General features: G+C 35.5%; 6 protein-coding genes across 13 annotated transcripts; 3 read left to right on the plus strand and 3 right to left on the minus strand.

Annotated features, from left to right (window-relative positions):
• Window positions 1-1,097: 1,097 nt before the first annotated feature.
• LOC123549745 (protein MTSS 2-like) lies at window positions 1,098-90,019 on the minus strand. Of its 6 annotated transcripts, XM_053544962.1 has the most exons (17): window positions 89,612-90,019; window positions 75,304-75,365; window positions 73,666-73,739; window positions 38,857-38,941; window positions 35,694-35,785; window positions 33,391-33,465; window positions 26,427-26,474; window positions 23,828-23,985; window positions 22,780-22,935; window positions 18,666-18,794; window positions 13,137-13,265; window positions 11,651-12,083; window positions 11,036-11,166; window positions 9,800-9,895; window positions 6,816-6,996; window positions 4,769-4,891; window positions 1,098-2,830 (listed from the first exon to the last, which is right to left on the minus strand). In XM_053544962.1, exons 1-17 carry the CDS (start codon window positions 89,681-89,683, stop codon window positions 1,980-1,982), a joined length of 2,895 nt encoding a protein of 964 aa, XP_053400937.1. In that variant the 5' UTR covers window positions 89,684-90,019; the 3' UTR covers window positions 1,098-1,979. The 6 variants fall into 6 exon arrangements, with proteins under 6 accessions (XP_053400937.1, XP_045194003.2, XP_053400940.1 ...); XM_045338068.2 differs by lacking the exon at window positions 26,427-26,474; XM_053544965.1 differs by lacking the exon at window positions 13,137-13,265.
• On the plus strand, window positions 45,156-47,184 carry LOC123527719 (putative nuclease HARBI1). Its single transcript, XM_045307356.2, has 3 exons — window positions 45,156-45,909; window positions 46,092-46,703; window positions 46,796-47,184. The coding sequence occupies exons 1-3, from the start codon at window positions 45,554-45,556 to the stop codon at window positions 47,157-47,159; spliced, it is 1,332 nt and encodes a 443-aa protein (XP_045163291.2). The 5' UTR covers window positions 45,156-45,553; the 3' UTR covers window positions 47,160-47,184.
• Window positions 48,163-51,008, minus strand: LOC123527718 (uncharacterized). Its single transcript, XM_045307355.2, has 3 exons — window positions 50,226-51,008; window positions 49,606-49,965; window positions 48,163-49,228 (listed from the first exon to the last, which is right to left on the minus strand). Exons 1-3 carry the CDS (start codon window positions 50,415-50,417, stop codon window positions 48,476-48,478), a joined length of 1,305 nt encoding a protein of 434 aa, XP_045163290.1. The 5' UTR covers window positions 50,418-51,008; the 3' UTR covers window positions 48,163-48,475.
• Window positions 90,020-97,398: 7,379 nt separating the features above from the next.
• Window positions 97,399-111,172, plus strand: LOC123550334 (BTB/POZ domain-containing protein 17-like). Of its 3 annotated transcripts, none has more exons than XM_045338764.2 (3): window positions 97,399-97,501; window positions 105,194-105,304; window positions 109,884-111,172. In XM_045338764.2, exons 2-3 carry the CDS (start codon window positions 105,201-105,203, stop codon window positions 111,130-111,132), a joined length of 1,353 nt encoding a protein of 450 aa, XP_045194699.2. In that variant the 5' UTR covers window positions 97,399-97,501; window positions 105,194-105,200; the 3' UTR covers window positions 111,133-111,172. The 3 variants fall into 3 exon arrangements, with proteins under 3 accessions (XP_045194699.2, XP_045194697.2, XP_045194700.2); XM_045338762.2 differs by having other exon boundaries at window positions 97,439-97,517; XM_045338765.2 differs by having other exon boundaries at window positions 97,458-97,589.
• Window positions 111,173-122,477: 11,305 nt separating this feature from the next.
• On the minus strand, window positions 122,478-124,924 carry LOC123549744 (tripartite motif-containing protein 3-like). Its single transcript, XM_045338063.2, has one exon. The coding sequence runs from the start codon at window positions 124,692-124,694 to the stop codon at window positions 122,745-122,747; it is 1,950 nt and encodes a 649-aa protein (XP_045193998.2). The 5' UTR covers window positions 124,695-124,924; the 3' UTR covers window positions 122,478-122,744.
• Window positions 124,925-129,345: 4,421 nt separating this feature from the next.
• On the plus strand, window positions 129,346-139,025 carry LOC128557928 (rotatin-like). The gene is made up of 6 exons (XM_053546594.1): window positions 129,346-129,492; window positions 131,592-131,779; window positions 132,287-132,473; window positions 133,372-133,596; window positions 133,751-133,835; window positions 138,890-139,025. The coding sequence occupies exons 1-6, from the start codon at window positions 129,438-129,440 to the stop codon at window positions 139,023-139,025; spliced, it is 876 nt and encodes a 291-aa protein (XP_053402569.1). The 5' UTR covers window positions 129,346-129,437.
• Window positions 139,026-144,179: the final 5,154 nt, after the last annotated feature.

Consider the following 144,179-nt stretch of genomic DNA (forward strand, 5'->3'; position numbering starts at 1 on the left):
AGTAATATGTTGAGATTCCGTTTAAAATTTCTGAGGATCATTTAAAAATCATGTTTTACAGTTATTACACATGACTACCTATCTAATCAACTCAATTACCACTGTCGCAATATGTCTTACATTTTTCTAAATTCTGTAACTTTCTGCAATAAAACCTCTATTCAAAATTTTACATTATTCTACTTTTGTAGTGGCAAAATTATCATGAGAATTAATACTCCAGACAAAAAAAAATGACTGCAGAAGCCACTGCACTACTCTACTGCAAAAACCAAAATCACAATATAGAAGCATTCTTTTATTTCCTCCAATAAATGGAGGGTTAATTTTTTTTCTGGTGAGCAATCACTAAAGGTCATTTAATTTGTTCCTTCATGTAACAGATACTTAGTTGACTGAGCAATCCTCCCAAATGTACATCCCTAATCACAACAGATATTAACCTTTACCCCGCTAAATTTCTAAAATGGACGGATCCGTCATTCAATTTGGGCAGTACCATTTATTATTTGAAGGGGTGTTCACTGAAAATTTTCTGACTGAATAGCGAACAGTGTAGACCATGATCAGCCTGCACATCGATCTTGGTCTGCACATGGCGCAAAGGCAGCATCACTTGCCACCAGCAGGCTAAAGGTCTAGCAATAAATTGTTTAGAATTTATCATGTTCGTTGCCACAACAACTGTCCAGGACAATAAAGGAGAATCTATAGGATCCATGTAGTCTGAAACATTCCACTCAGTTCGTAACTTTTACCATCTTCTTTACTTTGTTTCAGTTTTCCCACCATTACCACCCAAATTCCCCCATTCTATAGCACTGATAAGACTTAATTTCAAAGTGGAGAACTTTTATACTAATAACTTCTCTTGTAGTGAAACATGTTACTGGAGCCAATTTATAGAGTTTTCAAGCCGGTGGCATTTATTAAATTACTCATAAAGTGAAATCGAATGAGCTGCCAGCTTAATGGAATACATTTTTTTCCCGCTTTTGAACAAATTTCTTATCAGATAGACAATTCTATTTCTATATATCCTGTGACAAGAACTTCAAAATAGAAGTTTCACTGACATCATAAAATTTAGGAAAATGTAAGACATAGAGAATAAGTGTTGTAATAATATTAAAACACGGCTGGATTTCAGTGATTAGATAAGATAAATAAAGCAATAAACATAATAATAAATAATATTTGGTACTAAAAACAGATATGCACTCTTACCGAGCCATAAAATATCGGTGTAAAATGTAAAGCTTGCTTAAAAATGTTTCACATTCTTGTCTTCTACCACTGGCATTAAAAACATATTTACACTGAATTATGAACAAATTAAAACATTTACAAATTATCACCAGTGACACTGTATCATCATACCAACACACAGTTGATATATCAAAACTTTCATAAAAAAAAAAAAAAAAAAAGATATTTATTTAATGTGTTAAGCGAGCAATATTAACAGAGGGTATTTCCAGCCATCTACCTTAACACATAAGCAGTGAGGTTCAATAAGAAAGCATCTATTGTCTGGATATATGTAATATATCTCATTTGGGATGGTGGGTTGTAAAATGGTCCCTTCATTTCAGTATTTTGCAAGTCATGAACATTAAGAAACAAAAATTTTCAGAAGTTGCAGATCGAGAATACTGAAGAAAATTTAAAATCTGACTTAAAATTGTTACAGGGACAACATGTGATATTCATGGTTTTAAATGTTCCAAATTTTCCTGAATTCATTTCACCTGCTTTTCTATTAAAGTGAGATATGAGAGTTACTAGGGTCAAACAGATCCAAAACTGACAGCGACTGTGGTTTAAGTCTTTTCAACTATTTTTCAAATTAAATATCCAAATCCCACTGACCATAAAAATTTGGTAACTGGTTCATTATAAACCCACCTCCAGAACTGAATACATTACAAATAACCGACAACTTCTTCTGGACTAAACTATCAATCCTATAAACACTATCAGCACTGCGAATCACTATCACTCGCCGACATTTTTCGAAATTTATTTCCAGCTTTCATTTCTGAAATTAACGACTGCCGCATGTCAATTCCCGCTACTGGATTTACAGCTTGAGTCTGAGTTCTCATTTGCACATTTTGTGAAGTTTGTACGTTGTACGCTTGTGTCTGTTGTATATTTTGGTTTGGCACACTGTAAACTTTTTCCATCTCCATTAGTTCAGCCTCCGAGGGTGGAGGTGGAAGATCTGGGAAATCACCCGCACCCGCACTAGCTTGCTGAGTAATATTTGCACAGTTAGACTGACTACTGGTACTATGTTGTGTCAAAGATTGACTATTTTGGGGTGGCTGACTATTCATTGTAACAAATTTGGCATTTAAACTATTGATGACATTACTATTGCCTACTGGATAGTTCGGTGTAGTTACAGGCTGAGCATATTGAGGAGTAACAGGAGCAGACAATGCACCTGGACCGTAACCAAATTGTCCCCCCTGACTTTGTCTATTCATTTCTTGTTGTTGTCGAGCTTGAATGCTCTGTTGTATTTCTGTGAGTTCAGCATAAGCGTGTTCCGGATTTGATGATCCACTTGCACTCCGGCTTCGCCGATGGTTAGACTGATTCTGCTGATAAACCGGCTTAGCACTAACTTGCGGCGGGTGTTGAGCGTTAGCACCAGACTGCGTGTTCAGCTGACGAGGTGGAGAATTCCGATACTTCTGTAATACTGATGAATTCGGGGCACTGGTGATGGAAGAAGATCGTCTGACAGGAGGCGGAGGTTTGGGCGTATTGAGTGAACTCCGACGTGACAGTTGTCCCCCCTGAGCAGATACAGGAATACCTATAATTGACAACAAACATGTATTACGAATGTACCTAAAATCATATTTAGATGAAAAATAGCAAAATTTTCACACAAAATTATTTTCACACTTCGGGAATTACAGCACGACTATAAAGCACACCAAATACAGACAAGCATGCTGGTAGACTCACTACAGCAAACATAGAGTGGTTACAGCACATCAAAACATTTCAGTCTAAAGCTTTTGAAATGGTTTTACAAAATTAAAGAGGATACACGACACACATGCTTGTATATAAAACCACTACATTGTAAAATTAACAAGTTAGTAAGTCAAACAGTTATCAAGGAAAGACTTAGTCGTGTTGCATTTATTCTATTATCTTTTATGCACATCCAATACCACTAATTGAGTTATCAGAAATCCAACCTAGAGCTAGATTGCATAATATTTTAACAAAGTGGAAAGAACAGATGACACTGCAAGTTAAAGAAAAATATAGTCACACTAGCAATCAGTCACATGATAAAACTGCACATGCAGATTTCATGGCGTATTTACTCATTTTTACTAATATCCAACAAGAGCTGTTTGTAAAACACATATACCCCAATGAGACCTGTCCGAGAAAATGTCCAGTCTGAAGCATGCCACCTAAGCAATTTTCTGAGTTACAGATCATAAGCAATGCTCAAAGACACTATGACTTTGCCCTCTGGTCTACTGACCCCCAAAACAACAGGCATTATTCATTAAGTTTGACCATTACAGGTGCAATTGTTGCTAATTAGAAAGACAGACCTACTGATCCCCAAACAACTAGAGAGGACTATTAACTATAGACAATCACCATATGAAATTTAACTTCTGCAGGTCAAAACTGTCCCCTATTTTTTATAAGAAAATAAATGGTCTACAGACATACTAAACAATATGTGCAAAACGTCTGCTTCACAGGGGGCTTCATAATTTCTTGGTGACCCTGAAATAATTCCAACCCATCCCCTACCCCTACAAAACATTCCAGTAATTAATGACTTGACTGACTCTCAAAGCAATAATAATATGGATGGCAACGATGTGAGTGTCTAGAACTAATAGCTAAAGAAAATACAACACAAATCTGACGTGTCTGTGCAGTGGTGACTATAACAGCTGTGTAAAACTTCTGAAAAATGATATGCTTGAATGACAGCAATAGCTATGAATATAAAAGCACTGAACAGATAAATGTGGTAAGGAAGAATAACTCCAATTACCTTTTTTTTCAGGGAAAAAAGTTTCTTGTTTCTTCAGAAGTACAGAGAAATTAAACAAAATATTTGTTAGGATTATGGTAATTTTTAGGAAATACAGTCAACCCTGTGCTAAATACCACCAGTAAACAGAAAGCATCTGGCTTTAACCTAGGCCATTGAATTCAGTATCAGTGTAAACATTTACGGTTCCTTGCATGCTGGACAGGATTTTCTCATGTTTTTGCCAATGGCTGTAATTTAGGAATAAATGCATAAATTCATACACTACCATAATAAAATAGTGCTGAAAAGGAAAGTATTTATTTTAGTTTATTTCTTCTACATTGAAGAATACGGCATGCAAGAAAAATAATCTACTAGTTTAATGTGCAGATGGAAATATTGGGCTTGAGGGTAGCTGTTTTGCGGGTAGCTCGGCTTGAGGCTCTGCTGAGTTACCATAAAACAGTTACCCTCAAGCCAGATAATTCCATCAGCACCCTAAACCAGTGAAAGACTCTTATAATATTGACTTCTAAATACTCTGCATTTTTTGTCTCTCCCAAGCAGGGTATTTAAATACAGGTTTGACTGTATATGTTAAGGATTTTAAACAACCAAGAAAAAAAAAAAAAAAAAAAAATTCACAAAAAAATCTGGGAAGAAAAATATGACATGCACAATGAGAATGTGTATTTCTAAACTACAAACAAAATAATCAACTCAAACACATGCCTGCAGTGGATGCTGGACGTTTAAACTGGAAAGCAGCCTTTATCATGGGGCTATTTCTAGGGATTGTGAAATATTTCTCTTGCTCTTGTCTACCATATTCTGACTGACCTGTGTCAAAGTAATCTGTAAGCAAATATATTTACAACATTTACTGGCATTACTAAGGTTCAGATTTTATAACTGTACGAGTATAGGTATGAAAGATTCTGGTTTTGTATATCAATAAGAGTCTGCAATTAACAATGTTTGGCACACTGAAATTTAACCATAAGTTTGACATTAAAGTTCAGAAATTATTTGTTAATCCAATTTTCTGAAGTTTAAAATCATGCATACTTTTTGTAAAGTGTGACACGCTACCGCACAGGGATTTCCTGTACATACAAATAGGCATGTACAAGTTTTAACCTATATTGCATGAAACCAGGTTCTAGATTTCCTATTTCTGTTCAAGCGACTGAATTCTGTTCTGGTCCACAGTGTAACGGTCATTTTTTCCCAAGTCAGTTTTTTCCTCGGAGAAGAAATCAACCAGTTGGTTTTTCCCCCATTGAAGAAACTGACTGGGGAGAAAACCGGGCTGTTATACCAGTATCTAATCTGCATACAAATGCTATGGCCAGGAAATCATTCATAAAACATGTGACTGAAGTCTAGGCTGCCAGTGGTCTGCCCACCTTCGTAACGTGACTGAAGTCTAGGCTGCCAGTGGTCTGCCCACCTTCGTAACATGACTGAAGTCTAGGCTGCCAGTGGTCTGCCCACCTACATAATGTGACTGAAGTCTAGGCTGCCAGTGGTCTGCCCACCTTCGTAACGTGACTGAAGTCTAGGCTGCCAGTGGTCTGCCCACCTTCATAACGAGACTGAAGTCTAGGCTGCCAGTGGTATGCCCGCCTTCGTAACCACAGAACCTTTATCTCTCTAATTCTTGTTTTGATCTCTATTTGAGGAACAGACAGACAGACAAACTTTTCAGTGGATGGGATAAACAAGCACAGGCATGCTAGCAAATCAAAACAGGTGAAAGCTAAACTAGTGTATCTTGTGACAGCAGATTGCACAGTCTCGACTTCACCCCACTCAAAACTAAGGTGCATGCAATCTATTTACACTAAAGTCACGCAAGTTAAAAAACGTGGTTCACAATAACCTAAATGGCTCACATGAGTAAAAATTTCTTATTGTTTTAAACACAGGATATTGTCAGATACACAAGAGCTGTCCGTAAGACAAAGGGGCATAACTCTTGTCAAAATTCAAATCAGAGTTATGGGGATTGTTTCACATGGTGAAGACTTTGAAAGTAAATAATATTTTAAATTCAAGTCAAACGTTTTGATAGTAACAGAGATATCTGACTTCATCAAAAACTTTAACCAATGGCGACAGTGACACCGACCCTGGTGTGAGTGCAATAGCTGTACTTTTTCTTTCTTTCTGACCCTAGTTTGATATACTGAGAAGAGAGGTAACAGAGCCTTAAAAGTACAATACTGGTATACTGGTCCATTTAAACAGGTGACACTTTTGGTCAATTTACACAGGTGACACTTTAGTATAACATATTGAGATTCTATCTAATATCTGTAATATAGTGCCAGTAATTCTTTCAAAGTTTTGTTGTCAGTTTCTTAAAATCAGATGCAACAATTTTGCCAAGAGGTCTTATTCAGATCTCAACTAATTTTTCAGATTCAAATTTTATGCATAAATAAAAGAAGAGAACAAAACAGAAACAGACAACATATGATCACAATGCTTAAATGTGAGAAAAATGAGAATACTAACACAAGATGATAAATGACATGAAAACTCATGCTTCTGTTCATCACAGGCAGAACAAGTTACGAATAAGAAAAACAAACGCTTCTGTCTACAGTTTTAAAATTGTATGTGAAAAAATAGTCTGAGTAAATAAATCTCTTTTTGAAAGAAAAAATTTAAAGTCCAAAGCCGTAAAACTCTATAAAGCAATATAAGGACAGAGTGCAAGTTACTATATTGCTCTCTGTATACTATATACAATATTTGTGAAGAAACCTACCACCGCTAGCTATGGTGTCCTCTGACACTGCCGGAGTGCTGTTCATTGTACCGTATCCGCTAGAACTGTTGAGAGACGACTGACTGGCTTGGGTACTGTCTGAGTATGAACATTCCAGCGCTGCTGTGCTAGCCTCTAATTCCTTAATGGCAGCTGCCAGCTCTAACGAATTCTGCTGTATCTAAAAGAAGCAAAATAACAAAAATATAAATATCTCACTGTTTCAACAAGTTCCTTATTCAGTAATACACAAAGGCCTGGGATTTAGTCAAAATCCAAAAGCATGAATATATACAGTCTAAATACTTTCAACAGACTGATACAGGGTAATTCTGGCAGTAGAAAGCCTGAAATTAGGCTATTCCTGAAAAATCCCAGGCCCTACATTATTACACATTCCAGTTGACATATCTAGAACAGCAAAATTTCAAAAATATCTCGTAAGAAAACTTAGTCATATCATCAAAAGTACACAAAGTCTATTTGTTTCTGTGAAGATGTACTAATATGTATCTCACAAAATTCTGTTTATACACATAAAAATCTTAACAGTATAGATGTATAAAACATGCTATGGATAAAATTGTTTTGACATAAGCTTTCAGCAAACCATTTTTACATTAAACAGACATATGTGCACCATTAACAATAACATAATTTTATTGTATCTTTATTTTAAAAGTTATTTATGTTTGTGAACCAAAATTCAAAAGAAGACATAACATGTGAAATCCTTGTTCTCGAGGCAACAAAAGTAGATAAGCTACCAGTCAAGAACTACCATAAAATAAATCCTTCATTAAAACCGAGTATGATTTCATACATGCCACTGAATTATTAATTTAGAAAATACTCTTTTTAAATAGACTATTTCTATAGTAAATAGTTTATAAAGTTTAAATTACAACAAATAACAATTTTTTTTATTCTGGATAGCAACATTACAGAAACTATTGTAAAGATTTTAGAAAGTACAGTCATAATAAATGTCTGAAAACCAATTAAATCCGCCATTTTGTTTTACGTTGCCACGGAAACACAACTGCTGCCATTTTGATCAAATATTGAAATGTTCATAAAACTCAGATTATGAAAATTCTTTCATTGCCTTGAATGATTTAAGAAGACCTAACAGACAAAATGATCACAGGAACATCACTGCCTTTCCTTTTAAAGAGGAAAAACAAACAAGTCTAAATCATATATATTCAGGTGATTAATTATTCTCACAAATGTCTAATTACAACAAAGGCAAAATATACTGCTCCAATCAAACAAATATTGCCTTTCTGCAAAATTTATCTCCCACCCAACCCAAAACTTGTTCATTTGCTTTGAAAACTGATATCTGGTAATTCACTTCAACTGATCATTTTTGCTTTTAAAACAACTTTCTGGTATTTTTGCAAAGAGAATTCATTTATATTTTTTGCAAACAGAATTCAATAAAAAGAGCTGATAAATATGACACAAGCAGAATAATGAATGATGGGTCACAATTTTAGACTACAGCATTACAACAGTCATGCTCACTATTTTATATCCCCGGTAAGACTTCTGTGAACAAAACAAACATATTGTCTCATCTTTAGTCAATTATTGTGCAATTAAATAATAACCATGCTACAAAAACAATAAATAAATTTGCTAAATCTGAGACTATCAAGTCTATAATCAAATAACTACCCGTTAAACAAATACGGGAAACAAAGGGAAAGGGTGGAATATTATTGTACAACTGTCTATAATACGGGAAACAAAGGGAAAGGGTGGAATATTATTGTACAACTGTCTATAATACGGGAAACAAAGGGAAAGGGTGGAATATTATTGTACAACTGTCTATAATACGGGAAACAAAGGGAAAGGGTGGAATATTATTGTACAACTGTCTATACTATATTACAAATCCTATGCAAATCTTGGGGACCAATCTCAAACTACCATTCAGCTCAATTCAAATTTTTATTTCTTTAATTTTTTTTTAACTGAATTTTATGGAAAATCCCTAAGAATATGTAATAACGGTTTTCAAATAAGCCACTAAAGGGTTCCCTACAACAAGAGGTATGGTGACAACCTTAACTCCTAAATCTAACAATGAAAAATATTCTAATATAACAAAAGTAATTGGGTATTGTTCAATATTAGGATCACCTGAAATATGAACGATTTACGTCAGCAAGAACTTGAGTTACTAAGAATGCAGTCTCCGTCCGTCTTAAGACATCAATACCCATCTCAAATATTAATTTTACATGTCTAGGTGTGTAATGATTCAAAGCTATTTGATTAGTTATAGTAGTGGCAGATAAATTAGCAGGCATTTATTACTATGCGTATGAATCTCTTTCATGTTTGCAGACAAACTGAAAACAGCATTGCCAAAATCTACTGTGACACTACTGTAATTGACAGAGTACTGATAAATAAATCATTTTTTGATAGTTATTACTTATAAAACACTTCAACGTTTTTCAATTAAAACCACACAAAAAAGTTAAATGTAGAATTCACAGTAATAAATTTATTTACTACTAAATCACAGACAGGACACTATAGGACAAGGTATTACTAGACAAAAGTATGGAAAACTCACAACAGTTTTAGCGTGACCATTCAAGAAGGATGACTTTGTAAGTATTCCAGTATTTAAGTCAGTCATAAAATAATATGACAAAACTAACACTTCTTTGATATAAACTAACACTTCTTTGATATATGTATGTAATGTTCCCTTTTTTGGACACAAATGCTTAGTTTTGAAATCATAATGTATGGTTAAAAAAATAATTCATCATATTCATAGATTTGAATACATGTACTTGTATTATCATCCCATATCTTCGTTTTATTTCTTTTTTGGTGTTGTTTTAAAATGAGCACACTAACAATGCCATCCATTCTAGATCCACAATATAAATTTGCAGTAAAAAGTTCTCAGTGAATTGTGCTGATATTTCAAAAGAAAGCATGTCTCTTGCCTTAGATTTCCGATCGCCAGGAGTGAAATCGCCGTGCAGAGCAGCTGTGTAATTATCTAGGTCGCGTATAGCCTCGGTTAAGTCCATTCCATCAAGCTGTGTGTTTCAAGGGTGAAAAAGCAAACAACAGTAGGTCAGACATAAGTTTTGATGAAACAGTAGGTCAGGCATAACTTTTGGTAAAAACAGAGGCTTACATGCAAAATGATCAAATTTTAAAAACAGGTATCACTCACAGCTGACAGATCTTCCGGGAATTTTTATCACCAAACCCCTGCTTCTGATTTTTTTCAGTCTTAAAACAGTCATATATACCAGCAAGAAAGTATATGAGCCGCACCATGAGAAAACCCACATAGTGCATTTGTGACCAGAATGGACCCAGACCAGCCTGCGCATCCGTGCAGTCTGGTCAGGATCCATGCTGTTCGCTAATGGTTTCTCCAACTGCAACAGGCTTCGAAAGTGAACACCATGGATCCTGACCAGACTGTGCGATGCACATGCTGCTCTGGATCTATGCTGGTCGCAAATGCACTATGTTGGTTTCCTCATGGTGCGGCTCATTTTTGTATATTATTTTCATGAAATTGCTACATGTCATAATATAGGTCTACTTACGAAATTACATGAAAATTGCTTCAGAATAAAACATGCAGATTTTTTCTAAAATTTTGTTTAACTTTAACAACAAATAATTCTCAAGACATGCAACAATTAACAAGTATCTGCTTCTAGCTAGAACAAACTCCAGTTCCGATGCTGCATTTTCAGATATGGAAAAATCTTTTTTGCAAGACGAGGAGAGTATATCAGCTGTGAGTGACAGTCCACTAAGCATTACATACACAATAAAGACTAAATGCAGAGCACACAAAAAAAGGTTTTTATAGTCATGCTATCAAGCATAGTAATCATGTAGTCTAGGTCAGTAATATATTAAAGACAAATTCATTAGTACTAACGTTAGATAAGTCATGTTTGCTGTGAAGTATTATATGCTAAAAGTTAAAGTATCAGTACTCTGTGTGGAGATATGTTTCATAAAATTAAAAGCAGGCCCCTACAGGGTTACTAAATAAACACTTTTATCTAAAGTTAATGTAAAAACTATCTAGATTTGTACACTACAGTTTTCATCCCTATAGAAATTTTCTCCAGCTTCAGAGTTGTCTTCTTAAACACGGCAGACCAGGGTTCATCATTTCAGCATATAATTATTACTTGTCCACTTACCTTGGGATTGGCGGCATTTGGTTCGAAAGGAGGATCTCGAGTCGTTGGCGTTTTGTCTGTATCGCTATCCCCACCCTGACCTTGCACCTGGATATTCAGTTCATTCAAATTTGCATATACCGGTTGTTCACCTAAATAAAATGAAAACTTTTCATTATAAAGTCAAAATAACCTATTGTTGTAAATATAGAAAGTTATATTCTAATTACTTGAAAGTGACACTAACTATCGACACAAGAAGGTAATTAAATTTATTTGCTAACAACAGTACTATATTCTGTAAGATATCAGCCCCCTAAAAAATCATGTTTTGTTTGCAAAATGAGATTTCTAAAGTCTGAGAAATACTGCTGCCAACTGAAACTAAAAAGTGATCAAGAAGCCTCCTTTACAAAAGGTTAAAACATTACATACTACAGTCAACAATAGCCATGTACAGCTTCAGTGTATTGCACAGTAAAGTTTTGCACTATGGCAAACATTCTGAAGTAAAACTGTGCGACTTACGTGTGCTTTCTGAGAATATAATATGTATCAATTAACTGATGAAGCTATTTCTTGCACTATCTACACTTATACATTCTGCTAATGTTCGTTCATGAAATCATCACATACCTATAGATGGAGGAACTTTAGGTGGTGCAACTGCCCTAGACTTTGGCTTGGGACCCAGGGGTGGCAACACAGGCTGCATTTTTGTGATAGAAGCCGACTGCCTTGAGTATGGCACTGACATTGTGCTATGAGGTCTCTCACGTTTAATCACAGTAGCATCATGTTGATCTTCTGGTTTTGAGACCTCAGTAGCACCCTGTTGTGGCGGCTCGAATAGCTGTGAGGACAATGCTGGTCTCGAATGGGTTTTCTCGTATGCCGAAGATATCGTGTGAGGTCGACCAGGTTCAGACTTCCCTCCTGCAATTGGTGGATTGGGCCAATTAGTCCACGTAGATGTGGCCGAGGGTGTGTTCGGGTAGTTCTCTGATGGCGTAGAGGGAGTCGAGTCCACCTCCGGAGTATCAGCATCCTGACTGTTACTGTCGGCAGTCTGAAGCCAAAATACAAGTCAGCTTCAGACAAATCAGACTGAACTAAACGTATAGATGCAGAAATATCTTCCTTAACCTGGACTTGAGCTATCTTACAATAAGGTAAAAGAACAGAGCTGATTTTCGAAACTAGTCCAACACAGCAGCTTGGTTATTGGACTATTTAAGGATCTGTGCGCAGAAACAACCCAAACAGTGCTTTCTTGCCAGGTGTCAGACCTCTGTTTCATGACCTGCACCTTATTTCGTCTGAACAGAAACTGTAAATCTTATCTTATTTATAATGCAGGTAACAGAGCATCACAATCAAACTGACTGACACAGATCCTTTTCTACACTACATTAATGATATTGATGTAAAACCTTCGTGAGGTCAAGCTGTATTAAGAAAGCATACAATCTTGGTTGCAACCTAAACCCCATGTGAATATAGCAAACACCCTGTAACAAAAAGCTTGTATCAGTGAGACAATGCAGCTTATATTCCAACAGTCTGTTATTGAACGAAGCAATTATTGCCATGCACTAGATATTGCAGAAGGATCCAATATACTGAAAACCTAGGAACAATTTCGTACTTTTGTTGTCAGCAAAAATCACAAACTTAAATGGTTGTGATTTGTCGCTAGCAAAATAATAGCGCTATTGTATCACCATCAAGAAAGTGAACATTAACAGTCGCGATGATGTAAATCAAAGGAAAATGCAAATACTGTCGTCGTGAACATTTCTTACATTTATGGTATCTATAAAGACTGAAAATTATCTACAGGGTTAGTTAATATAGGTATTATTCTACCATTCTTATGTATAATATTAACCTTTAGCCTGCTGGCGGCAAGTGATTCTGCCTTTGCGACCAGTGCAGACCAAGATCAGCCTGCATGTCCGTGGTCTGTCCTGTTCGCTATTCAGTCAGTAAATATTCAGTGAACATCCCCTTCGAATAATAAATGGTATTGCCCGAATCGAATGATGGATCAGTCCATTTTAGAAATTTAGCAGGCTAAAGGTTTAAAGCATGAATAAATGTCCAATTAAAGACTGTTTACCTGGGTTTGTAAGCTGAGGGAGGAGGGTGTGGTCGGTCGCAGGAACAGGGTATCTTGTGATGTAAATCCTGAGTCCTGTGATGATACGCTTGTTAGGCGTACGCCTGATCCCAACAACTGAGCTTGTTGCTGCAGAAATATATCACAGAATTTTAGGACTTACCGTATTTTCCCGTATTAACGCCCCCGGGGGCGTTACATTTTCCAAAGAGGGGGCGTTTATTTGAGGTAAAAAAATAAAAAATGAAAATTTTTACAAAACTTAAAAACATCGTTCAAACTAGCTGTAAAGTGTTTCTGTGTTGTTTAATCCCCCCAAAACGTAATTATTTGGCATCCAATTTAATGCAGTGTGTCTTTTATGCATTTAAATACGGTACCTCGTGTATTCCATGTCTGGCTTTTTGACACGCTCGCGACACTACACATTACGTCATGACCCAAACAGCTGTGTACTCCGATAACATTTTCCTTAGTACATGCGGGTAGCTAATTGCGCAATACACAATGTCAATGGTTTGACACGCTGCTGTGCCTGCTTTTAAATTAAAAGTTCTAAAAACTGCCGAAGAAAAGGGTATATCGTAAACACATTGCTGCAAGTTTGTTTAAAGTCGGCAGGAAGCGTGTGCGCGAGTGGTGTAAAAACAAATCAAAAATGTATTTACCGTTTAATTTTCTGTTACATACCGTACTTAGTACAAATGTTTTGGACTTACGGTACATGGATTGTTTAAAAGTGTGTTTAATTTTTAATACATTGGACTTTAGTACTGTAAATTACTTATTATGTGGACTTATAAAAATGAGGTAGGTGATTTTTTCCCGTTCTTGTTGATTTTTTTCCCTCCAAAATGGGTGGGGGGCGTTAATTAGAGGGGGGGCCTTAATTCGGGAAAATACAGTACATAACAAAACTTGCTTCTCTATCAAAAAGACTTATTCTCTGAAATACACCATAGTGCAATAGGATTTACATAACAAAAGCGCTGATGCCAGAGGTAAGTTAACAGATGGTAAGATTTACAGAAGTGATGTCATTTCCTTTTTTGCAATGATTCTTTAACAGAACAGTACAAATACTATTGCTATCTTTACAAGACTGCAGTTTCTGTTTCATAATCCATTTTCCATCTTTTATATAATTATGTCAAACCAGCTATTGGTAGACATACTGCCCCAATGACTGAGAAATGTCAGCCAATAAAACAAGAGCTGTCGGAGGACAGCAACGCTCGACTATTCAACAGCCTTGTCAATTGAATGAATACAAAAGTTGAAAAAGGGGCATAATTTTGTAAAATGCAAAGTAGAGGTATTGAACCTCTGTACTGCATGTCATATCATGACAGTGAACAAGTGTGTGAAGTTTCAATCCTTTCCAATTTGTGGATACTGAGATACCAGCTTACATACAAAACTTAACAAAAAACTGCTAAGTCAAAGGGGCATAATTTTGTAAAAATGCCAAGTAGAGTTATGGGACCTTCACAGTGCATGTTAGATCATGACAGTGAACAAGTGTGTTAAGTTTCAATCCATTCCAATTAGTGGGTACTGAGATATCAGATTACATACAAAAATTTAACCAAAAACTGCTAAGTCGAAAAAGGGGCATAATTTTGAAAAAAAAGAGAGTAGAGTTATGGGACTTGCTTAGTGCATGTCAGATCATGATAGTGAACAAGTATGTGAAGTTTCAATCCATTCCCATTAGTAAGTACTGAGATACCAGCTTACATACAAAACCTTAACCAAAAATTTCTAAGTCGAAAAAGGGGCATAATTTTGTAAAAAAGCAAAATAGAGTTATGGAACCTGTGCAATGTAGATCAGTTCATCACAGTGAATAAGTGTGTGAAGTTTCAATCCATTCCCACAAGTGGTTACTGAGTTACTAGCTTACATACAAAACCTTAACCAAAAATTTCTAAGTCAAAAAAGGGGCATAATTTTGTAAAAAAGCAAAATAGAGTTATGGAACCTGTGCAATGTAAGTCAGTTTGTCACAGTGAATAAGTGTGTGAAGTTTCAATCCATTCCCACAAGTGGTTACTGAGATACCAGCTTACATACAAAACCTTAACCAAAATCGGGACGCGGACGCGGACGCCGACGCATGGGCGAGTGCAATAGCTCACTATTCTATGAATAGTCGAGCTAAAAAACAACAGTTTCATGCATTTCAATAATAAGGCACCAACAAGACCTAATATGACCTTTGATTCCCAAGTGTGACCTTTGAAATAGGGTCCTGTGTCATGTAACAATACCATATTAGGGGAAATATTTCTGCCAAATACAAAAAGCTGAATATATGTATCTTAAGTTATGGCCTAGACAAGATCTTATAGAACCTATGAAACTCCTAGTGTGACCTTGACCTTTGAAATATGAACCGGCAGTTTGCACTTACAAATATGTGTCACTGAGGCATATATTTCTGCTAATGGAAAAAAACACTGCTCCATACATGTCAAAATTACAGTCCAGATAAGCTTTAAATGGCCTTTGGCCTGTACTTGTGATCTTGACCTTTGAGACATGAGCCTGGGATTTGTATACGACACGCCATCTCACTGATGTAAACAATTACCCAGAAAGAACAAAAAAGACTCCATAATTGTCAGAGTTACAGTCAAGACAAGCTCTAAAATGACATTTTATCTCAAGTTTGACCCTGAACTTTGACATAGATATCTGGATTTGGGCCTGTCATTGTCTCATTCAGGTTAACATTTTAGCCCATTACAAAACAAGAGGGCCATGATGGCCCTATATATCCCTCACCAGAGTTGATCTGGCCTATTGACCTAGTTTTTGACCCCACATGACCAAGAGACCATGAACTTGACCTAATGATCATGAAGACAAACATTCTGACTAAATTTCATAAAGATTTGATTACAACTGTGGCCTCTAGAGTGCTCACAAGCATTTCCTTTGATTTGACTGGTGACCTAGTTTTTGACCCCACATGACCCAGATTCTAACTTGACCTATATATTATCAAAACAAACATTCTGACTAATTCTCAAGAGTTTCAAACTTAAACTGTGGTCTCTAGAGTGTTGAAAAGATTTTCCTTTGACTGGCCCAGTGACCTAGCTTTTGACCCCACATGACCTAGAGATCATCAAGACTTACATTTTGACAAAGTTTCATAAAGACTGGGTCAAAAATGTGGTCTCTAGAGTGTTCACAAGCTTTTCCTTTGATCTGACCTACTGACCTAGTTTTTGACCCCACATGACCCAGTTTTGAACTTGACCTAGAGATCATCAAGACTAACATTTTGACCAAGTTTCGTAAAGATTGGGATCACAAAAATGGCCTCTAGAGTGTACACAAGGCAAATGTTGACGGAAGAACGGAAGATGCACGCTGGACAATGGCCGGTCACAATAGCTCACCTTGAGCACTTTGTGCTCTGGTGAGCTAAAAAGACTGCTCCATACAGATCTTATGACCCAAACAAGCTCTAAAATGACCTTACACCACTGTGACCTTGACCTTAATGACAGGGACCTTTGCTTTCAGGACATCATTCCATCTCATTGTGGATAACATTAATGTCAGATGTAAAAAGATTGCTTAAATCATGCATGTAAGTTAAGGCCTTGACAAGCTCTAAAATAACCTTAACTTTGTTCAAGTGGGCTCAACCAAAATTATATGACTGACAGTTGCCATTCAGAATTTATATAACAAATCTTATGTAAACTGTGGAAATGAAATATATGGAACTGAATTATCAGACATTGTTCTGGATTTCTGAGATAGGTATAAAAGTTTCCTGGAACACCACAGGTAAATACAAATTTAGAAACTTCACACAAGGCTTTGCTTGATGTGATGGTGGGTGGAGTTGATAAATGCTGTTATTACTATGGTAGATAGTCTGATGAGGTAATACAAACTGGATGATATAAAACAGAAAGAGCATGCCAATCTACCATAGAGAAAGCAATCAATTCAGAAGATGCACAAAAAAAAAAAAAAAAAAAAAAATACTAAAGAGGCTGTGTTAGAGGCTGATGATAAATTAGACTGTGATGCATTTATGATCAAATATATCACTGCCCAAGTACCAGAACAATGCATGTGCTTGTTTATATATATAATTTTAGAATGCTTATGCAATTCTGCGATGATATGTAAAATAATACTGACATGCTAAAATCAAAGAAGTATTGTACCATATTTCTCATCTATTATCTAACATCTGTATACTGCAGCAATGCAACAAGATGAATTCTTGTTATCTAAGAATGCAGAATTTATCTGCATAACTTGCAGATACTTGCAAAGTCTGACAGGAAAAATTGCTATTTATAGACTGATCGTAAAAAAGCTATACTTTTTACTTGCATAGAAAACTGGGTAGTAAGCGATAAAAATTTCCACGATTCATAATGAAACTTATGACTGGATATTAACTTTAAGAGACTGAATAATATACCTTGATTAAAGTGAACTATACAGAAAGCAATCAAATCACATTTAACCAATATAAGCTTGTTTTGTTGTAACTTAAATGTAATCTTACAACAGTATTTCAATTGTGTACTGGCAGTCAATTTACCTAACAATTGTTTTTTTGATTTTATTTGGATTTTGGTACAAATCTATTTTTCACAAGGAACTGTCAACTTTGCCACATGCAACAGTGAAAGACGTTCAACATGTGACCTCTGAACTCTACTCCCTTGTTCATAGGAGATAACTCCTGAAGCTATTAAAGTCCTATATAATTACTTCCCTTCCCACCCAAAACATAGGTTATGGGCTAATTTAAGTGAAAAATATTAACAGGTTGTTTCTTTTCTATAATAGCAGCCATTAACAGGCCCCTTCCTCTCAGAAATTTTTTTTTTAAATCGTGCAGTTTTCCCTATAATTTACTTGACTTCCCCTTTGCCCAAATACCCCGTGCTATTTCTTCCCCAAATCACAGACCTGGGCCCCTTCCCTTAAGAAAAAAATATTTAAAAAAAAAAAAGAAAATATCATTTAGGTTGTAGGTAGACTACCTTAGTAAAAGAGACGACAAAGCAGGACAGTAAATATGTGAAGTCTGTATTAAAACCAGCGAGTCTTTAATATTATAACTATACCAGAAATAAAGCATAAATCATATCACATCTTAATCTAAACCTGTAAGATGAATGTAGGTCTTAACAAGAAATCTTCTTAAGTTAATTTGCATAAGAAACTGTTATATAATAACTCCCTGCAGTAACCTGTCTACATCAAACCAGACATTTAATTTGCTATGCAAGAAATACAGTGCAAACAAGGAAGGTCTACTTCCTAGTTTTCTTCCCTTCTGTTGCCTTCGGTTAAGTATCCTTTGAATAATTTCTTGGGTTCAGTATCTTTTCTTTGGTTTAGTATTCTTTCGTGGGTTAAGTATTATTTCTTGGGTTAAATATCATTTCTTTGGTTCAGTATCATTTCTTTGGTTAAATGAGTTATCAACTAAGAGCTACTGGACACAACCATTTCTTGTGTGACAGTACAACTGACCTGTTGTATAGTTTTATTATGGCAGGGACTGTGTGACTGGGCTGAACCGCTGCTTGAACTCGCAATACTGTTGATACTGCACATGCTCGACTTCCTGGAACCCAAGGAGCTTGGTGAACTGGGTGGAGTCTGAAATATACACCAAACAATGTTCTAAGTACAGGTGTAAAAAGAACCCTATCAATTCACTGCTATATACACACAAAGCTGCATAAAAGCACTATAATTTTAACCTTAATGACTTATACACCTTTAGACACAGTAAGGCGACAAGAATCTTTTTTCAAAACATAACTTCAATCAAAAATAATTAAATGCATGTTCACCCTGCTTTCAAAGGTAATAAACAAATAGTTATCTCCACATCTTCCATATCAATACCTGCAAAGCTCACACTATTTATGTAAAGTCACAATTAACTTTAGACAGTCTCATTCTATCTTTAGTTAACATGACTTGAAATTCTTTAAATTCCCCAATTACTTTAACAATAGGTATGAAGGCTAAAACAAAGGCAATCGTATCGACACAATTTGCATGATGACATATCATTATCCTTTGAAGTTTTATCTCATTAACACATGGATAATCGCTTAAATTTAAATTTTGTTAGTGTTAAAAAAAAATTTAAAATACAAAACACATCAAAGTCTGAAATGGGAAAATCATGACTACTCTTTAAACTGTTTTCCTATGTGTGATGATATGTAAGTGCATTTCAAAACTTCTGCGAACATACAAAACAATCATTCCTTGCATAAAAAACATGCAAAGCACAAGTGAAAAAATACTGTGTACAGTATGTGCTTAAAGCAATTTTGCCAGATTATTTTTGTACAGTTTTTTTTCCCACATAAGTTGATATAAGAATTATGTTTTTGTAGAGTTTTGTGCTACACAGACACAATTCAGGACGTGTGATGACTTTACAGCGTTAATGGTCGAAAAGACCTAAGCTGCCCCTCTGGCCTTTATTTCATGCAAGCGCTGGCACATTGGTTTAAACCACTGACCTATGGATAGGTTTCTCTCATCATGTCCAATGCAAACCCACAAATATAGGTCAATAAATTATGTTGTCCAGAATATCTGTATATGAACAAGGGTAGTTAGTATAAATCTATCACCTTCACACTGTATATATAATGTTCAGTTCTGTTCAATTATATAACTTTATTTAACTAAGATTAATTTCTGAATTGACAAGTGATAAAAAAAATAATGCATAGACTTGATGCCTTTCATGATAAAAAATGAGCATATTTCTCTATTCATGTTTCAAAAGCTTTTCGCCTCAAGTTGTGCATTTCAAAAATCATATTAATTTCATTATCTAGCAGTAATAAAGGAACATCTTCTATATGTTGAAATCACAATCTATGACACAGTCAAACCTCTATATAACAACCCTGACTGAGAGGGCAAAATTTCTATTTATTTACAGGTTAAAATACAATGCCAAATGTGTAAGCTGGAAATAAATTTTGCGGTCTCTGTTCCTCTGTAATTCTTTAGCTGGAGTTCACTATATCCTTTGCCGCAGTTTTTGGGTAAATTTCACTGTATTTCATTAATACTGGCTCTGTTTTTTTTTACAACATGATTTAATTAATTTCTTATTCAATGGAAATATGCAAACAAATGAATGTGGTAACATAGTTTAAGTTGTTGTTCAATTTTAGGTATTTATGACACCAACACTGTTCAGGACATATGGTGACTTTCTAGCCTTAATGGCAGAGGAAGACAACCAGTACCTCTTAAGAAATAGCTAATATAGGTAGTAACTAACTTCCAAAAAGCCAGCTGGATGGTTTCTTTGCAGGAAGTCAGAATGGTTTGGGGCACAGGATTCAGAACCAGAGACCTTGACCACTCAGCAAAAGAGGTCATCTATACACTGTGAGCTCAGATACCAGAAATTCCATCAGGAAAGAAATTTTATACAAACTATAAATCTATGTTTATATGAATGCATATTTCCAAATAAATATAAACCAACCAGTATTTACTTCTCTTTCACACATATAAATAGAATTAAAATGAGTGTTGCTAAAATCTAAGGACACAAATTTGTGTAAATTTTCAATGAAAGCCTTGCACTTCTTCGATTTAAAACTTGACAGTATGTGATTTATGCATATAATATATCAATAAAATACTTTTTAAACTAATTTAGCAGAAATATTATTTTCAAACATGTTTTAAAATAATAGCCCTGGGCTATAAATAGAATTATTATGATATGAAATCATGCTCAGGATGGTGATAAAGTTTTGAAACAGCTCATATGATTCAACCAACCACGCATTTCACATGTCTCTGCACACCAACAAAGTTTCAAAACATCTGAACATATTTTATTTGAAATAACTTGTTAAACATCTTGGCAAAATACAACAACTAAAGTTTGATAAAGTAACAGGGTGCTTTGGAAGATATCCAAATACATGGGACAAAGTTTGCTTGCAAAATGACAAAAACAGACATCCAGACATGAATACGTAAACAGCACTACTGGTCATAAAATATCTAAACGGTAAATATTTCAAAGGAATAAATTTTTATACAAAATTCATCAAAAACGTATATTCTTTTGAAAGTAAATTTATTACAAAATGCCAGTCAGTGACTGAATAATAATCTTCTTATTGCATAGAAGATAACATCAATATCCCCAGCCTTGTTACATAATTTATGTCATTTTGCAAACTTTATATATATATATATGGAAATACCTTAGACCAAACCCGAATCTTTGGAATGGACAAATATTTCTGTAAAAACACATAACGGTAAAAGAATCATCAGTCAGCCACAAGCTGTATACCACACAGTCTGCTAAATGTTGTCTTAGCTTTGTACAGAAAAATAGTACCAACTTCATAAAAAGCTGACTTAGACTGGGACTGACAGTTATAAAGCTGTGTTTGGAGACCAGTCTTTGAACTCAAGCATTTGATTGGCTGTTCTTGTCCACTACTGTGAAATCATGTAATTTTATGGGCATAAAATTTCGCAGTTCTGGCCAAAATAGCTATTATGTATGGACATAAATTTTGTGGATTTCAAAATCTGAATATAATATGAATTGAAATTTTACTTTTTCATTGAGACTTAATTTTGTATATTCACTCAACTACGAAATCCATGAAAATATGTCCGCCACAAATAGAAATGATCTCACCGTATGTAGAAAAGTTGCATGCCGAGACTGGTCTTCAAAGTGAGTTGCAAAACCAGACGACCAGTCTGGAAACTGATTGGTTGATTCAAAGTACTATATCTGAACAGACCAATGACAAGACTACAATATGAGACAGTTGTCTCCAAACACTGCTTCATAAATCTAAGAAACCTGATCAGTCTATTAATCTGAAAAACAACTGTTGTATATCCCCCTACCTAGGCTGTAAAGTTAAAATAAGGATAAAATATAGATAAATTTTTTAACTGAAATTGTTATAAAATATATTCAGAAATAAAGAACAGACCCTTCAACTATTAAGGCAGTGGACCCAAAATGACAATCAGCAAATTATGTCTGTATGCAATTTCAGCATTTTCAAGGCCATGTTTGCTATGAGCTATATTTTCTTAAATTGGAGCAGTTGATCTGGAGAATGCCGAATTGCATTACGATAATATGTAACTGCACAAAAAATTCTGAGTGTTATTACTGATCCACTATGACCCTGACCATCACTAACCTTGACCTTTATCCATGCAAGTATGAGCAAGGCCATGTTTGCTATGAGCTATATTTTCTTAAATTGGAGCAGTTGATCTGGAGAATGCCGAACTGCATTACGATAATATGTAACTGCACAAAAAATTCTGAGTGTTATTACTGATCCACTACCTTAAGAGTTCAACCAACAATTTAAGGTCAAGGTCACTCTGACTGATCAGTTGCATGAATCTGAACAATGACTTTTCTAAAAATTTGAGATATAGAAAATTTCGAACACTTTTAGACATGCCACCATACTTAAACTTTTTTATATTTAACCTCAATCAAATCTTATGCAAACCTTCAAGACTCCTTCAGACCAGCTATGACCCTGACCATCACTAACCTTGACCTTTATCCATGCAAGTATGAATACATTACCTGGAATTTATAAGAGCCTGCATCTTCTCCTTTGAGATCTAAAATGACTTGTTCACTAGAGGCTGGTAGGACATGGGGACTGTCTGCCTGCAGACATAGATTGTCCATAATCTCTTGTAAATGGGTCACCTCTGTCAGTAAGTTCACTTCTTCATCCTGCACATGGAACATAATGAGCACAGTGTATGAGAAAAATGAATTAATTTACAAACATAACAAGAGGGCCATCATGGCCTGTTATCACTCACCTGATGTTCACAACTGGCTTGAACAGTTTTAGTAATGGTCATACATGGAAAAATGGTGTCTGTGGAATTATTTTGAAATTCGATCACATGGTTTATGACAAGAATATTTTTACAGTTTCCACTGTATATATTACAAAATTATAAAATAACTTAAGCTATGTGTGTCATTTTGCTATCATAATTATAGGGATAGTATAAAACAGAGCTGCAGCTTTGTTACAATGTATACATACTGTGATATCATTAGTATTTGTGGGGCACTGTTTCTAGTGGATTTTGTGGTTGAGGCAGCGTACAAAATCAAATCCCAGCAAACATCCCTTTTATCATGTTTGACATCGTGGGAGCGAAATAAAGCCATTACATAAATTTGGTATTACACTAGTGTAATAAAGCTTTGACATCATTTTAATTTTAAGTATAGTAGACGTTGGTCAAATTTACTTGGTCTATAATTGGTAATGAAAGAAGAAATTTTGATGTTTCAGTAGGACAAGCTTACATGTGATAAAAAAGAATATTACATTTGTGTCTTTCCACATTGAATTTATTTAACTTGTTGAATAAAATTGACAAAATGCTCAGTAGAGCCTCCCATTTTATCATTTTATTCAACTCATTGAAACTTAATTCAATATGAAAAATCCTCTATTTATTTTTTGTTCATAAGTTGAAATCCATGAATTAATTTGCCAACAAAATAGCTATTCTGGCCAAAACCACGAAATTTCCTGCCAATGAATGTAAATGATTTCACAGTATATTGCCCTATGTAAGGAGATGTGGTAAATAAAACATACAACAAATGGCTTCAGACAGGTTACAAAATGGCAGAATCTCCCTCTTTCCTCTGTAAGTGCTGTCCTGACTGAGTTCTTCTCCTGGTCCTCTAGGAGGATGTATTTATCATTAACTTCCTGCATTGCACTGTCCAGTCTACTCTGCATATCCTGTTTGCCTAAAAATAGAAAAAGTGACATTCTCTTATGACCTTGACATTTTTTAGCAACATAACATCTATATCCTGGAAATATTCTAATTTCTGGAATAAAAAATGCCTAAATGTTATTTCAAATGTTTGTCAGCAAGAATGGACTTATTGTATTCCAGATGTTATTGGAATCTAACCCCTTCTTGCTTTCACTTTATATTCTAATTAGTGATGTAATTAGGTGCTATGGAATGTGTAATTTTTAGGTGATGCCCAAGCATTACAAGCACTTTGCAACTGTAAATTGGTAGTTATTAAAAGATTTAGAATATGTTCAGTAGAGCAACAAAAATATGAAAATATAATTATCTACAACATAAAGATATACTGTTTCTAAACATAAAGAAAACAAAAACAAAAGCACTATGAAAAATAATAAACAAAATTTTATGAATTACTTTATAATATCTTGACTACAAAAAAGCATAGCAAACACATATCAAAACTGTATATGGGTTACACACAAACATTGTGAAATTTGTACAAAATGAAATCATTCATTCATACTAGGTGCTTATAAATAAATAAGTTGCATTACATGTTGTTCTTGATTATGCTGGAACAAAATCTCAATATCTCATGCAATGATTTTATGTTGGTGATGGCAAACTGTTTTCTACAAGTGAATTGTAACTTCCACACGTGTATCACAGGTGAAGGACGTATGACACAAGAATGAGATGAAATGTCAGCTTTACCCAGGCTTGAGAGATTGGACTCCCAACCATTAAATTTGTTGTCAGATATTTTCCTTTAAAGCGTTTTATTGGGTTTAAGTCACACAGACATAATTCAGATCATACTTTGACTTTCTAGCTCTACTGGTAAAAAAAGACCCCCAGGTGCTCTTCTCAACAAAACCATACAAGGGCCAGCAACCATCAAACTTTCAAAAGCCAGCTTAGGAACATCACAAGAAAGTATTTTATATTTGGAACAAACAAAGGCCCCAATTGGATACTCAGTTAATAAGAGGATCCTGAATTTTTTACCTCTACTAACTTGTTTCCTAGTGTTCTTATGTAAAGTTACATGACAAACAGTATTGTACTGCTGGTCAAATCGTCTCACACTACAAACAGCAACAAGACTTCCTGTTGATCAAGCTAGATGCTTATAAACTTTATATTTGTAGCAACTTCAGCTGAAATCGGTGCAATACGTTTACTGAAATTTGATTGAAAATTGCAGGGAAAATATCTACAGAAAATAAATGGAACATAAGCACAGAACTATTGCAACCATAAAGAAGCAAAATATCAAAGTTTCGCAATGAGGTAACAAAAAGCACTAATGGCAGCCTTTAAATTAAACTTATGTAAAATCAAAGCAAGAAGATAGATACCACTGGGACAAGTATACAGATACCACAGGGACAATCATAAATGACAACATCTTTTCCATCATGCAAAACTAAGACTTAAAACCCCTTCCAAAAACTACCCACCTCCAACAAAATTAAATGATAAATTTCATCACCTCAGTGCGGAAAGGGCATAACTGCACTGACGATATAGACGCAGTTAAATACTTTCTGTACTGAGATAACACAATGTTCTATCTAAATAAGGAACTCATTTTTCAAGTCTACAAATAAACTTATTAATGAATAAAAAAAGGTCTTGAACTTGTTCCATTTCTTCTTTTTTCCCATCTTAATTTTTTAAACACAACTTATAAACTTATGACATGTAAAGTTGGTGCAATCTGTTAAAAAACATGCAGTGTTTGTCTTGGTTAGCATGAAGAAATTTCTCTTTTCACATTTTCTTCAAAGATCTGTCCACACTTGAAGGCACAAACTTCTTTTAACTACAGTTCACACAGACATAATAAAAGAGGTTGTGACTGAATATGCATACATGTAGATAGTTTTTCTTGTTTAAAACTGGATTTTCGTACCAGCAGTAATAACTTCTCTGCAAGTAACTGACAACTTCACCACATGAATATCTGGAGAAGAAATGACTTCAGACATATTATTTTCTATCTAATCACCATGGGAACATTCCCCCACCAAGGGATCTAACCACCAAACTCTTGATTTCTTCTGTTTTTCTTGCTAAACCTACTACTCAGGCAGGCTGCACCACATATAGAAAAGTATACTGTCTCTCCAAACACATTCACATGGTCTGAAGCTTCAGAAATAAGATTTTAATGTTCCTTTTCTACTTCTGTAGTTACATTTGATCAAAATACTACTGATGGCAATGTTCAGAATTTCGAAACCCCAAGTCAGACACTTTCTAAAATTAAGTGCACAACTTCTCTACAAGATTATTAAATAAACTGCCCCCTACTTTCTATATATTTGCCTTCAAGCTGTGGACTAAACAACATTACATGAAACTTGTGTACAGTTTTATCATATTAATTTTGAAGTATTGTACAGAATCACAACATGCCTTCGTCAAACCATAGTGGTGATGTGGGTACTGATCCATTCGCTGCAGCTGAGGAAAGAAACACATATCATACTCAGATACTACAGTATTCAAATGGATGAGAAATTATACATTTTTGTTATAGTTCTAGATGATTCAAAGAAACCTACCTCAAGACAAGAACGTATAAGCTGCTATATACAGAGTAACAAGAGATCACAGAGTGATCTTGGCGCCCACCAATGTGCCATTTTGGTGTGTTCCAAATTTCAAGACTTACTGACTAGCTCAAGGTCAAATTTCATTTCCGTACACAACACTGTGCATGTGGTCCAAATTCTAAAGCTGTAGCTTGAGAAATGTGAAAGTAGGTCACTAGATCAATCTTAAGGTCAAAGTTTAATTTGGTACACAAAACTATGCAAGTGGTCCAAATTTGAAGGCTTAGCTTGAGAAATGTGTAAGAAGGTCACTAGGTCAAAATCAAGGGTCAAATTTCACTTCAGAACACAAATCTATGCATGTGGTCCAAATCTGAAGCCTGTACCTTCAAAAATGTGAAAGTAGGTCACTAGGTCAATGTCAAGGTCAAAGTTTGTTTCGGTACACAATCCTATGCATGTGGTCTAAATTTGAAGCCTGTAGCTACAGAAATGTGAAAGTAGGTCACTAGGTCAATCTTAAGGTCAAAGTTCATTTCGGTACACAAAACTATGCATGTGGTCCGAATTTGAAGGCTGTAGCTTGAGAAATGTGAAAGTAGGTCACTAGGTCAAAATCAAGGTCAAATTTTATTTCAGAATACAGAACTATGCATGTGGTCCAAATTTGAAGCTTGTACCTTCAAAAATGTGAAAGTAGGTCACTAGGTCAATGTAAAGGTCAAAGTTTGTTTCGGTACATAAAACCATGTATGTGGTCCAAATTTGAAGGCTGTAGCTTGAGAAATGAGTAAGTAGGTCACTGGGTCAAAATCAAGGTCAAATTTCATTTTGGAACACAAAACTATGCATGTGGTCCAAATTTGAAGACTGTACCTTCAAAAATGTGAAAGTAGGTCACTAGGTCAAAATCAATGTCAAATTTCATTTTGAAACACGGAACTATGCATATGGTCCAAATTTGATACCTGTACCTTCAAAAATGTGAAAGTAGGTCACTAGGTCAAAATCAAGGTCAAAGTTTTTTCAAGTGCACAAAACTATGCATGTGGTCCAAATTTGAAGGCTGTAGCTACAGAAATGTGAAAGTAGGTCACTAGGTCAAAATCAAGGTCAACTCATGTCAAGGTTCATCTTGCCACTCAAAAATATACATGTCCAAATTTGAATGTTGTAGTTATTGACAAGAAGATTTTAAAAGCTTTTCTCTATATAAGTCTATATGAACCATGTGACCCCCGGGGCGGGGCCATATTTGACCCTAGGGGGATAATTCGAACAAACTTGGTAGAGAACCACTAGATGATGCTACATTACAAGTATCAAAGCCCTAGGCTTTGTGGTTTGACAAGAAGATTTTCAAAGTTTTTCCCTATATAAGTCTATGTAAACCATATGACCCCCAGGGTGGGGCCATATTTGACCCTAGGGGTATAATTTGAATAATCTTAGTTGAAGACCACTAGATGATGTCACATACAAAATATCAAAGCCCTAGGCCATGTAGTTTTGGACAAGAGGTTTTTCAAAGTTTTTCTCTATACAAGTCTATATAAACCATGTGACCCCCAGGGCGGGGCCATATTTGACCCCAGAGAAATAATTTGAATCATCTTGGTAGAGGACCACTAGATAATACTTCATACCAAATATCAAAGCCCTAGGCTCTGTGGTTTTGGACAAGAAGGTTTTCAAAGTTTTTCCCTATATAAATCTATGTAAATTATAGAAATAAACAAAGGGCCATAACTCACTCATAAATTGTTGAACCAGTCTGATTTTCAGGGGGACACAACTAGGGTACCAATACATCATTCTGACAAAGTTTGGTCAAAATCCCCCCAGTAGTTTCTGAGGAGATGCGATAACGAGAAATTGTTGACGGACGGACGGACTGACGGACGGACGGACGGACGGACGGACGGACGGAATGACGGACGGACGGACCACGGACGCAGAGTGATTTTAATAGCCCACCATCTGATGATGGTGGGCTAAAAAGGTGTTATAAGCACCTATAGATACTTTCTCATGTAGCAGTGCCCTTGTTTTCTGATAATATTCAAGCAACCCGAGGTAATACCCTTGTAATACCACCTTTCTAAATGAAATATTAACTGTATTACCATTTTAAGTCTAAAAGGGGCCATAACTCCACCATAATTTGGACACAGGTACACATAATATACATAAATGGATGCTCCAACATGGCAAATCCAGTACAGTGCCTCTTAAACTTTGTTTACAAAAATCTTTACTCAAGAATAAATATATTGAAAGCTGATTTGTATTTTCAACCTACTAAGCATTTACCTTTACTGAAGCAAAAATAAGAACAATTTTGTTTCTAAATTTTTTTATTATAATCTACGTATCTAATTCCAATATGTACAAGCTCATGTTTCTCTGTGATATAAATATACTTGTCTCTGGTTTAATGAAGTATTAGAGACTTCCTGTTCTATTTACGCCCACTCAGTATATTATGGAACAGTTTAAGTGTATCTTTTTTAGTTGTTCTCAGTAAATGTAAGCAGACTTTTCCACTTGCTCAAACATCCTTTAAGGGAATGTATCGATAAAAATTTCTCGGAAGCAATGAAAGGCTTAAGCCACCATCATTAATACGCCACTTATCAACAACAATTTATTTGCTCCCAACCTGATTTCATTAGAACCAATGTTAAGCATTATCAATCAATATTCTGAGATCGATTCCTCTTGAAAATATTCCAAGATATAAATGTTTTCCTTAATTAAAGCTGAAAATTATGTGATAAATTTTCTTCGGAAGCAATAAATATAGAATTTCATAACAAGAAAAGCAAAACTGTCCAGCCTGAAACATAACTGGAATTCTGCTGCATTAATACGGAACTATTTTCTACACCAAGATTTTTCAACTGTATGGGAATTACCATTAAAAGTATTTCCATGTATTTCAAAATGTATGAAAAATAAAATGTGATTCAAATCATCGTTATATTGTATAAATGAACTCTATGCCTGTAATATTTCACTTTAATTTTCTTTTTAATTTTGATGTGATGCATGAATTGCTAAGTGCAACAGCACTTAAAAATAACTCTCATCCAGTGTGAAATTTTAACTGAGCCACGCCATGAGAAAACCAACATAGTGCATTTGCAACCAGCATGGATCCAGACCAGCCTGCGCATCCATGCAGTATGGTCAGGATCCATGCTGTACGCTTTCAAAACCTATTGCAATTAGAGAAACTGTTAGTGAACAGCAATGATCCTGACCAGCCTGGTCGCAAACGCAGTATGTTGGTTTTCTCATGGCGCGGCTCAATTATTAATGATTTGTATGGCACTCATTTTCATCAATTTCGTGGTTGAGTCAATACTCAAATTTCCACTTATTCTTACAAGAATTCTAAAAAGCTGAAATTTACAAATTCACATCCCCACAAAATAGTTGTTTTGCCTGTGACTACAAACTGTGTGGCCAAAGTAAAAAATCATTTGAGAGTACTGTCTTGTTGACCAGTTTCATGAGTACTAAATTAAGTCTGGGGTAAAGTCAATACTTCTGCTTAATGAAGAGCTTAAATGAAGAGAGCTCAGATCTGCATTAACTGGATATATAATAACCAAGCAGCTATACTTGGTATAACTTTGGTATCATCCATACACTAATTTATTCCAAGTATAAACCGATTCATTGATTCCTGGCAAAGGTTCAGGAAACCGTTTTGACAGACCATCTATCTCCTTATATAGACAAGAAAGTAGGAGCAGAAAATCACATTCTGCAAGTCAAATACATGAACTTCTCCTTGAAATAATGCTTATATATCCTTTTGCTACAACAGATCTCCCAATGGTAGTTATGACATTTCTGGTAAATTCTAGTTAGATATACTCCATGTCTATATATTATTATATCTAAGCAGGGAAAAAGGTTGTGGCACCTTTATGAGCATCTGTAACATATATATAGATAGCCTTGGGGATTTTTAGACTATAAACTACATGAATTAACCAAGTTAATTAAAAACAAGTAAATTTATGATGTTCAGACAGGAAAAACACTATACTAAGCCATGTTTTATTGCCGTCTGCCACAAGTATTGCAGGAGACATTTTATGTTATACAACAGTATATTATTATATTGCCAGTCTTGCACTCTGTAACAATGAGAATATCATTTCAAAACTTTATAACAAAATTGTCATGGACCAATTTTTAAGATCTTGAGAAGTCCATTTTGATCATACGATCAGGTCTTCCACTTTGAACTTATATCACCCATAGAAACAACTGGAGCAATGAAGCAGTGTAATGCTGAACTTGAACCTAGTAACCTTACTAGCATGTGCATCTGGGTATGTCATAATGGCGAAAATTTATTTTTAGTTTTCTAAAAATCCATCAAATGAAGACATGCTTCCAGAAAGGAATGATGGATGGACACGGGCCAACCTACAAGGGAGGGTGATTCCAATTTAGTCCCAATAAACTTCTTATCTGGGAGAATAAATGCACATTTTTCATGCAAGCCCTTACATCTGCCCAGGTAATATCTAAAGGCAATGGTAAAATTCAACATTAAATATCTAAAACACCATCTAAGGGGAGGTGGAAGTACCCATGTTAACAAATACCAAGGCAGAACCTCCATTCTCATAAAAATAAAAACCCAGTGGCAACTACCTTGACGTGCCCCAATGTAACTATGTCACTGCTTCCGTCATTTTATGAATCATTTTCATCCCAAAAGCAACATTCATATGCACACCATTGCAATCTAATATTTATAATATTCAGAGATTTTTTTCATAATAGAGCTGCTGCATTCCTCCAATGTACAAGGATGAAAGGAAGAGCTGTGCAACAGTCATATATCACCAGCAAGAGCTATCCCTAGGTAACATCAATATTTATAGTTAATGTTGTGTAACATTCAATAAACAGTGTCTAAATACCAAAGAGGCAAAAACTGATGCATTTCTGAAGTGATAAGAGGGTTTAAGTGCATGAAAAGTGTTAAACAACATTAGATCAACATTGAAATAATTCAACACTAAATGAATAAACAGCTGCACTTTTTATGTCAGTTTTTTAACAAGGAAAAAACATCCTGAAGTTCTGGATTAATTTCTTGGACAACCCCTTTTCAAAAATAAGTGTTGAAGTAGCTAGTTTGTGAGGACCCATCAAAAGAACATATCTTTAAGCTTTCCTAAATACACTTCCCTTCCGAGTATAAAGCATATACAGGGGATTGATTTAGATTTCAACTCTGTCAAGCACTACCAATAGCTAGATCTTAGCAATTTAAGATTTTATAAACACTCCTTTATTATGTACTCTGTAATGTGTGGGTTGACAAAAACAATTTAAGCAAAACTGGTTTCCTTGATAGATTTTACCACAAATAATGATCTGCAAGTACGTTTTTTTTACAATATTATGATGTGCAATTTTATAAATTTCTTTCACGTGTTTAACCAAACATAAAATTATGTGGTATAACTTGTAACTGGTTTATATTTTTCCCTTTGATAAGGCGTAAAAAAAAATTCTTTGCTTCCGGTATACCGACCTACCCTACATTTCTGGCCCGACCCTAAATGTTTTGAAGAATGTTGGAGAATATTTTTTTCAACTTTGCAAAACTGCACTTTTTATGCTTTAAACATGGCCAGTGATGTTAGAAATCAACTTACTGATGCTCTAAAGGTATAACCCCCTTATTTGTATTCATTTTTTGACATAAAAATAATTTCCGAAAAGTCTCTAACAAAAAAATCCAAAAAAAAAAATTTTTTTTTTTCCGACCTACCTACCCTAATTTTTTTGAGCATGTTACCGGAAACAAAGAATTTTTTTTTTAGGCCTAAATAAAAACATTAAATTTTGGTTTGAATTTACGCAGTACAATATGCTTAAAACTTCTTTAATAACTATAAACGTAGTTATTGAAATGAAATATTTAATCAAACTGAAAATAATCGTTCTATTTCATAAAGACTGCAGTAAACAGAAAAGGTACTAAACAGTGTTCCCAGAAACCCCAACATGGGTGTTTTTCACCCCGAGAATGGTATTTTGCACCCCCAGTTTTGGACACAGCTGTTATATATCTCTTAGTGAGGGGGTGCAAAAGTGCAAGAAAAAACTCAATTCACCCCCACCCCTCCAACTTTAAATGCCAGCGGGAACACTGCTAAAACATAAAGGAGACAACATAATAAATAGTGAAGGATATACAACATCAGAAAAGAACACCTTAGAGCGATATACACGTGAAACAAACGGTTTAATTAGGCAACTTAAGCAAATACTTGGTAATACAATACTGACTCTTTAAAAACATGTAAATAATTCTTTTGGCTATTCTCCCCTTGATTTTGTAATTAAAGGGGAAAAATAGGTGACAGAGTTAGTTCTGTAAACTGTAGAGTTCTATAAACTGTAGACCATTCACCTCCCAGACCAAAAACATAGTGCTTGGTGCAACAACTGTTATAATTAAACCACATCACCATACAAAGTAAGCAAAATAACTTTATTTTTCCTTTAACCATAGTTTTCAAAATGCTCAATATTTTCCCCTTTATCTATTTTTATCTGAATTTTGATATATAAATTTCCAGGAAACTCAAACACTGCTCAGCAACACACACACTTCATATATATATATTTATATATGCTGTGCTCAAAAATCTTACAGGTGGTATAGCTTTCACAATGTTTCCAGGTATAAACATTTTTTGCCTAGCACACTTATATGTCACTACACAAGTGAGTCATACAGTCTTTATAAATTCTAATAAACTATGGACTTTGCATACCTTTTTTAACCTTCTTTTGAAGACGGACTGTATCGGCTGCACATTTTTTAATATCCTGCTTTGCACGTTTGTATTCTGAAAATATGCACAAGCAATCAATATGAATTTAAATGTAAACTAAAACTTGTATCGCATCATTTATTCATTTCTTTTTCTACACCTTGGTGCATTTTCATTCAAAAATAAATATAGACAATGACCGTAACAGATGTATCTAGGTAACAAAGTTCAGAAATAATATGTTTCTCGGTCACAAAGTTCAGAAAAAAGCTCGTCTTCTCCACAAAAATAAATAACAAGATGTAATTAAACAGATCTACCACAAAGAGAAAATGCAAAACACACAGGTTTTGTCGGTATGTTGAAAATAGCTGGTTTTCCATCAATTGTTTACACATGGGATATATGGGAAATATACAGGCTTAGTCTTTTGAACATGGAATACCAATTAATGACTGAATGAAGTCAGCCAGACAATGTAAACCAGAGAAAAAAGCGATTGAAAACAGTCTACTGTCTGTCAGATCATTCATTGACTTGAGATTTCCAAATATTCCCTACCACTTAAAGGACTGAGTTTCCAAATATAGACATGCAGACTGTAGCTTGACTGATGGGGGAGGTTAAATGATCGAAAATTTAACTTAATCAAAAAGGTAACAATTTACTGATACATAATGTTTTGTATGCAAAAAAATTAGTCACAGTTTCCTAGCCCTGATATTCCTTCAGTACTTTTTGTCTAATACTGTAACAGTAAGCAAGTCCTATACTGTCTTCACTTCAACAATATTCTTCACCCTTTAGAAAGTTCCTTGTCTACTGTTTACTAGTCCCAGATTTTCTTCACTCTTCAGAAAGTTCCTTGCTTATTAGTGTAACAAGTTAGCTAGTCCTACACTTTCTTATCTACTGTTTTACAGTTAAATAATTTAGCTAGTCCTACATTTTCTAAGTTAGCTAGTCCTACATTTTCTTCACACTTCAACACGTTCCATGTTGTCTACTGTAACAAGTTAGCTAGTCCCACATTTTCTTCACTCTTCAGCAAGTTCCTTGTTTATTAGTGTAACAAGTTAACTAGTCCTACACTTCTTTCACTCCTTATCTACCGTATAGCAGTTAAATGAGTTAGCTAGTCCAACATTTTCTAAGTTAGTTAGTCCTACATTTTCTTCACACTTCAACAAGTTCCTTGTCGTCTACTGTAACAAGTTAGCTAGTCCTATATTTTCTTCACACTTCAACAAGTTCCTTGTCGCCTACTGTAACAAGTTAGCTAGTCCTATATTTCCTTCACACTTCAACAAATTCCTTATCATCTAGTATAGTAAGTTAGCTAGTCCTACATTTTCTTCACATTTCAACAAGTTCCTTGACGTCTACTGCAACAAGTTAGTTAGTCCTACATTTTCTTCACACTTCAACAAGTTCCTTGACATCTACTGCAACAAGTTAGCTAGTCCTACATTTTCTTCACTCTTCAGCAAGTTCCAATTCTACTAGTGTAACAAGCTGATGGTCCTACATTTTCTTCACACTTCAACAAGTTCCTTGACATCTACTGCAACAAGTTAGCTAGTCACATTTTCTTCACTCTTCAGCAAGTTCCAATTCTACTAGTGTAACAAGCTGATGGTCCTATATTTTCTTCACACTTCAACAAATTCCTTATCATCTAGTATAGTAAGTTAGCTAGTCCTACATTTTCTCCACATTTCAACAAGTTCCTTGACGTCTACTGCAACAAGTTAGTTAGTCCTACATTTTCTTCACACTTCAACAAGTTCCTTCACGTCTACTGCAACAAGTTAGCTAGTCCTACATTTTCTTCACTCTTCAGCAAGTTCCAATTCTACTAGTGTAAGAAGCTGATGGTCCTACATTTTATTCTTTCTTCAACAATCTACTGTAATAAGTTAGCTGGATATTACAATACCTTTTGTAAGTCCCTTGTCTCTACAGTTACCTGGTTCTATATTTGGCATGTTCTTGTTACACTAGCGTGACAGTAACTGTAAGCTATTCTTACAACTCCTTCAGCATCAGTCACCTGCTTCTACATTGCCTTTTGCATACTCCTTGTCAATTACTGTTACAGTCTAACATTTACTTCTGCAACATCCTTGTCAGCTATTTATACAATACCTTTGGCATGTTCCTTGTCTAACAGTGTAACAGTAGCTATTTATACCGTACCTTCAGCATGTTCCTTCTCTCAAAGTGTAACAGTTAGCTATTTATACCGTACCTTTAGTATGTTCCTTTTCTAAAATTGTATCAATTAGCTATTTATACAATACCTTTAGCGTGTTCCTTGTCTAACTGTACCACAGTTTTCTTCCAATCTTCCATACACTCTTGGAGTGGGTTGACTAGATTATCTAAAATAGTTCTGAAAAACAAAACAAAAAGGTTTTCCTTTGTTTCCTCTCTTGTTTCAAACATGTTCAAATGATTTATGGACAAGCTTGAAACCATGATAATATATTCATAACTTATATAATAGTGAAGAATGAATATCTGAAAAGCACTGCATCTACTGTAAAATCATTTAATTTCGTGGGCATAAAATTTCGTGGTTTTGGTCAAAACGGTAATTTCGTGGGAATATAAATTCGTGGATTTCAACTGTTGAACATAAACTGAATGGGAATTTTACTTGTTCGTTGGGATTAAATTTCGTGGATTGACTCAACCATGAAATTCATGAAAATTAGTCCCCAACGAATATTAATGATTTCACAGTATTAGATATGCAGTCTAAGAAGAGTGATTTATTTCAATCTTTTCCCTCAACACCATATGACCTAAATTGTGTTGGTGCTGATACCCTCAATAAAACCAAACAAAATTTCATACTACAGTGAAGTTAGACAGGCCATATTTAAAGCCTAATTTTTAAGCCTTGTATGGTAAAAATGAAACCAGCAGCTGCCTTGTACATGTCTGTTTTATTAAAATTCTATGCATGATTGTGATGCTCTCAGGTGTGTTGTTACATAGACAATTTGCATTATATCTCAGGTCAATGTGTTACCTTGGCATTCTAATATTTCAGTGATATGCAAACTCACATTAAACAGTTACTTTTATTCCTAAACATCTATTTCTCAGATATTATGGTTTGAGTGCCAACTTATAAAGGTCAATGATGTTAGATGAGGTGATAATTTGACTACAGGCTGTAGGTCTTAACCCTTACCATGCTAAATTTCTATAATGAACTAGTCCATCTTTCAATTTGGACAGTACTATTAACTGTTAAAAGGGGTGCTTACCAAAAAAAGATACTGACTGAATGGCAAACAGTGTAGATCATGATCAGCCTGCACATCCGTGCAGTCTGAAAGGGAGAATCAATCGTGTCCAGCATCATAAGGGTTAAATCATTTGCTTTCAGCATTTATTCAACTTACAAAGGACACTTGTAACGTAAGAACTCTACTGCTGAATACTGCAAAGTCACTGATATTCGTTTTGACTAAATTTCGTGGATTTTGTGATTCAGTACATCCATGAAGTTAAATCCCAATGAACATGTCCAGTCATTTTTGTTTTTGTTGGGTTTAGCGTCGCTCCGACACAATTATATGGCAACATTTAAGCTTTGACGGTGGAGGAAGACCCTGGGTGCCCCTCCATGCATTATTTCATCACGAGCGGGTACCTGGGAAGAACCACTGACCTTCCATAAGCCAGCTGGATGACTTCCTCACTTAAGAAGTAAACGCCTCAAGCATGGCACAAACCCACACCAGTGAGGGCAAGTGATTCGAAGTCAGCAACCTTAACATTTCGGCGACAGAGGCCCCATAGATAAACTTACCATTCCTTTCTTTAATGTTCAAAATCTGATATCCACAAACCATAATAGCCACTTTGGCAAAAACCAGGCAATTAAATGAGTTCACAGAACTGCTGTATCTTGAATTTTTAGTAAAATGGTAACAAAGAGGACCATAAGTGCCCCTCTTCACATTACTTCAGCTGTGTTGGACCATCAACCTTCCTCAAGGCAGCTGGAACGCTTATACCCGTGACAGAATTTGAACTATCAGCATTGTGGGACAAGTGATTCAACATTGGTGTCACTTAACCAACTGGCCACGAAGAGTTCCATTAACTTTAAAAAAACACTTTGTCAAAAAATATTCATAAATGTTCCTACCATAACCTTTTTTTTGCTACACACTTCAACTGCTGTTTTAATACAACTGTGTAAATCTACTAACAATGTAATTTTAGAAGAAAACTGCCTTTCTCCAACAAGAAATTAATACATTAAAATTTTGTAATGAGAAGTTAATTAAGGAACATTTACAATTGCAATAATTTCTAACTTTATTCAAATAAAACCATCAGCCACCTCCAACATGGAGCTCAGTTTCATTAAATGCTAATGGGACACAAAATGTCAGCCATTCAAAGGCAGAAAACAGCTTATGTAAGCATATATTACAGTAATTAATCTTTGAGGGTAACCATTTTCTTTTTTTCATAACACAAATGAAACTGACCCAATGTAAATCTGTAATCGATACGAATTAACGCTCATTATTAATAGCTAACATTTTTAAATATCAGTAACACAAAATAGCACTCTTATTTTCAACAATGCTGATTGGCAAATAGATATCGAAAGCTTGAACCCCTGCAGCTATAGATATATTTTTAGATCTGGAAAAGGCGTATTTCCATAACATGTGTAATTATTTAAGAAATATTTTATCACAAAAAGAGTGTTTTAACACTATTTATGCACGATGGGCAGTTATACGTCAGTCATAATAATTTGTAATTTGAAATTATTTGTACAACGTATTACCACCCGAGTGTATAAATAGTGTTAAAACACGGTTTTGCTATACATTATTTTGATTCTAATATGCCCTTAATCGAAAACAGTAGATGAAATATAGTAGCACTCTTTCTTGGTCGCAACAAAAACACTGATGTCACCGCACGTCAAGGTGACGTCCTTCTAGCGTAAGAGTGTTTTAACAGAGAAAAGCATATTAGAATTGTTGAAACATCTTTTTCAACATATTTAAAGTCATATATACGATGGTGTTACAGTCAGCACAATACCAAGCTTTATAGTGCTGCCTCAGTGGAATATCACACCACAAACACCCGACAGTCGCCCAGTCACATTATAGTGATACCAGGCCGACCAGCCCTACAACAGTCCTTCTAATGTTGAGCACCAAGCTACTAGTACCACTTTTCATGTCTTCTGTTTGACACTGTCAGGGAGCGAATCCACAACCACCCTCACTCTAACATGTCACTCTAGCTCTAGGCCACTGAAGCAGCCTATTACCAATTAAAATGAACTAATCTTGAACCAGGTATAAATACTGAGCAGCTAGAAGTTTATTCAAGCCCAACTTTCACAAAGGTCCAACTGATTTCTTGAAGATGCATTTATATATGTACTTTTTTTCTGTCTGTGTGACTTACCCTGTGAACTTTTTCAGCTTGGATTCAATAGCTTTATGTCTCATACACAATCTTGTCAGGGCAGTTCCTAACTCTTTTGTTGCTCCTGAAAATATACAATATCACATTTAAGTTGAGTCTTTTGGGTTGCTAATGAGACTGGAGATTTGTTAAGTAATCACTTGCATTGTGCAGGAGTTTATTTGGGGTTTAGCGCCACTTTAAACAGTATATCATTTACGTAACAGAGGGCAGTTCAGCTAAACAGTGTTCCTGGAATCTGTATCAGTACTAACAACTTCTATGCAAGTAACTGCCAACTTCCCCACAACTTCCCCACTTGAATCAGAGGTAGAGGACACAATAAATGTGTCTTTTATCTAATCATCACAGATAACATATGCCTCGCCCAGGAATCAAACTTACAACATAGCAATCGGTACATCTCCCTGCAGGCTTTCTAAGCTAAGAGGATGAGTTTTCTGCCTCTACCTATTGAGCTAAGAGGATGGGCTTTCTGCCTCTACCTATTGAGCTAAGAAGATGGGCTTTCTGCCTCTACCTATTGAGCTAAGAGGATGGGCTTTCTGCCTCTACCTATTGAGCTAAGAGGTTGGGCTTTCTGCCTCTACCTATTGAGCTAAGAGGATGGGTTTTCTGCCTCTACCTATTAAGCTAAGAGGATGGGCTTTCTGCCTCTACCTATTGAGCTAAGAGGGCGGGCTTTCTGCCTCTACCTATTGAGCTAAGAGGATGGGCTTTCTGCCTCTATCTATTGAGCTAAGAGGATGGGCTTACTGCCTCTACCTATTGAGCTAAGAGGATGGGCTTTCTGCCTGTACCTATTGAGCTAAGAGGATGGGCTTTCTGCCTCTATCTATTGAGCTAAGAGGGCGGGCTTTCTGCCTCTATCTATTGAGCTAAGAGGATGGCCTTTCTGCCTCTACCTACTGAGCTAAGAGAGCGGGTTTTCTGCCTCTACCTATTGAGCTAAGAGGATGGGCTTTCTGCCTGTACCTATTGAGCTAAGAGGATGGGCTTTCTGCTTCTCTCTATTGAGCTAAGAGGGCGGGTTTTCTGCTTCTCTCTATTGAGCTAAGAGGGCGGGCTTTTTCAGTGCCCATTCAATCATTAGTTTCAAGACGAAAGTTTGTTGAAAAAAATATATATAATAAACTCTATTCAAACAACGGCAATGAAATAACATAGTCAGAAATGTTTGTAGCCATGAAGTAATTCTTAATATAGAGGGCACATGTATTTGTAATGTATCTATAATAAGTGTGTCATATATATAATATACAGTCTGGTGCCAAGGTAAATCCAAATCCTATTTATACCTACTTAATTTCCTAATGCCATTAAACATACAGTGACAAATTCAAATGAAATCTTTGTAGTCTTAAACTTCATGATAAATAGACATGCAATGAATGGACGGAAGGTGCCAAAAGCCTTGCACTTGTACTGATAACCACTTTTTTAGGGTAGTCTAGGATAAACTTGACATAAAGAACAAACACTCCAGTCAGCTATTTTGAACAAAAATAAACCCCCAATTTCATTGATAAAATCTTCAGATAACATTTTTTTTCTTCATGATTTGATCTCTGTTTAAAGAAGGTGTAGTTTGATCTATTTCTGCACAGAAAAAAAAACAAGAAAAGCCTGATGGCCTACATTTAGTTCACAGTAGTTAAAACTTGACAAAATAATTGTAAATGCTTTGTAGATGTGGGTAATTACTGTCAGTTTTTGCATACATCAGATAAAATCATTTCAATTATTCAATGTAGGTAATAATAATTATATAAATAGATAAAACTACCCTTTCTGACCTTTATTTCTACATGAGTATTGGTGGGGTGCACTTGATACAAGTCAGTATTTCAAACTATTTAAGAACTTCTTTTTTGACCTCACTTGTACTATATCACTGAGACCTACATTTTTCGGTTTTCAAGACTGCGTCTTAGTTAATACTAATTTGTTTAGTTTATACTAAATATTTTAGCTTGACTGTGATCAAAGCTTCAAGCTTATTTGAACTACTTTCAAGTCCACTTTCTGGAAAACCAGTAATAGTGTCCTATGAGAAGGGGCAGTCATGATCCCAATGGGGCTCGAACCCAGAATCCTGGGTTGAGCAGCTGAAGCCTTAACTACTCCCCTTAAAACCGTTTGGGCTTTATTAATTTTACTCACCAGTGATAACAATCACTATTTGTGTGATCTTGCAGGGTTCTGTGACCTTGCAGGGTTTGAACCAGAGACTTTTCTCAAGAACCAAGGGCAGCATAACCCTGGACAGGACTATACGAACAATTCTGCAGACTTGTATGATTTTGCACTTTTTTTTAAAGCTTCAAAACAGGTTTATATAATCGGTTTAACTTCTGTTTATTTTGATATCTGTGGACTTTGTATGTAGTGTCAGTATTGGATTACATGTATAGATAGACTGACTATCAACATTCATTGTCGGACTGTCTGGGTTTGTTTCCCTAATTGAAACACAATATCAAAGTCAGGTCCCACAAATCATAAAATGAACAACAGGACCTAGCTTACTATTACTCCACCCATGTGATAACTTGTGGCTATAAACCTTTTTGAAAACAGTCAACCTGAACAAGATTTTGCAGAAATACATGGAAGAATATGTCAGTTCTACACAATAACTGAAAATTCAGTGATCATCAAAATAGATATTGTCTAACGTTGCAAAAACTGTGTGGACGCATTGAGAGGGCTTAGATGCTTTCCTACAGAGGTGAAGGCCCCCGGTTCAAATCCTGGCTACTCCCATTGCAGTGTGTTCTTTAGCAATGCACTTTATCATGATTGCCTCAGTCGACCCAGCTGTAAAAGGGTAAAAGCAAATTGCTGGGGGTAAGGTATAATTGGTTTTAACTGTTCTTAACATAGGGTCGCTTAAAAGCTCTACAGAGCTTATGTTAATTGTTTCACAAAGCAACAGTAAATAAAATTTACCTTTAAAATTTACCTTTACCTTTAAAAACTAAGTTTGGAAACCAGACTGTCCTCTAAACAACCAATCAGATGTTAGAGACTTGAGACTGGTTCCAGACTGGTTCCAAACTGTTTTGTAATTTAGAAATCAGTTTCCCTGGAAAAGCTGCTATGATGTAGAAAAGTCAATCAATCCCAGTGACATTATGGGAGTACCTAAATACAGGAAACTGCTAACAAATGACAAATTATTGGCTAATTGCATAATAATGATGGATGGAAGCACAATGAGCACATTATGCCAAGAAATATTGAAAATAAACATCCTATATGTCAGCCAATCTATTACCTCACAATGACGGATGAGAAAAGGATACAGGGTGTCATGGAACTTTCTTACTTTTCTTAAATATTAGTCTGACACGATTACCACTTATTCAATCACCAGAGCTATTTATAGCAACATATACTTCCAGCCAGAACAACCTACATGCTCTAGATAAGCTTGAACCAAAACCAGCACAGAGTAAGCATTTCAGTCGGTTACCTCGGCAACTTGACCATGAAGGCTTGTAAGACTTGAAAATTGATCAATGGAAACAAAGACCAGATCCAGCGATTCTCTCCAATATATATAATTTCATTCTGTTGTAGAAGGTCCAATATACATTGTAACATCTAATATAATTTTGTTGTAAGAAGCACAACTGTTTCAATATTAGTTCTTAACATTTACGTCTTGGACCTAACTGAAACACCCTATAGAGCCTTCCAGGAAAAAAACTGGTGCAGGTGTTATGTCGGGTTATATATGTGCTAGCGTCCGGACACCTTAGCCAGGTTCAAATCCTGAACTTCCTCCGTGTAGCTGAACTTCTTCCCTGTGTAGCTGAATTTCAATTGCCCACAGTAGTACAATGAAAATAATATATCAGAACTGACATTACATGAACTCATACTGAAATTACATGACTGACATTAAGGGGCTCACACTGACATTACAATGCTGACATTACATAACTGAACTTTACATATATCACTGAAATACCCTTGGAAAAGCTCTAATCCATGGAACAGTATCAGCAACACAGTCTGGCAAATGAAAAAGTATTATATCGGTAGACAATTTATATTGGAAATGACCCTACTGTGGGGTCAATCGATTCCATAACAATCTTGATCTGCCTTGGCAGTAATAAAGACACAACTGCACGTTATCATCTGATTTCATTGTTGGCCATCCAATCTCCCTTATTAATCTATAATCAATATTGGTTATCATTTACTTCCATGCACATGCATTTCAATTGAATATAGACAATTTTAAGGCTCAGTAGATACAGAGAATATCAATTCACATCACAGAAACCTGGTTTTATATTACAGCAGTCAGATGTGAAATCACAGGACAAAAATGTATAATAATATGAACACATATTATTTGATTAATGAATATAGCAGCACTGAATGATTTTGCCAACAGCAAATTTATACTTAGAAAGGTACTGAGTACATGATCAGATAGATCCTGTTGTGTATATAATATATATATTATACTATTAATGTTATTTGTCAAAAGATAATAAATAAATCAGCAGCCACTACAAACCTTTTAAGGCAGAATTACAGATACTATAAATAGAGAAATCTAGGCCATTCTCATTTATGTCTGCCATTAAGAAATGATGTATGGCAACACTGATTTGCCACAATGTCAAAGCTAAGAGTGGGTACTCAGTTATATTTATATCAGATACTTTTTTCTGTCCACAATTCATTAATCAGCCATACAGTACAACCTGTAGAGAGCAATGCTACTGCACACTGACCTCTGCTGTATCAAGTTGCTGCCATCAAGAGGTAAATTCTAAGAATCTGGTCTACATGCAATAGGATAAGAAAATATTGTCACCTCTGCACAGAGTGTCTGACAAGGTGAAGCACTTCTTTATGTCAACACAGTTATGTAACTTTTTGTTTAGTGCACAGCTGACAAGATCTGCCTCAGTAGCAAAGAAGCTGTTCTTTAGATGTGACTCACACCAGACCGACAATAAAATTGTTCTTCGTATACAGGGCTGACATCAGACTGACAACAAAATTGTTCTTCATATACAGGGCTGACATCAGACTGACAACAAAATGTCTTCATATACAAGGCTGAAATCTGACTTGACGACAAAAGTGTTCTTCATAATACAGGGCTGACATCAGACCGATAACAAAACTGTTCTTCAAATGCAGGGCTGACATCTGACTGGCAATAAAATTGTTCTTCATAATACAGGGCTGACATCAGACTGAAACAAAATTGTTCTTCATATACAGCGCTGAAATATGACTGACAACAAAATTGTTCTTCATATACAGGGCTGACATCTGTCTGACAACAAATTGTTCTTCATATACAGGGCTGACATCTGACTGACACAAAATTGTTCTTTATATACAGGGTTGACATCAAGCTGACAACAAAATTGTTCTTCATATACAGGGCTGACATCAGACTGACAACAAAATTGTTCTTCATATACAGGGTTTACATCAGACTGACAACAAAACTGTTCTTCATAAACAGGGCTGACATCAGACTGACAATAAAATTGTTCTTCATATACAGCATTTTACATCAGACTGACAACAAAATTGCTCTTCATATGCAAGGCTGACACCAGACTGACAACAAAATTGTTCTTCATCTGCAGGGCTGACATCTGATGACATCTGGCTGACAACAAAATTGTTCTTCATCTGCAGGGATGACATCTGACTGACAATAAAATTGTTCTTCATAATACAGGGCTCACATCTGACTTACAACAGAACTGTTCCTCATACACAGGACTGACTACAGACTGACAACATACTATTCTTCATATACAGGGCTGACATCAGACTGACAACAAAATTGTTCCTCGTGCACAGGGCTGACATCAGACTGACAACAGAATCTTTAATGAACATATTTCAGCAGAAGCTTACAATAAGTAATTGATTGATGACCTCCCACTGTGTCTGTTGTAGCAAGGTAATAACAACACAGGTACACATAATTATCTCTAACATACAGAAGTGAAAATTTAATTAATTGCCTGTTATCAAGATTCTACAGTGCCTGTTTTTTTTTGTTGAGAGTGCTTCAAGCCTTTATAGAAAAACAAACGACTATAAGAATTTTTGCAACATTATAATAAAAGTGTCTCTGAACATTTCCTGGCAAAAATACAGTATTGCAACATCTCAACAGACAAAAAAACATAAAACATAATATTACACTTACAGAAATGCCAACATTTTAGTTTATGATGTATTTACAGTAGTGAAAACAGTGCATGGAAACTGCACGCTAAAGGTGGGTTCCCACTGCCGATCAGATCAACTCGATCATCCCGATCACCCAAATTCCCCGATCAGGCCCGACCATGCTCGACTAAAGGCGAATACACGACTTCTTCTCGACCTCTTGTCGATCACACACGATTTCCACACGATTATTCACGACTCCTTCACGACGTCAACCCGACCACCTTTCCGATTTCCGCTCGATCATCCCGACCTTTACACGATCCCTACACGATCTCAACTCGACCTACTGGATCTCTGCTCGATCGGTGTCAGATCTTTCCCCGACCCGATCGTCATAGTCGTACTCGAGTCGTAGAAGGTCGTGAACAGTCGTGTACCAAAACTTTTAGAATAAAAACTTCAAACAGTGTTGATCATTATCACTTCATCCTGAAACTTCATGGTATATGTTGTGTCCAGCATAGTATACATATTTATGGAGATTGAGCAGTTGCAGATGTGGGCCAGATGGTTAGAGCTCCAGAGAGACAGGGCCATTGCAGTGCTAGAGTTGGAACAAGAGGAAGAGGCTGAGGGTCGTAGGCATAGACGTAGGCGACAAATGCGCAGGAAAATATGGATGAAGCAGTGGCTTGCACGACGACCCCTGTATGGGCATTATGAGCAACTGCTACAGGAGCTAAACAGGGAAGACCCAAAAGGATACAAAAATTTCCTAAGGGTAGACGCTGATATGTTTGGGGAGCTTGTTGATCGCATATCACCCAGAATTCAGAAAAAGAACACCAACTTCAGGTAAATCATGGGTTTGATCCCCATCATTTTCACGTATTTCTGAAATAATTAGTCATCTAGTTACTTTTCCAACCAATTGACATCAACAGCTCTGTGCAATTGTCACTAATATTTAAGAAATTTTAATACGTTGTATAATAGCAGGCTAGTTATTACTTATCATTGTTCAATCTCTATTTCAGGGAAGCCCTGGAGCCTGGATTGAAGTTGGCGGTCACTCTTCGTCATCTCGCAACTGGAGCCTCGTATTCAGACTTGATGTACTCATTCCGAGTGGGAAGTAACACAATAAGTAAATTCGTCCCTGAAGTTTTGGATGCTATAATACAGGAGTACTCTGAAGAGGTTTTGCCAGACGTCGTCACTGCTGAACAATGGCAGCAGATTGCAGATGACTTCCGAACCAAGTGGAATTTTCCTCATGTCTGCGGGGCTCTTGATGGTAAGCACGTGAGGATAAAGAACCCGAAGAACTCTGGATCTCTGTTCTATAACTATAAAGGCTTCTTTTCCATAATACTACTCGCACTCGTAGACGCAAACTACAAATTCATCTGGGTAAGCGTTGGTGCTAATGGCAGTGCATCCGATGCCCAGCTATTCAATAACACTGAACTCAGAACCATGCTAGAAGAAAACAACCTTGGTTTGCCTGACCCTGATCCACTGCCTGGCGATGACATGAACACCCCATACTTCCTCATTGGAGATGACGCCTTCCCGTTGAGAACTTGGATGATGAAGCCATACTCCAGACGCAACTTGACCAACGAGGAGCGCATATTCAATTACAGGTTAGACAATCTTTTGAATTACTATTGGCAAAATAGCTATGCATTTAATCAGAAATTTGTTCTTATAAACCATCACCATCCTTTCATTTTAGGTTGTCCAGGGCTAGACGAGTGGTAGAAAACGCCTTCGGTCTTCTCGCTATGCGGTTTCAGTGCCTACTTGGCTGCTTGAACCAGATGCCCGAAACCGTTGACTTGATTATTCTTGCATGTGTCACACTGCATAACCTTATCAGCATACGGTACCCTGCCATTGCAAGACTGGCCGTCGACCAAGAGGACGAGCATAACCAATTAGTACCTGGTGAATGGCGCCAAGGAAGACAGTTGGCTGATGGTGATCGGACCCATGGAAGAAATGTGGTGACATCCGCTGGGGTCAGTCAGAGGAACTACATTAAACACTACTTCAACTCCCGAGCTGGTTCAGTTGAGTGGCAACAGAATATGATTTAGTGTGTTAGTTACTTTGGAAAGATATTTTGATGACGTGTATAACCTATATGATGCGAGTATGCACAAGTTATGTAGTTATTAAAGTGATTTCCGATATGTTTAAGTATATTATAGTAAGTCATCTTCTATTTGGATATGATAGTTTCCATGATATGTTTGTTAATGGAGGAAATAAGCTTCAAGTATACATGTATATACAATAGAGTTGATTGTTTGTTTCTTGATTTTATGCCCTTTTTCGAAGTATTTCAATCATATCACGGTGGTGAGTTAACTTAGAACATGACCTAAGTCGGCAACAAGAAATAGCCACATACCAGTAATTTACAACTTTCATTTATAGTTCACCCTAGTTTCTGAGCCAATCACCGTCCAGAGATTTTTCAAATTTCTGCTCGAATATGTTCCATATAAGTAAGAACACTTCTGCACAAATAAGTTCGTATTATAACTAGGTCAGCAGACATGGCGCGCGCCAAATAGCAAGCCCAGCCTACTGTCTGGAACGACAGAAGTGTCGATTCAAAATGACGTCACTTCTGCTTTATCAAGCGGTAGTTACGTCATTTTGAATCGATAACGACTTATCCAAGTTACCGTTCAACCAATTGGCGCGCTGTATACGGATGGCGTGATTTTCCCCCGATCACATGACTTTAATTGAAGGCACAGGAATGATAGTGGGCGGGGTTAACTATAAGTCGGTCATAGTTCATATAATGGAAAAATAAACAAACTTAATACGGCGCTTCGCTTCGCTCGCTTGTATTAAATTTGGTTATTTTTCCATTATATGAACTATAACCTACACGTATAGGACAAGTTGCGGTAGCAGACATCTCTTCATAAGGTCGAACGTTTTAACTACCAGAACACAACGCTCACTTTTAATTGATTGATTAATTGTTTAGGGGCTGAAGAAAAATATTAAATTTTAGAATACATGTATTCTTAAGTAATTGCTACCAGCATGACCAGCCTTGTTTTGTTATAACAATACACATTTAAGTTCAACTTTTAATACTGACAGAAACCTACATAATAACAGGGTTATTTTGCCTTATGCCAAAAGTAAGCTAATTAAGTTTCTAAGTAAGATAAATTGCTATCCAAACAAATTTTACGAACAGTTTACATTGATTTACTTAAGAAGACTCAACAGTCAACAGTAATATTTATCAAGAATGAGGCTATTTAACCTTTATTCAAAGTAAAAACCAAAACGTCGAAAAACTAAATTCACAATGCACATAAACTTGAGTAAAATCACATCATCAAATCACTTGGCTGGTTCAACCATTTTCCAGTTACTTTGTTCAGTCCTTGGGTGCGTCATGCATCTCCTGGGTTAGGATGGGGGAACTATTTGGTGTCGAGACCATATCCATAGCCTGGCGGATGATAGATGCAGTCGTGGTTGGGGTTTCTATGGCGGGTGTAATGGACCTGTAAGCACATGTAGGCTGTTGCAAGATTGCCTGCACATTTGGTGGTTGCAGGTGAGTAAAACTTTTCAGCAGTGGTGTAAGATGGGCTGGTGGTGCAGATGCAGCTATATTGGTAGCTAGCTGAAAATCCTGCTGCATGTGATCCTGTTGCTGAAACTGATTCTGCTGCCATGCTGAGCCGAACGCCGCTGATATGGGAGCCTGTCTTCTGTATATAGATGATGTAGGAGCGGGAGGGACAGGCATGGCAAAAACTGGATCTGCTATCTGTTGACCTACATGCCCTGCTGCCTCTTGGGTGGCTAGTCGTCTCTTCTCCTCTTGGCTTTCCTCCGCAAGGTCCAGAGCCAGCCTTGTTGCACGTGTGACAAACACATTCATTCTCTGCTGGTCCATTTGGCGCATCAAATACACCAAAAACTGGCCAGTGTGTGCTGCTGGATCTTGCGCAACTGTGATGGCACCACGCACGGACTCCAACTCGGACGTCAATGAGGACAGTACACGCGCTGCTTTGGGACGGCAACCAGATACTGCTGATGTAGAGGGTGCTGACGAATCGGAGGCGGCGTCATCATCCTCTGTCTCCTCCAAGACAAGTTCCTTTCTCTTCTCCGCAAACTGCAAATATAGAAAGTACACAGAATAAATACAGACTTTTAAGAAGGTGCCCCGATGGCAGAGAGGTTAACGCCTTGGACTGCGAATCCTGTGTCATGTGTTGGCTTGAGTTTGAATCCCGGCTCTGAAATGAACTTTTCAGAAATGTTGTATGGTATTTCTCTTGCACAAGACTTAAAACATAGGTCCACATATGGCCTTGTATAATAGACATATGGCCTTAGCTGTCGTTAAATCCGAGTCAAACTTAGGCAAAAAAACTGAACTCCCTTTATATACCATTAAAATTTAGAAATAATTTAATGCTTGATTACGTATATTTCTTTTAAGTGTATACACATGATTTATACAGGATTTTTATTACTACATGTACTTACTTTGGATCCCCTCTGAGTTCGCAGCTGTACCAGATAAGGGCGCAGGAATTCAAAGTTGTCCAAAATCCACTGTTGCCTTGCTGTGCGCTCTCCAGCACCAGATCCAGATTTGTTGGTAAGCTTAATTAGTTTCGAATACTGTGTTCTCATATTCGTGTACCAGATTGACGACAGGTCTCCAGGTTTGAGGCCCAACTCTGCCTCTTTCGCGGCCCATGTACTGTTCTTCTTCTCCTTATACTTGAATCCTGCGGATGATTTGTCGAAGAGGAACGAGTTCTCTCTTAACCACGCTACAAGGTCATCTTCTTCATCTTGCGTGAGTGTACGATGTAGTGTCTTCCGGGGCCTGATATCAGTCTGTAAACATTAAAAGTATACTTATGAATAACAAGGAAACTTCCAATTATGTTTGTTATTTTGCGCCTAAAATATTGCCGAAAAAAACATATACATGTAGAGTACTAATTGTAAAAATACATGACAAACATAGCAGTGTGTTATGATAAAATAAACAAATTATGCATTATATCCTTATAAACACTTGACACACAAAATATAAGTCTAATGACAGTTGTTTGTTCGTATTCGAAGGGAAAGCAAAATCAAAAGCTTAGTACCTCTATCTCAGGAGAAGTCGGACGTTCTTCTACTTGCTCTTTTCTGGTTTGCTCGGCAGAAGAGTCAGTAGGGGGTATAGGCGACTCATTACTCTCTTCCTGGGTGGGTTCCACGATTTCAGGCTGAGGCGCAGCAACTGCACATTTACTCGCAATTGTACTGCCTATCGGCCTTTTGCCTTTTCTCGGCATCTTTAGTTTGTAGTAGAAATGGCTTGGCTGAAGATGTTTTAACAGATATTGGTTTGCTAAAGATGTTATATCTTCAGCGTCCAAACAACTTATGAGACACTGGTCAGCACGCTTTTCTTGCTTTAGTCACGTGAGCTCGTGTATGGTCGAACAGTGATCGGGGTTTGATCGTGTGCGGTCGTGTGTGGTCGTGGAGTAGTCGGGTAGCAGTCTTGATAATCTGGACAAGAGATCGAACAGAGATCTACTTAATCGGGATGCGATCGTATATTACTCGAGTAGAAGTCGAGAAGATCGGTTACAGATCGGGTAAAAAATGTCAATCCGACCAAACAAGATCGCTACACGATTGTTTCTCGATTAACTCGATCTTCAACTCGATCAATACACGATCGCTTCCCGAGCTCTTCTCGACCGCTTGGCTACACGATCGCTACACGAATTTTTTTGACATGTCAAAAAAATTCGGGTAGAAAGCCCGAGCGATGCCGACCAAGGTAGACCTCCCCGACCACTCCCGATCAATCATGCCGACCTACCCAGACAAGTACCCGATCGCTTGATCGGGCTTGATCGAGTTGATCTGATCGGCAGTGGGAGCCCAGCTTAAGTAACACATCAAAATTTTCACAAATATAAGAAATTACTGTGGTGGGTTTTAAGAGAAATTTATAACTTATTTTTACTCATTTGACATGACATTCAAACTTAATATCACTGAAGGACCCTAGATAGATGTAAGAGATAGTTTTCAGTAAATTAAGTTTGTTAAAACTGCTACTGATATAATAATATTTACTAAGCATTTAATATACTGCCGCTGTGTAATAACATCGCAGCTTCAGAGGCACGCCAGACAGAACAGGTTTATACAGCAAAGCTGAAATTTTCACCAAAAAATAAATTAACATTTCATGCTTCAAAATATATCAATAATTCGTAATGAATAATGTTTTTGTGCTGCAGCTTTTATTATCTAAATAATTCCCAGACTGCACCTTGCAGTGAAATATATTTTCATGTGGGTGTTATAACAATAAGAAGCATAGAATCTTGCTATCTGCAGAATCGTTCACACGAGATTTGCCAAACTGACTGCTAAATTAGCTGGAAGATTTTCCAAAACCTACTCATCTTTCATTGTAAAAATTCTGAAGACTTTTTTGACTCCTACCAAAAAACAATTTTCCAGTGATTTAGCAAAGAAACAGGATTGTTTTTCTCATTACCTTTCATAAACTCTTCTCTGCTGATATGACAGAAAGACTATTAGATAAATGGGTCATATTCCGTCATTATCTGGCAATATGAGCTTCTTCCATCTACCCTAAAAACATCTAGTTGAAGCAACAGTGCTACAGACTAACTTCTTTAACCTTTACCGGGCTAAATTTCTAAAATGAACTGGTCCATCTTTCAATTTGGGCAATACCATTTATTATTCAAAGGGGTGTTGACTGAATAGCGAACAGTGCAGACCATGATGGGGTGTTCACTGAAAATTTACTGACTGAATAGCAAACAGTGCAGACCATGATGGGATGTTCACTGAAAATTTACTGACTGAATAGCAAACAGTGCAGACCATGATGGGGTGTTCACTGAAAATTTACTGACTGAATAGCAAACAGTGCAGACCATGATGGGGTGTTCACTGAAAATTTACTGACTGAATAGCGAACAGTGCAGACCATGATGGGGTGTTCACTGAAAATTTACTGACTGAATAGCGAACAGTGCAGACCATGATGGGGTGTTCACTGAAAATTTACTGACTGAATAGCAAACAGTGCAGACCATGATGGGGTGTTCACTGAAAATTTACTGACTGAATAGCAAACAGTGCAGACCATGCAGACTGGTCTGCACTGGTTGCAAAGGCAGAATAACTCACCGCCAGCAGGCTAAAGGTTATGGTAGAAGCCATATGACACTTTTACCAAAACCTGCTCCTTTGGACCAAAGTGAGCTACTGGAGGCTTAAAGACTACAGATATATATAGAACAACTTATACATGTTACATGTTCTTGACCTTGAACTGGAAACTAACACAGTCCAAGTCTGTTATTACTCCCACCAAATGGATAAAACTTCTGAACATAGTCTTCTGCAAGTCAGAAAGCGAAAAAAAAATAAATTAACTGCCCAAGGTGATGGTAACCTTACAGAACAATCAGTCGCAAAAACCTTTGAAACTGATGAACTATGTTGTAAAAGGCTAGGTAAGGTCATGGACTAACACAATTAGCTGTCAGACAGGAAGTCATAGTTATGATTTATTACTTCTATCTAAATATCCTTCTTTATATCAGTGATACATCACCTACAATAACACATTGAGAAAATATTATATACAAATTTATATACCATTTATCATGACTGTCAAAATGACATATTTTGTGTCTACCTGCAGTAAGTGGGAGCCTTTATATTAAAAAAAAAACATAATACCAACAGAATATGATCGCATGCGATATTTCATTTTTTAAATTTTTTTTTTTGAAAATTTGGTTTTTCAAATATAACATCTCTTTCAACTGTAACCCCTTCTAACTTAGCCCAAAGGTCTGGCTGACACCAGCAAGCAAACTGTACTAAAACATTATTTAAAACTAAAGAAACTTTGTTTATAACCAGTAAATTTTATTTTTCGTCATGTATAAATCTTTTACACACAGCAACACTTTTCCTCATTAATCCCTGATAGCAAGGTGTTTTCTTTTCCACAAACACCAGTATATCAATGGTTATGGAGTGATGTCCAGAGAGAAATTCCCACCTGAACCATAAAACCTATCAACAATCTGCTGTTTTATGTGTTTTGCCTGTATTTTCAGAAACTCAAAAAGCTACCCATGGTTCATCTTGAGGTTAAATTCATGTAAAATGGTTTTTGCTTCCGAGGTATTGTTTTCACAGAATTGTTTTTTCCAATAAATTTGACTTTTTTTCAGATTCATTAGGCTTAATCTGTTCACTTTAGCCACCAACTGCAAATATAAACAAGAATAATGCAATCAATATTTAATTTGGAGATTTGCTGCCATATTTAACCTTAAATACCCTGCTAAATTTCTAAAATGGACTGGTCCATCATTCAATTTGGGCAGGACCACTGATTATTCAAAGGGGTATTCACTGAAAATTTATAGACTGAATAGTGAACAGTGCAGACCATGATCAGCTGTCAGGGATGTGCAGGCTGATCTTGGTCTACACTGTTCACAAAGGCACAACCAACTGCGTCAGCAGGCTGAAGGTTAATTGTAGAGGAGATTTGCTACCATTTTCAATTCTCAAACTTACTCCACTATACAGCACCTGAACAGATGAGTTGCATCCAGGTGTGAAGACTGAGAGTTAATTCCAGCAAAACAGTTGCTCTAAAATCTCTTTGAGGCATGTGCAAGGCTGTCATGTAAATCATTTAAAGCATGCCTAAAAATATCAACATGATGAAGCAGCCTTGTGTACTGAAACAGGCATGAGCATGCATTACAAAACTGAATATTTAGAGGCCACTCTTACACAAGGCAACATTGAATTTGTTTACTTTCAACAGCAGGGCTATTATGACAAACCTCCAAACATTGAAACCTGGCACTGACTGACTGTTGTATTTTTGTCAGATTTATAATAACACCTACAAAACTGGCAACTATTAAGTAATTACCATAAGGGATAAGAACAGAATAAACCCACTGGTCACTAGGCAAATGATCCCATGTCTATGCCAACAACCACTGTCCAAACAGGCTAAGATTTAACATTTCTATGATAGATGCTGCATGTGTGGAATTCATTATAATCTCATGTGTCAAAATTCAAAGCATTGCTTATTTCAATAAAATTTGGCCTAAGCATTTTCAAACATTTTTTTTTTTGTATTTCCATAAAAGTTTTGCACTTCCTACAAGTACATAGTTACAAGTACATAGTGTACATTTTCTACCTACCTACAGTTCATTATATAAATGACAAGACCTGAAAGAAGCAAATATAATTTTAGTTGAAATTTTGCTACACAGGCAATCAGAAAGATGAGAAAATCAATTTAACCAGTTAATTTGGATGGAAGGAAGTTGTTTAGAAGCTCAAAGGGTTAATCTCAGTAATGTCCAGACAGTGGTCAATATCCCTCTTTTCCAGTTCAATTTCTGGTTTCCAGGAAACTACAAATTGTAAGCTGAATGCAGGATATTAAGAGAGTAACATCACTAATGGAACATCACAATCAGGACACTTCACATATCTAAGAACTGTCCACCATAAACTGCCATATCTGTGCCTTACTTGCAAAACACATTCACCATAAACTGCCATATCTGAACCTTACTTGCAAATCACATTCACCATAAACTGCCATATCTGTGCCTTACTTGCAAAACACATTCACCATAAACTGCCATATCTGTGCCTTACTTGCAAAACACATTCACCATAAACTGCCATATCTGTGCCTTACTTGCAAAACACATTCACCATAAACTGCCATATCTGAACCTTACTTGCAAATCACATTCACCATAAACTGCCATATCTGTGCCTTACTTGCAAATCACATTCACCATAAACTGCCATATCTGTGCCTTACTTGCAAATCACATTCACCATAAACTGCCATATCTGAACCTTACTTGCAAATCACATTCACCATAAACTGCCATATCTGTGCCTTACTTGCAAATCACATTCACCATAAACTGCCATATCTGTGCCTTACTTGCAAATCACATTCACCATAAACTGCCATATCTGTGCCTTACTTGCAAATCACATTCACCATAAACTGCCATATCTGAACCTTACTTGCAAATCACATTCACCATAAACTGCCATATCTGTGCCTTACTTGCAAAACACATTCACCATAAACTGCCATATCTGTGCCTTACTTGCAAAACACATTCACCATAAATTGCTATATCTGCTTTATTCCCCTTTTAAAATAAGAAATAGTTTTGACCTTCAGTGCCACAAAGCTTTCAGAGGTATATACAGTAAATAGCTCATTAGCATTATGGTACTGCATTAAGTAAAGAGGCCACAAATCAGCAGAATTGCACACTGGTTTAACATCATTTATCTTGGATCTATTCATGTAAATCAATAAAATTCATCTAGTGCACAACAGGGGTGGCATGGCAATAATTGTTTTTGACTTGTTTCTAAAGAACACATATTACGAATGTCCAAATGTACAGTTTTATGTAGTGGTTACTAAGCAGTGTAAAAATTAATACAATATTTCTAAGTAACAATATGGTTTTCAATCAAGAAAATGGGAGAGGCCCTGCCTTTGTAAACTAGGAAATAGCTTATTTTGAGAAAAGTGCATTTTATTTTCCTTCTACAAAAGAGGGACAGTTATGTTATAAAGTACATAACTAGAATACTGTTTTAAACAGTATATAAGTCATGTCAAACAAACAAACACCACAATTTTTTCTACATCTCTCCTCTGGAAAAAACATTCCAGAATTGGTTTCAAAAGAGAATCTCTACAGGACAAACTTTCATATCATATTTATAACTATAAAAACTGGAGCACATGCATACTTCAATCAAAGTCATGAATAAAATCTACAATTCAAGTACTAGGAAGTAAGAATCCATGTTAGTACTTGAGTACAGGAAGAAGCTTTCAACAGCTGACCCTTCAAACACTCCTATAGTGTTTCCTTCCAGTCACAAACTACACAAAAATAACACCACCTTCAACCAACGTGACCTGAAAAATATGTAAGACCTCTAGACAAAGAATATCAAAGTTTGGCTTCAACAGAAAAAACACCAGAATTTGGAACATCCAATGATGTGATTTATTTGTATATATTTCATTTGTTTAGTACATTTATTTTACAATGCATGTAAAAAAAAACTCTAAAACTGATAACATTCACTGTCTGACTGCTAAAAACTAAAGCGTCCACTTTCCCTTGGATTCCAAACGGAGACTTCCATACACGGAGACTTCCATACTTAAAATAATGAAGCTATCCATTTCTTTTATACATTGTACATTATTTTGGAAATTGCCAATTTCGTAAATTTCTACAGATGTTCCTGCAAAATCTGTTGCATGTAAAACAGCATATAGTTCAGAGTTATCAGCTTTGGGTCTCAATGATAGGTTATAATCCATAATAGTATCTGGTAAAAGACATAGTTCAGTGTTGTTACTGCCTTCAATAAAGCATTATTCAGATGTGAACTTATTTGACATGGGTTTTTACAGGGCATCAACAGTACAGGTTATATGGTGCTATAACAGAACTTAAATATTTTAGTTTCACATCTGGTTCACATTGAAATTAAAATATGACTTTAGGGAATCAAAACTTTTATACCTGCAGGAAACACAGACATGCAACACAATCAAGTGTTCAGATCCTATTAGTCACCACTTGTACTATGGTGTAAGGGTAAGACGATGGTTCCAATTCTTTTCATGCACAAGTTGTCCCAGAACCACATAGGTCTAGACAGTGAAGAAAACTCTCAACAGTTTGTAAAGTAAGACTTTGTTACACATGTGGAAGTTGATTCAGCAGCTTATTAGCACTCCACCCATGATATAAATCTGATAATAACAACTTAATGGTTATATCTTTTTACAACATCAAAAACAGTATCATTAAATGCAAGCTGTTGGACTAGATAAGTGGGTTACAAACATGCAACAATCCAATACTTTCTATTTAAATCAAAATAAACAACACTCTTGTATAAAAATTTGGACTGGTTATACTGTTATCGATCACCATAAGGTAATGATTAATCACTAAAATTATAGAACAAGTCTAGTCAACATCAATGTAAAACAAAGTAATATTCAATCTGTGTACAGCATGGACCTCTCTATCTAAAGAAAGAGACAGTAATCAGAACAACAACTGTAGGAGTAAGTTACAGAGCAAAACTAGAAAGATCAACAGCAGCAACAACAACAACAACATAATGCCAATATTAAAAACAATCATTTCAGGCTGGATATACAGCAAAAATAAAACTTTGTGTAACAAATAATAACTGGTAAAAAAAGTCAAAAATAACACACACACTTCTATTTCTCAATACAGTAAAACCTATAGAAAGCTATCAGCCAAGGGAGCATCACAATTTGCCTAGGTTGGACTGTATATAACACACTTTGATGTTGACCATCTGAGATTGACCAATCAACAGGTTCTATCTAAAGTCCCTAGAGACCAGTTAATGACTTTCTGACAACAGCTGGCCAGTGTAAGATTACAGTTAATGACATGCAAACTGCCACCAGACATGGTCATCTTAAACTGCCCTTGCTTTCATTTCCAACAATTATTGATCACCCTATTGGACATTCTGTCTCTACCATACTTGTTCTATTAGTTCAATACTCCCAATATGGTAAAATTTTCACTTGCAGTGGTAAGGAATCCAGAAATTCTGGTTTACCCATATGGTGAAGTTGCGACAGTACTGGAATGGAATCCAGTAACTCTGGTTTCCCCATATGGTGAAGTTGCGACAGTAGTAGAATGAAATCCAGAAACTCTGGTTTCCCCATATGGTGAAGTTGCGACAGTACTGGAATGGAATCGAGAAACTGTTTTCCCATATGGTGAAGTTGCGACAGTACTGGAATGGAATCTGTAACTCTGGTCTCCCCATATGGTGAAATTGTCAATTGCAATGGACAAGTCACTACTATGCAGAAACTCATGTTCTTACAAGCGTCAACTGTGATGAAGTAAGTACTGATATGGAATCTAAAAAGTCTGGTTCCCTAATAATTAGTATGGTTAAAGTGTCGGCTGTGATGAAATCAGCACTGGTATCTGGTTCCCCCATATTGTGAGGTTGTCAGCTGTAAGCATATATATGGTATCCAAAAGCTCATTTTAACATCATTACACAGCTCCAACAACCACTGCTGAAAGACGGTGCCATATGAAGTAAAAAAAAAAGTGTTTATTGGAAAGAATACAGTATTATAAATTATAAAATTATCAAAATCAAATAACAGATCAATTTGTTTCATTCTATACAAATCATAGTGTCATAGTTCATACAGCAGGACTCATGTTTCAGTTAATGGACCATCTTGTTCAAGCACAAGGCTGTTAATTGTCATCCATAACTCTAGTGGTTTCATGGTATTAACCTTTACCATGCTGGCGACAAGTGATTTTGCCTTTGCACGTGCAAGCTGATCATGGTGTGCACTGTTCACTATTCGGTCAATAAATTTTCAGTGATAATCCCTTTGAATGATAAATGGTACTGCCCAAATTTACTGATGGACCATTTTAGAAATTTAGCAGGGTAAAGGTTAAACAACTTTTATGTAACAGGAAATTAACAAATATCTTGTTTGAGGTAACAAAGAGAAAAAAACACAACCAACTTCTATTTAAGGATAACATGGTGTAATAGGCCTCAATTTCACCAAAAGCATACATACAACTTGAAAATGTAAGCTTTAAAAATGTCAAACGATAGAAATAAGGTGCATATTGACAAGTTATATAGTGACAGAAGTTCTTAAAAATTCCTTTTGATTACCTCCCCTGTTAATTTTGGTTTTCATGAGTTATCTCCCCTGAAAACTAGAAAAACATGATTTTCTCCTTTTCCCTACGGAGAATTTTTGATTTCTTTTTGATATTTGTATGTGAATCATATAATGCAGCTTTCTACCGTAAAATTTTCTCGAAACTCAAGTTCAGATTCTCATAATCAAAGAAATTATATATTTCCCATAGGCATCAATGTTAACTTCAATACCGATTATCTCCCCCAAAAATGATAAAATTTGAAAAATCTCTCGGTGAAAAGTTTCTAATTTTGAATGTTTTTAAAGTGTCCAAATTCCATTTAAATATTACCATCCAGTTAAAAGATATGAAATATGGCTATTACACCATGTTATCCTTAAGAAAAAAGAAATTTTATACAAATAACAAAGAAAAGGGGATTTAGGCCATATCCAAAAATGAACATTGTATAGAATAACAAGCTTGCTGAGTTGCACAAAAGGCATCATGAATCATTTATACACACTAAATGCAGTTTAAATATAACTGACAAGGCATCTGATACCCCACCACTGGATGCAACAAACAATATAGCATTCAATTTCTACAAAGACTGTTTCCAATATGCATCTGCTCCGTCAAGATCAATTTTATAATCAACATGTAAAATCAATGCAAGAATCAACATTTTCTTGAATAATAGAAGATATTGTCCATATTTCAATTGCAGTATGAAGGGGATGCATTCACTGCAGCAAACATGTGGTTTATGCATTTCTGTTAAAGGATTTCCTTAAATTAGGGAAATATCAATTTCTAAAACATGAATTTGTTGTTTCTATTTATAGAACTTTGAGGTTCTCTGGTTACACCATGTCATTCTCAACTGCTTTGTGTTTAGTTCTTCAGTTCCATCTACATCATTTAATGCAGTCGTGATGTGAAGAGTCTTGTTTTATCCCCACTAAGACTACTTTGAAAATGGCTTATCTCTGCATTTTTTGCCATGATACACCTTTATTAACTTTTGTTCAGGATCCTGGGCTACAAATTCATCATCCTTGCTTTTACTAACATTGGCTTCCCTTATCTTTACTTTAGCTTATTTGGTATCCCTTTATCTTCACTGTGGCTACTTTGGCATTCCTGTATCTTTGCTTTGGCTACTATGGCATTATTTTATCTTTGTTATGGCATTCCTTTATTTTTGCTTTGGCTAATTTGGCATGATTTTACCTTTGTTTTGGCATTCCTATATCTCTGATTTTGATACTTTGGCATTCCTGAATCTTTCCTCTGACTACCATGGCATGATTTTAACTTTGTTTTTGGCATTCCTTTATCTTTGCTTTTGATACTTTGGCATTCCTGCATCTTTGCTTTGGCTACTATGGCATCATTTTATCTTTGCTTTGTTATTTCTTTATCTTTGCTTTGGATACTTTGGCATTCCTGTATCTTTTCTCTGGCTTCTTTGACATTTCTTTATCTTTGCTTTGGCCACTTTGGCATTACTGTATCTTTGCTGTAGCTACTTTGGCATTCCTGTATGTTTGCTTCACCATCAATTACCTGGATTTATTTTGGCTCTCTTACTTTGGCTTTGGTCCCTTCCATTGTCCAGTACAGCCTTGATTCACTTGAATATCTTCCACTGTCTTGAGTTTGGCTCTCTTTGACATTTCTTTCTTTCCTTTGCCTAGCTCTACCATTTGTTGTTTTCTCTTAAAACATCTTCATATTCTTTGACTGCAAATGTCCGACATACTTCTACACTGCCTTTGCATTGACCTTAAGAATCTTTCTTTCTTACACTTCAACTTATTCTGGTCTGCCATGCCTACCTCTACTAAATTTGATTGGACTTATCTGATATTCAGAAAGTGGCATTAGTTGTCTGACTTCTGTGACATTCTGAAAATCCCTTTGCTTAAGAGCTGAATATATCAAATGTTGAAATGAGTGAATAGGCTAAGTGAAGTCTCTCTATGAGTGTAATTTTCTGCATGACTTTGTGCTTAACTTGCTTAAGTGTTTTCATGTGACTTATGAGTCCAGTGATGCTATCTTTATAATGTGCAAAGCTGATATTTCACAGGCAACTATGAATGAAAAAGAAACAAACACAGGGGGGAAAAAAAACAAAATATTTCCTACTGTTTGTCAAGTTGCTGATCAAATTGTGCTCTGCGAAATGTATTCTTCTGTATGAAAGACAGTTTTCAAGCTTTATTACTGTCTAAGACACACATCTCTTATAAAACATTTCTCCTGGGAATATGAATTCTTGAAAAAAAATTATATAACCTTTAAAATATTGATCAGTCTGTTTAATACCAGCACAAAACAAAAAAACTTTGTTAGAGAATCCATGAAAGAATTTTCACATCTTACATTAAGATGGTCAATACAAAATCCATTTCAACCTGGCAAATATTTTGAAGTCTTGACAAAAGGCTTTTAATATCAGTGTTTACATTTACACGTAATTTGTCTGACAATATTCAGAAAACCTATTAAGAAAGACACTCTATAAGCTTTGAAAACTGAAGGAAAAATATATTAATATCAAAATCACATTTATTAGAACAACCATTAGCAGAAAGTGTCAGCACAGTAACAGGTAAACACAAACAGCAACAACAAATATACAACAACAGCAACAACAAGTAAACAACAACACAACAGGTAAACAACAACAGCAACAGGCAAACAGAAACAGTAACAAACAGGTAAACAGTTACAATGTGAACAACAGCTGCAAATGAACTGTAACATTCAGCAAACAGAAACAACTGCAGGTAAACAGTAACATTATATGAACAGAAACACTTGACAAATCAACAGAAACAGCAGCAGGCAAACTTAAAAAAATCCCAGAACCTCTCCCATCTTGTATTGTCTGTTTGGTCAATCACTGCCCTCCTAACTACATGCTGAGAAGCTGTCAGGTGCTTGCTGGTCAATCACTGCCCTCCTAACTACATGCGGAGAAGCTGCCAGGTGCTTGCTGGTCAATCACTGCCCTCCTAACTACATGCGGAGAAGCTGTCAGGTGCTTGCTGGTCGATCACTGCCCTCCTAACTACATGCGGAGAAGCTGTCAGGTGCTTGCTGGTCTATCACTGCCCTCCTAACTACATGTGTAGAAGCTGTCAGGTGCTTGCTGGTCGACCACTGCCCTCCTTACTACATGCTGAGAAGCTGTCAGGTGCTTGCTGGTCGATCACTGCCCTCCTAACTACATGCTGAGAAGCTGTCAGGTGCTAATGCTGGTCGATCACAGCCCTCCTAACTACATGCGGAGAAGCTGTCAGGTGCTAAGCTGGTCAACAACATGCAAAACTGCAGGTCAAACAGTAACATATAATGAATGCGGAAACATCTTGACAAATCAACAAACAGCAGCAGGCAACTTAAAAAATCCCAGAACCCTCCATCTAGTATTGTCTCTTTGGTCAATCACTGCCCTCCTAACTACATGCGAGAAGCTGTGTGCTTGCTGGTCGATCACTGCCCTCCTAACTACATGGGAGAAGCTGCCAGGTGCTTGCTGGTCGATCACTGCCCTCCTAACTACATGCGGAGAAGCTGCCAGGTGCTTGCTGGTCGATCACTGCCCTCCTAACTACATGCGGAGAAGCTGTCAGGTGCTTGCTGGTCGATCACTGCCCTCCTAACTACATGCGGAGAAGCTGTCAGGTGCTTGCTGGTCGAGCACTGCCCTCCTAACTACATGTGGAGAAGATGTCAGGTGCTTGCTGGGCAATCACTGCCCTCCTAACTGTATGCGGAGAAGCTGTCAGGTGCTTGCTGGGCAATCACTGCCCTCCTATTTACATGGGGAGTTGTCAGGTGCTTGCTGGGCAATCATTGCCCTCCAAACTACATGCGGAGAAGTCGTCAGGTGCTTGCTTGTAAGAAAATTGAATTTAGGCCAAGTAAACGAAAGTTTTGCAAGTAGAAAGTTATAAAACCAGCCATTAACACCATTAAATTGACAAGGTGCATCAGAAAATATTAGCTTTAAGAAAGTTATGATTCATGAAGTTTTATGGCAAAATTTCCAGATATAATGTTCATCACACCATAAAGATTGAAATCAAAATGTAATAATATAACAAATCATAAAGTAGTTTATGACACAAGTATCAATATATATATCAAAATTGTTTCAGGGCAGTTTTTTTTTTTCGTCTGAAAAGTAATATACTTAAAGGTCCAATACTAAGGAAAGTGAACATTTTAATTTCTTTTAAAAAGCACAGAAACTATTTCATTTTATTGGAAAATGAAAGTTGGTATGTAGAAATTTGAAATAAATCGCAGTATATGTACAATTATTTTTCTATAAAGTATGAAGAAAGTTAAAAAGACCTGGGGGGTCATTCTGTCAATTCATTCAAATTTCAACATAATACACATACATTTCTTTGAGTTCCAAAGACCTTCTGTAAATTTTGACCTGCCAATCTTCACTATTTAGTGTCTTGCAGAAGTCTATGCACTGGCTATGAAAAAAATTGCCAACTCACTTTCTCTTAGTAATGGACCTTTAATAAAGCATTTACGAAATGTAAAACAGCCCGACAAAAATTTGCAAAAATCTTAAGTATACTTGGTACAACTACAGATTAATCCTGAAAACCAGGAATGTCTAAATCAGTATTGGTGCTAATTTGTGTTATCACAGAAAACAGCCACTTCAAAGTGGTAACCATTTCTTAAAACATATACATTATATTTGGTTAAGAGCAAACTATACTTTGCATACATGCCAGGTCTAAATTACCTAAAAGATACAATACTGAGATACCGGTAGTCAACAACTCTAAGATTTTATCAGGCCTCTACTTTGTCCTCTCTTACAAAAAAACAAATATGCTAGCAAACAAATCTCTTTGGATGTTCATATTTTTAGTTTTCTTAAGTTAGAGAAACCATTTTTTCAGTTCAAGAACTATTGATCTTACACCAATTTTCAGCAGAAGTTCAGTAATGTTCTGATGGTGTTTTTAGGATTCCATTACAGCAGTAATTTGATCTAGCTAAAACAGGTACATCGAAAAACTGAGTGCTTCATTAGCATATTGTCATTTCCTTATATTTTTCTGTATCTGGATTGCTCAGAACCCTGGACAACTTAGGCATTTTGCTCAACCATTTACATGTTGAGCACTCAGTGTTTTATTGCATGTATATAACTAACAACATGTCCAATGGATAAGAACTGGAGGACATAAGGCATATCATAATTATGTATTTGTCAAATCATCATGGCAACTAACTTGTTTTTATCTCAACCATCTTGAACCTTTAAAACAGACCCAAAACAAGAAACGCGGCAATGCCAAGAAACCAGGTTTTCAACACTTTTCATTAGAATAAAAAAGTATACTGAATCACAGTGCACCACTTTAAAGCACAACCCTTACCCTAACCCTAAACCCTAACAGTAACCCTAACCCTATTTTTAGTAACAATGACCTTGACCTTGATCCCAGAAACCCCAAATTCAATCCCAAGCTACAACTTTATATAAGTTTTCTATACACCAAGTTTCATCACGATAGCTCATTCCTAAGTTAAGTTATTGACTGGAAACCCTTTTGCTATTTTTAAGTAACAGTGACCTTGACCTTGACCCCAGAAACCCCAAAATCAATCCCAGCCTTTGTCTTGATATAAGCTACATACATACCAAGTTTTATTCAAATATCTTTACCAAAACAAAAGTTATTGACTGGAAACACCAGTTTGACGCCACCGCCCATCCGCCCGCCCGACCAACGACATACCCAAATCTAATAACTCAGGTTTTTGTTGAAAACCTGGTTAACATATCCCAATCTAATAACTCAGGTTTTCGTTGAAAACCTGGTTAAAAATCATTACAAGAAACATCCACAATTTCCTGTTTTATCCCATAAATTCTCATACAAGCTGACACATGTTGCATTATGGGAAATTATCACTGAAGCATTATGGGGGATTATCAGTGATGCATTATGGGCTGTGGTCATTTCAGCTACAAACAAAGACATCAATACACTGACCAGTCTCTATAATGAAAAGGACAGTGAATCACTAAAATGTCATTATTGTATGAAAGTGCATGTGACCTTGTTGCAATTACTAGGAGAAAGGCTCTAAGCTAGGAAGTCCAAGTTCTAACAAAAGCCTCTTTACAAAATGAACCAGAAAGCTTAAATAATACCAAAGTACATGTTGCACCAAGTGGAAACAACCTGTTAACTGGAATATACTTTCTGTAATTAGCATCGTCACATAGAGCAACATTCTGAAACATACCACAATACCCTTGGGTACCATACTGGTGGTGTTAACTGGATTTCCCTCCTCACCTCAACATAAAGTTCACTAATCACCTAGCCAAGAACCTGTTGAATTTTTTAGCATAGATTCTAGTATAAAGGTGAAAATCAGCTGTATATTATATATACATCAGTCTTCAGTCTGCAAAGTCACCTACTATCTACAGACGGATGGACAGGTAGGATGACACTTTACAGCACAAGGACCCCCTCCATCCCCACACCCACACACACTTGCTATCTTCCTGTTTAAAGAGAGTGACTTCTGGCATACTGGTTAAGCTCTGAGAGTGAGTCAAGAGATATTAATTTCTTGCTATTTCCCATTTTCAGTAACTAATATTTCAAATATCTTTCAAAGGTTTTTTTCTTTATTTGATTTACATAGTAGAAACTAATATTTAATCAAATCTTTTTTTTTAAAGAATTACCTCCCTTTATGACTATGACAGTATAAGTTCATGTGTAGACTAGCTCTTAGACTATGATATATCTTTTTTTACATTTTTATGATTAAATGTAGTGAACTGAGCCAGTCTATATTCTATGTCCAATATCATGATAATTTCAACATCATTCCTCTGTGAAAATTTCTAAAATAGACTGGCTTTTGTCTCTATGAAATTAAATTCGTCAAAAAAGGAAAAATGTAGAAATATATTATTTTCAGTCTAGTGGCTAGTCTAGTTCATGTGCAACATTTGAAGTTTTCTAACAATTTTGGAATAGCACATTTTCTATTTGGACAGATGCTTTATCTGCTTTTAACATAAAACTAAATGCACTATGGAATTAGAAAACCTTTGATGCCGGACTATGCAGAAAAATGGATACTGGAGAACCCAACTATACTTAAAGCTCATTTAAAATTGACTAAAACAAATAAATGGTATTGTAGTTTAAAATATTCAAAATCTGGTTCCAATGAAAAACATGCAGGGTTAAAAGCTTAGCGGTCAGTCTAACTGATTATCTTGAAAATGACCAATAACTGCATTTTATAACATTACAGCATGGTCAAAGTTATGTTCTTTGGCAGTACATTACATACAAGTACCCAGAGTACCAAATATTACAGGTACATGTATGAAATGAAGTCTTAATTCCCATTTCTTGGACCAAGCAAGGAAAGAGCTTGTCTTAGCTGAACTATAACTTAACTAAGAGTTTATAAATTACAGATGGTTGCTTTTCTCTGTCCGAAGTCCTTAGGTATGACATCTTTATCATGAAACTAATCACATCAATGAATGTTGATTGCCACTCTTGAACTTTTAATTTCAAAGCAAGCCCGTTTAAATTGTGTATAAACAAACACTGAATGCTGCTTTCATGCCACTGACCTGTGTTGAAGTGGGTATTAATTGAGCTATCTTTCAGATTTCTAAATTTATTGAACAACTACCAGTGTCACGGAAACACCCACTTCAAGTCTACGAATTGTCAATGAACAATCTTTGATTTAATTTTTCAAACAGAATTAAAAACTGAAGGTTCTTGAATAAGCTTCCTTTATGACACTGTTGAAAACAGCTACTGTGAAATCATTAACCTTCAGCCTGCTGGCAGTGAGTCTGCTTTTGCAACCAGTGCAAACCAAGATCAGCCTGCACTGATCCATCAGTTTGGGCAGTACCATTTATAATTTAAAGGGGTGTTCACTGAAATTTACTGACTGAAATTAGCAAACACTGAAGACTATGATCAGTGAACACCCCTTCGAATTATAAATGGTACTGCCCAAACTGAATGATGGACCAGTCCATTTTAGAAATTTAGCAGGCTAAAGGTTAATATTGGTGGGGAAGAATTTTCATGGATTGATGTAACCATGACATCTATGAAAATGAAATCCCGACTAACAGGCAAATCTTTTATTTGTTCCATCTAGGAAATTTGAAATTCATGTCCCCACAAAATAGTTGTCTTTAACCTTTACCCTGCTAAATTTCTGAAATGGACTGGTCAATTATTCAATTTAGGCAGTACCATTTATTATTCGAAGGGGTGTTCAATGAAAATTTACTGACTGAATAGTGAACAGTGCAGACCAAGATCAGCCTGCACATCTGGTCTTGGTCTGCAATGGCCGCAAAGGCAGAATGACTTGCCACCAGCTGCGAGGCTCAAGGGTAATGAAACAACAAAATCTAATGCCCATGAAATCAACCTATTTTACCGTTTGTATTTTCATTTTTTCTGTCATGTTTCTACAGTTACTAAGCCATTAAAAAGAGTAACTTTATGGCAAAGTTTTCAAAGTAACAGCATCTTTACTGTCAAAATTCCATAAAAATGCTTATATACAAACCTGCCTCATAATATAACTGATTTTTAAGTCGAAAATAAAAAATAAATGAAGCTGAAAGGTCTACAAAAATATCAAACAATTCTTTTGTAACCAACATAACCGACAAATATAACCAACATAACGGACAAATAATGTCAAGAATAAATCAATCAAATTCAATCCCATTTCATTTACTTACAAATTTTCAATTGAATATTTGACCACTTTTTGATTTACCTTTAGGATGTTTTCTGACAATGATTATTTTATTGTTACTCCTTACAATGATTTTGTTTTGAAGTGTTTATTTATATGGTGTAATGAAAGAATAATTATTACCGCATAACGTCAAATGTTTCCGTGATTTATGACGAAAAATACATAAAACTTGGTATCGCAATAATTTTATCGTAATATCTTTAATGTTTAAGTTTTGCATAAAATTTTGCAATACCATACATTTACACATATTCACGAGGGACTATTATTTGCATGGAATTCACGGATATGCCAATCCATAAAATTAAATGCCAACCAACACAGAAAGCTCTCATTAGCTTTTAAAAAGATTTGTAACAAAACAAATTCATGTCTCACTGGAATAGTAGTGAATTTTAAACAAAAGTAATTGACTATTAGTATAAATGTTGCAGCATGTAAAACTTGGAAAAAAATACTTTTTTGTATAAAGTTTTTCCAGGCAGAGAACGAACCTGAAATACAGCTTTAAGTAATTGATTAACTCTGTTTCTTAATTCAAGTACTTCACAATATAAGTTTTAAGAGGCAACACAATATGAAACTTTTGCATGAATATCTTTCACATAAAACAAAACACAGGATTCCTGGGGCTTGTGTGAGTCAGCCAGACTTTATCACACCAAACATAACACTCACTGCCTGTGTTTTATGTGTTTTATAGTCTAGAAGCAAAAAAGCAACTTAACTTGGAATTGCTGGGAAATCTAGCAATGTTTTCCTTTGAGAATGAACATAATAGTGCCTTTAGATTTACTTACTGACATAAACAGGAAAAAGCCCTTTGAATATCAGTATTCTAAGATACATTGCTAGGATACAAATAACAGGAAAATTTTCAAATAAATAAGGACACCATCTTAGTAGTAAAGAAACTTTGTTGATGGATTTTTTTAAAGGTGCTATTTATACATAGCCAATACTTTTTATTCAATCTGAAAACAGCATGTACAAAGGAACACTGTAATTGTACTTATGTTTGGTACAAAAGACGGTAGCAATGTCAAATGTAGTCTTAACTATTATCATTCATTTATAGCACTATTCACTTACAAAAATATTTTTTGGAAACTGGGCTTCAAAATTTAAACCCCCCCCTTCTTCCCCTCTCACACCCACCTATAGAAAAATGCATTTATCTGGAGGTTTATACAGTATATAAACATTGTACTGATTTGATTCAACACTTTTCAATAATTCAAAAGCTAATTATAACCATTTATCATAGTAAAGTAGACAGATTATAAACCAGACAGCCTTGGATTGAATTTCAAAAGTTCTTTGAACTGTTAATACAGTGGTGTAGCCGTTAATACAGTGGTGTAGCCAAAAGCTGCAGATGGTACATGTTTTTTTATACCATTCTACCATGTATAGAACCAATCATAAGTTACAAACAGCCACTTTTGTATATGTGGAATTAAAGCCCACCACTTTCTTTGACTCCTGCAATCATGCCCAAACAGTATACCTTCACCCGCCACCCACATACCTCCAGTACATGCAAGGTAACTTGAAACCTGAACATGATCAAATTGATTGCACAACGAAGCATGGTATGAGAACATGTATATAAATAATCATATCGCTGTAAACATATATAAACATTCGATAGAAATCAGTAATTGTTATTTCTTTATTTAGTTAGGAGCAAGATTATAACAGATTAGAAACATAATATTATAACAGTTTTAAAATTGCATAAAAAATAATTCTTCAGTGTATTTGAGGACAAAAAATGATGTGAACACATTAAAATTTCCCAAATGCAGTGCTGAAATTTGAGCACAGTGACAGAATGTCCTTTACTAAAAAATTATACAAAATTTACTTTTTTAGATTATATATAAGAAACCTGATGCTCTGATACATCAAAAGTGAAACATTGTTTTACCTTTTCAGTGTTTTTGCCAAAAATAGCAAAAAAATTCAATATGCCACTTCTGGGAAGAAAACTTAAAACTTGTAATAAATATTCAAAGGAAGAAAGCTGCAAGGTTTAACCTTCAGCCTGCTGGCAGCAAGTGAATCTGCCTTTGCGACCAGTGCAGACCAAGATCAGCCTCCACATCCGTACAGTCTGATCATGGTCTGCACTGTTCGCTATTCAGTCAGTAAATTTTCAGTGAACACCCCTTTGAATAATAAATGGTATTGCCCAAATTGAATGATGGACCAGTCCATTTTAGAAATTTAGCTAGCTAAGGGTTAATAGAGATCTCACTTACTGAGATTGCTGACTGATGTGTCCTCATTATGATTATATGAGGTATAATGTATGCAAGTATCTTGCTACCATCTCTACATATACATCAGAAGTACATTTCGGCAAACCATACACACAAAAACTGAAAATTTTCGTTTGAGATTTGGAAAATACAGGCATATTTGGCATTGGGACTGGGGCTAATGTTCGCCCCTGCCAAAACCTATGGGAAACGCATGCATTATTATTGTGTTATTATGTACCAGAATCAAGTGAAACACACATAAAGACATGACAACTGCAAGTAATTTCTTCCAACAATTCTCAATTTTTATTTTGAATCTTCGACAGTTTAAACACGGCAAATATGTCAAAAAAGTCCAATCTCTTAAATGAAGTGTAGTTGTATAATACTGCACTTGAAAATTTGAAAAGACCTCTTCCAAATTTATATCAATCTCCATTTTTTGCCCATATCGGATGAAACGCTTTTATATAGAATTCTTAATGAAATACAGCATCACGCAGCGCTATTTATTTCTAAACTCCGACATAATACCGCTCATTTCCTCCATCGTATCATGAATTATTCCTACACTAATTTTTTGCTGTCACAACAATGAAAAGGAAGACACCAAAGGATGTAGAGATGTAATAATTTATGCGAAACAAGCGAACATAAGAGGCTGCAATGGCCTCGTAACACAGCTTAAGGACATTACCTTTGAAATATATTGCTGACACCAGCTTATTTTTGACTAGACATTTTTTTACCATTTTCTTTCCTTTTAATGATATTGACTTGATATTGTTCTCTGAATCTGTATGCAACTAATGCCTTATTCATACCACAGATCATAAGGCTTAGACTGCTCTATCATGTTTAATAATCCTGAATGAAATCAGTGAAACACAACAATTTACCTTGTTCCTTAGTGCACTCAAAAAAATATATCTTTATATATCTTCATATCTCAAAATAAAAATTCATGCAACAAAGGAATTTGACAATAACAAAGAGTTACCTAGTCCAAAGGTAGCCATGTTACTAAAGCAACAGAGATGAAATGTTCAAATGCTTGATCAGAAAGACATTATGTTATTTTCAGTTTCATTTCATGAACACACACAACGTCTTTTTCATATTTGCTATATAATGTCAAAATGAATGTGAGATGGCCTTTGCTATAAATTCATCTCCATTTTTTTCTGAAAAAAAAAAAGTTTTTTTCCCTACATCATCATCATCATCATCATCATCATCATCATAACATTCTTCATTATCAAATGAAAAATAGTGTGTCAATTTGAGTTGGGGTACCTGGACTTTATCTCACACTGCTTCAAAATATCTTTTAAAATATCCAGGTGAAAACTGTCAGTATAAAATGTTTGCGGAAGTCATTTCATAAGACTACAATAGAATGACACAAGCTGACCTGATTTTTTAAGTATTTAAATGAATAATGAATAATACTGTCATTAAAGGGCAACTTTGCATAACAAACCGAAACAGTACATTGTCATGAATAATATGACAAGAACATGGAATGTGAATAAAATTTATTTTCCCGAAAAAAAAAATTCAAGGCATATTCATTATTCATAAATCATGTCTTTTGCGCATCAAATATCAATTTATAATAAATATGCACAAAACGATTATCATCCCAAAATGCAAGTTGTAGGTCATGTTTTCTGCACAACAGTTCACACCTTCATTTCACAGGTTTGTGGTATCAAAGGAGCGCTATGACTATAAGGTGAAAATTGAGACACCTCCTTTACTCATCTAGGAAGATATTAATGGCATGTCACCCACTTTATTACCACAATTAACACTTGATGTAGTAAGGTGTTCTTTATATTAATACCAAAAAAGCAGCTATTTAACAGTTAACATGCAAATATATTTAAGAGCAAGGAGTGGATCTGTAGTCAAGTGTATGTCATCGGAATAGGAAATCATTGAATGAAACTTCAGAACACTTATTCTTCAAACAAAATTAAAAGTAGACATGTACCAAAAGAAATGGATAAAGTACATGTATATGGAAAATTTGGTACCGAGCTGTTTCTGGTACCTTCTGCAACTAAAAACTCACTTACATTCTTGTAAGTTGCCCATATGTCAATTTACTAGTCTAGTGGCAGCTTTATGTAAACACATACATTTCTGTATGTAAACAATGCAAGAACAATTGGCTATATCATGTTTTATGGACAATATCTATGCAAATATACATACTCATATCAAGTTTTTTTCTGTTAAACACTGCTTTTCTAGAGAAAAACACACATGGTAAAGGACAAATCATGAGTATAATTATATTATGTAAATAGCCCTTTCCCTCAAGAATGCAGTGAATGATGTCATACTAAAGTAATAAATCTTGTAAGACATGCAAGTCTGTATTATAAAATACTGTTACTCCAGTTCTAACCACACGATTGTACAGACTGGTAGACTGGTACCTCAAAAACAGGAAAATCCGACTTCCTGTCCTACCAATTTCTACTTTGCATGGGACCATTCTATCTGCAGAATTTGTTTTCTGTTTTGTTTAGCTGGGTATTAATAATATTACAGTATTTAAATACAGAGGTTTTATCTTAGAAACTGCATCACTCAGCAATCATTGTTTTGTATATTTTGATTGCTCTTCTGTTATCAATTTACAGGTTCATGAAAGGGCACCTGTCTAAACAAGATAAACTAACCTTTAATAAATTAAACAATATGCTAAGCATGCAGCTAATATGTCAGAACAAACAATTACTGATTCTGGAACACATCTTCCTAACTCAACTGCTACCCTGCAGTTAAATCATGCACAAATGATCAGAAAACTGGCATTCATATTCCACATCTTGTATTCAACAGGTGGAAGATTTGATTTTGTTTCTCTAGCACCCCTGCTGGGTTGCGGTTTCCCCCAAGAGCCAAAATGCAAATGTTACCTAGATAACATACATTTTGCTGACATGGATTATGTATATCACAGAAAATAAGTTGCAAATGAAAAGTATGATGAATTTTTTATTACAGAAATGTCTGAAAATGTAGACCACTTAAATTTAACTAAAGGCTATGGGATATTCTCATTTTTGCTTCCATTTATATATATCAGGGGTTGAAGGAAAGTGGAAAGTACAGTGAGATCTAGGGGTCTTCCCATTTAGAACTGTATTAGCTACAGGAAAAGTAGCCAGGTCCAAGAGAACATATACCTTGCCCAGTGATCGGGCACCCCACCTCTAGATTTATGATCTAGTGCTTTAAAAATTGAGCTAACAGCCCTGCATCATACTGAGAAATATGAAGCATACCAGTCTTTTACCAGAAAGTTCTCATGATTCATGATTGAGCATATCAATGTATACCAGTATTCACAGTATGATTCCCTGAGGAATCCTTCAACTATATATCTGTATGAATTACTCTGACAAAAAATAACATCCTTCTGGGCCAAACCATCAGTACATTTTGTATCTGAATTTTGTCACTGCTTGAAGATTAAATTCCTATGACAACATTACTATGTCATGGGATAAACTGTCAGCATTTGAATTTGTCACCATATGAGTTCCTGAAGCAAATTACTTTGATATGGGACAAGAATGATTTGAACATACCTCTGGAGCCAGTTGCCATATCTGCAACCTTCTGGAAGGCATCAAGGAAAGCTGCAATAGCTGTTAGGGTTGACCTGAAAATATACAATAGATAATAAAATTTTCACACAGATTTAAGAGGTCTTCTGCCAACTTAAACAATTTTCTTACACTGGCCTCTTCGAGACTATAAAGATCTTACATGTCTGCCTGTGTAAGACAGGGTTTTCCCTACCTGAGGGACAGTGTGGAATGGAAAACCCGTGAGTTAGCGAGGCTTTTTATCCATGATGTCCCGAGGGTTGGGAAAACAGCTGTCTTACAAAGGCAGACATGTTAGATTATTTTTCTTGCCTATCACGTTCAAAATAGACCGTGGAGACGAATAGATCTGGGTATTTCCTGACATTATTTTTAAAATTTATGATGTCACAATATTGTGACAATAGTGCCAGTACTACATGTATGTGAGTCTGACGTCACCTTAGTGCACGCTATTTTAGACAAGGTTTTTCCCTAGGGAAAGATAGGAATATCTATCTCAGGCACGTGCTCGGACAAACATATACTTTCCTCGCTAGGTAGGCAAGAAAAAGAAAGTCTTTATACTTTAAATACTTTATTTCTTTAATGTTTCAGTGCTTTTTGACAGATGTCCTACATCAATATTAATCCAATTAATATCAGCCTTGAACTGGGTAAGTAAGAGATACACCAGTGTGCAGGCAACAGAATTTGGAGATTTAACAAATAAACAACTTTCAAAACATCTGTGATAGATCTTTGACTTCAAAGAATAATTCAAAATTCAGTAAAAACTTCAACCTTTTCATAAAATGACAATGTTAAACATGACAACTAGTTGTGATGCAAGTTATTGAAAACATACTAAATTTCATTGGTTTTAAGCTTTTGAAACAGATCGAGGGGTGAATGCGAAAGAGGTCTTAGTGCATATAAATAAAGAAGCACTTAGACCTCTTTCGCATTCACCCCTCGAATCTGATGTTTTCTTCCTTTATAAAATACAACAAAATCCCCCATAGAAAACATTGCATGGTTTTATTTCTTAAATCTTGAAACGAAAACTAACAAAACAAAGAGCACACTCTTCAGTTTCAATTAGTAATCTTCACAAAGCAGTAAATATAATGAGAACACCTGGGCTATGATTTATGCAATAACTCTCCAAACAAAACTGTAATATATCTACGTAGATATCAACGATTACATTGCTACATCAATGCCTGTCAAAATTTTGTCATTGATATTATTACAGTAGCGTTTGCTATAAACTATTGTTCAAACTTTCTATTTTTTAAATATCTGTGTAAACTTTTTCATTATTTTTTGGCTAACTGCAATGAAATTATACATAGTCTCAAGTCAGCTTGCTCGTATACTAATTAGTGATCTTTATCAAGGGTTCAACCAAAAACTATCGTAACATACTAAACTTAAACAAGTTACGACAATCCCAATATGTATTGAAAAGCTATTTGTAGAACCGAATTGAATTGAAACATTGGTTTTTTGAGTGTACTTCAGACTTTGTTCATGAGAAAATTTGGACCATAGGACAGATGCCTGCCCTGATTACCAAATCTCTGCTTTATTCTTACATTTTGTATTATTAAATAATTAAATAACTTTACTTACTTGAGTGAGGTATGAAGTTTTGTGGCTTTGCTCGTAAAATCTTCCCACACTGGTGAACTGCCCTGTAAAAACAAAAACATTATTACTTCAAGACTAACAAGGCAATAATACAAATTTTCAGTACTGAGACATTACTAAATCAAAACATTTTTAACACCAGTATCAGGATGTTAGATTAGAGCTCAAACTCTGTGTCTGACGAGATTCAAACCAGGACCACACAGCACTCTTGCATCCTCTAGGAGTGTCTTATTCTGCTACCGAATGACGGCATACAGAGTAGAGGCACAGGACACCGGTAGAAATCTGTTGTTGTTCAGTATACTCTCTGAAAAAAAGCCTTTAAAGAGTAACAAGGTTTTTCAACAGCATTATTTCCATTAATTACAAGACCAGGTCTGACAGTAAGACTTGCATTAGAATACATGGTTTCCCTTAAAACGCCAACTTTTTGTGGTTGCCCATGCATGGCCTGCTCGTTTAAAACCAATTTCTGACATGACAACTGCATCAGGGAGTCGACTCTTTGGCTCAGTGATTAGACATTGGACTAGCATCCAAACAATATGGGTTCAAGTCTCAACATTGGCAAGATTTTTGTCATAAAATGCTATGCTCTTTGATTTGTTAATATGGCTAAAAGTTGTAAGAGCAAGTAATTGCCAAGTTTCCTGCAAGAATATGCAGATGAGAATGTGTGACTTGAGCCAGTGTCCTCTGTCAGAATAGCTGATTCATACAGGCATCAAACTCTCAACCTCTTGACTGGAAGTTCTGTTCTAACTGGGTATATGCCAGTTAAGCCTTAACCCTTACCATGCATATATGTTTGCGCAGAGGTGCTGTTTTTTGGCCATATCTATTACCATGCTAAATTTCTATAATGGACTGGTCCATCTTCTAATTTGGGCAGTACCATTTATCATTTGAAGGGGTGTTTACTAAAAATTTACTGACTGAATAGCGAACAGTGCAGACCATGATCAGACTGCACGGATGTGCAGGCTGATCTTGGTCTGCACTGGTCGCAAAGGCAGAAACACTTGCCACCAGCAGGCTAAGGGTTAATTAGGCCTGACTATGACAAAACAATAAGCATCTTTATAGACAAGTATGAGAAAAGCAGATGGTATTTTCTACAATCACTGGAATTCTGTACACTACTGTACTGGTATGCCTGGAACCAGGAACAACTGGTACTAGGAACAAGAAGAAACATATTCACTTTAATGTTATTTGACATGAATGTTTTTCCTTCAGGTTATATTGCACTTTGCATCTTGTGTAAGTAGGCACATGGTTTCCGCTGCTTGACTCTGCAAACTGGCTTTTAGCTATAAAATCTATTAAAGTTATGTCTACGTTGAAGCAAAGTTCATAATTCAACTTGCCTGCTATACATTAATTACTTTTGATGATATAAAGAAATCCACTTTGGTTTTCAGTATGCTGTAAGGAAACTGCCACACACTTCACAAACAAGTTAACTTTTCTGGTAAAACCTCTTAAGAACTTTAAATATTTCAATTTTTATGTCTATTGTTCTGTAGAAAGTTTAAGATACGTAAGGACAAGAAGAGTGGATTTTATTTTTAAATATGACACCGTCTGACATGTCTAAATTTCAAATATGATCTTCAAACAGTTACAGTATTAAGGCTAAGAGGTACATACACATCAATAAAACATATAAAAGTTAATTCTTAAAATTGAAAATCTTGTAAATATCATTAAATATCTTGTTATTCATCAAGATAAAAAAAAAACCTTGAAAATAAATCTTTTATTGACACATATTGATTTACGCAGGCCCAAGGGAAATTCTTTATATTTCGACAATACACTGCAATCCTGTTCCTCGTAAGCAAGCTAATTTTCCTAAAAGTGAGTGTATTCAAACCAAGATAACTTGTATCATTCATCAAAAAGAGGTACATGTACATGATCATGTATAATGTGTGAAGATTATTTCCGTTTTTCAGAAATGATACACTAATTTACTATAAATGTAGTTTCCAACATCATTCGCACTCCATGACAGTCATTTGTGGTTACAATATATCAGCAGTATATATATAGCCAAGGTAAAGTACTTTTATTATTCATCAGTACCTGTTACTTTTCTTTTTTGTGTTGTTTATGATGAATATTACACACTTAGTGACTTACATGTATTAGAACAACAGAAAAACAAACTAAAATGACAGATTCCCAGCTTCAAAAAAGTGACCCCTGGTGATCAAAACTGAAAATCTGAATTCTGATCACAAGTGAGTCTGTGGCACAGTGGTTAGCACCTTGGACTGCAACGCCAGCGGTCCGAGTTCAATTCACGGTCAAGACCAATACCCCAATTAGTTTTCAGCACTGGGTGAATTACTTAAAATGGCATGTACAGCAGTATTGACCTAGACTGGATGCTGGGGAGGTAAATATGATGCCTGTTGTGGGCTTGGCTGGAAATAAATTGTTCCATTCATTCCAGGTGGGGACTTTCTCCAACTACCCACGTTAAAAAAAAAACGTTACCTTTACCTTTAATTCTCTAAAAATAATTTCTCTCTCCCTGCATAAGCTGCAGTAAGAAGATTTGGAATTAGGTAATAAATTTATAGGTTTCCTTATTAAAAGGTAATATGCAGGAGTCTTTGACTGTCATTTAACTTCTGACCATCAAGTAGCACTGAGGCGCAAATACCTGTACAATGCATGGTCATTTCTGATCCATGGCAAATTTCAACTTTCATTAAAGAAGACGACAGCTAGGCCCTAGACAGCTAGCCAATTATATCTTCAAAAGCTTATACTAACTTCTTGATGTCTGCTATTTAGTTATCAATTTTGACTTATCTTGAAGAATTTTCACACAAACAGACTAAGACCTATTTGATCAGGTGTCAACTTATCAGCATGTTTATACAGACATTTCAATTTATGTTTACCATATGAAGTACACGTTTAAACTATTTGACTCCTGAGCAACAAAATATCATTAATAAGGCATTTATCATTTTATGAAAGACTAATTAATTGTATGGTGATAAATTTCAAAACCCAATCAGACGTTTTGTTTATGTTCTTTTATGGTTTAATTCAAAACAAAATAACTCTACTAACAGTTATGTATCATACTCTACTAATAGATAAGTATCTCTAAAATGAAAAAGGAGTACTAAAGTACATGTAGCTAATACAGGGTTTTTTCTTGCTGTTTTGGGAACATAGCCTATACCCCAAAATTGGGAATTTTGACGCGTAAATGTTCCAGACTGGGAAATATTTAGTCCCATAGAATAAAGTAAGGATGTGTTTAAGCACTTTCTCATACACTTGTTTCACATTGTACAACCTCTTGAACATACTGTCATTACAAAATTGTCCATAATTTGGTCAATGTTTGTGCAATTTTGATGATTTTTTTTTTCAGAATGTAGATTGGGAATTTTTGCACTCTTTTTGGGAAAAAAACATACTATTTGGCATTGGGAATATAGCCCAATAACGGCTATAAAAACGGCCGAAAAAAAACCTGTAATATAGTTTAAGTGTGTAAGTGTGTAAGTGTGTAAATGATTAATGGGGCCATAACATCGTTAGAAGAACACAACACATAAAATAACTTCTTCTGATCCTAAAAAAACTTTTAATACATAAATTAAATTGTTGAATTATGTTTATGGTTTAAGAGTATTAGAATACAACAAAAATAATTAAATTATAATTGTCAAGTACATGAATGTCTACAGTCTAGACTATTGTGTTACATGTATTTTGTGCTGTGCAAAGCTTTTCTTGTCATGCTATTGTTTTGCTGCCAATTATCGCTCTGATACATCTATGTTACAATGCCATGTAACAGGCCCATACAGAGTGAAGAAAAAAGCTTATCAAATAACACAAAGTTCTCAAAATTATCAGCCAACAAATCAATGTTACAACCATCTTAACTGTTTACATGTCACTTCAGAATTGTGTTAGTGTACATGTATGCTGTAATACATATTTTCAACTTCTGCTTTTTTATGCCCGTTTTGTTTATTTATTTATTTTGTTGGGTTTAACGTCGCACCGACACAATTTTAGGTCATATGGCGACTTTCCAGCTTTAATGGTGGAGGAAGACCCCAGGTGCCCCTCCGTGCATACTTTCATCACGAGCGGGCACCTGGGTAGAACCACCGACCTTCCGTAAGCCAGCTGGATGGCTTCCTCACGTGAAGAATTCTACGCCACAAATGAGGTTTCGAACCCACATCGATGAGGGGCAAATGGTTTGAAGTCAACGACTATGCCCGTTTTGGTTTTTCCTCCAAAAAATGTATCATGAATGAATGTGTTTCTGCAAACTGTAAAAATATGCATGTCAGAAGCTTAAAAAATGAACACTGCATGTTTTCAAGTGTTAATTAACATATCTCATTGATCAATTAACTTTGAACTTGGTTTGTACATGTGCTAACTACTACTACTTTTTGTTTTCCAGCTTATGATGATGAAAGAAGAAAAGAAAGGTCCCTTTGAGTGAATCAAAGTAACTGATCTTAACCATCTAGCCACTTAACCACCTGACCATCCTTACTAACACTAGCTCCTACTTATTTTTTTTTTTTTCAATTATTTAAGCTGTGAATATAGCCAGTCTATGTCCTACATTTTGTACATGTCCAATATCATATTACAATCAGTTCTGTCAGAAAACCTGTATAACAGACTGGGACTTGTAACTATTACATGAAATAAAAGAAAATTTGCTAAAATCTGAAATCTTTTTCACAAATTATTATCAGTCAAGTGGCTAGTCTAACCCCTATTTTACTTACTAGAATATCAGATCACAGCATTCACAGCAGCATAAAAAAGCATTATTAATCCTATCTTTTTTCATGCTAGACAGGATTGATTCAGTGACCAGTGTAGATCATGATCACCCAGCACATCCAATGCCATCTGTGCAGTCTGATATTTTTGTATCTTTTTGGTAAGCACCCCTTTTAACAGTTAATGTAATATCCAAACTTAAAGATGGACAAGTTCATTATAGAAATTTAGCAGGGTAAGAGTTAAAATCCTAGTGACATAATTATGTAAGAACATCAAACTGACAATTGGTAACACTTCCTTCTTTACATTGTATTTTTTGTATACTTCTTGGGTTGTATTACTGGTTCCATTACTCAACACATTTTATTGGCATTGCCTCAGAGTTTCAGAAATCAACTCAAAGCTTATAAAATTTGTACATAGAGAAAAGCCAATGCAGCATTGAATGAAATGCTGTGAAATATTACCAGGCTTCAGTTTGTTGAAACAAGTTCACAGTGCTCCGGAAACATTTAAGTGAAGTGTTTCACCATCTGGGCAAATCAAACAGGAAGTGAACATGTTAATTAGCTAAAGAGAAAAATGGGGCTTTTTATACTTTCACTAGAATAAACCTCTGAGTTTTCTTTTGACCTGAATGAGGAACAGATTACCTAAACTGACATTCTTTGTGATTACCCTTTTAGTGATATAACATTTAAAATAGCATCAATATTCATGACAACTGGATCAGATCTATATCTATAGTATACTTGTTACCTAGAGCAATCTGTTATCACAAACTTTGCAACACAAAATAAACAATGTATAGCTAACTACTGTAAGATAAAGTGGGTTTCCTTAAGTTTACAGTAAAAACACTACATTGCTTTAGTTTAAGCTCAAGAAGAGTTGTCAAAACAAGCTACAAGCATGCATCTTTCTTCTTTCTGTGTTTAGTATTCATCCAATGATAACATGTTTTAATATTGTATTTACATATTTCTAATAAGCAAAGATCCCTCTGTCATGACCCTCCTGCCAAAGGCAAGTTCTCGAAAGCGGTCACACATTAAACCGGAATCCACCTAAAAACCGGAATACACTTTCCATAACCGGAATACACCTGTATTTTTTAAGTTAAAGGTATTTTTGATGGGTTTTTGATATAATTCAATCATATATATCATAAATAATTAACATACGAAAGGAAAATAAAATACGTTTACGCAAAATGATTTTATACGAGAATGAAGTTCGGCGACCGCGCGGGAAATTTCCATAACCGAAATACACCAGTATTTTATTAATAAATGGTATTTTTGTAGGGTTTCTTGCAGAAATCATTCGTGTATAATATAAATAATAAGTTTACAAAAGGAAAATAGGAAAATAAAATACTTTAACGCAAAACGATTTTATACGAGATTTGGATTTGGCGAGCGCACGGGAAGTTTCCATAACATAAATACACTCGTCCTTTTTTAAAAAATAAATAGTATTCTCTTAAATAAACACTTTTTATCATTTTTTGTAAGTTGTAGAACCATGTTCAATCAGATTAAATAGGAATGAATATTTGAGAGAAGTTTATTAAAAGTTAATTCTGTATACGAGATTATAACTTTACGATATTACGGAAATGTTTTACGCTTACGTCGCTATGACTAGATACCGCAATGTTGATTATTAAAATTTATTTAATTGTTTCTTCAAATAATAAGAAAATAATTTAAGACAAAAAATATCAATATTCGATTTTAAATGAATCATAAACAAAATACGGGTCCCGACATAAACCGCGCGGATCGGAAAGGGCTTAACATGATCGGAAACGGCCTGTCACATGTTTATTATTGAAACTTATTTAATTGTTTCTTCATATTTCATTTAACAAATAAAAAAGAAAATAAACTATGAATGATAAAATAGCAATTTTTGATTTTTAAATGAATTATAGACAAAATACGAGTGGCATAAACCGCGCTGATCGGAAAGGACATAACAATGTTTTAATATTTTATTTTTAACATGATCGGAAAGGGCATGTCACATGTTTATAATTGGAAATTATTTAATTATTTCTTCATATTTCGCATTTCGTTTAACAAATAAAAAAGGAAATTAATTAAGAAAAAATATCAATATTCAATTTTTAAATGAATTATACACAAAACACATGTCAGTGCATAAACCGCGCTGATCGGAAAGAACCGGCCGTATGTTTATTAATGGAACTAATTGAATTATTTCTTCATGTTTAATTTGATAATTTAAGAAGAAAATAAATTACAAAAAATAAGTTTTCAAAAGAATTCTATTATGTTTAATATATAAATATAAAAACGTTTACTGCGCTTATTTCCGTTGAAGCGTAACAAACACGTGCCTCTGATTAGTCCTGATAAGAGTTTGATTGGATTATCACACCTATCGATTATATCAATTAATCAGTATATTTGTAAGCACACGTATGCGACATGTGACAAATATTGTCTGACAAGGTAAGTGCAGTTAAATATGATAAGCTTTTGTTTAATTTCATACTTGTCGTTATAATTGCAAATTGAAGAAAAACAGGTACATTCAGTATAATTTTTTATTTTTCATGTACTTTAACGTATCAATACTAATTCAATGTTTTGCTAAAACAGCGATGTATTGTAGATTTAACCATTTTCATTCCTCCTTCCTTCAACCCCAGGATGGGGTCACACATTAAACCGGAATCCACCTAAAAACCGGAATACACCGGAATACACTTTCTATAACCGGAATACACCTGTATTTTCTTAATTAAAGGTATTTTTGAAGATTTTTTGATATAATTCAATCATATATTTCATAAATAATCAACATATCAAAGGAAAATACAATACGTTCACGCAAAACGATTTTATAAGAGATTGAAATTCGGCGACCGCGCGGGAAATTACCATAACCGAAATACACCCGTATTTCTTCAACAAATGCTATTTTTGAAGTGGTTTATGACTGAATTCAAAAATATCTATCATATGTAATTAATTTTCAAAATGAAATTAAAATACTTTTGCGCATTACGTTTTGTGGTGTACATGATTGAAAATCGGCGAAGGCACTGGAAATTTGCGTATTCGTAAATGAATTTCCATGCCCTATAATTTTTAGGGTTTATGATAGAAATCAATCATATCTAAAATAAATAATTAATTTACAAAAATATACATGTACAAAGATGCATTTAAATCCGCAACGACATCGTATAGCTTTATTTAAAACCCCATTTCTATTTACGTTCACGAGGTCACGTACACTAACAGAAATCTGTTGCCAAAAATCGTTTTACTCCATTTATTTAAATTGCTGCCGCTTTTTCATTATTTAAGATTTTTTTATTCTGTTCTTTGTACTTTCTGGTCAAAAGTCTGAATTTTATGGCCATAGTATGTATCATTTATTTACTTTTAGAAAGAAATAAGTAATTAAGATCGCGCTGTTTGAAGTTTTACAAATAATTATGTGAAAATTCGACCGTTTTTATAGAATTTTCCCTACATTACTGTCGATATCTTATTAAAATCGTTATAGAATTCAAACTGTATTACTTCTTAAGCGGTGTTGAAAACTAGAAGCGATAATATTAAAAAATGAATACAATACGCGCGTTTTTTTTTTTTGTACGTGTTGATTAACAAAAGTAACGTCGAGCGATGTAAATTAGATATTACGATAGGTCGCACGTGCTCGTCGAATGGAAAATTACCCGCATGATGTTTTGTATCTTTACGATTCCCGGGTAAATTCTAGTCAATCCAAATAATAAGTTTGTTGACGTTTTTCACGATGTAATTTCTGAATTCTGGTGAAGTTACGACGTAAAAACACTTTTCCTAAATTTCCGGAGTGGACTGGAATTAATAAAACTGATTTTAACAAAATAAGGAATTCTGTAAATGAAACACTGAAAAAGTATTTAAAGGAAGACTATGTTGATACAGGAAAACGACAACGATACCCGAGACATTATGATCGAGACTTAGTGCATCCTGGAGAGAAGGAAGGAGGAATGAAAATGTTTTAAATCTACAATACATCGCTGTTTTAGCAAAACATTGAATTAGTATTGATACGTTAAAGTACATGAAAAATAAAAAATTATACTGAATGTACCTGTTTTTCTTCAATTTTTCAGTTTGCAATTATAACGACAAGTATGAAATTAAACAAAAGCTTATCATATTTAACTGCACTTACCTTGTCAGACAATATTTGTCACATGTCGCATATGTGTGCTTACAAATATACTGATTAATTGATATAATCGATAGGTGTGATAATCCAATCAAACTCTTATCAGGACTAATTGTTACGCTGCATATATTCAAAGGATCTTAATTGTGCTTTGGAAATAAGCGCAGTAAACGTTTTTATATTTATATATTAAATATAATAGAATTCTTTTGAAAACTGACTTTTTTGTAATTTATTTTCTTCTTAAATTATCAAATTAATCATGAAGAAATAATTCAATTAGTTCCATTAATAAACATACGGGCGGTTCTTTCCGATCAGCGCGGTTTATGCACTGACATGTGTTTTGTGTATAATTCATTTAAAAATTGAATATTGATATTTTTTCTTAATTAATTTCCTTTTTTATTTGTTAAACGAAATGCGAAATATGAAGAAATAATTAAATAATTTCCAATTATAAACATGTGACATGCCCTTTCCGATCATGTTAAAAATAAAATATTAAAACATTGTTATGTCCTTTCCGATCAGCGCGGTTTATGCCACTCGTATTTTGTCTATAATTCATTTAAAAATCAAAAATTGCTATTTTATCATTCATAGTTTATTTTCTTTTTTATTTGTTAAATGAAATATGAAGAAACAATTAAATAAGTTTCAATAATAAACATGTGACAGGCCGTTTCCGATCATGTTAAGCCCTTTCCGATCCCCGCGGTTTATGTCGGGACCCGTATTTTGTTTATGATTCATTTAAAATCGAATATTGATATTTTTTGTCTTAAATTATTTTCTTATTATTTGAAGAAACAATTAAATAAATTTTAATAATCAACATTGCGGTATCTAGTCATAGCGACGTAAGCGTAAAACATTTCCGTAATATCGTAAAGTTATAATCTCGTATACAGAATTAACTTTTAATAAACTTCTCTCAAATATCCATTCCTATTTAATCTGATTGAACATGGTTCTACAACTTACAAAAAATGATAAAAAGTGTTTATTTAAGAGAATACTATTTATTTTTTAAAAAAGGACGAGTGTATTTATGTTATGGAAACTTCCCGTGCGCTCGCCAAATCCAAATCTCGTATAAAATCGTTTTGCGTTAAAGTATTTTATTTTCCTGTTTTCCTTTTGTAAACTTATTATTTGTATTATACCCCTTTACTCCATATACATTTAGCCTAATTAGGCTTATCATATCCATACAGCTTTACTGATAATCAGTACACTATCTCCATACAGGATATTGGGGGAAAAATGCAGAATTTATACCTGTGTTATTCAATTCAATATTACTATATTTAATATTGTTTTAAACACTTAGTAACCAACATAAAGTTTTTTCACAATTAAATTTCCTTTCTAATGGTACATTTTACATAAAAGTGTGATAAATATTTCTTGACATACAAAGCTTTAAACCCATTAGTTTACTTTTCTATAATAATTTTAGCTACTTTTCTATTGATGGTACTTATTTATTTCTGCATTTTTCCCCTGGTATATTAGTTACACAATGTTTTTATAAGAATAATTGATCAAAAGCAATTTTATCAGCTTATAAAAACACTTATCAGTAAAATTTCTTAATTGGATTAACATCAAAGTTGCCTACAATTATCCATAGCACACGCCAATTATCCAAAGATCACCCCAATCAACCATACCCCACACTGATAGGTAATATACAGACATATGTCATAAAATTCCTTAGTGCAGCAGGTAATTAGCTGTTAATTTGTCTTCAGGGTAAATCAGACCAATATGTATTTGCAACAGTTACTTTTTTAATCCATCATAAAGTGTATATTTTTTATATAAATCCATTGAAAAAAAAAAAGTTCCGCTTTCTAAATCACCTGGGAAATGCAGAAACCTAAAAAAAATTTACAGTACTATTTTTAGCTTGCACAAATTCACAATTTGTACAAATAAGTACTACACAAATTCATAATTTGTAAAGATAAACTTGGGGGTATAATTAGCCTTGATCAGGCTAATTTTAGCTCAAGATGAAACTTTCCTCACAGTAATTTTCCATAAATACACTACCTCATTTCAGGTTTAAATTACCATTAAAAATCAAATATAAACCATATATTTTTTTGACAGGTATCATTTGTACATGGTTTAAACTTTACAAAAATGCTTTTGTGGGATTCCTTGATGTTGTACTTTATTCATAATTTGCTTTTAAACTTGAAGGCGTCAAAAAGAGTATCTATCAGGGAATGGATAGAGGTGGTAAAAAGGGTATCTATCAGGGAATGGATAGAGGTGGTAAAAAGCGTATCTATGGAGTAAAGGGATACACGAATGATTTCTGCAAGAAACCCTACAAAAATACCATTTATTAATAAAATACTGGTGTATTTCGGTTATGGAAATTTCCCGCGCGGTCGCCGAACTTCATTCTCGTATAAAATCATTTTGCGTAAACGTATTTTATTTTCCTTTCGTATGTTAATTATTTATGATATATATGATTGAATTATATCAAAAATCCTTCAAAAATACCTTTAACTTAAAAAATACAGGTGTATTCCGGTTATGGAAAGTGTATTCCGGTGTATTCCGGTTTTTAGGTGGATTCCGGTTTAATGTGTGACCGCCAGGATGCACTAAGTCTCGATCATAATGTCTCGGGTATCGTAGTCGTTTTCCTGTATCAACATAGTCTTCCTTTAAATACTTTTACAGAATTCCTTATTTTGTTAAAATCAGTTTTATTAATTCCAGTCCACTCCGGAAATTTAGGAAAAGTGTTTTTACATCGTAACTTCACCAAAATTCAGAAATTACATCGTGAAAAACGTCAACAAACTTATTATTTGGATTGACTGGAATTTACCCGGGAATCGTAAAGATACAAAACATTATGCCGGTAATTTTCCATTCGACGAGCACGTGCGACCTATCGTAATATCTAATTTACATCGTTCGACGTTACTTTTGTTAATCAACACGTACAAAAAAAAAACGCGCGTATTGTATTCATTTTTTAAGATTATCGCTTCTAGCTTTCAACACCGCTTAAGAAGTAATACAGTTTGAATTCTATAACGATTTTAATAAGATATCGACAGTAATGTAGGGAAAATTCTATAAAAACGGTCGAATTTTCACATAATTATTTGTAAAACTTCAACAAGCGCGATCTTAATTACTTATTTCTTTCTAAAAGTAAATAAATGATACATACTATGGCCATAAAATTCAGACTTTTGACCAGAAAGTACAAAGAACAGAATAAAAAAATCTTAAATAATGAAAAAGCGGCAGCAATTTAAATAAATGGAGTAAAACGATTTTTGGCAACAGATTTCTGTTAGTGTACGTGACCTCGTGAACGTAAATAGAAATGGGGTTTTAAATAAAGCAATACGATGTCATTGCGGATTTAAATGCATCTTTGTACATGTATATTTTTGTAAATTAATTATTTATTTTAGATACGATTGATTTCTTTCATAAACCCTAAAAATTTTAGGGCATGGAAATTCATTTACAAATACGCAAATTTCCAGTGCCTTCGCCGATTTTCAATCATGTACAAAACGTAATGCGCAAAAGTATTTTCATTTCATTTTGAAAATTAATTATTTATGATATATATTTTTGAATTCAGTCATAAACCAATTCAAAAATAGCATTTGTTGAAGAAATACGGGTGTATTTCGGTTATGGTAATTTCCCGCGCGGTCGCCGAATTTCAACCTCTTATAAAATCGTTTTGCGTGAACGTATTGTATTTTCCTTTGATATGTTGATTATTTATGATATATATGATTGAATTATATCAAAAAACCTTCAAAAATACCTTTAATTAAGAAAATACAGGTGTATTCCGGTTATAGAAAGTGTATTCCGGTGTATTCCGGTTTTTAGGTGGATTCCGGTTTAATGTGTGACCCCTCGAAAGTGGTCATTTTGGTAATTAGCTACAAAAAAAACAAAAAAACTTAATAAGCCTGGTAATCAGCTGCTGGTATTAATTAACATGCATTAACAATAGTTTATATCATTTATCATGTTTATAAGCCTATCAGTTTCAAAGTCCTTGTATGTATCTAGAAAAAAAGGTGCTAAATTGTTATGTACTACAGTCTACTGGATACATGTACTTCAATCATGTACTGGTATTTTAAAGCTGATTAGCTATCCCCCTAAACCACAAGCTGATGAAAAATATAAATGTTTTCCGGACACATTCAACATTTGTCATCCTTTTTTGGTGGGGATTCAATGCCACACTGGCACAACTAACAAGTCACTAATGCACAGGTCTAGGAAAGTGGTATATTTACTAGATAATCTGTAAATTTACAGATTTTTTATGGAAAATAAACAGAATTTCATCAGTTTTTATACACACAATGTGTAAATTTATTGACTGAAAAATCTGTAACTTTATACAGGGTTCCCCCCTCAAAATGATATGTCTTTTTCCCCCTATTTCAAAAAAATTCCCCCCTCAAGTCCAAGAACATCAGTGCTAAGCACTTTGCAGTTGATTTGTTGGCCTTAAAATTTTATTGTTTCCAAAAATTCAGTGGCTCAGAGAAAAAATACAAAGTGTGATGTCTGAATAAGGTTGTTTATATTTGGCAGAATTCATACAGCAGAGTTTAATAATTAACAGAATTCAGGTTTGGGTCAGTAAAGTTGAAAAGAATGTTTATGTAAGGATAACACGAAATGAACATGTGCTAACGCTATTCAAGCATAAAACGCGTAAAAACTGATAAATGAATACAATGTCACTCAATGTCATTAAATTTCCACAAAATGCGCGGGAATGTCTGAGTTGTATTTTTACGCTGACGTCATTTCGTTTTGAATTATCCGTTTTGGGGCCGAATGATGTTTATACTTTCCCACGGAACGCACATATATATATAAAAAGGTGTTATAACAGCACGCGAGTGCGTGAATCTCTCTGTTAACACACGTTTTCTCTCCTGTTAAAACACCCCCCGAAAAGTGACAAGAACAGCAATGCTAGAATGTACGTTTAAACCATAAAATGATTCAGTTTTATTTTGTTTTACAATTCCATTGTTTAAATAATTAAAGTATATTGCCCAATTTATTTTCACCATAGAAACGCTAGGTTTTTACTAGTTTTGACGTAAAGAGAGGGATTCTGTGCTATCACAAAAATATCTCAGAATCAGTTCTGACATCATTTTATTTGGACCGGCAAGACATATAACAATACAAAAAAACAGTGAAATTGTATGTCAAATACCATTAAACCTACCCTCAAATCCGAGATAATGGTAAGGAACAGCCCACCATAAACACCAATATCCTTGTCTATACCACCTTCCATTTCTAAATCTGGTCAATGATTAATCCAACTTAATATTTTCCTTATACACAAATTCAAAAGGTAATCAACATAAACGGTTTACACAATCACTCAAACTTGATTGTTTTTCACACCTTTACCCCACCCACTGATTTAATCCTTTGCAAACGGGAATCAAGAATACAACGCGTTCTTTTCACACATATCCAAGCACGTTTATAAACCATATTTGATGCAACATAAGATACACAATTATTTCAGGCCCATTTACTCCATGTGAACCGATCTTTTAGCGAAAAAGTGAAATTAAGCTATTGTTGTCAAAATCCTACGTCGGTCTTCCATGCATAGTTCCGCTTAATTGGTTTATGTCACATGACGTAAAAGCTTCCATACGATTGGCTACCTCTTCATGACGTCAGCGCACTAAAAAGTATCAATTAACAATGTTCGGGTAGGAATGTACAAAATTTATATTAGGGCAAAAAAAGACAAAAATGCTCCTTTACTTGATTCACTTGTTGCATATCATGTTTTATATGTATGCTTGTGAGTCTATAACGGTGCCCTACTATTTTCTTATGCGTTGCTTGTTCGTTTTCCTATGTTACTCAGTTGATCGTTGTTGTATGTATCTTTGGTACATGAGTGTCTGCGCTATTTTGGTTTACATTGTAGTGCGGCTGTTTTCGAAGAACATGTCATTCCCTTGTACATTCGTCTTTGTTCAACTTTCCCCTTCGGGTAGACTAGCTACTAATCTGGTAATAAGTTTTTTTTATATACTAATGTATTTCCTTGTCATATATCTTTCATTTATAGATAGCTCCCTGATTATAGATTGCTCCCTGTTGAATATCTGGCTGTATTATCAGTCCTTACATTCGGCAGCAAGAAAAGGTACCATGTTATAACTATGAAGGGAAGTAATTAAACATAAAATATGAGAAGAGACTATGACTGGCAAATGTAAGGACTGAGACCAGTCTACCCTTCGGGTTCCTCCCCACCCCTACGACCCCATTTCGCCCTTTACCATTTCATTCCCCTCTATCAATATTTAGCATAAATTAATATGTACTTGTTGGATGTTTGAAGCAACCCGTCTGCAATATTTTTCCATTACAGCTTCTTTTTGTTGTGGGCCTACTATGTAAATGCGTGGCTCTGGGGCTGTGTTTTTGGTACTCTGTGCTTCCGAGAAATCTACCCTTACCTATTATCTTTTTTTATTCACTTTAAGCAAGGATCTGTCGATCAATAGCTTTTCATAGCTAATGTTCAGTTGATGTGCAGGTTTTACAGTGGTTTTTTTCCCGATTTTTCAAAACAACCTGTGGCTTTCTGTGGGGGAAAGTAACTTAGCGCTATGGATGCCAAAAAGGGGAAATCCAAATAGAATAACACCTGGACCTTGAATTAAGACCCTTTTTTACTGTATTATATAGGTCTACTTTTTTGGAATAAATCCAGACATCGACCTGTATTTGAGAACGGGTCTCAAAATTCAAATTTCGCTAGGCCTACGATTGATAAGTTTGACTGGAAACGGTCATATACGCAGCGCAGCGTACACAAATAAAAACGAATATAACAAAAACAAAAGGGAAAATCCAAGTCTGAAATATCATGATAACAGCAACAGTCCCAATTTGCAAGAGCCGATGCAAATTTAAACCTAATGAGAAGTAATCACAGTCAGCGTGACAATTCTGGAGTTGAAAAATATATATATGAACTCCAACTTTCGTAAAATTATTTACTATATATATATATATATTATAAAATGTTTCTTTTAGATTCTAAGTGAAAGTTATGACTTTCTTCACGGTCAAATAGCAAATAAGAACTTACAGGTTATACCAGATTTCTATCTTTATTTGAATATCGAATCTACCCGGCTATGAGGTCGTCATAACTGTCGTCACCTTAAATGTTTCACTTTCAGTTTGTTTGTATTTAGACATAATTATTGCTGCCATCGGGAATTTCTATGGTCGACTCTTTCAAAAGCGTGGAAGGGTATTCCAAAATGATTCCAATAGCTTCTCTGGTCTTTTAGTGCAGCCGGTGTAAAACACCCATACAATGAATTCTTACGCCGATGTTAAAAGTTTGTCATCGCCTCATCAATATAACTGTTGCAATTTGTTTGTAAGTTTATTTACAATCACCACAGGCGAGTCTAACTGTTAATTGGCAATTTTTGCGGGAGTATATTGCAAGATACAGAAAATCGGGTAAAAAAGATACATTAGATTATTATCATTGCTCCAGAGAAGACGCTCCAAATTTCCAGGAGCGTTCTTGGTTCCATGGCGTACCACTATTGCTGCTTCTTCTCTATACTGTTGCAGTTATCTGCCAATTTATGTTTTTGTTCTGCATCTCTCCGGGTATCTTGTGCAGATGCACATTGACCAGAAAGTTCTACCACCAATGAATGAAGACGGAAGAAGAAAATGTGACCTGCTAATAAAGTCAAATACTTCAATGAAGCTAAAACACTTCAGGCATACAGACACATGCCATTTCATTTAGCCAATATATTACAAGTTACCAGAAATGCATGGCAACCAAAAGGGAAAAAAATTCTAGTCCAAACACAAAGATCCTAAGGCTTTGATATTTGGTATATAGAATCATCTAGTTGTCCTGTACCAAGCTTATTCAAATTATCCCCCTAGAGCCAAATATGGCCCCGCGCTGGCGGTCACATGGTTTGTAAAGACTTATATAGGGAAAAAATTTGAAATTCTTCTTGTTCAAAACCGCAGAGCCTATGGCGTTGATATCTGTATAGCATCATCTAGTGGTCCTCTACCAAGATTGTTCAAACTATCCTCTTAGGATCAAATTTGGCCCTGCCCTGGGGTCAAATGATTTAAACAGACTTATATAAGGAAAACTTTGAAAATCTTCCTGTAAAAAAAACAAAACAAACATGGACTTGGGCTTTAACCTTTCGTATGTTACATCGTGTAGTAGTCCTTTCCCAAGATTGTTCAAATTATCCCCCTGGGATTAAAACTGGTACCGCCCAGGGGGCACATGGTTTAAATAGACTTGAATAGGGAAAAACTTTCTATCCTTAAAGCATAATGCCCAGAGCTTAGATATTTAGTATGTGACATGCTCTAGTGGCTCTCTACGAAGATTGTTCAATTAATGACCTTACAATCTTCGTAAGATATTGGGTCATGTTAATTTCCAACTGTATATGGTAAAATTATAAAACGTTTTATTAAAAGAAGTTACGACCCAACTGTTTTGAGGCATACCGTATGTTCAGTGTTCAACCCGTTTACAGTTGGACACTACGCTTCCCTCTTTGATTGTGTCTGATGGAAGAGGGGGAGGACTCTATGATAAGCAGTTTTTAAATCCCACCAGGACTGAACTGTTTTGATACCTGTCTTCCGGCCTGTTTCGTCGGGCCCTTAAGGGTGTTTCTCTTCTTGCTCTGTCTTCTGCAAAGGCATTGAGTATATACGTTTTTGGTTCTTAAGGTTTGCTTTTTATATATTTATGCAGGAGCATTTTTGTGTTTTACATGCCATGCCTTTTTCTTTCCATTACGGGTGTTAGAGATTCACCTGGTGGGGATTACTTTTATATACACTCTCCCGTGTCTTTGGAACATGGTGGGGTAAGAGTAAGGTTGGGTGCGCACCATAAACCGGTTTAAGCTCCCCAGTGGTGTTTTTGCCACTGACCGTTCCAAGGCGGTGCCCCACTGTGTTCCTTTATTTGTTCGTTTTGTCCTCGTGTGTGTGTGTGTGTGTGTGTGCGTGTGTGCGTGCGTGTGCGTATGCACGTCTGCGTGCTGTGGTTTTCGTTTTGGGGAGGCTGCGTTTTTGGAACATGGCATTCCCTGTTTGATATTTTCTTTGTTTTTGTTTTTTTTGTGGGTGGGGGGGGGGTGGTCAATATATGCATTGGCACGCCAAGGAAATTTTTAAAGTCTTCTTGTCCAGAACCATAAAGCTCAGACCTTAGATATTTGGTATTTGGTATTGTCTATTGGTCAATTTTCGAGATTTTTTTAAAATCATGACCCTGAGGTCAAAATTAACTGGGCCCGGGGCCAGCAGTTTTTACATTAGCTTATATAGTGAAAAATCTTTTCTGAAACCAAAAGGCCAAGAGCTCAGACATTTTGTAGGCGGCATGCTCAAGTGGTTCTCTTTCAAGATTGTTAAAATCACGACCCTGTGGTCAATATAGGCCACGCTCCGGTGGTCCCTTGTTTTACATAGACTTATTTATTGTTGAAGCAGTGTCAAAGAAATTTGGACCACAAGTATAATGATCAAATAAAATTTCAATACTCATCTTGAGTATTCTTAATTATGACATACTGACCTACTTTTTCGTTTTTGGAGTTACAGCATAGAAATTTTGACCACAAGTATTATTTTTGAAACAGATTTCAATACTCATCGTGAATATTCTTAAGCATGACCTACTGATCTACTTTCTTGTTTTCAAGGGTACAGCATAGAAATTAAATTCAGATTAGCAATATAGGGCCATCATGGCCCTCTCGTTAGAAATAATCTTTTATTTCTTCAGATTTTGAGTTTTGATGCAGTTAACTACATATATATTTATAATAAGTACTGCTTGCTTTGAATTAGAATTTTAGTCACAGGGCCTACATTTTTGTACTGTTATCTCGGCAAAACCCCTTGCTTCTTTCTTTTAAATTTAACCGAGTTAATCACTAACGTTTGATCTTAGTTCACTGAGTCCAATGTTCTTATAGCTACAGGGCATTCTATTTGGTACCCCGCTTCCTTATTCACCTAAACTATTGCTTTCAGCATAATAGAACATTTATCTTAAAACATATCTTTTTAATAAGTAAATATAAAGCACTATGTATTTTCGTTATATTGTCAATTTGCGGCGAGCCAGGTTATCAGGAATGTCTCTGGATGCTTTCAATCTGGAAAAGAAATGGAGACACGCGTCAAGCATCTGAATATTTGGACTAGAAAACAAATTTGTGACAAAGATAAAGGACTCAGTGCTGTTGTATGTTCTTGTCTGTTGAGATCATGGAGTAAATTCAACTTTTATTACAATAGAATTCCGTTTAAGCCAGTGCTAGTCGGAATGAGGCGTATTGCACATTTAATTACCTCTCACGAACAAACTCAAACCGAGTTTGCTATTATTTTGCTTGGTTGCGTCCAATGCTTCCAAAGGATCTATTGATTTTATCATCTAATATGTATTTACTATCAAAATGCGATAATAATGACAAAAAATATGTAAAAAGATCCTTTGGAAGTAAAGATTGCAACCAAGAAGAATAATAGCAGAATCGGTTTGATTGAGTCCGTTCATGAGAGGTAATGAAATGTGCAACACCTCTCACGCCCTTAGCACCGGCTTAAGCGGAACTCTATTACACATATTGTTGAATGGACTCCATGATCCCAAAGGACTAGAAAATATAACAACACTGAATCCATGTACGGGGAGACTTTTTACAGCTTTACAGATTGCTGTTGTGGTAGTTAATAATCTGTAAAAGACTATAATTAAAAAGAAATAAACAGCAGCAAAAATCAACGACTAGTACTATCCTTGATTATTATCCGCGATTTACACGTGTAACAGCAACGGCAGATATGTTTGAAATGAGCATTCACGATCAAATGGTCAAAATTATATTTTTTATTCCTTAAAATTTATCCTCGTGAGTGACAGTCTTTACGTATGTGTTTGTTTTACATTTCCTAGACGAAATTCACTGCATAATGTCCACATAAGGCACATTAACTAGGTTTCCTAAAATTAAATTTTTACCTCATTAATGGAGAAATCAGGCGCTATGATTATCAGACGTGATTTACATACCAAAAAATAACAAAACCGAAGGAGCTGGCAAAGTGTACGTTTAATTTGTATTTCGAAAAATTATGGCCAATGAAGATGTTTTATCGGGGTCTAAAAATCTCTATTTACCGAATGCTGATTGGATTTTCTCTTTAAACCAGAAAAATATCTGACATGTGTCAAACAGTTTAGTAATGATTGTCGAATTATGAAAATTATACATGTAAAACGAAACGTCAGATATTTTATTTTGTGATATTTGATTTACGATTAGATCTACGTGTAGTTCAGAATTGTAGCAAAATTATTTTAAGTAAACTTATTTTTTATTTTAGTCATCTTACATCGATTGGAAAGAAAGATCTGAAAATTAATAATTACAGATTTTCATCAGTCAACACATGTGTCTTCTTCTTGTAGAGTTTATTCTCTACATTATTTACCACTCTTCAATGACAGACTATCTTTATTAATTGAGCAGCAAGAATACTACATTTATTGTAGGAAATTTCAGTAGAGCTTCTTGCTACAAGCATTGGTAAAATTATACTGTTTGTACTTTGACGAAGTTTGTACAGCCCCCTTCCCCTCCTTTTTATTTCACAACATTTACACACTGAATATTTACGTCAGGGTTTGGAACGAATTATGCACCACTTGTCGCAGAGTTGTTTTCGCATTGTCATAGAAGAGTCTGAATCTACGTCTATATCTAGATAAGTAGACATGCTGCATTTCACAATATTTCACAAAATAATGTACCTAATATGGATAATCTGTGGATATTATTCATCTATGGCACCTCCAGCTTAATTAAAATAAACACATTATTTAAATAATTGGATATCGTTGCATTTTTATTTACATAAAAATTTTGTGAATACAAAAATAGTTTGACAAAAGGGATTATTATAATTTTTTTCTCCCATTCAAATGGGATGTACCCTGGAAAATTTCTTACAGAATATGTAGTCAAGTTGGGGATTTTAATGAACATAATCAAAATAGATCAAATAAACTTCTTCAGCAGGACAACTATCGTTATTACAAATTGTATAAATATTTCATTAAGTTCTACTTTCTAAATTTAGCCTTATCTTTTTTGTCTTGAAATTCGGTAGTAGTTTAAAGCCATTTCTGCGACAAAGTCATATCAATCCTGTTGTTTACAAACTTTGTTAAATGTTGGGTCTTGATATTTTGTAAAGTAATGAAACATTTTATAAAAAGGTGTCGTGACCAGACCGTCTATAGGCTATTTACAGTTGAGCACTGCTTTTCACTATTTGATTTTGTGCGGCGGAACATAAATGCCCTCTGGATTGTTTTCCTGGGCCCTTAATAGTGTTTTGCATTATGATCTGTCTCATGAAAAAGCATCATGAATGCATATGCAAATTGTTCTTTATAGTTGTATTTATTTACAAGAGCATTTTTGTTTGTCATGTCTAATGTTATCATCACTTTAGTAAAATATGGTTTCCATAACATGGTACTAACATGAACTCGTCTATACAAATATGTTCACTGGCACCAGGGATATAAGTAGATATACATTATTCCTGCTGGCACTAAAAAAGAAAATATTGTGACGTTATGGTAGATTTATTACATAATGGCCGATTCAAATTGTTCTCATTTTTTTTGTTTTGTTTATCTCTGAAGAGCTATTTTCCTTGTTATCTTTGCATTTAGGGGAACCTTATGTAGGTCATACACCACCACTGCAATTTGGGAACTACAACTCTTCGTTTGATTTTTATTCAGCACTCATCAAGAAAGTGTAAGTTACACACAATTAAAACAGGTTCTCATGTGTGCTGCAGCCATTGAAAAATTGTCAAAGTTGTATACAGAATAAACAAGATCACATTAACTTGTGTCCATGCCTGAAAAATTATACCTATGTTGTCATCTGACCTTAATCGATATTCATGACACTTAAATAGCACAGCTCACGTCTTGCAAGAAAATTCACGATTTTTACGGGTAAAATTGGCATGCGGTTAGTATAATTTACAGCCTGTAAAACACATCAACCTTCTCCTTCAATACTGTAATGAAATTATGTCACCAGGTACATATATGTTACAACACGTAATAATTCCCTTCAATTTTTGCGGTATAGTGTTCGGACAGTGTGTCGTATTTGGACAAAATTCAAAATTATAACATTACGCCGGCATTACGGAATAATAAAACACAAGGTATCGCTGTATCGTGCTTTCACTTATACTAATCAAATCAAAGAAATAGGTAAAGCTGTTTCCAAAATTCACAGTTATATTTCCATGGATACGTGTTCATACCTGTCAAGTTTCCAAAATATGAAAGAGTGAGATTTGTGCGAGTCGCAGCGAGCGACAAATGGAGGTGGGTACAGGCAAAGAAGTATAAAATAAACAGAATGGCAACTGGCTGTAATCTCGCGTGAGCTCGTGTCAGAGCGTGATTCGGCGTTATCTTACTAAAACCAAACATCGGCGAGCATGGAGTTACAATTTGTACCTTTAAAACTACATTTAAAAACATGTTAGCTTCTAAAACAAAATTAGTTTAATGTGAAATGGTCTTAATTAAGACACGAAGTACACGTTTTTGTTTTGCCACCGAAAGACGCGTGGTCATACGGTGATAATTATTTTACCGATGAATAATTGCTTTCGCATACAAAATGGCGCATGGAGAAACGAGATCTCGTTTTTTTGTCACGGGAGGTTGGCGAGATTTGCTCTATATGCCTTTCAAGTTGCCAATCTATTTATTTTTATAGCTCTTTGGTACAGGAGGGGTCTTTCCCTCCCTCTGGCGGGGGGTTGGGGATCCCCCCACTCCACAAGAAATTTTTTTTAAAAGTATATATGAAAATATGCATTCTGGTGCTTTCTGAGATCATTAATATGAATTTCATGTCCACTCTTTTTTGCCTTGCTTTAACACAGTCTATATGGAAAACACATGTGACCTGACTTTTTTTTTTTTTTTTTATTTCATGATTGATCTACAAGAAACTTTATTTTTCTAAAAAACAAATAAAATTAATAATGCAAATTTTATAACTGATTTTGTCAGCAAAACTGTTTTGAGGTTTTATTACAGCCGTGATATTGATGGACCTAAATGTTTAATACAAACAAAACGTCTCACTGATCTACATATTCTACTTTCGATTTGAAATGTACTTTCGGTTTGAACCTGCACCGGAAAAATGGTTGTGCATACAACTTACTTCCTGCATAGCTTGCAGAAAGCAAAACTAGGTCCATTGTTTGTTTTTCTAAGCCAAGGAAATTCCAGTTCCCGCGCGTTGGTTTATTTTGAAGAATAATTCTTTTCTTTTTTCTTTTTGGCATCGTCATGTTTTTTTAGTGTCGGTCAAGGTCAAGTGCGCGAATCATGGTTCTAATACTTTTCCGACAATGCAACGTCCACGAAATGCATAAATAGTAATCAGTCAGTCAATATCGATGATTTACGTAATTGGCTCGTAGTCATACGGAAATTAACGCATCAATTTGATTGGTACAATCTTTCTCGGGAAGCTTCGGTTAAAGCAAAAACTGGCCAGAACCAGTTTCGGCAGGTCTGTTACGTAATCAGTACATTGAAAACGACACTTGACATGTGTTTTCTGTTTATTGTTGATGTATCTTATTGTTGTCTCATCCTGTCTTAAAATAACGATGCCAGATGGCAAATTAGAGAAAATAACTGGTCCACAATTTTTTTATCTGAATTTTTTAGAAAGCTTGAGAAAATGCTCCAAATTCGTTAAATCGTGATCAAACCTTGAATTCGTGAGAATCACGATATAAGCGTCAGACTTGACAGGTATGCGTGTTACATCTTTGTGTCATTTGCAATATATAAACTTGTGACATTTTTGACCAGGTGTGATGTCATTTCTGACAAAAATCATGTTTAGATCAAAAAAGTTCATTCACTATGCCCGTCTAAAATATTCGGAGAATAGGGGTGTTATTCTATGTGCCCAGGCGTCTGTGTGAGCTTTCTTGGTTGAATTTCGGCAACCTTTGTTTTTCTTTGTTACTATTGCTTATATCTTACTGTAACCAGGTAACATCACATTAACAATATTCAGGGCTTTTTTCCCCTATAAATCTACCTCCGGTAAAAGGAGGTAATCCCAATGCAAAAAAGTATGTTTTTTTCCCAAAGTTGAATTTAAAATTCCCAAATGATTATACCTTTTAGGGGTTTTGCTGTTTTAAGATAGTTTTGCTAATTTGTATGTATATTTAGGTAAATCATAATACTGTTGAACAATTACTAAAATGTAATTCATTAATATTTCACACAAAAACACATTTATGTAGATTTTGGTAATTTGCAAATTGTCCCAATTAAGACAATTTCCAAGAGCATTTTCCCAATTCCACCAGTGTCAGTGGCATTCCCGAATTGATGAAAAAAAGGCCTGTTATTCAGCACGCAAACAAAGTATGTACAGGGGCTTGGCCCATAATACCCAAGGTCAAGGTCACCAAGGTGTTATACTTTGGTTAATTTTATGCAGGGCTGTGGATCGTCGGACAAGTGACGATCCGATCCGCGAGTCGGGGCTGACGATTCACAAATCAAACCATGGATCACCAGCAACAACTTACAATGTCATGGATGATACAAAAATGCAAGACTGTTATATAAGTACCATTTTTTTATGGAATCTAAGCTTTGCAGTTCTCACAGTGTTCAATTAAATAAAATGAACTTCTCGGGTGGACTTCTGTAACGTTCAGCCATACTTGTAGACGAACGATATATGACGTCAGTTATTAATATCACAATATTTAGTAGCAGTTTCGCATTTTTTTTATAAGAAAACTATATTTATTGGAAAGAAATTGCAAACTAAACTTTTTTATTTTTATTGACTATTTTTATTATTCCCTGTCTTTGTTTACAAAGTCTGTTAATTTAAAGTAAATAACAAATTCACTGAAAATGTCACTGATTCTGTTTTCTTATCATTTTTAACCTTGTGAATCTACTACTGTTTGCAGATCAAATTGCCCTTTCGTCTTTTCTTAAATCGATAAACTTGTACCTTTACAGCGATGCTGGAGCTATTTTTGGATCTCGTCTATACAGGTAACTCCGCCTTTCCGATACGAGTAAAAAATACTGAATGAACTTGTTTACATAGACTGCGTTTAACTGGATTGTAACAGATGTACTAAAACTTATCTTCATTTAAAATTTAAATGAATCTTGCCACAATGCAAACTACATTTAGGTAGCGTGGATATGAAAACAGACACCCTCTATTACATTACAGGCTTTTTTCTGCCTAAATTTCAGTACCTTTTGCTGCACACTTAAATAATGCACCTCGTGTTTATTTTTTATACAATAATTATAAAACGTTACTGACTGGAATTGTTGGATTCGCTCATCGTTGATTGAAGGGCATGCTCCCTAATTGAAAAAAGTCGGCAATTTCTTACGGAATATGTGAGTCTTAGTCTAAAAAATTTGACGCGATCCTAGGAAACAGTTACGAGTAGTTTTCTCCACTCGAAAGAAATTGTCATTGCCAGATTTGGGTTAAATATAAATTCAAATAAAACTTACATGTATCAAAAGGTATCAAAAGGTAGTCTAAATGATTTTACTCAAGAGTTGAATATCGTTATATTTTTGACTGGTTGATAACAACTATCTATTTACGTCCGATACATTTCCATACACAGGTTTATTTTTAGGTTACACGCCACGCCGCTGTCATCGACATTTTTTTATTTACTCCATGTACTTTACTATTCGCATTATGGTTAACAATTTCGTTTTTACTGTATGTTTTTAAATTGATGGCATTTTCTTTTTATTAAAGATTTTTCTTTTCTGTTTTTGCCTTTTCTAGCCGAAAGTCCAATTTTATTTTTCGCATTGATTTCAGTTTATTTACTTATAAGACATAGTAACTATTTACGAACGCTCTGTATAAAATTTTACCGGTAAATTTATGAAAAATCGGCCGTTTTTATGTAATTTTGATTAGTTTAAAGTTTGTATCTTAATGAAAATGCCCTAATATTCTAGCTACATCTATCTTTTATCGACGTTGAAAGTTTGAAGCAAACCTGTTGGATATTAAAAGCTCCACACGCGTTTCCTGTGTACGGGACACCTAAATTTCGCGGTATTATTCTTATCTAAAATTTACCTGGTTACCTGTTGCTTGTTTATTGTACGTTTTCACTACTGGATTTTCCTATGGTGACTTCTTTCTTATATCCATTACTCTGCTCTCTTTGTTGTTTATGCCACCATAGGTCCCTAACATCTATTTACAAATGCTTGCCTAACTTTACTGTAAATGATATTTTCTTCCTATGTTTACTATCTGATTTCTTATAGGCTAGTTGTTTTATTACCTTTGTTTCTGTTCTATGTAAAACATGTTAAAGTTGTTTCAAATTTTGGTTAAAACTAGCTAAAATATGATAAAATTTTATAAAATCAGAATCGGCGTGTGCAAGCGATAAAACCAGTAAGTACTGTGATTTATCCTCAGTTATTTTGGTCCTTTTAGAGTGACCTTCACAAATATAAAACAAACTAAACGTCGAATTATTTTGACTTATGTGAGTCTATACCTGGTTCTTTCCATGAACGAAGACAAGGCTTATCAGCTGCCTGTATGTTAATAACTGATATAGTGTTTAAACGACTTCAAATAAATAGTAGATAAATTCACATAGTTTTACACGTAAACCCCACCAAAAAAATAAAATAAAAAAATAAAATAAATCATTTTTTATGGATATAACAATTACATTTTTTGCAAGTGTTGCGGAGCTTGAAGGTTCAATGATCAATGACGATACCTTTCTATAACACCATGTATACTTTTGCATGGTTAGAAATTTCGTCGATAATAATTGTCATAACAAACATAAAACGCTGTTTTCATTTGAACGTAGTTGAAATATCCTATATTCTATTTTTGAAACAATATTTATCTATTATCTCCTTATTCACTGCACTTTACAATGTATGCAAGTACGGCGATACTTCAAAGATAGAGTCAGAGCGCGCGCTTTGTGTGACGTCAAGATAAAGAAAAAAGTTTCACCACAAAGTGAATAATGAGGCGGGGTTAACCTGTCAGCATTGCTCCAAAAATAGCTTCAGCTTTACCGTTTTTGTGACGTAAAAGAGTAACTCTATCGATTTCAAAAAGGAGGAAAGGGCAATTTGATCTGCAAACAGTAGTAATGTGATTAAACTGCAAATTCAAGCTTTTTTTTCACTCTTGCAATGATTGTCCAAACCAAGAAAATCCTTTAAATATGAATACAATTAAAAAAGAGTTTATTCCATATCAACAATAAAAAAAGAAAATAAATCAAGCTCCCAGTGCATAATGCACTCAAAGTCAGTCACTTTAAATAACAAGTATGTGAATTAAATACATGTCGATAGCAGTGACATCACTATGACATCACACGGAATACACATCTTCTTTGATCTGCTGGTGTCTCTTTGATACGCTGGTGTCGGCACACATTAAAAGAAACTGTTGTCAAACAGGTTTAACCCAGTTTCTGATGGCAGGTGTCAAAAATTTGCGTAAATTTCAGTTAGGTTATTTTAGTTACAAAAAGTGTTACTGATAATGTTATGTTTCTAAAGTTTGGGTTTTGAAAAATACGAGTAAAATTAAGTGGATTTAAGGAAATTACTGGAGCCAAACATGGTAAGATACTTTCTAATGGTCAAAAAAGAATGTGTAAGCTTATGTAATATAAATCCCTACTGCTTTGTTTATCAACAGTCAGTTTACAAAACAAGTGTCACCTTCGCACTTCTCCATAATCTGAAGTAGGCGGAGCTTAAATTATGCCATCATGTATTCCAGGCAGATAGCGGATAATTGGAGGAGTGTGGATAAAAAAATCGGGCGACTTGAATTTCGCTTTGATGTTAGATTAGAGCGAAGTGGGGAGCTACAAAGCGACTATTTCGCTCAAGTCGCTCCCTAGCTCAAGCCCTGCATAATTGGCAAACAATTACCTGCTGTAATCGGCCCGATTTAGTCTGCTACACCAGCATTAAAATCACTGAAGCTTAATATAGTGTTAAAACAATTTCTAACCAGTCTGAAAATTATCTTCATTTTCGTAGATGCATTTTTGCGCCGCCTGTCAAAATTTAACATGAATATAATTCCAAGTATAACTCCTTGGTCCAAGGAGTTATACTTGGAATTATATTCATGTTAGATTTTTTCGAAAGCTTTGTTTATAGACATGTCTTTGGTACTTTAAAAGATAATGACTTGATATTAAAAATATTTCTTTATAATCATCATACTGGTACTGATGATAAACCCGGACAGATGATTAAGTCAGCCACCTTGGAAATGTTCGATTATAGTAGATGGTTGACCTTTGTATTATAATACATAATGAGGCACAACCTATTAGTGAAAAGGGGTGTACGTAAAACACTTAATCTCTTTGCATTGAAAAACATGAGCTGCAAATATAAATTTGTGTAAATATGAATTTAGTGTATTGGAAAGTTTAAAAAAAAAAACTGATCAAATGTAAGTATACATACTGTATACAAACTAATTACATGTAATATATACGGCTACCCAAAGCACCGCCTTATTTCTACAATGAAATAATCGATATGAATAATCAGCCTAAGGCCAACCATCGCGGTCAAGTTGCGACTACTATACAATTGTTTATTTATAAAATTGAACACACCATCTAAAAGGTTCCACTTACAATACCAACTGGTGTAAACAAAAACAAAATTGGTAAATATTCTGTATAAATAAATGACTTAGTTTTATCTGTATAAAAATATTTATCCAAAATTACTAGGAGAGGGTGTTTTTTGCGCATGCTCACTGAAGACACATGAAGGCCTGACATTGGGTCACTGTTCACATTACTTGATCAGGAATGACTGTTGCAGCTTTTGGGGAAAGTTTCAGTATAATACTACGAAGAAAGTTTTGTAAATGACAAAGTGGTCGAATTTATCATCAGTCGACGTTCGTACAGTCCCCATTTTACAAACTCCTTTCAGGGCATCACTTCGTGTGAGTTTGCTCACTAAATATAAATTTGAATTATTTAAAGTTTTCAGCAAATGTTAAGCTTTATTTTGATACTGACCATTGATTACAAATTGCAGAAATGAAAAAGTTACAGGTAAGAAACCTCATTTTTTGTTCGGGTTTATCATCAGTACCAGTATCCTTGTGTGGTTACAATCCCCATAACTCTTAATTATATTTTTGACAGAATTATGTCCCTTTCATACTTAAAGTTTTTGGCAATCTTTGCTTTCTGGATATAACTTTAATACAATATAAGATAAAGACTTGAAACTTAAATGTATCTTTATTACATCTTCATGTGTAGTAACAAAAGTGCTTGAAATCATAGAATTCTTTACTGGTTGAAGTATCACATGTTATTTTTAAATGCATATGAAAATGTGTTACTCAGACTTGGTGAAACATACATGTAAAACATATATGTAAATAAATATAAAAATACCATATGATATATCGAATATAGATCATTTTGAAACGAATATTGTATTGATAATTCCAACAATACACACTCCTACCAATTGTGCAACAATGACATTTCTCTTGTAATGTTATTGAAATTTTACTTGTATTTTCAGATACAGCATGGCTAAACAAGTGAATAATTCACACCACACACTCAACAGATTGTTTTCTCTCTATGAGAGACAGGAGTTCTCGGATATTCAGCTAAAAGTTGGAAATACAAGGTAAATTGTACTTGTTTTAGCTAGACCATTCAAAGAATATAGAGAGAGACATTGCACTCACTACTTTGTCCACCAAGTTAATAACGGCAAAACATTATTTGGTTAAGCTTTTGTATATAAGCTTTTATCTCGGTAACCACTAATGGGAATGAATTGAAACTTCATACACTTGTTCTCTCTGATGATTTTACTTGCATTGCATGGGCTCCATAACTCTGTTTTACATTTGTACAAAATTATGTCCTTTTTTCAATATCTGTATTCATTTTATTTTGTTCAGAGACAATGCTTTTTGAATTTATAGTCAGGTGTTGCTGTCCTCCAAAGGCTCTTGTTATCTTGAAAAATTACAATGTATGAACAATTTAAAACCAAAAACTAGCTACAGAATGTTAATTTTAGTCTTACTCATTAAAAAGTAGCAAACATCCTCTTGGCATTGGAGGAGACATATTGTTTTGGCCCTTTCTGTCTGTCACACTTCATTCCAATCAGTAACTGGAGAACCATTTGACCTAGAACTTTCAAACTTCATAGGGTGGCAGGGCTTATGGAAGAGATGACCCCTATTGTTTTTGGGGTCACTCCATCAAAGGTCACAGGGGCCTGAACATGAAAAAACAATTTCCAGTCAATAATTTGAGAACACCTTGACCCAGAATGTTGAAACTGCATAGGGTGATTGGACATGTGGAGTAGATGACCGCTAATGATTTTGGGGTCACTCTGTTAAAGTTTCACAGGGGCCTGAACTTGGAAAACCATTTCCAATCAATAACTTGAGAACAACTTGACCCAGAATGTTGAAATTTCGTAGAATGATTGGACATGCAGAGTAGATGACCCCTTTTGACTTTGGGGTCACTCCATTAAAGGACTAGGTCACAGCAGCTTGAATATTGCAATCCATTTCTTCTTGAGAACCATCTGACCTAGAACCTTCAAACTTCATAGGGTGATAGCCTGATAGGACTTACAGAGTAGATGACCCCTGTTGTTTTAGGGTCACTCACTTAAGGTCAAGGTCACAGGAACCATATGTCACACTTCATTTTTAGCTCACCTGAGCAATGCTCAGGTGAGTTTTTCTGATCACTCGATGTCCGGCGTCTGTCTGTCGTCTGTCTGTCCGTCAACATTTAGCTTGTGTATGCGATAGAGGCTGTATTTTTCAACTGATCTTCATTAAATTTGGTCAGAATGATTACCTTGATGAAATCTAGGCTGAGTTCGAAAATGGGTCATCTGGGGTCAAAAACTAGGTCACTAGGTCAAATCAAAGAAAAACCTTGTGTATGCGATAGAGGCTGTATTTTTCAACTAATCTTCATGAATTTTGGTCAGAATGATTACCTTGATGAAATCTAAGCCGAGTTCGAAAATGGGTCATCTGGGATCAAAAACTAGGTCACTAGGTCAAATCAAAGAAAAACCTTGTGTATGCGATAGAGGCTGTATTTTTCAATTAATCTTCATGAATTTTGGTCAGAATGATAACCTTGATGAAATCTAGGCCGAGTTCGAAAATGGGTCATCTGGGATCAAAAACTAGGTCACTAGGTCAAATCAAAGAAAAACCTTGTGTATGCGATAGAGGCTATATTTTTTAATTGATCTTCATGAAATTCAGTCAGAATGATTGCCTTGATAAAATCTTGGTCAAGTTTGAATATGGGTCATCTTGGGTGAAAAATTAGGTCACTAGGTCAAATCAAAGAAAAACCTTGTGTATGCGATAGAGGCTGTATTTTTCAATTGATCTTTATGAAATTTGGTCAGAATTATTGCCTTGATAAAATCTAGGTTGAGTTTGGTTATTGGTCATCTATGGTCAAAAACTAGGTCACTAGGTCAAATCAAAGAAAAACCTTGTGTATGCAATAGAGGCTGTATTTTTCAATTGATCTTCATGAAATTTGGTCAGAATGATTGCCTTGATGAAATCTAGGTCAAGTTTGAATATGGGTCATCTGGGGTCAAAAACTAGGTCACTATGTCAAATCAAAGGAAAACCTTGTGTATGTGATAGAGGCTGTATTTTTCAATTGATCTTCATGAAATTTGGTCAGAATGATTGCCTTGATAAAATCTAGGTCAAGTTAGAATATGGGTCGTCTGGGGTTAAAAACTAGGTCACTAGGTCAAATAAAAAAATACTTGTGTTTGCTCCAATTTTAATGATACTTAGTTAGAATATTTTTTTCCATGCAATCACTAGGTCTATGTTTACACTGTTATGGTGTATTATGGTGTGTTTCTCAGGTGAGCGACCTAGGGCCATCTTGGCCCTCTTGTTAATCTATAACTGGAGAACCAGTTGACTTAGAACCTTCAAACTTGATAGGGTGATAGGGCTTAAAGAGTAGATGACCACTTTTAGTTTTGGGGATACTAGTTCAAAGGTCATGGTCACAAGGGTCAGAACATGGAAAACCGTGTCTGATCAGTAACTTGAGAACCACTTGACCCAGAGTGTTGAAACTTCATAGGATGATTGGACATGCCAAATAGCCTATCCCTATTGTAGCCAACCATCAGTGTCTCTGACTGTCACTCCTGTCCCCTGCTGACTTCTTGCCTGTTACGACTATGCATTGGGGGAGACAATGTCTGACATGCTCTTTTCTACAAAAGCATCTTCTAGTTATGAAAATGTAATTGATATTTTTACCTGCCTACAAAGATTTCTTTCTTTGAACATACAAGAAAATAAAAAGAAATCTTGAAAATAAAATTTCAATACTCCTAACTAGAATGATTTGATACTAATGCAGATGTAACCTGTGACCATTCCTCATCTTCAGACATCACCTGACCTCACTTTGACCTTGACCTTGAACTTGACCTCGTTTTGGACTTGGGTTGCTTTGAATTGACAAGGATGCCACCGGGGGCATCAAGGGTTTATTGAACGCAGCTCCTTGTTTTTATTTTTAGCTCAAATTTTCAAAGAAAAAGTAGAGCTATTGTACTCGTGTCGGCGTCGGCATCGCCGTTGATTAAAGTTTTTGATAAAGTCAAATATCTCTGTTACTATCAAAGCTATTGACTTGAAACTTAAAATAGTTATTTACTATCAAAGTCTACACGAGGAGAAACAATCCCCATAACTCTGATTTGAATTTTGACAGAATTATACCCCTTTTTAACTTAGAATTTTTGGTTAAAGTTTTTGATAAAGTCAAATATCTCTGTTACTATCAAAGCTATTGACTTGAAACTTTAAATACTTGTTTACCGTCAAAGTCTACACCAGGAGAAACAATCCCCATAACTCTGTTTGAATTTTGACAGAATTATGCCCCTTTTTAACTTAGAATTTTTTGTTAAAATTTTTGATAAAGTCAAATATCTCTGTTACTATTAAAGCTTTTGACTTGAAACTCAAAATAGTTATTTACTATCAAAGTCTACACCAGGAGACACAATTCCTATAACTCTGATTAGAATTTTGAGTTATGTCCCTTTTTAACTTTTTTTTACTAACAAAGCACTGAGAAAAGTTGAGCGCGCTGTCTTACGGACAGCTCTTGTTAAATTTCTCAGACAGTTCTAGCTCATTTTTGACAAGTAAAGGCAGGAATGAAGGGAATATAAATGTTCTCAATGGCTAATTTGTTTCAGTTAGTAAGGATAATGGATGTAGTTCAATATCTAATAATTTGTTTTCCCGCTTTTTAGGTGTTTTTATTTTATCACCCATTAGTTTATACAGTGAAACACCGCTTGCTCGAGCATCGATGACTCGAGTACCCGGGCTCGCTCGAGCAATTCATTTGGTCCCGGCCGATTTCCTTCTATTTTCTATGTGATATTACCATGGCTGGGTCGAGCATCGATAACTCGATCGCTCGAGCATGACACCTGGTCCCTGTGTATTAATTTACTCTTTGTGGCTTCCGGCTAACTCGAGCAGAGGTGTCAAAAAGTTCCACACCTTCGGCGGTCAGAATGTATCGGTTAATTAAACATTTTCACACACCGTGAGAATTGCGTAGTCTATTCCCAGACTATCTTAAATGTTTGTTTGTTGGTATATTTGATCTTATGATGAAATTAATTATTGATAAAAGCTTAAAGAAAAGTTTTATTAATCAAATATCGATCAGTTACTGATAATTTAAAGCACCCTTCCTGCGGGATTGAGAAGATAGTTATGAGATCTTTGTATTTTAATCAGCAGTTGTTTGCATGCAAATGAAGGAAATAATATAGCCGTTTCATAAAACTGAGACGATAATTATGATATGCACTTGTTGATGAATAAAAAAAAAAAAATCTTAGTTGTTTCTTCACATGTGCCATTTACAAATTATATATTGAAACGTCTATCAATAGATAACGTTTGTAATACGTTTATTTTTGAAAATGTCACAAATATGTTATTATTACACATCACCGTTTACTCTGCAGGCAACGGTCCCGATGACAATTGGTAAAACAAACTTTAGTTTTCTTCGTATGTTGGTCAATGTTTAGGTCGCTCGAAACCATGGATAACTCGAGCATTTTGCTCATCCCCTTGCGACCTCGAGCGAGCGGTGTTTTACTGTAATGTGTACCCTCTATTTTTTTCAAGGTATGCTACACACAGGATGGTTTTATGTATGAGCAGTGATGTTTTCAAGACAATGCTTTCCAGCGATACATGGCCAGAGGGTAGAAGCAATCTTATTGTTCTTCAAGAAGATGTAGAATGTGCTGCTGTATTTCAACTCTTTCTGAAATATCTGTATAAAGGACAGGTGGACTTGGATAAGAATAACATTTTGCCGTTATTAACTTTGGCGGATAAATATGATGTTTCGGACCTGTCAAAGTCATGTTTGGATTATATACGCGAGAACTGCACCCCACAGTCGAAGCACGTCGTCATTTCGTGGTTACAGTATGCCCTGATGTGCGGATATAAAAATGTGGAAGAAGTGTGCCTTCAGTTTCTGCTGTGTAATTTTGAGTTGGTGATGAACACGGCAGAATTTATTAACACCAGTAAGGATGTACTCCTAACTTTCCTCCAAAGCTCGGACCTTGTCATCAATGGAGAATATAGTTTGTACGTTGCAGTGAAAAGATGGCTGACTGAGAATGAATGTGAGCATATAGAGGATACAAAAATACTGTTTCAGTCATTAATGGAGAAAATACGGTTTCCCATGATGCATCTGTCAGAACTCGCAACTCTCGAAAACGATCAGTTTGTAAATGATCACAAAGAATTTTATCTGCGAAACATTTTTTCTGCCATGAAATATCATACATTAAATTTAGATATAGTTGGTATGACTCCTAAAGATATTAACAGGTGGGGTGCAAAGTCTGTTCCGAGAGTTTACGACACGGAAAGTTGGAGTACAAGCATCACGGTTGATAATTTGTCTGCAGTGAAGCAAGGTGAAGTGCGAGGAGCATTTTTTACAACTCCATCTAGTTGCTCTGATGCTGATCAACACAGCCATTTAGACTGGCATGTTATGTTCTATCCAAAGGGGGTCGTTTATGATCCTTGTGTCGTGATAAGGGTGCCAACAAATTTGATGAACCCGGGTGCAGTGTGTAAAACTGTGAGACTTGCTCTGTCAACACAGTGTGAAAGGAAAAGAAGATTCAAGATAACAGTACTGGTTATGGCGACTGAAGGTGTACAAGAAGAATTTGTTTGTTACGCTAATACGAAAGATGCCATATTTGATAAAACTCACACTTTGTTTAATTTTGACCACGTTATACCTTTTGAGGATCTTTTCAAGTCTAATTCTGCATATAAGCCTGATATTGATACTTTAAAAATTAAGATAGTGATTAGACCTATGAGTGCAGTAGGTTAAGTAAAACGTCCTGGAGAGACATTTACAGTTTGATTGGTTAATTTTTGTGCCCCCCCATGAGTGGTGGGGGCATATAGATTTGGTCTTGTCCGTCTGTCCGTCCGTCCGTCCGAAGTTCGTGACGCGCCTAGCTTGAAAAGTATTTGATATAAATTGATGAAACCTTGCATGAGTCTTTATCATGACATGAACTTGCGCACCTCCTATTTTTCGTCTGGCTCCTCCCCCTATTTTCAGAGTTATGGCTCCTGAAATAGTCAAAAATGCACATTTTCACCTTGTGACGCGCCTAACTCAAAAAGTGTTTGATATAGATTCATGAAACCTTGCATGAGTCTTAATCATGATATGAACTTGCGCACCTCCTATTTTTCATCTGGCTCCGCCCCCTGTTTTCTGAGTTATGGCCCCTGAAATAGTCAAAAATGCACATTTTCACCTTGTGACGCGCCTAGCTCAAAATGTACTTGATATAAATTGATGAAACCTTGCATGAGTCTTAATCATGATATGAACTTGCGCACCTCCTATTTTTCGTCTGGCTCCTCCCCCTATTTTCTGAGTTATGGCCCCTGAAATAGTCAGAAATGCACATTTTCACCTTGTGACGCACCTAGCTCAAAAAGTATTTGATATAAATTGACTAAACCATGCGTGAGTCTTTATCATGATATGAACTTGCGCACCTCCTATTTTTCGTTTGGCTCCGCCCCCTAATTTCAGAGTTATGGCCCCTGAAATAGTCAAAAATGCACATTTTCACCTTGTGACACGCCTAGCTCAAAAAGTGTTTGATATAGATTCCTGAAGCCTTGCATTAGTCTTAATCATGATATGAACATGCGCACCTCCTATTTTTAGCTCACCTGTCACAAAGTGACAAGGTGAGCTTTTGTGTTGCACAGCGTCCGTCGTCCGTCCGTCCGTGCATCCGTCTGTGCGTAAACTTTTGCTTGTGACCACTCTAGAGGTCACATTTTTCATGGGATCTTTATGAAAGTTGGTCAGAATGTTCACCTTGTTGATATCTAGGTCAAGTTCGAAACTGGATCACGTGCGGTCAAAAACTAGGTCAGTAGGTCTCAAAATAGAAAAACCTTGTGACTTTTCTAGAGGCCATATATTTCACAAGATCTTCATTAAAATTGGTCAGAAAGTTCACCTTGATGATATCTAGGTCAAGTTTGAAACTGGGTCACGTGCCATCAAAAACTAGGTCAGTAGGTCAAATAATAGAAAAACCTTGTGACCTCTCTAAAGGCCATATTTTTCATGGGATCTGTATGAAAGTTGGTCTGAATGTTCATCTTGATGATATCTAGGTCAAGTTCGAAACTGGGTCACATGCGTTCAAAAACTAGGTCAGTAGGTCTAAAAATAGAAAAACCTTGTGACCTCTCTAGAGGCCATACTTATGAATGGATCTTCATAAAAATTGGTCAGAATGTTCATCTTGATGATATCTAGGTCAAGTTTGAAACTGGGTCACATGTCTTCAAAAAGTAGGTCATTAGGTCAAATAATAAAAAAACCTTGTGACCTCTCTAGAGGTAAGATTTTTTATGGGATCTGTATGAAAGTTGGTCTGAATGTTCATCTTGATGATATCTAGGTCAAGTTTGAAACTGGGTCAACTGCGGTCAAAAACTGGGTCATTAGGTCTAAAATTTGAAAAATCTTTTGACCTCTCTAGAGGCCATATTTTTCAATGGATCTTCATGAATATTGGTCAGAATTTTTATCTTGATGATATCTAGGTCAAGGTCAAAACTGGGTCACATGAGCTCAAAAACTAAGTCACTTTGTCAAATAATAGAAAAAACGACGTCATACTCAAAACTGGGTCATGCGGGAACAGGTGAGCGATTCAGGACCATCATGGCCCTCTTGTTCATTTTGGTCCGCACCCTATTTTCAGAGTTATGGCCCCTGAAATAGTCAAAAATGCACATTTTCACCTTGTGATGCACCTAGTTCAAAAAGTATTTAATATAAATGATTGAAAACTTGCATAAGTCTTTATCATGATATAAACTTGCACACCTCTTATTTTTTGGCTGGCTCCACCCCCTATTTTTAAAGTTATGGCCCCTGAAATAGTAAAAAAATGCACATTTTCACCTAATTATGTGTCTAGCTCAAAAAGAATTTGATGTAAATTTATGAAACCTTGCTTGGATTTTTATCATGATGTGTCCTTGCAAACTTGGCATTCTTCTTGAGAATCATAGCATTTATTACAAAGTTATGGCTCTTGAAATAGCCAAAATAGTGGATTTTTTGTTTGTAATGCTCATTGCTCAAAAAGTATGTGGCCTAGAATAATGAATCCTTTTCATAAAATGTTTGTTGAGGCTATACCCCATTAAGACTGCAAACACGTGAATTATTTCTCCTTATTTGTGACAAATGTACCAGTGGGGGGGGGCACACCCTGTGTCCTACAGACACATTCTAGTTTTAGACAATTTTTGGAAATTTTCTTCTTTATTTCTTACTGTTAGGAACTAGAAAAAGTTAAGGTGTTTTGGGTACAAGTAGAATTTTTTAGCTCACCTGAGCCAAAGGCCAAAGGCTTTGATATTTGTTATGTAGCATCATCTAGTTGGTCTCTACCAAGATTGTTCAAATTATCCCCCTAGGGTCAAATATGGCCCCGCCCCAGTGGTCACATGGTTTATATAGACTTATATAGGGAAAAACTTCGAAAATCTTCTTGTCCAAAACCATAAGGCCTAGGGCTTTGATATTTAGTATGTAGCATCATCTAGTGGGCCTCTACAAAGATTGATCAAATTATCTCCTTAGGGTCAAATATGGCCCTGCCCCGGGGGTCACATGGTTTATATAGACTTATATAGGGAAAAACTTTGAAAATCTTCTTGTCCAAAACCATAAGGCCTAGGGCTTTGATATTCATTAGGTAGCATCATCTAGTGGGCCTGTAACAAGATTGTTCAAAGGATCCCCCTAGGATGAAATATGACCCCGGCCCGGGGTTCACATGGTTTATATAGACTTGTATAGGAAAGAAACTTAAAAAAATCTTCTTGTCTGAAACCACAAGACCTATGCTTTTGATATTTGGTATGTAGCATTGCCTTGTGGTCCTCTACCAAGATTGTTCAAATTATTCCCCTGGGGTGAAAAGAGGCCCTGCCACGGGGTTCCCTAGTTATACCCCCACAAAACAAAGTTTGGGGGGTATATAGGAGTGAGCTTGTCGGTCGGTCCGTCCGTTGGTTTTCATGGTTTCCGGACGATAACTCATGAAAGGCTTGACCGATTTACACATATTGTTGGTACACAGGTGTAACATCAGAAAATACAGGTCAAGTTGACTTTTGTGTCAGAAGGTCAAAGGTCAAGGTCACATTGACCCTGAACAGTTAGAACGGTTTCTGGATGAAAACTTGAGAACGCTTTGGTCTAGGATCATAATTTTTTGTACATAGGTGTAACATGATAAAATACAGGTCAAGTTCTACTTTGGGGTCAGAAGGTCAAAGGTCAAGGTCACAGTGACCCTGAACAGTAAAACGGTTTCCGGATGATAACTTGAGAACGCTTGGGTCTAGGATCATAATTTTTTGTACATAGGTGTAACATGATAAAATACAGGTCAGGTTTTACTTTGGGATCAGTAGGTCAAAGGTCAAGTTCACAGTGACCCTGAACAGTAAAACGGTTTCCGGATGATAACTTGAGAACGCTTGGGCCTAGGATCATAAATTTTTGTACACTGGTGTAACATCATGAAATACAGGTCAAGTTCGACTTTGAGGTCACTAGGTCAAAGGTCAAGGTCACAGTGACTCGGAACAGTTAGATAACTTGAGAACGCTTGGGTTCAGGATCATAATTTTTTGTACACAGGTGTAACATGATAAAATACAGGTCAACTTTGACTTTGAAGTTAGTAGGTCAAAGGTCAAGGTCACACTGACACAAAACAGTTAAACGGTTTCCAGATGGTACATTGAGAACGCTTGGGCCTAGGATCATGAAAATTGATAGGGAGTTTGGTTATGACCACCAGATGACCCCTTATGATTTTGAGGTCAGTAGGTCACAGGTCAAGGTCACAGTGACCTGGAACATATAAAACGGTTTTCGGACAATAACTTCAGAACACTTCGGACTAGGATCGTGAAACTTCATAGTGAGGTTAGTCATGACCAGCCAATGACCCCTATTAATTTTGAGTTCCAAAGGTCAAAGGTCAGAGTGACCCAGAACATTTAAACCTTTTCTGGACAATAACTTGAGAATGCTTGGGCCGAGGATCATGAAACTTCATAGGGAGGTTGATCATGACCAGCAGATGACCTGTATTGATTTTGAGGTCAGTAGGTCAAAGGTCAAGCAAGTTCAGCTTTAACATTGGCTTAGTTCTGTGACAAGGCCATATTGTGGGGGTATAATTCGTCACTCCTGTGACAACTCTAGTTTAACATAGACATATATAGGAAAAAACTTTAAATATCTTCTTGCCTGAAACTGTAAGGTCTATGCTTTAGATATTCAGTACGTTGCATTGCTTAAGGGACTACTACCAAAATTGTTCAAACTATGCCCCAGGGGTGAAAGAGGCCCTGCCCTGGGGGTCCCATATTTTACATAGACTTATATAGGAAAAGATTTTAAAAATCTTCTTGTCTGAATGTTCAAGGCTTATGACTTTGATATTTTGTATGAATCATTGCTTTGTTGATCTCTAACAAGTTTTTTTTATTATGCCCCTGGGGTGAAAAGAGGCCCCACCCCAGGGGTCACTCGATGTATGAGTTATGTAGGAAAAAAATACTTCAAAAATTATCAGATCATACTTCCTGGACTGTTTAATTATAATTTCCTGATTACCCCAAATAATAAGGGTCACCTGACTGTGACCTTGACCTACTGACCTACTATCTTGTTTTTAAAGATACAGCCTTGAAATTTGGATGATATGTGCAGTTTTATACAATAATCTTAGAACTGACTTTCAGTGACCATGATTATTACCTACCGACCAACTTTCTTGTTTTTGAAGCTTTAGCAAAGAAATTTGTTCAAGTGAGCAACTTAACTCAGGTGAGCAATATAGGGCCATCATGGCCCTCTTGTTTAAATTACAAATACATAATTTTTATGACCAAATATGATTTTTTAAAAGGGAAGTCAAAGATTCTGAAAAGAAGATTAGCAAAAAAAATATCTTTGAACATCTTGCATTTATGCAATTAAATCAGAATGGATTTTTGTCATTTTTAGCTTGACTATACGAAGTATAAGGAGAGCTATCCTACTCGCCCCGGCGTCGGCATCGGCGTCTTTCCACGTCACCACCTTGGTTAAAGTTTTGGTGCACTTTCTCTTTTTTCAACTTATCTCTGTAATTACTTGATGGATTTGATTCAAACTTGAAATATTTATTCCTCATCATCATCCACATCATCTGACATAAGGGCCATAACTCTGGCACCAATATTTCATGAATTTTCCCCCCTTTTCACTTAGATTTTCAGGTTAAAGTTTTGATGCACTTTCACTCTGTCTCTGTTATTAGCTCACCTGTCACATAGTGACACGGTGAGCTTTTGTGATCACGCAGCGTCCGTGCGTCCGTCCGTGCGTTCGTCCGTCCGTAAACTTTTGCTTGTGACCACTCTAGAGGTCACATTTTTTGTGGGATCTTTATGAAAGTTGGTCAGATTGTTCACCTTGATGATATCTAGGTCAAGTTCGAAACTGGGTCACGTGCCATCAAAAACTAGGTCAGTAGGTCTAAAAATAGAAAAACCTTGTGACCTCTCTAGAGGCCATATATTGTACAAGATCTTCATGAAAATTGGTCAGAATGTTCACCTTGATGATATCTAGGCCAAGTTCGAAACTGGGTTACGTGCCATCAAAAACTAGGTCAGTAGGTCAAATAATAGAAAAACCTTGTGACCACTTTAGAGGTCGCATTTTTCATGGGGTCTTTATGAAAATTAATCAGAATGTTCACCTTGATGATATCTAGGTCAAGTTCGAAACTGGGTCACATGCCATCAAAAACTAGGTCAGTAGGTCTAAAAATAGAAAAACCTTGTGACCTCTCTAGAGGCCATATTTTTCGAAGATCTTCATGAACATTGGTCAGAATGTTCACCTTGATGATATCTAGGTCAAGTTCAAAACTGGATTACGTGCCGTCAAAAACTAGGTCAGTAGGTCAAATAATAGAAAAACCTTGTGACCACTTTAGAGGTCGCATTTTTCATGGGGTCTTTATGAAAATTGGTCAGAATGTTCACCTTGGTGATATCTAGGTCAAGTTCGAAACTGGGTCACGTGCCGTCAAAAACTAGGTCAGTAGGTCAAATAATAGAAAAACCTTGTGACCTCTCTAAAGGCCATATTTTTCATGGGATCTGTATGAAAGTTGGTCTGAATGTTCACCTTGATGATATCTAGGTCAAGTTTGAAACTGGGTCACGTGCGGTCAAAAACTAGGTCAGTAGGTCTAAAAATAGAAAAACCTTTTGACCTCTTTAGAGGCCATACTTTTAAATGGATCTTCATAAAAATTGGTCAGAATGTTCATCCTGATGATATCTAGGTCAAGTTCGAAACTGGGTCACGTGCCCTCTAAAAGTAGGTCAGTAGGTCAAATAATGAAAAACCCTTGTGACCTCTCTAGAGGCCATATTTTTCATGGGATATGTATGAAAGTTGGTCTGACTGTTCATCTTGATGATATATAGGTCAAGTTTGAAACTGGGTCAGCTGCGGTCAAAAACTAGGTCAGTAGGTCTAAAATTAGAAAAATCTTTTGACCTCTCTAGAGACCATATTTTTCAATAGATCTTCGTGAAAATTGGTCTGAATGTTCACCTTGATGGTATCTAGGTCAGTTTCGAAACTGGGTCAAATGTGGTCAAAAACTAAGCCAGTAGGTATAAAAATAGAAAAACCTTGTGACCTCTCTAGAGGCCATATTTTTCATGAGATCTTCATGAAAATTAGTGAGAATGTTCACCTTGATGATATCTAGGTCAAGTTCAAAACAGGGTCAGGTACCTTCGAAAACTAGGTCAATAGGTCAAATAATAGAAAAATCTTGTGACCTCTCTAGAGGCCATATTTTTCAATGGATCTGCATGAAAATTGGTCAGAATTTTTATCTTGATGATATCTAGATCAGATTCAAAACTGGGTCACTTGAGCTCAAAAACTAGGTCACTATATCAAATAATAGAAAAAACGACGTCATACTCAAAACTGGGTCATGTGGGAACAGGTGAGCGATTCAGGACCATCATGGTCCTCTTGTTACTGAATGAATTTGATTCAAACTTAAATTAGTTGTTTAACAATATCACCCACATCATATGACACAAGGTGCATAACTCTGGCACCATTTTTTCATGATTTATTCCCCCTTTTTACTTAGAATTTCAGGTTAAAGTTTTGGTGCACTTTCACTCTACCTCTGTTATTACTGAATGGATTTGATTCAAACTTAAAATAGTTGTTCAGCATCATCACCCACATCATATGACACAAGATGCATAACTCTGGCACAATTTTTCATGAATTATGCCCCTTTTTACTAAGAATTTCAGGTTAAAGTTTTATGCACTTTCACTCTATCTCTGTTATTACTAAATGGATCTGATTCAAACTTAAAACAATTGTTCAGCATCATTACCCTTATCATATGACACAAGGTGCATAACTCTGGGACCAATTTTTCATGAATTATTTCCCCTTTTTACTTAGAATTTTAGGTGAAAGTTTTGATGCACTGGTCATCGTGATTTAGAATCCAGCTTATTTGGTATCTTTTTAAAGCTTAAAAGTTTACCTAATCATTAATAAAATGGAATCCTCAAAGGAATGAAATAAATCTTGTAGATAAAATCGATATAAAATATTTCAATTTTCAAGGACCGGCCGGCAAAGCCGCATTCAATAGTCAAAAGTTTAATTTAGAACATGTGTGACACTCAATCTACATTTTGAAAGATTACAACCTTTTAAAATAATTATCGTTTAATTGACCGTTATCAGCCGTTTCTTCCAATCAAGGCTACATGTAGCTTCATCGCCTACGTGCTAACAACAACGAGATTTTCGGCTATTGTTCCTAATATTAAATTATCATAAAACTGTAATTGATTGCATAATTTTGTCAATTCATAATCAGGGTCATCAAAATAGCTGACTGTAAATTAATCTGGGTCATCAAAAGATCGCAGTGCGCAATAGGAGTGGTGATCGGAGCTAGCTTAATCAACATGTGTCCCGCTCGAGGGCTTGAAACTGATTATCGGATAATTAGGAATAAACAATGTGACACCGGTGACTGTTTATTGTGTTTTATTCATGTAAAAATTCAACAATTTATAGGCCAGAATAACTAGTTTTTTGGGGGGTTATTTTTGTTTTTCTGTATTTTTAATTTTCCGGGACATTTCAACACTGTCAGGGACACCGGGACGAGTATGTGATTTCCGGGACAATCCCGGACAATCCGGGACGTATGACATGTATGCATATATGTTGTTTTTATACTGACTAAGATGTTTTAAATGTTTTAGATGAATCAGGTTATAATCAATGTTAAAATTGCAATACTTTGAAAAATTTATAACCAAAAATTGCTGGAAATAGTGGAAAATATCCTTGTCAATTTTTTTTTACGCAAATTAAAAACTGTGCACTTTGAAAATTAAACAAATTTTTGTTGCCACCCTTGAAATTCTTTAGAATGATACAGAGATATATTAGTCTCTCAAAGTCAGAAGGAGATGAGCAAAGTGTTTGAATAATCCAGGTATTCAAGTACTGTAAAATCATTAATTTTCATGGGGGACTAATTTTCATGGTTGAGTCAATCCACGAAAGTTAATCCCAACGAACATGTAAAATTCCCATGGATTCATTTTATGTTCTAAAGTTGAAATCCACGAATTTGCAATTTTGACAAAACCACGAAATTTCATGCCCACGAAATTAAATGATTAAACAATAATTCAGAGCCAGAAATTACAAGGAAAATGGTGGAGAACCACATAAACTGCTTGAGTAAGCACTGGTGCTTGAGCTGTTAATGCTGGACTGAGTGGTGTTTCATAGTATGTAATATGATTTGTATTGCCTTCTATGTATAAAGACGAACCTAAGAAAAACTTTATTACCGAAAAGTTGCAGAAAAGGTCCTGGTGAATCAGAAAGTATTTTATTCATTGCTTCTTAGCCTATTGTTTTAAAGATATTGCTTTTAGGTTAGGATATGGATCTGTTTGAATCTGTTAACACCAGCAAGAAACTTCGCACAAATATACAATCATATTGCATTTGATTTATATAGTGGTTTATTGAAATGTAATGATAAATTATTTTTGTACTATCACTGTTTCAAACATTGAAATTATCAAAATACAGGTATGGGACTACACTAGAATGGGAAAGAGTACACAACTCATTGAGAAATTATTATTAAAAATATACTTAAGTAAAGAAAAAGATGTATATATTTATATACCACCCTAGTACATGATTTTGGAATGAAAGCCAGCAATATTGAAACATAAAATGTGTGTAAATCCTGCAGAACTACTTTAGTTTTTCCAGCATGAACAATGTGACTTAAATTTCTTCTTTGTGACCTGGCATTGCACTGCTTGAATTAGATGAATTTGACTAAAACAATAAAAAAAAAGACATGGAATAAAAAGAAAATTTGTTTGTTTTACACACAAGATCAAAATATCTTTTACTCGTAAACCTCAGACCAATTCCATTCATGGCTAAGACACCCATGAATATTATTGCATCTGGTGTTAACTTTATGAAAGATATTTTGATGTTACACTGAAACATACAAAGTCTAATTTTTTCTTTAGATTTAAGGATAAGAGAAGATGAAGAGTCCATTATCTTGCATTATTAACAATTCTACTGTTCGTACTTGGTCGCTAGGTCAAACCATAGAGCAGCATGTCAACATGTTAGAGCTACATTTTCTGCTTGATCTATATAGAACTTGACTGGAATGTTTGTCTTTCTGAAATGGTCTATTTCAGGTTCAAAACTGACTTATCTTGGTTCAGAATCTAGATCACTAGGGCAAACCATAGATAAATCTTGTTTACCCTAACAACCAGTTTTTCTTCCTTATATACATGAAAATACATGAAACCTGATTAGAATGTTTACCTTTAAGAAATCAAGACTTAAGTTTGAAAGTTTATCGATAAAGGGTCTGAAACTAGTTCAGTAAGTCAGGTAATAGATCTATACAGTCAAGGCCAGGTGAGTGACTCAGTGCCATCATGACCCTTTTATTGCAATAAAACAAACTTTACTGACTAACCACAATATTGTTTCAATATACAGTAGCTTGTTAAGCTTATGTTTTAATAGTGAATGTTGAAAGATAATGTTGTTTCAAGGAGTATTTTGTTGTTGTTGTTTTTTTTCTAGATTTTATGCTGCAGTTAATTTTGTTGTTTCAGGTGTTACACAATAAAATGATAAATAAAAAAGTACTGTTTTTGGTTAGTGTATTATTAAACATTTATTCATTTTGTTACACCTCAGTGCAAAACTACCCTATGTTTGTGTGGATAAAGATGCAGTTACAGTGTAACTTGTATATTGCTGTCGGCATTCAGGTCAATGGTATTTGCTCACTGTGTATAGTAGTACAACAGAGGTGCTGGATATTGCTTGTTCTGACAGTGTCTTACTTGGTCTGCAAGATTGTGACCATATCAGTGTTGTATTTGTACTGCAGTTTGTGCTTTCTCCTATGAGACTGACAACTTGGAGGTCATTGTCCAGTTTACTACACTAGTGACATCTTTTTGCAAGGTGGTCTCCTAAGTAACAAACAAATATGATGTTAGAGCCCAAAGTTGCATGTTTCTGATTATTTATGAGAGTGACAGTAGATCTAGAAACTAACCCCACCCTAACACACAGACAGTCCTGTTTAGCTTACTTGAACAGATATTTCAATTTGTGTAGACAGGCGATCTGGCATCGGTCTTCCAATGTGCACTTTCTACTGTGAACGCTCTGAAGGTCACAATTTTGGCCCAGTCTCAATTAATCTTTGACAAGATAATACATATGATAAGTTTCTCCTTTTGAATAAAAAAAAATAGGTCACTTTGTCAAAAGATTGAAAAGCTTTGTTAATCCTCCAGTGGCAACATTTTCTAAACTTGGTCAGTCAAGGAGCCTAACTCCCGCCTACCTCGCAGCTCAATCTACACCGGGTTGTTCGGGTCACCATGCCTGAGGAGACAGCTGTGGACTATCTTTGTATCAAGCATAAAAAGAACTAAAACTGAGCCAACAGATACTAGTATCTGAAATTTTATTTGTTCAATAAAAATGGACGAAGGCGTTTAGAACAAAGCATACGATTCCTCTTTCCGTAGCTCTCTTATCGCGTTTGTACATCCAAATCACGACCGCCTACAGAGTAACTACAGATGATTGCAAAATGTAATAGAAATGTACATTAATTTAGCATCGCCAACACTAGCACCCACACGTGACGGACAAATACACAACCAGAGACTAAACATAAAATACCAAAAGCTTACAGTATATTCTACGTTTATCTATACTGCGAAAAGGTGTACTCTTGGGCTGTTGGGTGTAAACAGACTCGAGCCCCATTCAGTAACTGCTATGTTGTCACCGACAGCATGAATTGCATATGGCACTTTGACTCCATCTCGTGCAGTGACAAACTTATTATCGACTAATCGTCCGGCTTCCGTCAGAACTTGTACTTGATTATTGTCCAGACATAGGTAGACCTCCCCATTCTGATGGTAAGACACGCCCCACGGTGACGCATTAGTCGGATATGCCCATTTAACTCTTCCCTGCGTATCCATGCAAAGAAGTGCGCGCTTATCTCGGTCCGACACAAGAATTTCGCCAGCGGAAGTCGTGGATAAAAATCTAGGCCAACTGAACAAATCTTCGCCAGAATCCGTTTTATGTATAGTTTTCAAAATGAGCGCTCTTGTGTCTATAATGTCAACGGCTTGTTTGCCGACGACGCAACATGAAACCACAAATTTACCGTCGGGAAGTTTTGCGATACCTTCGTACGGTTTATCGGTAGTTACAGTATCCATTAGCAAAAGACTTTCTTCGGTTCCAACAAACGCAAGTTGACATTGTTCCGGAAGAGTGACAACTGCATCGGTACTATCGTGGGCTTGGCACAAGCACACCGGGCAGTTCAGCGTTAGCTGATCTGGTGGTGCATTTGCATTTCGTATGTAGAATCTGAAAACTTGGCCGTTGTGAGCATCAGTTAAAACAATACTATCTTCTATAATGGCAACTCCCGTCAACTGCCAGCACGTGTTAGTGCGGTCGGCCGGCTTCACGTTAAATGTTACTCTTGCCCGACGCGGCGTCAGATCCGATCTGGCCGTCCCTGGTTCAGATCTCGGTGTAGAGGCCGGAAGACTCAATGATCTTGACGTTCTTGCAGAGTTTAACGATAGCCTTGGAACTTCTCTGGGAGTCCCAAGAAATATTTGGCTATTTGTTTCAGAGCCCACTTGCCTGCTAGTTCCAATTTCATAAGGATTCAAGCTCTGTATAACTACAGACCCAAGAACAGGAGGATTTTCAAAAATTCTTTCCGTCTCTTCGTTGACCGCGAAATGAACGTCCATGGCCGGTAATTTTGTTGAAAGTGCCTTTAGCGCGATATCATACTGTTTTACTTGCCCTTCTATTTTTGAAATGCTGTTCAAAATTTCAATACCCGTCCCACTGTTGCAGACTTCATCAAATTTTCCGATTGTTTCATTTATTTTGCCGACAATAACAGAAGACTGTGAGTTGTCTTTGACTGCAGACTTTCCCGCGTTTTTTATCGTAGCTTTCATATCGTCAATCTGCTGCATCGCCGTCTGGAAATAAAATTTCAACTTTGTCTCGAGATCAGTTAGTTCCGACAAAGCCATTTCTTTACAACTTTGTAGAGAATTATGACCCGAATTTTCCCCGTACTGATATTGTTTGGCAAATTGTACTTGTTTTTGTAATGTGTTTCTAAGTTTGTCCATTTTTGGTCGAAAATGTTCGACAGCCTCATCTATACCAACACACTCACATCGGCTTCCTTTGTGACTTTTGACAACACAGAGTGCACAAGCTGTAACTGCGCATTTCAAGCAGAAGAACTCTTTCAGTCTACTTTTATGGTCCTTACATGTCATACTGCCCATCTCTGATTTATCCGAGGTCGCGTGGAGAAGCACTGCACTCAACAAACTTCCAAGAAATGTATCCGGCGGAAATGCCGCGGCCCAGTGTTTATGAGCAAGACCTGGCGACGGTCTGCCGACCTGAGTTCGATCATTTGGGCACTTAAAATACAAAGCCGTCGGGTCTGTAACAGTTTGTTTAATGTGTTCCTCTAAACATTGTTTACAGAAGCTGTGACCACAAGGTAGGAGCCGCGGATCCTTGTACCGACCCAGGCATATACTGCACATTAAATAATCGCTCTCCACATTTCGTACAACTCTTTCTGCCATGTTTCCCTAAACCCGTCTACTTCTGGTTTTCTCTCGTCTTAAAACCAGTCATTACCATAATCCGTATCTTGTTCCATAAGAATAAAATTGCACTTCAAATTCAACTTGAAATATTCAGTTAATGCGGATTATGTAACCAAAACTTGCTGATAACGAATCGCTTAAATGTGCAAACTAAATCCCAAAACCATGTGTCCATTTTCAAATGTTAAATTTATACACTGAAAAGTGTATTGAATATTTCTATTTACTTTCTAAATCTTTCAAAATAGATCGATATTGAACACGCCGTTGATTTTCTAAAGAATGTTTAAGGGGTACATATATACATATTCATATACGTTTATAATGGTAGCCGTTAAAGCCTTTAACAGATTAATGATAAATAAGTAAATTAATAAAAATATAATAACCACGCCGTTTCTAGTTTTAAAATAAATAATAAAATGAAAAAAAGAGATGTTATTTCTCAGCAATTTTTTAAATTTTATTACTGGTGATCACATAATTATATCGTTTGGCAAATTAATGAAACATTCAATGAACGGCTTGCCGGTCAATAGTCAAAACCCTTCGGACATCCGGCAACAGTTTTAAGTATTGGCAAGGATAGAGGTCATTCAATAAGCGTATATTGTGTATCAAAGCTATATTCATAGTCGCTACCGGCTACCCATAATCCAGCTTTATTCAAACTTGGAATAAATTAATATCACCACACTGTTAGATCTGGTAGAGCATTATTGCCAGGAGAATCTTATTTATTTATTCCAAATTAGTAAATCGAAATTTTCAGTAACTAACTACCTTCGGACACCCGGCATAGGATACGAAGATGTAAAGGTCTTGGCCAAGACTGAGTACCTTATGTCTGTATTATACTGAAAACTTTCAAAGTTCCCTTGTCAGAAACTACACAGTCTACAAAAACTGTTCAAGTACAACTCAGGTTAGTGATATATGGCCATGATGGCCCTTTTGATAAATATCACACCTTCTTATCCTCCTTTAATTCGATTTTATTCAAATTTGGTACAGGATATTCATTGTACCAAATGTGAACTGATACTGATTTAAACACAACGTCTTCGCGTGTAAGTTGTACTTGGAGCAACAATAAGACACCGAAAAGTGATATGCTTCTACAAGTCCTGCCTCTAATAGTCTACTGAAGAAAAGTAAGTGCTGTTGTTTTTATTTTCATATCTTAGTATTTTAGTCTAAATTTATATAACGTAGCAGGAAGACCGTTTATAAAGTTGGAATAACTTGATACTATCGCCTTTGCTGTTCAATTTAAAAGAAAAGTTGATATATATGTTTGAATATCATGTATACAAGTGGACATGAAAAAATATGAATATGATTAAAATTTAAAAAAAAAGAACATTTTTGTACGGTCCTAAGGTCATGTTCATTTCTCTAAATTGTTAAAAGATTACTAGTATGTTAACATTTTTTTCTAAACTTCTGAGAAAATTCACTTGACTGTCAGTTTCTTCTGTATGAAATGTAATTGCAAATTTTTTAGAACATTTGTTTAGTGTTTAATGACACCAGGCTGGACTTATGTACGAGTTATGTTTGACTTAAAAGACGGAACAATGCTGATGTCACAGCGCGAGTTATGTTGGAGTTATAGGTGGAACAGTTCTAAGGTTATAGCTAGAGTTATGTTGAACTAACAATGGAAAAAATCCTAGGTTATAGCATGATTGATGTTGACCTTAAAGATGGGTTATTACCGAGGTGACAACATGATTTACGTTAACTTAAAAGTGGAAACATCCCGATGTTACAGTACACATTATGTTTAACTGAAAAAGGAAACATTTCCGAGGTCATAGCACGAGTTATAAACTTTCCGAGGTCACAGCACGAGTTATGAACTCACAGCACGACTTTGAACTTTCCGAGGTCACAGCAGGTCACAGCACGAGTTATGAACTCACAGCACGAGTTATGAACTTTCCGAGGTCACAGCACGAGTTATGAACTTTCCGAGGTCACAGCAAGAGTTATGAACTTTCCAAGATCACAGCAAGAATTATGTTAAACTTTAAAAAGAAACATTTCAAGAACATGAATTATGTTGAACTGGGATATTGCCGAAGTCCCCGCACGAAAGATATTGAAATCAAGACTGCAAGTAAAATTCTTTTCATTTATTTTGTTGAAATTGTATTTCTCAAGTTTAAATTTTATTTTTATACACCATATTTATATTTCTATGCCCTAGCCATACCAATCATTAACTTACTTGCATATAAATGTTTTACTAACTGACATGTAATATTTGCAATTTTCCCAGCAACTTATAAATAGTCTGAAAGCATCCTTTGAAAATTCAAGTTGCCTTCAAAACAATATATTGTTAATAAAATATCAAAAAAAAAAAAAAATTTCCGAATAGTGCAGTGTTCTAATTTGATTTATTTTACTAATTTATTTCATTTTTAAAATGTTACAAACTACACATGAAAGGCGTTTTTCTATAAGAGCATATTTGTGACGTTTAACAAATTGGTCAAAGTTGAATTGAAAAAAATGAACCAGTTTATATTTGAATTTTTGAGATGCAATTACTGAACAATATATTATATACTAAACGCAGACTGAATTTCAAAAGTACTAGCAGTAATTTCAAAACGTGCTATCAGTAATTTCATGAACAGACAATCAGTAATTAAAAAAATATTATCAGTAATTTTCAAAAAGTACTATCAGTAATTTTCAAAAGTACTATCAGTAATTTTCAAAAGTACTATCAGTAATTTTCAAAAAGTACTATCAGTAATTTTCAAAAAGTACTATCAGTAATTTTCAAAAAGTACCATAAGTAATTTTAAAAAAAAGTACTTTCAGTAATTTCAAAAAGCACTATCAATAATTTTCAAGCTAAATGTATTGGCAAAAAAGCTGTAGAGAACTGCAATTGGAAGCAGCAATTTGAAACGTTTTTCCGTTGGATTGTGTGTCACACCAGCATTATCTTGGTAATATGGCGACTTTCCAGGCCCTGATGATGGATGAATACCCCAGGTGCCCCTCCTACATAGTTTTAGGCACAGAGGGCACCTAGGTAGAACCACTGACCTTTCTTAAGCCAATCAGATGGCTCTCCCACATGAAGAATTCTACTCACCAAGTGACGTTTCGAACGCACATCAGTGAGATTCAGGTGATTCGAAGGCATGGGATATTCATATAACTTCCAAGCTTGTTGCTTCCCTGGGTACGCAACAAGTATTTTAATTAGTGCAGTCAGTCGTTTGTATAGCTTTTTAAACATTCTGATTGATACAAAATGTAACAAATGGAAGTCATTCCACTCTCCTGGTGAGAAAAGAATTCAGTGGAAATTCTTGCCAGTCTCGTGATTGTACGTCCTCTCAGTACACGTGCAACAACAGCTTTGGCTTTTTGTGTTGTCGAAGTAATGCATTGAGATCTAGTTTATCTTCTACTTGTTGCGCATGCAAACCGGTGCCTCTTCATTAGTGTGATGATACTTACTATAGTAAGCGCTGCTACATCATGGCCTTCAGATGCTGTAGAGTTTTACCAATATCTCTAAGTCGTATGATTTCGTAACCGAGGTAGCAAGAAAGAAAGTAAAACGGATCTTCACACTGATAATTCGCGCGCGGTTTCCTGAGTCTTTGGAACCTTGATATGACATGCCCCCCAGAGGGACCGAAGCCCATTGTCGTTGTCTTATAATATTAAATACACTTAAAGCTAACAAGCCATCTTGTAGAGCATAGGTTTGCATGTCTCTGCTTAATGCCCTTTTTCAGTTCCTTGTGTTTTGGTATCCCGCATCAGACGAATATTGAAAATGTTTGAAATTTCATGAACGATGTCCAGTGAACTTCTCAACACTTTACTTACACGTATTGTATCTCCGACAGTCAGGTCAGTTGTTCGGATGTTCCTTCTTTAAATGAGAGAAGGGGGGGGGGGGGGGGGGGGGGGGAGGAGAGAGAGAGCTGTTCTACACAAAGACCTATAAAATAATGTATTTCATAGTTCTTTGTTCCAAAACTATATCCGACCAGCATTTGATTCTGACTACGTTTGAAAGGAAACAGGCTGATCCAGACCATGGCTGATACGGTCCAGGCTGATTCGAACCAAATACTTTGACGATTGGATGATTTAGCAATGTTCAGGAAATGTTGATTGTATGGATTTAACTTGAAGTAGGCCTAAGGACATTTATATTATAAAATATACATCGTACAAGCAGGTAAGAAGTTTGACAAGCTAAAATGCATCAGTATTTAAATAAGCATTTTAATTATTCTTTATATCAGAAATTAAACTTTATATTCATAAATATTATTTTTACTCATGATATTTGTGTCAGGAACAATCTGGGCCGAATAAGCCCCTATCAGCCATGGTCCGAGTCAACCTGTATTCGTTTGAAAATACGAAAAAAAAACTTCAGGTTTTATTTATATTACTGAAAATAACAAACAAACAACAGTAATAAGACTCAAATGTATGCGAATTCCGTACGTATCCGCCATTTTTCGTACACAACCAATGGTCCCGAATATGAATGTACGGTACCGGGATTTAGAGATACCTGTACGGTACGGTACGGGAAACAGAGGTTCTTGTGAGAGTTATCTAACGTTGATGTACTCTTCAGATGGCGGATGTTTTGAAACAAGTCTGAACATTTCCACAAATTAAAATGCAAACTTTGCTGCAGACTGAACAAAAGTAACAATGTCATCCACACTTCGACAAGATGTTGACTTCAATGCACTCTTCAAGAAGCTTGGTAAATTTGATAATGTTAACATACACTTCTCATGGCGGCGTCAGAAAAAGGAACTGCGACAGTTTTCACTTCTATTTCTTCTTCCGTTGAACTCCAAACCTCAAGATGAATTTCACAGACACTTGGGGGTCAGCACCCCTCCCCTACCCCTGACAACCCTCAGTCAATTTATTTTCGTTTTTCAAAACAAACTAAGCACATGTCTCGATCATACAATAGCTGGACGCAGTGATCAAGTGGGCTAAGACGCTTTCCTATGGAGGTGAAGGCCTCTGGTTCGAATCCTGGCTACTCCCATTGCGGTGTGTCCTTGGGCAAGGCACTTTATCACATTTGCCTCAGTCGACACAGTTGTAAATGGGTACCAGCAAATTGCTGGGTAATATGAATTAAGGCACCGCCTAGCATTGGGGATTTATCTTTTATATATCCGCTTAGAAAGAAATATTCAACGCTCAAGAAAGTAAAACTTTGCTCTAAACTCTAGTTTTCATTTAGTGTCATCATACCTCTTACAGCGAATATCATACTTTGCAAAATTTATGGAAGCCGTGACAGTGACGTCATTCAGCGTTCTCGCACTAGCTTTTAGGATTCTTTTTTGTTTGTTTGCACTCCACGCAGAAACTTGACGACTTATACACTTCCTTACTGTACTGTTTTAAAAGTGTTTTTCAGTTGCATGTACAGTTTTCATTACGAAAAAGAAGTAAAATAATCATGTTAGCGCGGTTTACGAGTTTCTTTGACTGATTCGGGGTGCTCGGATGTTCATGCAGACAACCAGTCTGCGGTGTGTATATAAACCGGAACAGGAAAACATCGAAAAAATTGCCTCAGTATATGCAGACAACAAAAACGAATACCGTAAACTATATATGGACGTTACCGTCTCGGGGATTTTCATCCCCTATAATTGGTTTTAACTGTTCTTAAAATAGGGTCGCTCAAAAGCTCTACAGAGCTTATGTTAATTGTTTCACAAAGCGACGGTAAATAAAATTTACCTTTACTTTCTGTGACTATTTCAACATGTTTAAAACATTCCCATATTCCATCAATGCTTAGAAACACTAAAGACAACTTACCAAGAGCATTTTCAACACAAAATAGCTTGTCCAAGGAATACGAGAATAGATCCCAGCTTGATGTCAGATTTACTACACAGAGCTGGGACACAGACAATATCGGTAGTGGTTAAAATAAAATTACTCACTATCAAAGTCAACTGCCACGATGGCAGGGAGCGTACAGGCTCTGGTTCTGTAAGCCCATTTTTGGGCAGGGTGGCGGGTTTGCTCCGCGCTGTGGGCGATCTTTTTTTGTTTTTTTAATGTAATATTAATTTTGCATTTTCTTTTTAACAATATATCTTCAAGATAAAAAAAAATCATTAAAAAAAAAAAAAAGATTGCCCATAGCGTGGAGCGAACCGGCGGCCCTACCAAAAAAGAGGCTTAACAGAACCAGCGCCTGTCTCTGATGGCAAAAATAGAAAAATCCAAGTAAGCGGCTAGTCATACTGGTTAATCACTGCAATTTTTCTGTCTAATTTTCAATTTAGTTGCTTATTTCTGCCATATCTGTTTCATATTTAGTTACACCCAATGTGAAATAGAAATGCTTTCATTGTCTGAGATCAGTTTAAAAACTGATTCTAGTTGAAAGTTTAAATCAGGGTAAAAAGTATATGCCAGAAAATGCTAAAACTTTCCACCCCCAATTTTCTTTAGAACCATTCTCGCATACCAGAGGTTTACCATGGTTACCCAGTTGTTTGTCTCATGATTTTGACAAACCTCTCATGGATGAGAATGCTGTAGTACAAAAGTGGAGCTTTAACCTGGTCTTTGTTGAATTGTTCACTAAAAGTCTGAAGCAAAGACATAAAAAATTAAAGTTAGATAAAATAGAATTTATTTTTTCATGCAGTGATTTTTATATGAGTAGAGCCAGCTGAATATAAGACTTGATAAATTAATTAGTATACCTGGATAGTGTATAATTTTTATTGCCAGAGCCATATTTCAAGATTTACAGGAAGTATCAATATTTTATTGTTCATTAATTTTATTTAATTTTTTGTTTCAATCCTTTAGGACATCATCTTGAAGAGATAAGAGTTCGAGCATTGGAGAATGTTTTATCTAAGTTAGAACACAAGCTTATCTGTGATTCGGACATTGTACAGGAACGACATCTCTTTATTCGGCTTCTAGAATGGTTCAATTTTCCAAAATCTTCCAGACATTCAGATGTCCTCAACTTGCTTCTCAGGTTATCAGAGGTAAGCTCTAATTTTTTGTTGTTGTTCAGTTTAATGTCACACAGGCACTGTTATAGGTCATGGCAACTTCCCAGCTTTTCATGTTTAGGGAAGACTGTAGATGCTACTCCAAGCATTATTTTTTATCAAAAGCGGACATTAAAAGTAGTAGTTTAATTAAAATTTTAGTTATAATAGTACATATATTATATTTTTAAACAAGGCATATGTGTATCTTATTGAGGATAGGGAAAAGAACTAGAAAAATCTGGCTTTACTATAAAATCAGCAAAGAAATTTTCATTATCTGTTATGGTATCTTTTATGGATGCATCTGCCGATACATTAAACAGCTTTATCTTACTTATGCATAATAGTGGAGGGTAGAGCTCTGTATTTTGTGGGTTTTGTTGTTATACTAATCCATAAATTCAAATACAAACAGACTAATTTTTTGTATACTTTAATATTCATAATTTGAAATCCATAAATGTATATGCTATGTAAATTTTATATTCAAATTTTCAGCATACGTCTGCAGCAGAAGTTATTCAAGACATTGGTGGAATAGAGTTCTTGACCATTTTGCGTAAAGATGTTACGTCTGCACTGCAGCCAATCATTGATCAGATACTGGAGAACACAATGAGGTTACCAGACGTCCAATCTCAAGACCATGCCCCGGAATGCATATATCAAAAACAAAATCACACTGGTACTTGTGTCCTTATAAACTGATTTTTTTCCCCTCTGATACTGAAATGTTATCTATGAATAATTAAAGCCCCTTTCCAAGTGCAAAAGATGGGGTGTGGGGTACTGCAACATCTGTAATACTACATCTGTCATGAAATAATATCAGGATACAGGGTTTTTCATCTCATAAGTGAAAAGAGGCCATGGCCTTCCAAGTTTGGAAATTCACACACCATAATTGCCCATTTTAGAAAAAGGGGGTTTTGTTGGCCTTTTGTCATTTAATATGCTGTATAGGTCTGTAACAGAGGTGTAAATTTGATGGATTTCAAATGCAAATTATCGTTTTCCAATTTGTGATATACAATAACCATATTACAAAAAAAGTTTTAATGAAAGTGGCTAAAAATTTGTCCCCTTAATATTAAAAGGAAAAGTATGAAATGATGTGTAATATCAATGATACAGAAATTTTTTAATGGAAAACAATGTGAAGACTGGACAGTCCTGTAGCAATATTAAGAAGTGAGTAGTTCTCAAGAAATTTACCGGTATGCTGTTTCTCTGTTGATTCGACAAAACAGTACAATTTCAGTTTTTGTAGTTGGTTTTGAAAATATCTGCCTAATGTATGTGCAGGGTATTTTCATTCTTATTCTTTATCCTGCTGGCAACAAGTGATTCTGACTTTGCAACCAGAGCAGGCATCCGTGCACGGCTGATCATGGTCTGCACTGTTCGCTATTCAGCCAGTAAATTTTCAGTGGAAACCCCTTTGAATAATAAGTGGTACTGCCCAAATTGAATGATGGACCAGTTCATTTTAGAAATTTAGCAGGCTAAGAGTTAATACCAAAATTTAATATAAATTTTTCAAATGTAATTGTAAGTTTGACTACAAAATCTTTAAATTGTAGGTATGACAGGAGGGATGGAAACTACAATGGATTCTGTCAATACTAGACATACACTGGAGCATTCTGCTGCACCTAGTTCACATGTACCTACAGAAACTGCTCACAAACTACCCGACTACAGGGAGCCTCCACTGGGTTTCTTTGAAGGGGATCCTGGGCCAGTCCCTAATGCTCACAACCTACCAACTGACCAACAGCATCAAATGCATGTGGAGGTTGCCACAGGTAAGTTATGTGAAAGGAGAACTGCTCATGCAGACAAAAATCAGAGAAAACTTATCTGTAAACTTAGAAGAAATTTTGAATCTGATATAAAATTTTAAAATATTTAAAATTATGTTTAGTTATAAAGTCTTATTATGTGAAATATTTATTTCAGGTGGAAGTGCATGCTTTAAGATGACAATATTTCCATGGTTACCTCTTACACCAACAGACAGACATGTTATTGTCTCAACTAACAGGTATAATAAACATGTTTACACAGATATTTACAATTTTATGAGACATGTGCTTTAAATGTTTGGAATTATTAAGCAGCATTTTTAGCTCGGCTTTTTGAAGAAAAAGTAGAGCTGGCATCGGTGTCGCCGTTGGTTAAAGTTTTTGATAAAGTCAAATATCTCTGTTACTATCAAAGCTTTTGACTTGAAACTTAAAATAGTTATGAACTATCAAAGTCTTCACCAGGAGAAACAGTCCCCATAACTCTGATTTGAATTTTTATAGAGTTATGCCCCTTCCTAACAGCTTTTTAGCTCACGAGCAAGAAGTGCTGAAGGTGAGCTTTTGTGATCGCCCTGTGTCCGTCGTCGTCCGTCTGTCCGTCATCAACAATTTGACTGTTAACACTCTAGAGGTCACAATTTTGGCCTAATCTTAATGAAACTTGGTCAGAATGTTACCCTCAATAAAGTCTTGGATGAATTTGATATTGGGTTATCTAGGATCAAAAACTAGGTCACCAGGTCAAATCAAAGGAAAAGCTAGTTAACACTCTAGAGGCCACATTTATGACCATATCTTAATGAAACTTGATCATAATGTTAATCTTGATGATCTATAGGTCAAGTTCAAATCTGGGTCATGTGGGGTCAAAAACTAGGTCACTAGGTCAAATCAAAGGAAAAGCATGTTAACACTCCTTTCACTGGCAAAGCTCTAATTCAGAGTCAAGCACTGAGAAAAGTTGAGCATGCTGTCTTATGGACAGCTCTTGTTTATATATTAATTAGTATTTCGCATATCCACATATTACATATTATTTCGAAAATGCAGCTCAGCTTGCCGTAGTGGCCAAATGTCTTAGGCAACCACTTACCTAAAGCAGCCAGTCAGTCAACTTCTCAACTTGAATTTTGTGATTGCGCGGTGTCCGTCGTCCGTGCGTGCGTCCGTCCGTAAACTTTTGCTTGTGACCACTCTAGAGGTCACATTTTTCATGGGATCTTTATGAAAGTTGGTCAGAGTGTTCATCTTGATGATATCTAGGTCAAGTTCGAAACTGGGTCACGTGCCTTCAAAAACTAGGTCAGTAGGTCTAAAAATAGAAAAACCTTGTGACCTCTCTAGAGGCCATATATTTCATAAGATCTTCATGAAACTTGGTCAGAATGTTCACCTTGATGATATCTAGATCAAGTTCGAAACTGGGTCATGTGCCATCAAAAACTAGGTCAGTAGGTCTAAAAATAGAAAAACCTTGTGACCTCTCTAGAGGCCATATATTACACAAGATCTTCATGAAAATTGGTCAGAACGTTCACCTTGATAATATCTAGATCAAGTTCGAAACTGGGTCACGTGCCGTCAAAAACTAGGTCAGTAGGTCAAATAATAGAAAAACCTTGTGACCTCTCTAGAGGCCATATTTTTCATGGGATCTGTATGAAAATTGGTCTGAATGTTCATCTTGATGATATCTAGGCCAAGTTCGAAACTGGGTCATGTGCGGTCAAAAACTAGGTCAGTAGGTCTAAAAATAGAAAAACCTTGTGACCTCTCTAGAGGCCATATATTTCACGAGATCTTCATGAAAATTGGTCAGAATGTTCACCTTGATGATATGTAGGTCAAGTTCGAAAGTGGGTCACGTGCGGTCAAAAACTAGGTCAGTAGGTCAAATAATAGAAAAACCTTGTGACCTCTCTAGAGGCCATATTTTTCATGGGATCTGTATGAAAATTGGTCTGAATGTTCATCTTGATGATATCTAGGTCAAGTTTGAAAGTGGGTCACGTGCCTTCAAAAACTAGATCAGTAGGTCAAATAATAGAAAAACCTTGAGACCTCTCTAAAGGCCATATTTTTCATGGTTTTTTAAAATTATTTTTTTTATTTTATTTTTTTTGGGGTTTACGGGGAAATTTATCTATATTTTTTTGAAGTCGTTTAAACACTATTTCTGTTATTTACATATAGGCGTTGATAGGCCCTGCCTTCGTTCAGGGAAAAAAACCAGTTTATAGACTAACATAAGTCAAAATAATTCGATGTTTAGTTTGTTTTTTATTTTGTGACGGGTCACTCTAAAGGACCAATTTATTGAGGATAAATAACGCACACGTCTTGTATGTTATTGGTTTTATCACTTGCACTTTATGTGTAACGTTAATCATGTTAAAGGGGAATTATGATAACTTTTACTAAATTAATGAGGAATTAAATTCCCCCTTTTGATTGTCTGAAAAATTGAGACATCGGGAAGACCGATTTTGACATTTTGATATTTTACGTTGTCTCCTAAGGGGATATCGACCAGTAAAAAAAAAATGATATTCAACTTTGAGTACAAATATTTGGTTTTCCCTTTTTGATACGTGTAAGTTTATTTGAATTTATCTTATATTCGCAACAAATCAGAATTTTAACCCAAATCTGCGATGACAATTTCTTTCGAGTGGAGAAAAAACTCGTAACAGTTTCCTAGAATCGCGTCAAATTAGTTAGACAAAGCTCAAATTTTCCCATCCTATAAGAAATTGCCGATTTTTTAACTAAAGGTTCATGGTCGGTTCCGGGATTCGAACTTATCCCCTTCAATTCAATGTTTGAGCGAATCCAACAACTCGGTCAGGCAGTTTTATAATTATAGTGAAAACTAAACACGAGATACATTTTTTTAAAGAAAATTCTGCAGCAAAAAGACTGAAATTTAGGCAGAAAAAGGCCTGTAATGTATAGAGGGTGTTTTTTTTTCACATCCACGCTCCCTAAATGTAGTGTGCATTGGGGGCAAGTTTAAATTGAAGATTAGATTTGGTACATCTGTTACATCCGGTTAAACACCTGTTCCAACAGTATTTATGAGTATTTAAATCATCATTTCTCGGTGATGCAGCCAATGCAAACAAGTTCATTCAGTATTTTTTTACTTGTATCGGAAAGGCGGAGTTACCTGTAAAAAAAAATAGCTTCAGCATCGCTTCTTTTGTGACGTAAAGGTACAAGTCTATCGATTTAAGAAAAGGCGAAAGGGCAATTTGATCTGCAAACAGTAGTATTTTATGATCTGGTATTTTATAGTTGTCATCCCTCTAAGCCTTACCCGTATCTGCATTTTACTGTTAGGAAAAACAAAGACATTAAAAAGTCATAATAGATCTATACTATTAACTATGGCTACTGCCTCACGCCTCTAGCGGTATTATGGGCAGGTAAAACGCTGGATATTGTGAAGAGTAGAAGTAAAACTGGAAGAGTTTCCAGGCATAGTGAGACTATATGAGTCATAGCATGATTGTTAAAAACAGTAATAGAGTAAAAGAAGGTTAAAAACAACTGCTATATTTAATACTGGAACTGGGCCACTGCCTGCTTGAAGGATTCAAGACAGGCAGAGTCGCAGTATGCGGGGGTAACCTTTTCCCACAGGATGTCGTGTGAGGGAAGAAGGGAATTTAAAGAAGTCCGAGTTGACATGAATTGGTGGAGACTGAGGGGGTGCTCTGTCTGGATAACCTGGTTGGGCATTCTAAGTAAGTTGGAAGCAGGATGGCTACAAGATGATGATAAATCTTGTAGAACATGTCCAGTTTGGAGTCTAGGCGTCTCTTCTCGAGTGTGCTCCAGCCTAAAGTGTTCTGTAGGTCTTTTACACAAGTGTATCGTGAATAATCGTTTAACCCATCTGATTGTGCATCGCTGGACCATTCCAGCTTGTGTATGTTAACCTGTGTGTGGGGGGAGGGGGGACCATCAGATGGGCTTATTCTAATTGTGGTCTGCCAGTGTTTTGTATGATAGTGTTTTGCTTTGACTTTTTCGTGTTTTGATGTTGCGTTTAAGGAAATCTAGTGTTCTGTTTGCATTTGTTGTTATTCTGTTGATATGTGTGTTCCAGTTTCAAAGTTAAGGAGATCTTTTTGTAACCTTTGGCAATCTGTGAGGGAGGAACTGCAAGATACATGGCGTGTCATCTGCAGATAGCCATACCTGGGAGGTGACTGTATCAGGGAGATCGTTAATGTACGTAGGAAGAGCAGGGGCCCCAGGACAGAGCCTGGGGGACCTGATGTGAAGGAGACTTAATTCAGACATGTGCCATCAACCACGACGACTGGCAGCTTACTTGCTTTAATGAATTAAACATTATATTTCATGTAGAAATTTCAAGTGCGTTGAATTTTAATTCATAATTTTAATAAGAGACTTAAATCTTCGAAATATGATGTGACAGGTGCGAGGAGATACCTACCTGACACCGGTTTCAGTAACGCAGACTGCCAATGCATTAAATTTGCAGAAACAAAACCCAAGTATTTGTTCATAAAATGTCAGCGAGGAAGTTTATGCTTTATGTAAACCCATAAATTCTTACAGAGATGTAATCATTACAAGTACTTTGTACATGTACCAGTAAACACTCCTGACGGATTTCAGAAATATGCAGCATAGTTTGGACATGACGGAGACGCAACAGTCAAAACTTATCTTTGCTGTACAGAAACGCCCTATTATTTGGACTTTTTTGCACAAAAACTGAAAATGTGTTATGCGTCAAAATCTAGGACATGACCTTAGAACTATATAAATCTTATCTCTATATTTTAGGGTCCAAAGCACAATTTGTTTTTGTCATTCATGCACATACGAGTGTCCAAAAACATAATTTCATCTTGTAATTTAAAAAGTAACAAAAAGTGGTCGTTGTTGCTAGTCAATATGGCGAAAAAGGGCCCCAGTTGTAGTCAAAATAAACAGATAAAAAAGACCGACATAGGGTTGATCAAGGTAAGTATGGACAGCTTTTACACTCTGATAAGTGCAATTCCAAAAAGGTCCGATATCAAGTTTTGCCCCAATTTTGAAGTGTGGATGATCCCCCGCGGCTTTGACCATTATGTTAGTGCGTTTAATGGTCCGAAAAATTGCAAAGATAGGAAAATTTGTTGCATGGTAATACTAGGTAACAGGGCTCCAGATAAGATGGGTTTAGAGAAAATTACGTTTTGGAAATAATGCATATAGGGCATGTCTAATAATTTTTAAGTGTATAAAAACGTATTGAAAATTACAGAAATGCACGCGATGACTGTTTACTAGGTAAACAAAACCTGAATCCTTGGATGCTAAAACGTAACAGAGCACAGTCGGGATTAATTCTCCACTTGAGCATTCACATGATTGAATGGTACTCTATAAACCTAGGTTAAACTTAATATTTTTACACTCGTGTGTGGTAAATTAAACAGTAACTGTTGTGAATTATTATATTGGTGGTACAGTAGTGTATTTTAAAGCGGTGTCCATTTAAAATATCAGCTTCGGTGCGGGGGTAGAAACAAAAGTGTCTCTTTCTTAGAATGTAAAAGTGAACAAAACGCTCTACACATTCTTTAAGCCAACAAAATTATCCCCAATACAGTAAATATTTATTTTGAATATTTTCTACTGGATTGGGTAGTGAGTGTGAAGCCAAAGCAAGCCAAGGGAGAAAAAAAATCAAAACTGAATGCTGAATTCATAATTTTAACATGTCCAAAACATTGCGGAATGAGACTAATTTCACTGGGTAATGTTTTACATTTTACTCGGACTTTATCATAGACTCTCTGTGTAAAATCTAAAATTTTAAACTAAAATAAAGGTATTAAATCCTTATATTAAGATTCAATGAAACTTCAAAATTTTGTTGTTTGTAATATTATCTGGGGCATTTGCAGTGAAAAATCTTGATTTCTAAAATAGTGTATATTTATTTTTAAAGTCACTATGTTCATTGTAATATACTTCGTTATCCCCAAGTGTAAATGGTAGGTACTCAAAAATGCAGCTCTTGATTGGTCAGTTAGGACCCCTGATGTACGGTGATGTCATGATAAAGTTATGAACTAAAATTGAACAACAAACAATCCATGGGTGTTACACCAAGAAATATGTTTTTAAAAGGATTTCTGTTTTTTTTTATTTTCACATTTAAAAAATTTTCAGCATTAAAATTCTCCTATTCATTTCGTTTTACCATTTTACTCGTTCACAAAAATTATGATGAGTAAATACTCATAGGCCAAAAAAATTATCTGGAGCCCTGAGGTAAGTATGGACAATGGAGAGAAAGTACGGACATGTTACAAAAACTACTGACAGCAGGGATTTTTAAGACTGATCCAAAATTCAGAAATTTGCTTACTTTCCCAATTTTGAGGTTGAAATTTCTCCAAAACATGCCAAAAAATACCAATTCTGCAGCAGTCAGATTTACAAGCTGAATTAGTTTTCGTTTTCATTCTTGTTCCTTATATTTAATCGAGTTAAAACTGTTCCTGTGTTAATCAAATCAGTGTGCCAGTACTGAGTATTCGATTAAATCCTGTGAACAGTTTGTATGGGTTTCGAACTGGTCCAAAAACTCTAAGAACCGCATCTTGCGGTTTAAAAGCGCTCTTGCGGTTTTTAAAGCGCATCTTGCGGTTTATAAAGCGCAAGATGCGGTTTCTAAACCGCAAGATGCGCTGGAACAGTTTTGAACCGTTTGTGCGTGAAATTACTAAACCGCATCATGCGGTTTTACGGCTTTAAACCGGTTTGCAGTTTTAGTACGGTAGGGTATTGTTTTTCCCATCAACCAATGAGAAGCTCGTTTTTCATTTGAGCGCGATTTGCGAAACAACAAACAAAAACACAATAAAAAATGGTAGTTTAAAATTATGGACATCGGAAACTTCCTTGAGCGAGTTCGAGTTGTAATGGGATCGATCAATAGATCACTAGAAGTGTCACAGTCACAAGATGCTTAGACAGCGCCATTGTCCGGTTTGGGCGCGTTTTTAGAAACGTCAAAAGAATGACTGTAGCTTATCCCGGATGTGCAAATATTTTGACCGCTTGTCAGAAGCCTTGGAAGTAGTTCAAGAGTTAAAAAGGTTTGTTAGATTTAATTTATTTTTTGTCAAACTGAATATATTGTGACCATTAATAAAGCACCTCAAAAAAAGCCCACAGTATACAAAGTCCAACTAATTTGACACAGCCTAAAAAATATTGGATTAATTTTTTTGGGGAAACTCCCATCTTATGTCTAAACTTGGAAGACCAAAATAATGGAATAATGATGAATTTTCATTGCGCCGGCACTATATGCTCTAATTTTTCTGGTGATCGATTTAAACCTATACATGAACTGTACACGATTAACCTTTACAATGTCTACACGAAGTTCTGTATGCATCACCGTGATCGCATTTAATCAGGCTTGCCAATTTTCACCGGAAATGAAAATATGCCGAGCAGTAATAGTGTCACAAAAAAGTATGCTGCTGAACACAAGCGCCATAACAACACTTATAGTGGACGAGAAGATTTTTCAGCCAAACACAATCATGGCACTTATTGACTTCAGTACTGTCATTATGATGGTATAAAAAAAAATTAAGATGATCCTTTCAAAGCATCAAACACCACCCTTTAGCAAAGGATTAATTACTGACTTGTTTGGTTGTGTCTATTATAAGTCAAGTCAAGTCAAAAGTTTATTAAATGTAGCAAAGGCCTTCGAGATACTAGAAAATTTAGAGACCCCTTTCAAAGACAGAAAAAAAAAAATATTTTTTTGTAATGTGAATACACCAATAACAAGGTTTAAATAAAGGTCATACGATGGTAAAAACTTATTTTTGACATTTCCCAATTTTCAGGTTTAGTTGCCTTTTTCCAATTGAATTTTTAATGTTTTCATTTTACTAGATTTATTTTTGCACCTTTTTCATGATAACCGTCAAAGGTGATTTACCTATAGCTTAGACAAAACACAGTCACACCTGGGCACGAATTTATCCTCAAATAGTACAGACTCAAGAGTGATCTGACCAGAGACAGAGTGAGATAAAGCCCCCAGAACAGGTTGAGAGAACAGATTTAGATATAGGCCTGTCTGGCTAACTTAGCCCAGGTCTTTGGGAATAGACAGTCTGGTTCTTTCACAGCAGATTTTTAGAGCCGAGGAACTAAACAACTGCATTTTTATCCTGCTTAGTGTAGACCCACATTTTAGGCGTATGAAAAAATAAGGTGAAGACCCTTATTTTAGGCACTCTGATATGCTTATGACGATATAAGAATATTGTTGAATAAATTATCACCTGTCTGTTCAATTTGTTTAAATGTCGACAGGATCAAAGCTATGTATGCGGCCTGATACATGTAAACAAGAAATGTCACATTTTACTAAAATTATTGGTTTATTTGCATTCATAATTATTTGTAGATGTATATATGGAGCAAATTACCACAAAACTTATAAAGTATCTCTACGAATGTTCTACTACAGTAAACCTCACTTTATAAGGAAATCGGATATAAGGACCCTCGGTTATAAGGAACAGTTTTCAATTCCCCGATCTAATTCCTTCTTTATTCAATGTAAAAATCATCAGTTTAGGGAACTCGGTTATAAGGAACACTCAGTTATAAGGAACACTTTTTCCCGTCCCCAAAATACGAAATTCAATGAAAACCCTCAGTTTATAGCAAACAATAATCAAAAAGAATTTAAAAATTATTGAAAACTGGAAATAAACGGGAGAATCGCAGATGTCGTCAGAGTAACCTCGGCACTTTCACGCACTTTTATTTCACATGCGTAAACATTTCGTTTCAATGATTTCACTGTTTCGTTAATAAAGAAAATATATTTAAAATCATCGTAACATTAGCATTTACCAAATATAGACAGTAGTTGATTAAATTTACTCAAGATTTTGTTCGAGAGCTACATGTATTAGGTATTTCATGTTAACAAAAGTGAACGAAAATCAGTCACGGTTATGGTCATACTATCCTAATAAATGTTTCTAATTTTGCGTGATTAACAATGGCAAACGTCCATTTTACCAGATTTCTAATTGTAAAATTACAGCAGGTGCTTTAAAATGGACAATTGCAAAATAAGGTTAATTTTTCACCTTTTAAACTGTATGTATGGCGCCATTGTCTAATGTAATACACTGAATGTCATAAAAACCTTACTTAACGTAAATTTTAACGGGTAGTCCATTAAACATTTTGTAATAAAAATTTGAACATTTTTTTTTATATAAGTATTCATGCCAATTCACATACATTTCAGTCGAGCAAAAGGGGAGGGAAGTAACTGCAAACACATCTTATTTGTCACAAAGTGCGCTCTTTTAAAAAGAAGGTAGAAATAACCGATACAAAAATGCCCGCAAATTACGGTCATTTTTTCCGACGTACATATTTTGGCTTAGTTTAGGTTTAACGCAGTGTTTCACACTATTTCAGCCTTCAGTACATGCAGACAGTCTCCAGAACCGGAGTGTGAAACATAGCCCGGCCTTTTCAAACGTCAGTCAAATTACTTTCTCTATACCCAAAATTTTGTTCGTTATATAAACTTAGGATACAAGGAATAGTTCGCTATTCGGATATAAGGAACCTCGGTTATAAGGAACAATTTTAAGAGGTCCAAGCTGTTCCTTATAAGCGAGGTTTATGTATACAATAGCTTGCTTATCCTTGCATTTCAGCCAAAAATTTTTTAGCCACCCCTTTCAAAACTTATTTCATCTTCTTGTGTAAAAAGTGTCATATATATGCACCCTCTCAGAACTTATATAAGTACTGACTATCAGTCATTCTTTTCACAAATCATGTTCAATCAGAATGTGGTCGAACACATAGTCATGCTCATATATGTGTTGTAATTGTTCACTAAGTTTTAATTTTATCAGCATATTATGTCTTCAGCCATTTAGCTCCGTTCGTAAGGAAAAACCCTTTTTTTTCCCCATTTTCACGGCTAATGCTTTACGGTAATTGGAAAAACAACAGAAAAGCAATTATCAGAAATTCAAAAAAATCAACTAAAGTCATTGTTGGTACTTTTTTGACCATACGGTAAAAAAATATGGAAAGTAAGGACATTTTGCATTTTTGCATAATTATATTTCGTTTTTCTTGTTGCTTTTCTTTAGAAAAATATGTCAGACTTATATTTCAGGCATTAATATCCGAATGAGTGAAAAAATATATTCAAAAATGCTGTGTATACCTTCACTTTTTAATGTAACACAGCTCGTTTAATTTTGACTATGTCAGAAAGGATATGACGTGATTTTCTGGTTTCTTTTAGCAAAACACGCAACTGGGAAAGGTTCTTTAATCAAAAGTTTGGTATCACATGGGAAAAGGTCCGGATTAACCCATGTGACATATGACCGTTGACCATGAATTAATCCATACTTACCAAGATGTCCGTACTTACCCGGATCAACCCTAACATTTTTAAATTTTGATGTTACCCCCGGTACTGGTTAGGTATGTTAGGGTTACAATGCAAATTTAAATAA

Source organism: Mercenaria mercenaria, chromosome 6, assembly GCF_021730395.1.
Source record: "Mercenaria mercenaria strain notata chromosome 6, MADL_Memer_1, whole genome shotgun sequence".
Taxonomy (NCBI): domain Eukaryota; kingdom Metazoa; phylum Mollusca; class Bivalvia; order Venerida; family Veneridae; genus Mercenaria; species Mercenaria mercenaria.

Bases quoted from the DNA above. Each gene is read 5' to 3' on its own strand.
- LOC123527719 (XM_045307356.2), top strand. From the start codon at position 45,554: ATGGTATATGTTGTGTCCAGCATAGTATACATATTTATGGAGATTGAG. The intron at 45,910-46,091 runs GTAAATCATGGG...TCTCTATTTCAG, and splicing joins AAAAAGAACACCAACTTCAG to GGAAGCCCTGGAGCCTGGAT. The intron at 46,704-46,795 runs GTTAGACAATCT...CTTTCATTTTAG, and splicing joins GAGCGCATATTCAATTACAG to GTTGTCCAGGGCTAGACGAG.
- LOC123527718 (XM_045307355.2), bottom strand. From the start codon at position 50,417: ATGCCGAGAAAAGGCAAAAGGCCGATAGGCAGTACAATTGCGAGTAAA. The intron at 49,966-50,225 runs GTACTAAGCTTT...TAATGTTTACAG, and splicing joins CGACTTCTCCTGAGATAGAG to ACTGATATCAGGCCCCGGAA. The intron at 49,229-49,605 runs GTAAGTACATGT...CTATATTTGCAG, and splicing joins GAACTCAGAGGGGATCCAAA to TTTGCGGAGAAGAGAAAGGA.
- LOC123549745 (XM_053544962.1), bottom strand. From the start codon at position 89,683: ATGGAAGGTGGTATAGACAAGGATATTGGTGTTTATGGTGGGCTGTTC. The intron at 73,740-75,303 runs GTAAGTAAAGTT...GTATATTTTCAG, and splicing joins AAACTTCATACCTCACTCAA to GTCAACCCTAACAGCTATTG. The intron at 26,475-33,390 runs GTATGCAAAGTC...TTCTTTCCTCAG, and splicing joins TCAAAAGAAGGTTAAAAAAG to CTGCAGCGAATGGATCAGTA.
- LOC123550334 (XM_045338762.2), top strand. The intron at 105,305-109,883 runs GTAAATTGTACT...ATTTTTTTCAAG, and splicing joins CTAAAAGTTGGAAATACAAG to GTATGCTACACACAGGATGG.
- LOC123549744 (XM_045338063.2), bottom strand. From the start codon at position 124,694: ATGGCAGAAAGAGTTGTACGAAATGTGGAGAGCGATTATTTAATGTGC.
- LOC128557928 (XM_053546594.1), top strand. From the start codon at position 129,438: ATGTCATCCACACTTCGACAAGATGTTGACTTCAATGCACTCTTCAAG. The intron at 129,493-131,591 runs GTAAATTTGATA...TCAATCCTTTAG, and splicing joins TGCACTCTTCAAGAAGCTTG to GACATCATCTTGAAGAGATA. The intron at 132,474-133,371 runs GTACTTGTGTCC...TTTAAATTGTAG, and splicing joins TCAAAAACAAAATCACACTG to GTATGACAGGAGGGATGGAA.